General features: G+C 46.2%; 3 protein-coding genes across 4 annotated transcripts; 1 reads left to right on the top strand and 2 right to left on the bottom strand.

Annotated features, from left to right (window-relative positions):
* The first annotated feature begins 12,115 nt into the window (after window positions 1–12,115).
* Window positions 12,116–19,835, top strand: Prss27 (serine protease 27). 2 transcript variants are annotated; one of them, XM_041676560.1, is made up of 6 exons: window positions 12,116–12,170; window positions 16,095–16,121; window positions 16,735–16,897; window positions 18,136–18,407; window positions 18,819–18,988; window positions 19,499–19,835. In XM_041676560.1, the coding sequence occupies exons 1-6, from the start codon at window positions 12,116–12,118 to the stop codon at window positions 19,790–19,792; spliced, it is 981 nt and encodes a 326-aa protein (XP_041532494.1). In that variant the 3' UTR covers window positions 19,793–19,835. The 2 variants fall into 2 exon arrangements, with proteins under 2 accessions (XP_041532494.1, XP_041532496.1); XM_041676562.1 differs by lacking the exon at window positions 16,095–16,121 and having other exon boundaries at window positions 12,116–12,174; window positions 16,712–16,897.
* A 1,776-nt stretch (window positions 19,836–21,611) lies between these two features.
* On the bottom strand, window positions 21,612–47,802 carry Kctd5 (potassium channel tetramerization domain containing 5). The gene is made up of 6 exons (XM_041676555.1): window positions 47,483–47,802; window positions 33,930–34,038; window positions 32,138–32,229; window positions 30,417–30,512; window positions 28,468–28,593; window positions 21,612–23,339 (listed from the first exon to the last, which is right to left on the bottom strand). Exons 1-6 carry the CDS (start codon window positions 47,732–47,734, stop codon window positions 23,310–23,312), a joined length of 705 nt encoding a protein of 234 aa, XP_041532489.1. The 5' UTR covers window positions 47,735–47,802; the 3' UTR covers window positions 21,612–23,309.
* A 191-nt stretch (window positions 47,803–47,993) lies between these two features.
* Pdpk1 (3-phosphoinositide dependent protein kinase 1) lies at window positions 47,994–117,692 on the bottom strand. The gene is made up of 14 exons (XM_041675918.1): window positions 117,542–117,692; window positions 84,635–84,904; window positions 80,083–80,125; window positions 79,703–79,840; window positions 75,341–75,485; window positions 74,533–74,630; window positions 71,900–71,975; window positions 69,839–69,907; window positions 69,482–69,578; window positions 67,646–67,819; window positions 64,010–64,227; window positions 54,732–54,789; window positions 53,682–53,834; window positions 47,994–53,336 (listed from the first exon to the last, which is right to left on the bottom strand). The coding sequence occupies exons 1-14, from the start codon at window positions 117,563–117,565 to the stop codon at window positions 53,220–53,222; spliced, it is 1,680 nt and encodes a 559-aa protein (XP_041531852.1). The 5' UTR covers window positions 117,566–117,692; the 3' UTR covers window positions 47,994–53,219.
* Between the last annotated feature and the right edge of the window lie 1,359 nt (window positions 117,693–119,051).

Raw genomic sequence — 119,051 nt, 5'->3', positions numbered from 1 at the left:
TCCAGCTAACCCGAACCACGTATTTTTAATTCACAATATCTAATAAACCTAATAATCTTTAAGAAGCTCTCAAAATTTCCTCTGAAACTTCGCAAGCCAGGCCTCCATTATCTGCATTTCTCTTGATACTCCCATCTTCCAAAGCTCTCCCGGAGCAGTCCACGGAGCTCCAAGCAGCATGCAAGCAGAACAGGAACCTAGAGGCAGGACCTGATGGAGAGGCCAAGGAATGATGCTTCCTGGCTTGCCATACCCCTTGCTTGCTTAGCCTACTTTCTTATAGTACCCCAGGACCACCTGCCCAGGAATGGCATCACCCACAATGGGCTGGGCCCTCACACATCCCCCAGTAATTAAGAAAATGCACTCTCGGATCTGTAAGCAGGCAAATCTTACAGAGGGTTTTTGTTTGTTTGTTTGTTTGTTTTTTTGAAAAAAATAATTGAGTGTCCCTTTTCTTAGCATGACTCTAGCTAAGCAGTTCTCGACCTGGGTTTCAACCCACTTGAGGGTTCAAACAACCCTTTCACATGGGGTGCCTACGGTCATCCTACATATCAGATACTTACATTATGGATCAAAACAGCGGCAAAATTACAGTTATGGGGCTGGAGAGATGGTTCAGTGGTTAAGAGCAATGCCTGCTCTTTCAAAGGTCCTGAGTTCAATTCCCGGCAACCACATGGTGGCTCACAACCATCTGTAATGAGGTCTGATGCCCTCTTCTAGTCTTCAGACATACAGACAGAATATTGTATACATAATAAATAAATAAATATTACAGTTATGAAGTAGCAACAAAAACAGCTTTATGGTTGGGGGTCAGCACAACATGAGGAACTGTATTAAAAGATCACAGCGTTAGGAAGATTGAGAACCACTATTCTAGCTGTATCCAGTTGACAGAAAACTAACCAAGACAAAGGCTGAGAATCTAATCAACAGAGAGTGCCTTAGCAGAGAGGGGAGCACTGTGGCCAGATTTCAGAGCAGGGTACAAGATGCCTACTGCAAGGGGAGGGCTGTGGGGTAATGTGCTCCAGAGACCTAGGGAGGCTAGGAAGAGGCTGCAGAGACAGGGTGAGCCACAGCCCATAGCCCTGGGAGTGCCAACAGGAGAGGGTGATTGCTGTGTTTGATAAATGTATTAGTTAAAAAAAGAGGAGGCCATCAAAAATTAAAAATTGTTATTTAAAAAAAAAAGAGGAAGCCAAGGGGCTAGAGAGATGGCTTAAAGATTAAGAGCACTGGCTGCTCTTCCAGAGGTCCTGAGTTCAATTCCCAGCAACCACATGGTGACTCACAACAGTCTGTAATGAGATCTGGTGCCCTCTTCTGGCCTGCAGGCATACATGCAGGCAGAACACTATATACATACTAAATAAATCTCAGGGGGGTGGGGGTGGAAGAGGAGGCCAAGTCTAGGAATGTCTTCTCAGAATGCTTAGCTACCATGTTCAAGGCCCTGGGTCCCAGCCCCAATGCCACAGAAGACTAGGACTGATAGAGAGAAGAAACAGAAAGGGCTGGAGAGATGGCTCAGTGGTTAAGAGCATTGCCTGCTTTTCCAAAGGTCCTGAGTTCAATTCCCGGCAACCACATGGTGGCTTACAACCATCTGTAACAAGGTCTGCTGTCCTCTTCTGGTCTGCAAACACACACAGATTGAATATTGTATACATAATAAATAAGTATTTTTAAAAAAAAGAAACAGAAGGAGGAAATGGGGAAGGAGGAGGCTGCTAAGAAAGTGAAACCCTGGTTGGAAGCTCCCTAGGGAAGCTGAGGGAGGGGACATTGGAAAGGATGAGGCCAGGCAGGATCAGCTGTAGGTCTGGGTAGTGAAGAAGAGGGTGGGCTTGCACTCCGGGGGTTTGGAACCCAAACTCTGATTCTCCCGCCTTCCTTCTGTGTTCTGGCCAGGAAAGGAACCTTAGTCTCCAGTATGGCTTAGGAGTCTGACTCTGCATTGATAAACAGACAGACAAACTTTACCCAGGTGCGGTGGCACACGCCTATAATCCTAGTACTAGAGAGACTGGGGGCAGAAGGAGCCAGAGTTTGAAGCCAGGCTAGACTATAGAGAGAGACCCTGCCACGACAGAAAGACACCCTTCTCCAATTAAATATGATCAACGTAAGGCATCTCTGTGGGCATCTGTCTGTTGGGGTTTGGACAGGGAAGTGAGCTGGAATAGGAGATTCGTTCTGATGTGACTTTGTCGGGGGAGAGAGGGGAGATGGTAGCCAAGAAGACTGACAAGGAAACATTTAGCACGGTTCTGGTACAGAGGAGCTGGGACCACGTAGAACTCCATGTCTCCAGCTTTGACGTCATGGGTGACCTGAGGCAGAGCTGCTGACCCCCCACCCTGCAGGCTCCACCCTTGCTGGGCCTGGACTCTGAGCAGCTCTAGTGGAAGAGACCTGGTGAGGACTAGAATGAGACACATCTAACCAACAGTAAACTTTTTTTTTTTTTTTTTGGTTTTTCAAGACAGGGTTTCACTGTAGTTTTAGAACTAGCTCTTGTAGACCAGGCTGGCCTCGAACTCACAGAGATCCACCTGCCTCTGCCTCCCGAGTGCTGGGATTAAAGGTTTGTGCCAACATTTTTTTTTCTTTTTTTCTTTTTCTTTTTTGGTTTTTCAAGACAGGGTTTCTCTGTAGCTTTGGAGCCTGTCCTGGAACTCCCTTTGTAGACCAGGTTGGACTCGAACTCACAGAGATCCGCCTGCCTCTGTCTCCCGAGTGCTGGGATTAAAGGCGTGCGCCACCACCGCCCGGCTGTGCCAACATTTTTAAAGGGGCTGGGGAGATGACTCAGTTGCTAACATGCCTATTTTATAAACTTGATGTGAAGATGTGAATTCAAATCCATAGCACTTAGAGTCTCTCATGTATGAGAGAGACAGAAAGAGAAAGAAGAGAGAGGGGGCTGGAGAGATGGCTCAGAGGTTAAGAGCACTGATTGCTCTTCCTGAGGTCCTGAGTTCAATTCCTAGCAACCACATGGTGGCTCACAACCATCTGTAATGAGATCTAGTGCCCTTTTCTGGTATACATGCAGACAGAACACTGTATACATAATAAATAAAAATCTGAAAGAAAGAAAGAAAGAAAGAAAGAAAGAAAGAGAAGAGAAGGAGGCGGGATCAAAGAAGACATCCAGTATCAACTTCTGGCTTCAGAGCACACACACATGTGCATGCACACACACACATGCATGCACACACGATCACACACACAGACACATGTGCACACATATATACCTTCCCAGCAAGTACACACACATTCACATATTTTTTTTTAATAGAAGAAAGAATAGAGCTGGGCGGTGGTGGCAAACACCTTTAATCCCAGCACTCGGAGACAAAGACAGGCCGATCACTGAGTTTTGAGACCAACCTGGTCTACAGAGCGAGTTTGAGGACAGTCAGAATTACACAGAAAAATCCCTGTCTTGAAAAACAAACAAACAGAAAGGATGGAAGTGAAGAGAAGGAAAAAGATATTTATTCATCTGAGGCAAGCTACACCTCACAGAACTTAGAGCAGCTCTGGACCTCAGGCAGCCTTTGGTGCCCCTCCAGCTCTCTTCTGTCCTGCCTGGTTCCCACAGTCGTCCAGCCCCAAAGAAATCACACAGAGGTCTACATCAATTATAAACTGACTAATTATAAACTGGCCTAGTATCTCAGCCTTCTTATTAAGTGACAGGGTACAGACCATGGTCCCACAGCACTTCCCCCTTTTTTAAAAAGAGAACTCTGAATCGAATCTCCTTTGTTTAGCTTTTTATCCAGATCATTTTTCATAACATCTTGTAGCCAACATTCTAAACAAAGATAAATATCCATAATCCATTTTTTGGGAATGGGGTCATAGTTTTCCAGGATACTTCCTGCTGACTGGGGACACTGATAATCTTATAGGGACCTAAAGAAAATTTAGAATTATGATCAAGTCCTGACTGGAGTATCCTGTGAGTCTTGATCATCTCAGGCAGCAATCTTTGAGCTGTTCTGAATATAGAACTCAGACATATGGGCCATTCCTCCCATTGGAGATTTCTCAGGTGGTCTTCCTTGGTCAAGCCTGATTTTACTTAATGCAGAATGAGCCCACAGTCCCCCATTTCCTGTGGAAACAAAAGCAAAACCTCTTCTCCAAAGTAACATATCTTTTGACTTCAATTTTAAAGTCAAAGCATTTTATATATTTATATATATTGAATTAATCCAGCAGCATTTATAATCAAATGTCTTTTAGCAGCTTTTGCTCCTTCCTCAGTCATCAAACAGTTTAAAGATAACACAATAACATACAGTATCCAGATTCTCTGTGTATTTTTCATCTTTACGTGGCTTTATTTTAACCTCTACTTCTTTCATTTTTATTTTTAATTTTTGGCTTTTTGAGACAAGGTTTCTCCGTGTATCTTTGGCTGTCCTGGAACTCCCTATGTAGACCAGGCTGTCCTTGAACTCACAGAGATCTGTCTGCCTCCCAAGAGTTGGGATTAAAGATGTGTGCTACCGCCGGGCGGTGGTGGCGCATGCCTTTAATCCCAGCACTTGGGAGGCAGAGGCAGGCGGATCTTTGTGAGTTCGAGACCAGCCTGGTCTACAAGAGCTAGTTCCAGGACAGGCTCCAAAACCACAAAGAAACCCTGTCTCGAAAAACTAAAAAAAAAAAAAAAAAAAAAAAAAGATGTGTGCTACCACACCCAACTACTCTTCTTTCTTTCTTTCTTTCTTTCTTTCTTTCTTTCTTTCTTTCTTCGAGACAGAATTTCTCTGTAGCTTTAGAGGCTGTCCTAGAACTAGCTCTTATAGGCCAGACTGGCCTCAAACTCACAGAGATTCACCTACCTCTGCCTCCCAAGTGCTGGGATTACATGGCTTTCTTTTTTCTTTAAGGATTTTATCTTTTCTTTTTCTCCCAAGCCTACATACATTTTTAAAAACTCAGTAAAATGTTTAGAGGTTTTCTTCATCTTTGAATCTATCTTTACTGTATATCTCTCTTTTTCTGACCACATGAGTCTTTAATTTGCTAAGCGATATGGCTAAGATTAAAGCCATGGCTTTGATGGCTAGATCCAGTCCATTCCTTAGCTTTTTCTTCTGAGAGTCTAGCCTCATGGCAGAATTATTGGCTGGAGCCATGTTTATTGCCACAACTCTATGGAATTTCAAGGTTACTGCCGCCACCAAGAAGTATGAAGTCAGCTTTTAATCAACACCATTTAAGTGTCTCATGGCAGGACCTCTTTTTTTTTTTAATGATTTTATTTATTATGTATACAATATTATGTAGACAACAGTCTGCCTCCCTGTATGCCTGCAGGCCAGAAGAGGGCGCCAGATCTCATTACAGATGGTTTTGAACCATCATGTGGTTGCTGGGAATTGAACTCAGGACCTCTGGAAGAACAGTCAGTGCTCTTAACCGCTGAGCCATCTCTCCAGCCCATGGCAGGACCTCTTAAAAGAACTGCAAGGTTTTGTAGCTAAAGCTGATTTAGGAAGCCTCTCTTAAATGAGAGTGCTAGCAAGCAGAGCCCACCCAAGAAAGTGCTGATATCAAGAAGCCATGCTTAACTCTATTCTTTCCTATCTAGAATAACATCCCAAGCTCTCTCAAGCTTTTAAGTGAATTTGGTCAGCCCCATGTTGGGCACCATTTGTTGAGCGAGTTTTCTGTCCCACCTGGTCCTGCCTGGTTAGGCAACCATTCAGTCACAAAGAAATCACACAGAGGTCTACATTAATTATTAACTGATTGGCCTAGTATCTAAGGCTTCTTATTAACGCTTATAACTTATGTTAACCCATAAGTCTTGTCTGTGTTAGCCACATGGCTTGGTATCTTTTTCAGTGAGGCAGTCACATCTTGCTTGCTCTGTGTCTGGCTTCCTCTCTGTCTGGGTGATGACTGCAGACTGAAACTTCCCTCTTCCCAGAATTCTCACTGCCCTGCCTCTACTTCCTGCCTGGTCACCCTGCCTATACTTCCTGCCTGGATACTGGTCAATCAGTATTTACTTAAAATACAAGTAACAGGGTGCAGGCCATTGTCCCACAGCACCTCTAGGTGCTACTCTCACCTCTGGGACCCTTTACTGTCCCCAGTGGTTTGGATTCCTTGCCTTGCATCTCAGGTCTTCCTCAGCTGAAGCTTGCTGGGCTGGAACACAGCTTTTATAGTCTCCTCAGGCTAAAACGACAATGCAGAGGGCCAGTGCATGATGACACCAGCCTTGCAGGCCAGGAACATCAGCATCCCAGCTGTGACCATTGCCCTCCAGAGTCCAGGATTTACTACTCTGGAATTCCCCTTTGCCATCATGGTGGGAACCTTCTGCACCTCTGGTTAGGCTGTTTTCTATAGCCTTCCTCTTCTGCTTACTTGTTCCTTTTCGTTCCTTTGGTTGGAGACTGTCTTTCCTCAATAGTTCCAAGTTCAATGGCTTTCAAGAATAGCATGTAGGGGCTGGAGAGATAGCTCAGCGGTTAAGAGCATTGCCTGCTCTTCCAAAGGTCCTGAGTTCAATTCCCAGCAACCACATGGTGGCTCACAACCATCTGTAATGAGATTTGGTGCCCTCTTCTGGCCTGCAGGCATATATGTACACAGGATATTATATACATAATAAATAAATAAATAAATATTTTTAAAAAAAGAATAGCATGCAGAGGGTGGGGTAAAGGTGTGGGGAGCTTCATGCATGAAACAGTCTCATACGTGCCTGAGAGAGTGGTGTTGTTGCTTCTCATTTCCCAGCATCCTCCTCTCTGTTCCATTAAGAACTCCTGCCCCAACGGCCAATCAGGGATGCCTGCCTTGGACTTGTCCACACCAATAGGATGGAAGAGTGCTCCTCGAAGCTGGGATTCCCTGAGGAGAGTCCAGGCAGCAGCATATTCCCAACTGGGGGTGGGGCAATCATCTCAGAGTCCTGAGCTTGCAGGACTCCAGAAATAGGCAGTGACCCTGGAGGGAGGATAGGCAGTGTCACTGTGTCCCAGGATCCCCCACCATGACCACCCACCATATCCCCAAGTCTAGGCTGGATTCCTGTCACTTGCTCTGAAAGGGAGTTACATGACTTCAGAACTGCTAGGCAAGGCCAGACATTGTACAGCCTTTCTATTGGGGGTGCTTCTGCTACCACTGTTACGAAATCACATTTTCTTGGTCAGGTGTGGTGGTGCACGTCTGTAACCTTGGTACTCGAGAAGTTGAGGTGGGGGCTGCCATGAGTTTGAGGCCAGTCTGGGCTACATAATGAGTACCAAGTTGGGACTACATAGTAAGATATTGTCAGTTGTGTGGTGCGCACCTTTAAGCCCAGCACCCAGGAAGCTGAGACAGGCGGATCCCTGTGAGTTCTAGGCCGGCCTGGTTCTACAGAGAGAGTTCAAGGACAGCCAGGACTACACAGAGAAATCCTGTCTTGAAAAAGCAAAAAACATTTGTTTCAAAGTCAGAGAAAGAGAGGGAAAAAGAGGAAAAGGAAGAAATGGAAGTGGAAAATAGGTAAGAAAGAGAGAGTGGAGGAAGGAAGGAAGGAAGGAAGGAAGGAAGGAAGGAAGGAAGGGACAAAGAAAGGAAGGGATGAAGGAAGGAAGGAAGGAAGGAAGGAAGGGAGGAAGGAAGGGAGGGAGGAAGGAAGGAAGGAAGGGACGAAGGAAGAGAGGAAGAAAGGAAGGAAGGAAGGAAGGAAGGGACGAAGGAAGGTAGGAAGGAAGGAAGGAAGGGACGAAGGAAGGAAGGAAGGAAGGAAGGAAGGAAGGGACGAAGGAAGAAAGGGACGAAGGAAGGAAGGAAAGAAGGAAGGAAAGAAGGAAGGGGCTGGAGAAATGGCTCGGCACTTAAGAGTACTTGTTGCTCTTTCAAAGGACCCAAGTTTGGTTCCCAGCACCCACATCTGATGTAACTGCCTGTAACTCCAGTTCCAGGAAATCCAACTCCCTCTTTTAGCCTGAGCACTTGCCCACGTGTGACACACACACAGACACACATATAAAATAAAAATAAATCTAATCTTTTTATGGTTGTACTTTTTGTAATTCTGTTTTTCTTCCTTCCTTCCTTTTTCTTTTTTCTTTCTTTCCCTCCTTTTTGACTTTTTGTCGAAGGTAGGGTCTCTCTAGTCTTTCTATGTAGTCCTGGCTGTCCTGAAACTTGCTCTGTAGTCCAGGCCGGCCTCGAACTCACAGAGATCCACCTGCCTCTGCCCTGCAAATGCTGGGATTAAAGATGTGCTCTTCCACACCAAGTTTTGTTTTGTTTTGGAGATAGGGTTACAGGTACCCATGGCTGGCCTTCAGCTCCGTGCGTAAATTAGAGTTACCTTGAATGTCCAATCCTCCTGCTTCTATCTCCCAAGTGCTGGGATTCCAGGCTTGCACCATCACACCTGATCTACTCCAGGGCTTTAAGCATGCTCCTCAAAGACTCTACCAACCAGCCACGCTCCCAGTTGTTTGCTTCTCATTTCCCTTGTACCATGAGTATTTGTGTTTATTCACTCTTCATAGAAATGGCATTTTTATAAATCTGATTCAGAGAGTGTACTTATTTTTTAAGATTTATTTTGTGTATATAAGTGCTCTATCGACTTTATTCCAGAAGAGGACATCAGATCCCAGAGTAGATGGTTGTGAGCCGCCATGTGGTTGCTGGGAATTGAATTTAGGACCTCTGGAAGAGCAGCCAATGCTCTTAACTGCTGAGCCACCTCTCCAATACCCCAGAGGTTGTATTTAAAACAAAACAATTTTGTTTTGTTTTGTCTGAATCGGGGAAGGTCTCACTATGTAGCCCCCCAAAATCTTGGTTTTCTGATTCTTTTGCTTCAGCCTTCTGATTGCTAGAATTACAGGCAGGTTTAGTTTTGCAGATGTACTATCTTCTGTCAAAATATATTTTCATAGCCTGGGATACAGAGTGAGTTCCAGGCTAGTTTGGACACTATAACATAACCCTTTCTCAAGATAAACAGCAGTTCCCCAAGGCCGGGCCGTGCTCACCCTCTGACCCACTTCCCTGCAGCCTTGCCTAGTAGGCATCTTCCAGGCTTTGCTAGCCTGCAGGTGACAGTTGAGGTCCCTTTGCAACGGCTTTGATTTGCATTACCTTAATTACTAAGGCGAACATTTCCCAGCACCTGTGTTAGCCAAATTAGCTTCCGCCCCATCACCTTGTCTATGTCCTGTACCTTCTACCTTTCAGACTCAGTGGGCTTTGTTTTCTGACTCGTTTCTCCGAGCACTTTGAGTAACAATGGAGTCATTACCCATATTTCCTATGTGGGCGTTAGCTCTTTTCTTTTGGGATAGCTACCTTGACTTCTGACCTCAGAAGATGCCCTGGAGGACCAGTGAGCTGGCTCAGCAGGAAAGGGGGTTTTCTGCCAAGCCTGTGGCCCTAGTTCTGTCCCTGGAATCCATACGGTGGAAGGAGCGAGCTGATTGCTGCAAGTTGTCCTGTGGCTGCCTCCTCCCCCACCCCTAACACGTGAACACACATCCTTCCTTCTTTTTTTTTTTTTTTTTTTTGGTTTTTCAAGACAGGGTTTCTCTGTGGCTCCTGGAACTAGCTCTTGTAAACCAGGCTGGTCTCGAACTCACAGAGATCCGCCTGTCTCTGCCTCCCGAGTGCTGGGATTAAAGGCGTGCGCCACCACCGCCCGGCCATCCTTCCTTCTTGAACACACATTAAATTAATAAATGTAGGGGCTGGAGAGATGGCTCAGTGGTTAAGAGCATTGCCTGCTCTTCCAAAGGTTCTGAGTTCAATTCCCAGCAACCACATGGTGGCTCACAACCATCTGTAATGAGGTCTGGTGCCCTCTTCTGGCCTGCAGACATACATACAGATAGACTATTGTATACATAAAAAAAATAAATAAATGAATCATACCAGAAAACTGAATCAAGCCATAAAAAATTAATTAATTAATTAATTAATTAATGTAATGATTTTTAAAAAAAAAAGTCAAAATGCCCCCAAAAAGCTCTTAATATTAGGAGAGACTTGATTGGACTCCTTCACCTCCTCTGTATGGGGAAGTGTGTAGAAGACATTCTGCTTTTTGCTGTTGCCCATGGTCACCGGCTATGCACTCTTAGCCTCTGGTCCAGGACAGTCCAGCCCAAGGCTGCTCAGGTGTAGCCGGGTACTGGCTCACGCTCATTTCTGTTGTTGCTCTTTTCACTTCACGACAGAGTTGTGTGGAAGCAATTGCATTTAGAAGAGAGAAGAGGGAGAAGAGAAACTAGAAGCGCTCCAAGGGGAAGCCCTTAGCTTCAAAAGGTCAAAGACAGCCTCAGAAGTAGGGTGGATTGATTGCTGGCTGGTTGTCTGATGTGAGGCCATGCAGTCGCTGTGAAACAACACAACTTACGATTAGAACCTTTCCCTCAATTTAAGGGTCTTCCTGACATGTCCATGGTGCAGGGTGAGCCCTTTCTTCTCCTCTGCACCCCGTTCCTAAAACTCTTTGGCATCTGTGTGCCTCTCATCCAATCCTTTCAGGAGCAAACGCGGGAAAGAACAAACAAATCAATAGTGACACATGACTTTAATCCTAGCACTAGGGAGGCAGGAGCAGTGGAACTCCATGAGTTCTAGGCTAACCTGGTCTACCCAGTGAGTTCCAGCCTAGCCTGTCTCAAAAACAAAACAAATAAAAACAAACCAACAAGGAATGAATGAACGAACGAACAAACGGATTTATGAGTCCAGAGTCCTTTCTTCTCACAGCTTGCTTGGTCTTTTAGCATCAGAGGAGCCCCATGCCTGAGCACCCACCCGGGGACTGCGGGGACAAGGTTGTATAGGAGTAGTAGAGAAGGTGGCAGCCTCTGGGGAAGTCCTGCATGTGGATTCTGCCACCTCCAGGGAACAGGGGCCCTGGAAGAGCAGACACTTGTGGCTTAGGGACAGGCACAGCGGAAGGGACCGCGCAGGAGTGGCGACAGCCACCAGAGGGCAGCACTGCACAGCAAGCCCGGCAGACCGAGACCACAGCACTCTGTGACCCTGTGCTACCCTTTTGATCCTCGGACCGCCCCTGGCTCTCACCAAAGGGTGAATCGCTGCACACCCTCCTCACCAGCGGGGAAATTGAGGCGGGCCTCCTCCTCCCTCCCTCCCACCGCTGTCCTGCTCCGTTCTCTGGCCTGGAGGGATCTGCTGTGAGACGTCCAGAATCTAGTCCTGCACCCAGTCTGTGGTCTAGAGGGAGTGGCCTTCTGAACCTCGAGTCCAGCTAGGTCTGATGTCAGTCTCGTGCCCCAAATAACTTCCTCCCAGGGACACTTCCGCCACGGCAGCACGTCCCGGAGCCCGGCGGACGCACCCTGGGCAGGAACCGGACAGCCATCCTGCCAGTCACTATGCCGCCTTCCCAGAAGTGCTCTTGTCACGCCCTGAAGGTGCACCTCCAGACTTGGGGGATGGGGGGATCCTATGCCCTGAGCCAATCCGCAGATGGGTGTGCTGGTCCAGGAGCGTGGGTGGGGTGCGCAGGGGCTCAGTCGAGGTCCTCCTTTCTTAGTTGAACTAGCAACCTGACCTTGGTCCTTCAATGTCAATGTTTATTACCCAACAGTGTAAATCCCAACCACCTTATAAACCCCAACCACCTTAGGTCACTGATGTCAGATAAAAAGTAGGTGCTCAACAGATATCAAATGAATGAATAAATGAATGAATGGATGGATGAAATGGAAGGCCTCTGGATGGAGTAGACTTTGCCAGCTTAAGTGGGCCCTACGGTCATTTGAGGGGGCAGCTAATAGTGGGGCCTTTCGGTCAGCTCGTGTAGGAGAGGGATATCTTGCTACCAGAATCCTGAAGTGTCCAGAGTAAGGGGTCTGGCCCCTGGGGTTCAGGGCCGGGTCATGGAGTTGGTGTTCTGGGCACCTCCTTCCTCCTGGAGAGGCACTGGGCAGGCAGGGCTGACAGGTTGGGTTGCATAGCCGAGCTGACACTCATCTCCAGCATAAAACCTCACTTCATGGAGCCTGCACCTCCATAGCACTAGGGAGAGCTCCTGCCACCGCTGACCAGGGCTCTACCAACCACCGAGCCAGAGAACATGAGGCAGCCCCACATCCCTGCCCTGCTGCTGCTGCCACTGCTGCTGAGATCTGGTGAGTTGCATCCAAGGGCAGGCAGTCCCCTAGCCATAGCTCTGGAGGGCCCCTTTGTGCTGCTCTGAGCACCAACTGAGCACCCCCCCACCCCCCGACTCCTGGGCCTGCCTGAGTCTAAAAGAAACCTCCTCATCTCAGTGATGGGCTTCCCAGAGAATATACTCCGGTTCCAGATATTCCTGGGGGGACCTGGCTGGGGGCCTGTGGGAAGGCATGACGGAGCATGTGACCATGGCCCCTCAGGGCCTCTCAAGGACCTCTCAAGGCAGTGGTTTGGCTAGAGCCACACCCTCACCTTCCTGGGGCTCTTGGTGTGCCATGCTCTGATTTGGGGGCTCCCCTAGAGGCCTATCTTCCCGTTCTACAAAGGAAGAGACAAAGCCTCCATGCCTGTAGGACTTGAACCCAAGCCTGCGGGCTTTCACATCCCTGGCTTTATGTGAACTGGGGTTGCCACCTGAGCCAGGGAGCCTTCAGAGTCTGAGGCTCAGCAGAAAGCTGGGGACAAGGGCTGCAGGCTGCAGAGGGGCCCAGCCTATAGAGGCAAAAGCGGTGCCCTACCCATCCTGAGCAGGGGTCAGCAAGTTCTAGCCAGGTGCTCCGCCTGGCAGGTCCTTCCCTGTGGGCCGGGCTTCTCTCTACCAGGGAAACTCTCCCACATTCCTGGGCCAGATGGGCCACACCTCCCTGTCCTCAGTTCACCTCCCTGAGACAGACCAAGTCACCTCAAATCATGCTTCAGTCCAGGCTCAAGAGATAGGAGGACATTGGTGGGCTTCTCTGCAGTGATGCCCTCCCTCCCCAATGTCACCGAACGTTTCTGTCCATGGTCTCTAGCAGCAAGGACAATGGCACTGAAAGCCCACTTCCACTGGGTGTGACATGTTAGCAGCTCCCGTGGGTGGATCAATCGAGGTCATTGCTAAAGTAGAAACGGCAGTCTGCCTTTGGCTCACAAACAGCTGCAACCAAGGCTGGACCCCTGAGTGACTTGCTCACATCAGCCCAGGGTGACCAGCTCCCCAGTAGTCCTCTGACTGGTCCTGCCTAGTTTCTTAGACCTCAGTCACTCTGTATCAGCTTCAGGGACCTGGAGCCCAGGGGGGCATAGACTAACACCTTGGCTGAACCCCTACCACTGACAGGAGGGTTCTCTATCCCTGCACAGTTTCTGTGCTCGGGTCCCTAGAGGTAAGTTCTGCCTCCATAGAGCTCCAGGGTGATCAGATGCCCTGGTGAAGGGCAGAGAGCTCAGAGGGGCAGTGGGGGTTCCAAGACACACAATACAAGTGGGGGCAGCTTCCGTTGGAATCGACCCTTGAGTGGACCTCAGTCTGCACTAGGACTGTGGGGACGGGGAGCCTCAGCCTGCAAGGACTAAGCTGCGGCAGAGACAGGGCATTACAGGTCAGGAGACTGGCAGGAGAGAAAATGCACAGAAGGTTCTCGCAAGCTCCTTGCCGGACGAGATGGGAGAGTTTTGCAGTGCGTGTGTCCTTGAGGACAGAGGGCAGCGAGGCCAGGCAGCATTGCAAGCTGACTCTTCAGGCCTGGAGAGCAGGTCCAGCAAAGTTCTAACAAGTGTGTTTATGTGTGTGTGGGGGGGGGGTGTCTCTGGTCACATTTGCGTTTTATTTTTTATTTATTTTGGTTTTTTAAGACAAGGTTTCTCTGTGTAGAACTCTCTATAGACCAGGCTGGTTTCAAACTCACAGAGATCTGCCTGCCACTGCCTCTTAAGTGCTGGGATTAAAGGCATGCGCCACCACCGCCTGACTTTATTATTTTATTTGTATGTATTGCTTTGTCTCTCTGTCTTTTTCCTTTCTGTCTCTCTGTCTGGCTCTCCGTCTGTCTCTCTCTCTCTCTCTCTCTCTCTCTCTCTCTCTCTGTGTGTGTGTGTGTGTGTGTGTGTGTTAAGTGTAGGCAGTTATCTTTGGAGACCAGAAGGGGTTGTTGGATACCCTGGGTATTGGGAACTGAACTGGAATCCTCTATAAAAGCAGCAAATGTTCTTATCCAATGAGACGTCCCCCCAGTCTCCAGCCTTTTGTTTATTTATTTAATATAGTTTTTATTTTACTTGTATGAATGTTTTATTTGCATGTATGCATGTGCACGTAATGCCAAGGCAGGCCAGAAAAGTTGAATTCACTGGAACTGGAATTCCAGGCTGGGAACTGAACCAGGTCCTCTGCAGGAACACCAAGTGCTCCCAGCCGCTGAGCCATTTTATTTGAGACAACACAGAGAGCCTCAACTGACCAGGTCGTCATTGTACAGCTCAGTCTGGCCTTAGACTCCATGCAATCCTCCTGCCTCAGCCTCTTGTGTGGGACATGCCGGGAAAACAGCTATGAGCCACTACACCTTATGCATTTGCACCCTGTGAAAACAGCTTGCAGGTCAGAAGTCCTGAGCACAGTCTGTTTCCTGTGAGCATCGCAGGTGCCCCTGTGAGAAGAACCTGGTCCTGTCCTGAGCAGTAACTACCTCCCATCCCCCTATGTCCTGGTTACATTTCTGGCACTGTGATAAAATATTAAGACAAAAAGTAGCTCAGGGGAGACGGGGCTTATTTTAGCTCACTACTGCAGGTGACAATCCATCATTTCAGGGCAATGGGAACTTGAAATGGCTGATCAAATCCAGAGCCAAGAGTAGGAGGAATAGATGGATGCATACTCCTTGTATGTAGCTTAGTTTCTTCACTCTTAATCAGTTTAGGACTAACCTACCCCCGTGCCTAGGGAATGGTGCCGCCCACCGTGGGCTGGGGCTTCACACATCAATTAATTAAGACAATTCCCCACAATGTATCCACATGCCAGCCTAAGTAGATTATTGAGACTGTTTCCAGGTGATTCCAGCTTATATCACGCTAACCACACACACAGCCAACAGACAGCTGCACCCTTCCCCATTGTCAAGGCCACACTCTGGATTTTGTCCCCAGTAGCACTGAGAATTGCACAACTGGGAGCTACCCAAGGAAAAGTCCTGTGACATCCTTAAGGGCTCTGGGCACCGCTGGCCATGTGTAGCTCAGCCTGGTCACTTGCTGTCCCTGCGACATTTAGCATCCTGAAGTGGGGTTCCTTTTCATCCTTTCCTCTGGGCTCAGTTGTTGGGGCTTAGAAAAAAATGTGGCCATCAAGGTGGAGACCCCACCCAGTTCTGACAGACCTGCCCACAGGAGCAGCAACCAGGAGAGTAAGCTAAAAGTCGGGTTGCCTGGGCTTGAACCCGACTCTGAAATGGAGCCAATGGGGATTGGGTGAAAAGCTGAGCAGTACGTAGGTGTGGGTGCTGGAGCCCTCAGACCTGCCCTATCCTCCCTGTTTGTCCTCTCACTTTGATGGTGGTACAGTAGAGGGTCATGGTTAGCAAGAGGGCTCAGTCCTCGGGAATATAGAGTATTGGGAGGTTGCCCCCTGATCTTTGCCAGGCCAGCTCCACCCCCTTGAGAGCAGAGAATGGCCATGAGTGTCTGGACTTCAGTTGGACTTGGGGAGAAGTTGAAGGAGACCTGCTCATTCTGAAAGACTACAAGGAGGGCCCTGATGTATCCATGTGTGGACGCGGCCTCCAGGGTTTCCTGCCATCCGGAGCTGAGGCACTAGTGGGTGAAGAGGGGGAGGGAGACCCCACGGCTCTAGAATTTGAGGTCCATGCACTGTTCCCATTCCATACTGCAAGGCAAGAACAGGGGTGCGGGGTGGAGGAAGGGATCCCTGTGTGGACCAGGAGAGTGGAGGCCTGGACCAAGCAGGGAAGTCAACCCATTCGGCCATAGTGCTAGCTTTCCTGGTTGTCCTCCCTGTCCTCAGAGGCCAGGGACTCTCTGATAAGGCAGAAGCAGGGAAGAACAGACCTTGGCTTGACAAAGTTGCCTGATGACCCCCTTTTCCCCACTTCCAGGGACTGAAGGGATCAGAGCTCTGAGAGGTAAGAGGGGTCAACTGAGATGGAGGAGGGGCTGGACACAGAAGGAGAGGAGAGGAGGGGAGGGCGAGAGGGCAGGAGAGAAGGAGGGAGAGAGGGAGGAAGGAGGAAGAGGGAGGGAGGGAGGGCAGAAAAGCCAGACGAAAGTGGCTGAGCAGAACTCCAAAAGGCAGTGGAAGAAGAAATCTCCCATAAGATCAACAAAACAAGACATGGTGGAAATACCAGGATGGTGACACTTTATCTGCTGTACCATGACTGTACCTCTGTCCCATCAGCCTGTAGAAGACGTGATATGTGACCATCCTTCAGGGACCCATGCGTCCAGCTCTGGGATGGGAATTTTCCATGTCATTTCAACCTTTCTGACCCCAAGTTGGGTCTTGTCACCTCGCCATAAGTGAGAAGACCAAGGTCCATGGGAAGGCAGAACCAGAAAAGATCAGGCTAAATCAAAAGCCAGCTGTACTGGGGCCTCTTATCTGCTAATGTTCTGAGTGGCTCAGGGGCCAGAAAGGCCTGGACACTGACAAAGTGAGAGCTGGCATGTGGGTTGGGGATGGAGTTGAAGCCATGGCAGGCCCTTCCCTCAGAGAGCGCTTCCCTGTTCCCCCAGCCTGCGGGCACCCAAGGATGTTCAACCGGATGGTTGGTGGGGAGGACGCCTTAGAAGGCGAGTGGCCCTGGCAGGTCAGCATCCAGCGCAATGGGACCCACTTCTGTGGGGGCAGTCTCATTGCACCAACGTGGGTCCTCACCGCTGCACACTGCTTCTCCAAGTAAGTGACCCCGGCCCTTTCGGCCTCTCACCTATGGCAGGGACAAGACAAGCTGCACATAACTGTTCAGTGCCACAGACAGTGCTGGCATCAGCCTCCCACCCCCATCCCCCACCCCAGCCTTGTTCAATAACATCCAGGCTTCCAAAATTTTCCTTCAGGGACCGGCAGAGAAACCCAGTGGTTACGAGCATTGACTACCCTTGTGGAGGAGCAAGGTTCAACTCCTCACACCCACATGGTGGCTCACAACTGTCTACACTTCAGGTTCCAGGAGAGCCAATATCCTCTTCTGGCTTCAGCAGGCTCCAGGCATGCACATGGTGCATTGACACACATGCAGGCAAAACATCCATACACATAATATTAAACATTTTTCCTTAGGCCCAGCTCTAGGTCTTGAAGCTGCAACCACTGCCGCAGCCCCTGCTCGACCAGCTGCTCTGCCAGTGCCACCTGGGGTCCTGTCCCTACAAATGCAACAGGCACACCCGACACACCACACACCTCCCTAGTCCCATGTTCCCCGACCTCAAATCCAGAACTCTCTCTGGACCTTGGGTATCAGCTAAGCCCAGGATTTGGAAGAGACTGTCCCTCTTCCTCACCCTAAGCTCACCTAAGAGGACTCCCAGCTCGAACATCCGTGTGAAACAGCCCTAGAATCTCAGGCTCCCCAAATCTCAGGACCTCCTTCTTCATACATCTGCAATCCCCCTTTCCTTTATTACTGTGTGCTGGGGGCGCTTGCGTCATGATGGGCACGAGGACGTCAGACTTTCAGACTTCCCCTTTCACTACAGGTTTTGCTGATAGAACTCAGCCTTTTAGGCTTGTGTAGAAAGCACTGTCACCTGCCGAGCGAGCCTGCCTGCTCTGCGATTATTTAAAAAATCCCATGCTTCTCTTAGAAACTCAGGCTCCGAGGTGGCCGAGCTGGGGATCCAGAGGCAGGGCTCCAAAGGGATGTGTGTACTAGAACAGGCTTTTCAGGTAGTCTGTGCTCCCATCTTATGAATGAGGAAACTGAGGACAGAAAACTTGTTAGGTCACTTAGCCAAGGTCACCCGGTAGCCAGGGAGAGCTGGGAATTAAAGGTGGGTGATCGTCAGTTTCTACAGTCTTTAACATGGAGATGACATGTTGGGAATGCAGAGAGGTGTCAGATACTGCAGCAGACCAGAAAAACCTGCCCCTGTAGGGAGGAGGGTACTCACCAAGTCTGCTCTTTCCATCAGCACTTCAGACATATCCATATACCAAGTCCTGCTGGGGGCTCTGCAGCTGCAGCAGCCAGGACCACATGCCCTGTACGTCCGTGTGAAGCGGGTGGAAAGCAACCCCCAATACCAAGGCATGGCCTCCAGTGCCGACGTGGCTCTGGTGGAGCTGCAGGTGCCTGTGACTTTCACCAATTACATCCTTCCTGTGTGTCTGCCGGACCCCTCCATCGTCTTTGAGCCGGGCATGAAGTGCTGGGTCACTGGCTGGGGCAGCCCCAGTGAACAAGGTGAGGGGACCGAGGCCGGGGAGGAAAGGGGATGTAGCTGAAGAAAGGTCAGGACAGCTGGGCAGTTGTGACACATAATCCCAGCACTCGGGAGGCAGAGGCAGGAGGATCTCTGTGAGTTTGAGGTCAGTCTGGTCTACAAAGTGAGTTCCAGGACAGCCTTCCTGTTGATGCTGGTGTACATGGTCTCTGCTCACATGGTAGGGCGAGGCTAAATGGAGCAGGTGCTGCAGGACGAGCGGCTGTGCACGTGGGAGAGGGAAGGGGAGACAAGCAAGGCTGGTGCTGACGAGGGAAGAAACGGTCCATGAAGTTCTGAGGAGACCCAGGGAGGGATAGAGCCAGCTGTGGTTCCTGAGAGCCCAGAACCTCAGGACTGTCCCCGAGCTGCAGGCTTCCTTTCCTTCCCAGACCGACTGCCCAACCCACGGATCCTGCAGAAACTTGCTGTGCCCATTATTGACACGCCCAGGTGCAACCTGCTGTACAGCAGAGATGCGGAGTCTGACTTCCAGCTCAAAACCATCAAGGATGACATGCTGTGCGCAGGCTTTGCAGAGGGCAAGAAGGACGCCTGTAAGGTAGGGTGGGAGGGCAAGCCACTGGAACAGGGGCGCTCAACCATCCGACCACTTTAATACGGTTCCTCATGTCGTGGTGACCCCACCACAAATTCTCCATTGCTCCTTCATAGCTGTAATTATTACAATGAATAGTAGTGTAAATATCTGAAGTGCAGATGGTCTTAGGCGACCCCTGTGTAAGGGTTGTTCGACCCCCAAAGGGGTCGCCACCCCACAGGCTGAGAACCACTGCAGCAGAGGGAGCTAAGCCCAGGCAAAGGGTAGACTGTGGTTCCAGCAGCTGAAACGAGCGAGTCTTGGATCTGAAATGGGGCCCCAAAAGCTACGTTTTTAGTATATGCCACACTGGGTGTACGCCACGACAGGCAAGTTGGGGCATTACAGCAAGGGGAGGGTTTGCTGAAGAGAGGACCGACAGGAAGTCCTAGAAGGGGTTCTGTGATGAGCACATGAAGGCACCTTCGTGAGGCCAAGGTGGGTTCTGATTGGCCCTCTGCTTCCCCACAGGGTGACTCTGGAGGCCCCTTGGTGTGCTTTGTGGACCAGTCATGGGTGCAGGCTGGGGTGATCAGCTGGGGAGAAGGCTGTGCCCGCCGGAACCGCCCAGGTGTCTACATCCGTGTCACTTCCCATCACAAATGGATCCACCAAATCATTCCAGACCTGAAGTTTCAGGGCAGGGCCAGCAGTCAGCAGCAGCGAAGAGACCCTCGAGGTTGGCAGCACTTGGGGAACTCTGCCCCCTGCCTGGCTGCCCACGCAGTCATGCTGACCCTGGTGGTTATGCTCAGCATCCTCTGAGCTTGCCCAGGATGGCAGGTGGTGCCCTCCCCACTGGACATTTGTAAATACCCCCCCCCATCTAATATGTTAGCTACTTTTATTTATGCTCACTTCCAGAAAAAAAAGTGTCACGGCCCATCCAGGAATCCCTGCATGGCACTAGGGGCCGACAAGCTCTGATCTGGGAAGATTTAGAGGAGACCCCGGCAAGCACACCCAGGCTACAACGTTCCTGACCCAGTGTCCCTGTTTCCATCCCATGACTGTTCACCACCTTGAATAGCAATGGTTTTCCCGTTCCTCCACCGTGGACAGTTGACAGACACTGGTGGGAAGCAGGTCACAAGATGCCAAGCGCTTCAGTAGGAACCATGCGGATGATGGAGGGACACAATGGGGGCACAGCCTCCTTCCCCAATCCCACTTCACTATTACCATCACACAAATCTAAGGGCCACCTAGGACCTGTGCATTCTTGTAACACTCAAGAACAACCTTTACTTCATGTTCTTCCTTAATCTCTGAGAATCCTCTTCTACTGGTCCATCCACGTGCTCACACGGGCAAGCACGTCTCAGGTGGAGCAGGCACTGTTATGGACTGGATGGGTAACCCTCAGGTGTGACAATGTGTACCTTTTGTCCCAACACTGGGGAGGCAGAGGCATGGGGAGTTCTATGAACTTGAAGCCAGCCAAGGCTACATTGTGAGATCCTGTCTCAGAGAAGAAAATAAAACACGGAATGGATCACTTAGCACTTGCTATATACCAAACAAACACGAGGAATCTCCTAGGGCTCCACTCCCCACTGGCCACTGGCTCTGAGGATGGGCTGTTTGCTGAGTTCCTTCTCTAGACCATGTTGAATGTCTGGTCTAAGAATGGCTGGTTACTCTCCTACTCTAGAGAGGAAAGCTAGAGTCCAGACAAGGGTGCAGGGCAGACTGTGGGGATGCTGAGGACACCCCAAGAGCAAGCTCTGGGCCATCATGGTTGGGAAGTGCTGGCCTGAGTCTCACAGGCATGGAGACTAACCCCAGCATGACTGCGATCTACCTTGGGAGGCAGGGGTCTGCCCAAAGGTGCTGGGTGACTGCGATCTACCTTGGGAGGCAGGGGTCTGCCCGAAGGTGCTGGATGACTCTGATCTACCTTGGGAGGCAGGGGTCTGCCCAAAGGTGCTGGGTGACTCTGTCCTGCCCATGCATTCAGACAGCTGCCACCTGGGCCCGTGGGCACCAGCCAACCAGCACTTTGGCACAAGCCCAGGCATGGGCTCTGGAGAGTCCAGTAGCTGTGGATCCACTTCACGATGTCTCATAGTCTGCCTCTCCTGTCCCAACTGCTGTTTTCCCGCAATAAAAACTGCCCAAGCCATGCTCCAGGCCCCTCCAGGCCCCTTGTGACACCCTCACAGCTGGCAGGCTGTCTGAGGCTGAGACCAGATGCCCTGCCTTTCTAGTCTTCTGCTCAGACGTGCCTTGTTCGAGGCTGTGAGGCAGGTCAGCATCAAGAGACCTCTCAGAGCACCGGTGTAAACACCCAGGCTACCTGAGCAATGTACCATATCTCAACTAGGGCAACAGGACAGTCCCTGTCTGAACCCTTGGGTCAGTGGGCCACCAACCTGGCTGTGTTGCTTGAATGATTAGGACACAGGATACGCAAGGGTGTGGCCATCAGAGACATCCCTGTTGACCGTGGGAAGCAAGCCCTCAGAGAACCGGAAAGAGGCTGCTTTCTAGGAAGAAGAGCGCGGCTTTCTGGTCCCCAGGACACGCTGCTGGAGGGAAAGCACTTCTGCACACTTTAACACATTAACAGTTGCTGAACGCATTCATAAATACACAATTTTATTTACTATTTTCAGGGGAAACTTAGGCATTAAACGGTAAGCTGATAAAATACGGATACCTAAAAAAGTATAAAAGTATAAATATCCCCTTAGAATTTTAGTGAATTAAGTTTTAATATCATTAAATTAAAAAACAAAAACCCCCACAAGCCTATCTATTGTCAAGGTCATAAATCAAACAATGCTAAGTGTCCAGCGCTCCCCAGAGTAGTCCCCATGGCCAACAGCAGAACCACTGCCCCCAGGGCTGCTGAGCCCAATCAACCCAACAGAAAGGTTTTTATGAATCATTTAAGCCAAACATTTAACAACATACAACAGACCTTAGGAAAGGACGAGGTCAGTCCTAGATGCTGGAGAACTCGATTAATCAGTTACTGGCAGAGGAGAAGGAAGAGGGCCTAGGCAAGAAGTTTCCGGAAGCATCTGAAACAGTGTTAGAGGCTCTGACCAGCACACGGGCAGCCATGGTGGTCAGTTTGCACAGCTCCCTTGGGAAGCCAGGGGTCAAGAAGCACAGAGCTTGCTTGCTTGGGCCAAGTTTATGGCCTGCTACATCTCCTAACCAGCTAAGAAAGGTCTGTCTCAAAGCCAGCAGGCGCAGCCTCTGCAGGAACCTTGGCAGCTCCAATGTCATGTCAGGTGGACAGAGCCCATGCAGGTTGTGCAGTCTCAAACACTCCAGAAATACAAGAGAAGAACTGCATAGTTATACGAGGAAATGAGAGCCAGTGAGAAGGAGACATGTTTGCGCTGTAAACATCCTGAATGTTCAACATGACCTGGAGTGTCAGCTCCAGAAGCCAGGTGGACAGGCCTCCCGCCCCAGCCTCCATCCCAGGCACGGCAAAGGCACTGGTAGGCGCCAGCTCCCCATGAGCCCACAGGTGGGGTACATGAGGCAAAACATCTACCTCCCTTAAATGATTTAACAGATCAATCCGAAATGTAGCAACACTTTTAGGCATTTCTAAAGAGTATAAACACCGGGTGGTCTATCCACACTTTAAAAAAGGGATACAAAGTCCTCTTGCCTGGAAAATACAAATTGAGAAGCCTTGATGATCCTGGGCCAAGCTGACGGCCACTACAAGAGCCTGGCTCTGAAAGGGTGTAGTCCAGGGGAGGTGTCCAGAAGTAGTGATGATGAGGAGGCTGCCTTTGTCAGGAGCCTCCGAGGTCAAGAGAAATCAACCAATCATGCCCGGAGGCACAGCCGCCTCCCTGACGCAAGGAAGAGGGCCTGGTGCTCAAGCAGCGCCCACGCCCTAAGCCACAGTGCACTGGACAAGGGTTGTGGCGGCTGCTCCTCCCTCCTGGCAAGGCCCAGGCTGCCTGTTGCAGACTGTGTGTAGCACCAAGGACCTTGTCCTTCAAATCATCTTCAGGAATGCGTGGGCTGGTCAGTAGCGTCCTGCCTCAGTCCCACGGAACACTCGGAAAGAACAGAGTGAGGCCACGGAGACTGCCAACCCAGCCCTAGCTGCCTCCCTGTGGGGACGACTGGCTTGACAGCTGGGCTGTCTCTCGCCACCCACATCTGAGGCAAAAAAGGATCCACACCCAGATCTCTAGAGAAATGATCAAAAGCAGGTTTCTTCTCACAGCCATGCTTTCTGCACATGGCGGTTCACTTTGTCTTGGGGAAAGAAAATCATTTCTTCAGCTGTCAGTACTGCTCACATCCTTGAGCCCCGTTCTTGCAAAATCTGAAAGATATGAAAGGCAGAGTGAGGGTGACCAAGTGCCCTGGTCAGAGAGCAGAGCTCAAAGGAGCCCTCAGCTCAGGCCAGAACCTCAGCTAAATAACAAGGAGACTGCAATAGCGGGTGGATGACATACTCCAGAGTCCCTTGTGCCCAGTAGGTCAGCCCCCACCCCATCCATCAGTGAGGACTGCACCCCTCCCCCTTCACTGGTCCCATTCCTCTGCCTGACCTCAGGAAACCTTCCAGGCCAGGTCACGCTGTGGTGCCCTCCATACTGGGGCTGCATCCCTGTAGCACCTGCTGCCCCTCACCCTTGGCTCCCACCCCCAGGCTCCTTAGCTAGTACACTGCGGTCAGCTGCATTTCCGGGTGGGATGGAAGTCCCTGGAGTCCTTGAAAACTTGCTGGGGCTCGGTACATGAGCCTCTAGTAGCCTCTAGGGCTGGGATAGGACATGACTCCAGGCAGAAAGCTACAGAGCTGAGGAAACCTCACAGTAGCCATTTGGCATCTGCTACTGTGAGCAACCCCATTGGTCTGGTGCAGCAGGATGAGCAGGCTCTGGGAGGCTATGAGGAAGGGCTCAAGAGAAGACCGCATTCTCAGGTTGCTCCTGCATATCTCCAGCACCAAAGACACCATGCCTGCCCCTAGGCCAGCCTCACTAACAGCTGTGGGAAGCCAAAATGGCCACCCTGGCACTTCATCGGGAGCTTCACAGGTCTATGAGATAGTGCTATTCCCTAGTCTGACAATGGCAAACTCCACACAGTGGGCAATTTCTGAATTCTCCGGGATATCTGGAGGTGACTCTTGGCACCACCCTCTTACTGGGGAGCCAACGTCTCAGCACCACCAGCTCTGAGCCAAGCAGAGCCAGCGTAGGTAAGGGTGTAGTTGGCAGAAGTGGTTGTGGGACTGTCTGCCCAGAACAGTGTGAATCCTGAAGGGGCTGAGCTCCATCAGGACCTAGAACAGCAAGACCATCATCCTATAGCCGAGGCTAGGCAGCCCTGTCCGTCTTGGAGAGTGAGACTACCTTATGCATGCTCCTGCCTTTCACAGGGAGGTCAGGGCATGTGGCTTCATCTGGGATCTCTGGGAGCTGGTGCCTGCTCCAGGTTTGCCTTGTGGGTGCCACTGTTTTGTTCCCACAAACCCAGGCTCCCTGAGCTAGAGCCATCAAAGCATGTTCCCTCAAGACTCTCAAGAAGTCTGAGACCACAGAAGTCACCTCCCCTCCCTCCAGGGGAATTTCAAAGCCTCTGAAGCCTGAGCACCTCCCTGTGACTTCTCCAAGAACCCAAAGGCAGGGATGGCTCCCTTGAGCTTCTGTCAGTCCCGCCTGTCACAGCTCACACCGGAGGCAGGGCACAACTAAGTCTCCTACCCTGGTGGCTGTGAACTCCTCCAGAGGGCTATCACAAATGAAGTGCTGAAACAGACCATATACCCATTTCCAGCACTGGGAAGTGAATAGGGGAACAGAAATTTATCTGGGCAGCAGAGACACACCCTATCTGTTAAATTTCATGTTTCCTTTCACCTTTTAAATGTGTTTATTTATAGACAGGATCTCACTGTGCAGCCCTGGATGGCCTGAAACTCACATAGATCTACTTGCCTCTGCCTCCAAGTGCTAGGATTAAAAGTGTGTGTCACCGCACCCGGCCCTTCTGCCTTTCAAAAAGGAAGTTTAAGCACTTTGTTGTTGCTATTGGTGTATATGTATGCACACGCATGTGGCGGTCAGGCAACTTCCAGGAATTAGTTCCATCCTTGCACGGGTCTGGGGAGTCACAGTTGGGTCACCAGGCTTGCAAGGCAGTGATTTTACCCACTGAGCCATTCCACTGGCCCTTGTTTTGTTCTGAGGAAGGGGTCCTTGTGCAGCTTAGGCTGCTCTGGTACTCGGAACCCTCCTGTCCCAGGCTCCAACCTTAGGGTAAAGCGCGACCTTGAGGACCTGAGATGGGAACAAACCCCATGGCTTTCATATTTGTTAAATATGAAATAAACCCCATTTATTTCATATTTCACTCACTGCTCAGCCCCAGGTGACATGAAGGCCACCCTAGGCTGTAGGTGGGACTGAGTGGGCACTCACTGCTCAACCCCAGAAACACTCTTGTGGCCATACCCACAGTCTCACATGACACAAAGCCTCAATTCTGTACACGGCATCCATGGAGGGACACTATAACAGAGCAGCACCCAGCATTCAAGCAACAGTCTCCTGTCCCTCCTACAGGGAGCTCTACTGCAGACACACAGGCTCAACTATCCAAGTTTCTGTCCACTACAGAACATACAGAAGCACAAAGGAGGGGAAGGCAAAAGTCACTAGGGTCATGGGGCAAGGAAACTATGGTGTTGGGTCTACCTAAAGGGCTTCAGAGCTCACCGTGACATTTACACTTAATCTGAGTCACTCACTGCCTTGGTGCCCCGTCTCTTCTTCATCGCTCTGGTGTGAACAGCAGGAAGTAAGGAAGACAGCTGTCAGCCCAGCTTGAGCAATGCAGGCCTGCAGGAGGGCTAACCAGTACCACCCAGGAGGAAAAGCTAGGCATCCTTAGGTCTGGCTGAACTGTGCAGTCCCTCACCTGCAGCGGACACCCCCCCCCCCCACAGCCCCTGGGGAGGCCACGGACCTAGCCCTGACTCCTGAGAAGTGACTTATGGGGACCACGGGCCTGGCCCCATCAACAGCCCACTGCCTGACAGAGGCGGGGCTGAGGCTGACTGGCCAGTGGACAGAGGTTTACCAGCCTGTCAATAACTCATGTCTGTAGGAGGGCATTGTAAGAGTCACACCAGACCCACAGATCCGATGGCTTCCCTCACAGGTGACAGATGCTCTGTCACCCAGTTACAGAAGGCTCTCTTGCTCTTGGCCCCAGAACTCTCCTCTGGTATACTTCTTATGCGCCCAACCACTCCGACTGCATTCTGAGCCAGGGCTAGATCGCAGATCAGAGGGCTAGGAAGGCTTTGCACTTGTGGCTGGCACTAGAAGCGAGGCGATCACCCAGGGCTTGCACGCTCACTCACAGCTCAGCTCCTCATGCAGACTACAGTCTCATGACCCTAAGAGCCTTTACTCCGACCATTCCCACGTGAAACAGGAAGACTGTGGCAGTACCGGGCGGTCACCAGATGCTCAGGGGACACTGTGGACCCACTACTCTCAGAAGGGTGGCCCAGTGTATAGCTGTTCTCTAGCTCTGGCTCCCAGAGGTCTCCATAGTTTTGGGGACCATGGTACCTCCTGCTGCTATGTGCATTCAGAAACTGCACTGGCTGCTTTACTTCAGAGCAAGGTGGTTTTTGGTTTTGTTTATTTTTACAGACAGGGTTTCTCTGTGTAGCTCTGGCTATTCTGGAATTCTCTCTATAGATCAGGCTGGTCTCAAACTCAGAACTCTGCCTCTGCCTCCCAAGTGCTGGGATTAAAGGTGTGCACCACCACCACCCAGCCTAGAGCCAGGTTTTTTTTTTGTTGTTGTTGTTGTTTTCGAGACAGGGTTTCTCTGTAGCTTTGAAGCCTGTCCTTGAACTAGCTCTGTAGACCAGGCTGGTCTCAAACTCACAGAGATCCGCTGCCTCTGCCTCCTGAGTGCTGGGATTAAAGGAGTGCGCCACCATCGCCCGGTGAGCCAGGTATTTTTTAAGAAAGAAATAGGGACATATTTTCAATAGCAAAGGGACTTGGGCCTATGCCTAAAGCCTCCTCACAATACAGAGTAAGTCCTTTTGGCAGCTGAAAAGCCATAGAGGAAGATGAGCTCTACTGGAGAAAGAACTCTGGTGAGCTTCATTATAAAAACCAGAAGTTTAGCAGGAGTGGGGGTGGGGATTAGGGATCTAAAAATAACTGAAAGAGTCCTGTCATTGCTCAAAGACAGAAAAGTCCTTCTGCAATTGGGTTAGAGGTGCTTAAAGTAGGGGACGCCAGTTAGATCTAAGACCCAAGGAGAAGTTTGCCCCAGGTCAAGTGTTGGGACTCTGGCTTCCTTCAGCCTCCTGCGGAGCCTGAGTCTTGCACAACTCAAGGCATCGTGTGCTTGGGGCAGCAATGGCAGAGGGTCTGCCCCCGCCTCACCTCTCTTGATCACACAGAGGCTAAGGACAGGAACCAGGAGGTTCTGAAGGTGTAATATATCCGCCCATGGCAAAGACACTGTCACATCACGATGTGGGGCAATGTGGGAACACTGCTGAGAGACAGCTAGCTAGGCTTCCTGGATAGCCTCTGAGGAACTCCACCCATCGGTTCTTAAGTCCTCACCCTAAAGACCAGGAAAAGCTAAATGGGAAGCTCCAGGGAGGCAGAAGCCACCTAGGGGCCACTGACTAAGGGTCAGGTTGCCATCAAGTCCCTAGCTAAAGCCCACCATGTTTGGCTTCTTCTCACCCAAACTCATAAGCACCACCCACCCATCCACTCCCCCAAACCCCCTATCCCCAGCTAAACATTCCCCTGGGCCTTACCACGGTCATATGGTCTAAGCAAGGCTCTGGCTCCTCCTGAGCTGGCAGCAAGGCTCGCAAGCTACCACAAAATAGCTCCAGGGCCCAGGAATCATCCAGCCCAGGCCAACATTGTACACTGCAGGGACACGAGCATCTGTGTGCCTGAGTCCCAGCCTTAAGGCATTCAGAGGAAAGGTCGCCAAAGTCAGGCACTTGAGCGCAATCTCAAAGTAAACGAGGCAGGCTGCACTCTCACCTTGGCTAATCCTGCTTTCCACGAGAGACAGAAGAACCCAGTGCCCCGTGGGCTAGGACTGAAAGACACACTAAGCCAAGTGTGTGCAGCTGAGGCAGCCGAGGGGCTAGAAACCTGAGCTCAGGGGAGCTGCCCTCTACCTGTGTCCCAAGACGTCCCCTGAGTCAACAGCCACAGGCCTGAGGCCCAGAGACTTCTAGGAACAACCCTGTCTGGGGGCTGTGAACACGTGTGCTGTAAGGGCCTCTGTTCCGACACGAGGCTGCTTCGTGTGAAGATCTCTAGCCCAAGAAACCCAACAACTAAGAGTCTAGAGAAAACAGCAACAATCATGAGGGAAAAGAAGAAAAAGCCAGCCGCAGGCTGCCGGGGCAGGAGCGTCCTGCTGGCACTCACCTTGGCTTTCTCGCTCGGCTCACTGGTTGTGCCATACGGGGTGTTGTGCAGCTCCTTGGAGACCACACAGAGGAACTCGGCCTGGTCTTCATTTCCATAGTTGTAGGAGGAGCCAATGCTGACCAGCTGAAAGGAGACACAGCCTGTGATAGTGCGCAGTGGCCCAGGTGTACCTACCCCCAGGAGGAAGGCCAGGGCACAAACTGGAAGCTCAGGGGCAGGAGAGCTAGCCTTGGCCAGGTTTTTCCATACAACTATCAGGAAACAAACTCCCAGTGCACTGCAGGAACCTACACCTGCACCCCCACGTAATTGCACAACATGCTGGAACACGCTCTCTGCAGACTCTGAACCCTAGGGGATGATGACTGCGCACCCTGCAGAGGGAGGAGGGTAGTGGTACAAAGGTTAAGGCGAGTGAGTGAGAGCAGGACCAGAGTTCACGTACAAGTACCATTGAGGACCTACTGCTGGCAGCCAGAAACCCTCCTGGGGTAAGTAAGGCCTAACAGACTAACTCCAGTGCCCACCCAGGGCAGAGAACCCCAGGGCTGGACTAGGGAGTTCAGGGAAGCCCAACAGAGGCCAAGAGCACTAAAAGCCCGGAGCGCTGAGAGCCTAGCTTGACTGACAGGCAGAGAAGGTGATGTCTTGTACTTCTGCAGACCCTTGCCTGATCTAACGTGCCTCATAGGCCACTTGGGCCAAGACCACGCTTATCACTACAGCCATGAGTCTGAGACAAAGCTGAACACAGACATTAAGCACGTTTGTTCTTTTTTTTAAGATTATACAGTATCCTGCCTGTGCTTATGCCTGCAGGCCAGAAGAGGGCACCAGATCTTATTACAGATGGTTGTGAGCCAACAAGTGGTACCTGGGAATTGAACTCAGGACCTTTGGAAGAGAGTCAGTGCTGTTAACCTCTGAGCCATCTCTCCAGCCCCATACTTCTATTCTTTTAAACACAAAAATAACTCAAGGGAAACTACTGTAGCCACAGTGAGGATGTCAATGGCACACAGTGAGTAGGCAGTAGGGGCTCAACGGTCCCTAGCCGCCGGGGTCCCTGCCCATGTGTCTACACATCAGAAACGAGGTCAGGAGAGAAATCGGCTACATGGGAAAGCTACTACTCCCCTCAGCAACGGGGGACAGACCTCACCAGGTAGGACCCACGGCAGAGGTGCTGGCCTGAATCAGGTAGTTGTAGGGAGGTCCCACTGAGGGAGCACAAACGCATGTCTCCCTGAGACTCTCTCCTCACAAGGTAATCGCCACCTCAGAGGGACTGGGCCTCACCCTGATTCTCTGAAGGCTTGCCAATCTAGTACTAGTCCTGCCTCGGGGAGGCAGAGTGCACCTTACTAGCTCTCTGTGTTTTACCAGAGAGAACCTGATAGCACAGAGGTCAGGACGGAGGGAAGAGGGGTGCCTGTGCTACAGGGCAGCTGAGGACAAAGTCTTCAAGTTCTGGGAGAAGAGCCTCCTCCAGCCAGAAGTCACAAGAGAAGAGAGAAAAAGGTGCTTGGTTCCAAATGAGGCGACCCAGTTCACAGATCCAGAAATGGTGACAGCCACTTTCCATGTACAGTCTTTCTTGGGTCACATGCCAGGGATACGAGGGGCAGGCTCTGCCATGGTGACATCTGTTCCTGCCCAACCCTCTGATGTGATTCTAAACAGGGGCTGGGCACAACGTACACACACATGCAGCCTGTAAGACCCGCCAGACCCCTAGGAAGGCAGACACCAGCCAGTCCCTGATGTTTGTGTGTGGGCAGGGAGCACTCGGGAGTTGAGCTCCACACTGAGGAAGTGCTGGACATGGCACAGACCAGCCTTGAGGGAAGAGCTGGTGTTAGAAAAGCACGCACAGAGTCTGGGAGGATGAAGGTTAGGGAATGGTCCCTGTGATCTGAGGATTTCCATGGGTTCCTATTCATCACCTGCTCAAACTTCCAGCCGTCTGACATGGTTGATACCATCTGTGTGAGCTCCTCCTCCTGGCACTGCAGCACACGGTACACATGCTTTACTGGCATCTACAAAGACAAATGCCCAGAGGTCAGGCCCCACCATGCATCCCAGCAACCCTAACCCCGTACTGCCACAGGTCTGTCAGTCAGTATCCAAGGCAACCTTGAACATGTCCACACATGTACATCAACATCAGCAGCTGCTGCCAAGGCTTTCCCACACCCCTTCAAAATATTCCCGAGATCTCAGAGCACCCATGGCTAGATACGAACATACAGAAAACCGTTTTTCTCTTTGTTTTTTGAGTCAGGGTTTCTCTGTGTAACTCTGGCTGTCCTCGAACTCACTCTGTAAACCAGGCTTGCCTTGAACTCAGAGATCTACCTGCCTCTGCTTCCCAAGAGTTGAGATTAAAGGTGTGTGCACCACCACATTTGGCGAGAAAACCTTTACAATCTATAGAATCTTTTGCTTAACCTTTCCTGCCCAACAGAGACTCCCTGGGAAGTTCCAGGTAGATTTTGTTCTTGGGCGTGGGATGGGGAACAACCAAGAGACAAACCTGCCCCCACCCAGAGTCCCCGATATGCACAGGACATAAGGGTTCCAAGTTGCTGTTGCTCGGGCTGTGTTCCATGCTAGTGGTGCATGGGTGACAGCCACACACTGGCTATCACACCCAGCGGCCATGGCCGCAGCCACACACTGGCTATCACACCCAGCGGCAATGGTCGCTCTGCTTCTGTGCGGTGAGGCCCTGCCAGGAGCATCTCATCTGCCTCTACAATGTAGACAGACACTGAAGTAGCACTGATCGGTCATGTGGTCTTGAATGGGACTGGGATAAGAAGAGGCAAACTGGGGGGGGATGGGGACCTCTAGGACCTTTCTAATGCCATGATGAGAAGCCCCTCCTCAGATCCCTCCCTGCCACTGTGTTGGCCCAGTGAAGGGCAGAAGGCTTGGCCAGGCCTTTGTTTCACTCCCAGCCATCAGTGAGCCAGAGTGCCACCGAGTAAAGGTGTGCCGTAGGAAAGCACCCAGGGGCAGCATCTCAGGAAGGCTGATCACAGGGGTGAGGCAGTGAGAGGATGCTAAGTAGACCAAGTCAGGTGACGCCAGCACTCACTTCATGAGCTGGATGAGGGCATAACCACTCTCAAGCGCAGACCTAGCTTGTTGATAAGAGCAATACTGTCACCCACTGAGGCCTTCCTCACACAGCACCCACAACACACACACTGGACGGGCAGCTGAGGGCCCAGGGAGCCCAACTCCTCCCCGTGACTGCACAAACTTAGTATCTGTGCCACTACCTCCCAGCTCATCAACGTTCTCTTCTCTCATGCTGGCCACAAGCCTTGTACTCGCAGACCATGTGGTGATAGTCGGTCATCAGAGGGCGTCTGCCCTCCAGCATCCCACTGCCCCACAGGGCCCCTGGGGTCTCCTCCATGCACTCACTGCACAGTCCACATAGCCGCCTGTCTCCATGGCTGTAGTGGGTGCCCTGGCAAGGGACCAAGCAAAGGCGTGTGGACCCTTCGTGGCAGATGAGAAAGAAGAGAGCAAGGTCTGGGGCACAGGATGAGGAGAGGACAGTAATGGTCCAAGGCCACACACAGGGAAGCCAAACCTGCTCGCACCACTCAGGCCTGGAAGTTGTGGGCGGACCAGCACCCCGTCTCACCTGTGATGTTTTGCTGTCTCGTTCTCTGATTTTGTCCTTTACAAGTTTTATTAGTGAGGTGATATTGTAAAACTCTGCTTCCTCCAACACGCCTGAAATAGAGGTAAATAACCGTGATTTTTCTACTAGATCAGAGCGAAGCAAATAAGGATCTCATCCCAGCACTCATCCCATCCCTGGCCTGAAGTCCATGCGGCCAGCTTGTCACAGCATCCCACAGTCCTCCTTAGTGCTCGGCGCTTGGCAGAGGCAGGGGACCGAACATGAAGTCAGGTCACTAGACAGACTCGTGGCACTGCCACCACAGATGATGCGTAGAGGTGACATCTGCTCTTAGCCCACAGACACCGGGAAATAACTGGCATTTTTCTCTGCAGCCGGGAGGCTGCCTGGCTGTGCTGATTTCTCCTGAAGATGACCGAACGGCATGGAAGCCACAGACTCCTGCAAGTGTCCCAGTCACATCGACCACATCTTCCCCTGCTCAAACCAGGACTGGAACTGGCTGAGTCACCCCTGCTCCAAGGCGTCCCCACAGCCTGCTATCCAATGTCCCACACTCAGGACTCAAACTTCCAGAAACTTAAAACTAGAATGCAAGAGCCCTGCTTCCGGTTCCCTTCCGTTCCCTTCCGGTTCCCTTCCCTTCCCTCCCCCTCCCCTCCTCCCCCCTCCCCTCCCCTTTTCCTTTCCCTTTCCTTTCCTTTCCTTTCCTTTCCTTTCTTGGGGGTGGGGGGGTGGGGGGGAGTTCCAAGAAAGGGTTTCTTTGTGTAGCTTTGGAACCTGTCCTGGAACTCGGACCAGGCTGGCCTTGAACTCAGAGATCTACGCGCCTCTGCCTGGGATTAAAGGTGTGCGCCACCACCGCCCAATGTCCTCCCTCTCATTTCTTTAGCTTTCCCATTCCTAAAGGGAAGTCAAAGATAGACCAGGACAGTTCAGGATAACACATGGTACGGCAACACGGCAACAGGGGAGATCTGGGCAGGACAGAGCGCAGGGAATGAGGTAAGAAAGGCTGCGGGCAACAAGCATGGCTCTAACTCCAGAGCAGAACTAGATCTCCATGTAACCATCCACATGGTAGCACAGTAACCAGGGACTTAAAGAGACCCCAAAGAAAGAAGATACATAATAGGAGTGTCCAAAAGAACCCCACAATCCAACCTAGATCGGTGATGTGAGGGCAGCAGCTCTCAACCTACGGTGGCGACTGCAGATCAGACATTTACATTACGATTCACAACAGCAGAAAATCACAGTTATTAAATAACAGTAAAAACAATTCTATGGTTGGGAGTCACCATAACATGAGCAACTGTATTAAAGGGCCGCAGCTTTATGAAGGTTGAGAATGACTGGTCTAGGGCCTTCTTAAAATAGCCCTACCTCTTCTGAGGCAAGACAAGATAGCCTGGTGCTATGTATCCTGTACTCTGAGACCAGGCAAGATAAAGAATGGTGGCCAGGGAGGTGACTACGCAAATGTCCAGGATCCTGGAGTTGATCTGGAACACCTCATTTCCCAGAACTTGTCAGAGAATTCATGAGACACAGGCTCACACTGCAGAAAGCACAGCAGATGTGAGACCTGGGAAGAGCCACCCGCACTGTGTCACCAAGACACCTCAAACAGTCTGCAACATGGCCTTTGGCCACTTGGTGCACACCTCAGGTCCTTCAGCCATGCAGTCCCTCAGGCCCAAGGCACCTGTAACTTCAAGGAACCAACCAGCACTTCTACCAGGTCCCAGTGCACAGTTCTTGTGTCTGCTGAAAACAGACGCCTTACCTTCCTCTGCAAGGTCTTTGTTAATAACCAGCTTTCCGTGTCTCAAGTAGTTCAGCACAGGTCCGAAGTAGGTGGGATCTCTGTCAATTAAATAGGCACCCGTTTCATCCTACAAAGAACACAATGCTGTTAGTTCTTGTGTAGAAACCGGCGGTTCTGCTGTCAGATTAAGGGCAGACCATATTCAACAACACTGCCAGTGTAGGCCCCACAACGCTCACGCACCTGTCTCAGAAAACTTCAGAGCAGTCTCTGGTTCAGTCTGCTCCCATCTGACCTAAAACAGGTCCCAGCTGTCATCAAAACCACCGTTCTGTGTCTACTGATCTGAGCCAACTAGGTATTGCTCTGGCTCCAAAAGACTGAGAAAATAGTTAAGAAGGTGTGATACCCACAAGTCAACCCCCACTCCCCTCACAGGACAGGTCAGCTGGGTAGGCCAGGATGGCTTTTGACCCTGCTATGTAACCTAGGCTGGCCTCGAGTCCATAATTCTCCTACCTCAGTCTCCCGAGTACTAATAAATGTGCACCACACCTTGCTCCATGGCTCAGCTTCTAAGACCCTGGAGACTCAGGCCTTGGCAGCCCGTTCTCCTTGTTCGGGGCATCCTGGAGCAGAAAGCTAAGACCCAGGAGTCAAGCAGCAGTACACAGGAGAAAACACCCTCCACAGCCGCGCCCTGAAGCCTCCTGTCAGGAGCCTCTTACAGCAACAAGGGAAACCTGGGTCAGTGGTAATGTTGTAGTGACCACACAGGGTACCCTCATTTCCTTCTAAACCACAGCCCTTGGGCTTTTCCGGAGACTACGATCACTAAGGGAACCCTTCCTCTGTGGTCAGCGGTTTGTGGAATCTGACCCATCTGAAGGACAACCTGTACACCTGCCTGCTGACTGACAGGGCAGCAGCTCTAGTCCTGCCATCCTCACATGCTCACCACAGCTATCTCTGAGGAGGACATCCTCCTCCAGGATGGGTCACACTCAGCTCCACATGATATCCCATGCCATGCAGGCCTGCTGGACACCATGTCCCGTATGAGAGCCACAGGTCTGGCTGGGGTCAGCAGAGGTGTAGCGACACACACAGGTTACAAGGACGTGCCCCCACCCAGGGTGTGGGTCAGTGAGTTTGTCACACCCTACTCCAGACCTGCCACAGATTGACTGCGTATAATTTGGGGGCTGCCCAGTCTGACAGGGATGCAGACCTTCTGGTGTGGACCACACAAGCTGGTGAAGGGTGAGCCTTCCTCCACTGCTGCAGCCTGACACCTGCTTCTGCAGCTACTTAGGGACAGCAGCCCGAGAGCTCCGCCGAGGAGAGGCCACCACCCACCTTTCCATTCATCAAGGCCATGCCAAGCACGAGGGAAAGAAACTGGCTCCGTAACACAACACTATGAGGCTCCTGAAAGCGCAGACCACTGAAGCAGGCTGCCCTTGCCACCCAGTGACAGCAGCTGGCCAGGCGAGGCCTATGTCATGGGGCCTAGGACAGTGCTGGGTTCCCTGACCCCCATGGGTGTATCTATCTGCCCACGAGTAGCAGAGCTCACAGAGACCTCACAAAGCAATGAGCCTTCAGAGGCTATCTTCACAGATGCCCATTTCTGTATTTGGGGGAAAAAATCTGGTGGTTTCAAGGGTTCTTCCCAACATCCATAGGCACTGGATGTCAAAAACTTGCTTTTCTGAGATCAAATGGGGACACCTGAGCAGTAGTTGCATCATGGCACCAAGGTCTGGGAGGCAGGAATGTGGAAGCCAGGGGCTCACCCTAAGCGCGTTTCCCTTCCCGGGGCCCCTATTCTATCCAACGCGAATGGCTAACTCCCTAGCCCTCCTGACTTCATCCAAGGACAACATATCAGTCAAACTGCCCCATGGCTCTCCGCTCTGTCACCTGGGGTCCTGCCTTCCAACCTCAGTCTTTTGGACCCCAGTCAGCCAAGCAAAGACGAGAAATCACAGAGAACAGTGACAATTAGCCCCACATTACAGGGAGCCACAAGCAGGTCTCCCCTCTGCTCGTGTGGAGGTGCCCCTGGATGGTGACAACATTTCCACACTCAGGAATATTCATGGCTCAATGCACCTTGACAGACCACTGGCAGACCAAGAAAAAAAGGTCAGGGGCGGATGGGCTCACCCCTATCCAGGATACTCTTGGGGGCCTCTCTCTGTCACGATGGCCATGGCTCGAGAGCCCAGTCTGCCCTGGCAACAAGAAGCCTAAAGTCCTCCATCCAGAGTACTTAGGGGTTAGGGAGTAAAGACAGAAAGGAAGAAAAGGAGAAGTGGGAGGAAGCTGTTTATTGAGTGCCCTCTTTCAGAAGCCTCCAGGAGACTTCCAGAATGACAAGCAGCACAAGACTACACGAAAGTAACGTAGGCCTCCCAAGTCCTGAACCATGAGGGCACAAGCCACTGTGGCAGATCAGAGGCGCTATTAACATTCCATGAGCTGGAATCGGCACCTGGCCTGAAAACCATGAAGGGTGCTAAGCCTCTGCCCAGCCGGACTCACTTGCAGAGCCTGGCCAGCCCACATGCTGGGTGTGGCTGATCCTCACTGAGCATGCCCTGCCGGAGGCAGCTTTCCAGCAACTGCTCTGAAAGACCTCCCCTCTAGAACTACACTCTAGGCCAAAGCCCTTCTGGCATGGAAAAGAACACACCTGGCCAGGCAAGAGTGGTGCATGCCTTTAATCCCAAGCACTTGGGAGGCAGAGGCAGGTAGATCTCTGTGAGTTTGAGGTCAGTGAGCTCTACAAAGTAAGTCTAGAAAGCAAGTTCCAGGACAGCCAGGACTGTTACACAGAGAAACCCTGTCTTGAAAAAAAGAATACCTGGGGGCTGGAGAGATGGCTCAGAGGTTAAGAGCATTGCCTGCTCTTCCAAAGGTCCTGAGTTCAATTCCCAGCAACCACATGGTGGCTCACAACCATCTGTGATGAGGTCTGGTGCCCTCTTCTGGCCTTCACGCATACACACAGACAGAATATTGTATACATAATAAATCAATAAATATTTAAAAAAAAAATAAAAAAAAAAAGAATACCTGAACAGTGGCCCCTTCCAGGCAAATGATGAGTCAGATTGACAACACCTCCTCAGAGTAGTTTAAGTGAGATCCTGGCCACAATGTGAATGACTAACGAAGGGGTATACTCTGCCTAGTGTCTCCCCATCTTAGAGCTGAGGGCTCACCACCACAAACTAAAGACTTAGCTACAAGCTCCAGACACGGCAACATGGAAACAGCAGCCCAAGGAACCTTTCAAGATTTTGTTTTGAGACAGGGCTTCTCTGTTATAGCCCTGGCTATCCTAGAACTTGTTCTGGAGACCAGGCTGGCCTCAAACTTGGAGATCCGCCTGCCCGTGCCTCCTGAGTGCCTGGGTTAAACGTGTGCAACCAGCGCCGGGCCCAAGGAACCTTCTTACAGCTTCAGGCTCTTCTAGGCAGTTGTCTGTGCATGGAACCCAATGTCCTGTTTTCCTAAAACCCAGTCACAAAGGAAGGGCAAGATATGTACTTTGTCAGGAACCTTCCTCTGCATCCAGTAAAGAAGCACATTAGATGTGGAGACTTCCAGAAAAACAAGACCAAAGTAGTTCAAATATTTTGCTGAGCCAGGCTGGAGGGCAAGATGAGTAACAGAACCTGAACACATATGTAGCCTTATGTGAACATACATAGCCTTATGTGTGAAGGCCCTGGCCAGCATCAGGACCCCTGGCCACCCAGGGAAGGTAGCCTGTACTGAGTACGGCAGGGCAGAACACCTTGGAAATGAAAACAGGGAGCTATCAAGGAAAAGCAATGGCACAGGCCTGAAAGCAAAGCTACAGGACCAGGCAGGGAGTGACCCTTACTGGGCTATGTCCAGAGGGGTTTATTTCAGTGTACAGTTCCACATCACAGTCCATCACTGAAGGATGTCAGAGAAGAAACCCAGTCTGGACAGGACCCGAGGCAGGAGCTGATACAGAAGCTATGGAGGAGTGCTGCTTTCTGGCTTGTTCTCCATGGCTTTTCACCTTCTTCTTGTAGCACCCTGGACCACACAGTGAGCTGGGCTCTCCCACATCATTCATTGATTAAGAAAACGAACCACAGGCTGGCCCACAGGCCAATCTGACGGGGTGAACTTCTCAATTGTTCCCTCTTCCCAAATGATTCTAGACTATGGCAAGCTGATATAATTAATCAACACAATTGACCAGTTATCAATCTGACAGAAAAACATAGTTAAATCATAAACTTTCCTTACTTGATGTCAGTAATATCAATATCACAATATAAAACATATCCCAAACTTTGAAAGCCCCAATCTTTAAAAATCGAAACTTTAAAAGTCCAGTCTCCGGACTGGGAGAGATGGTTTGGCGGTAAAAGCACTGGCTGCTCTTCCAGAGGTCCTGAGTTCAATTCCCAGCAACCACATGGTGGCTCACAACTATCTGTAATGAGATTTGGTGTCCTCTTCTGGCCTGCAGGCATGCATGTGGACAGAACACTATAAATAATAAATAAATAAATCTTAAAAAAAAAAAAAAAGTCTAGTCTCCAGCACTCAGGAGGCAGAGGAAGAAAGATCTCTTGTGAGTTCGAGGCCAGCCTGGTCTACAAAGCAAAGTTCCAGGACAGCCAGGGCTGTTACACAGAGAAATCTTGTCTCAGGGAAGGAAAAAAAAAAGTCCAGTCTCTTTAAAATATTCATAATCTCTCTAAAACTCCAGAGTCTAGGCTCACGCTTAGACACTCCCAGGAATCAAGGGGAAGTAGAGGATCACTTCCCAGAAGCATCGTCTCAGCTATCTGGCAAGCTGCTTCTGCTGGCTACTTCCTTAAAGCAGGTCAGCTGCCTGAGCAGATATGGAGGCCAGAGTAAGGAGAAAGGGGGAGTGGATATGAGCACCACTCACACCAAATCCTCCAGCAGCTGTCTGTGTGAGATCTCAACTCCACCATAAGGGCCCAGGCCAAGCCTAGTATCCCATAGTTCCTCCATGACACGGTAACGCTGCGGAGGGTTCGCAGTGGACATTCCAGGCTGTACGCGTGTTTGTAGGAGTGTGATGGACGGCTGACAAGAATGAGCCTCCAGCACTGCATGTCCCAGTGCTGGCAATGAAGCTCAGGGCCTCCATTCTAACACAGAAATAGAGAAACCCAGCAAACACAAAACCAAACACAAGCCAGGTGTGGTGGCGCACGCCTTTAATCCCAGCACTCAGGAGGCAGAGGCATGCGGATCCCTGTTAGTCTGAGGCCAGCCTGGTCTACATACCCAGGGCTGTTACACAGAGAAGCTCAAGCTCTGGCTTTGAAAACAAAACAAACAATCCAAATGCAAGCCTCAGTTCACTCGTAAAATCAGTTGAGTTTTTATTTATTAATTTTTGAGACAATATCTTTTTATTATAAAAGTTTAGCTGGCCTTTAATTCACTGAGATCCACCTGTCTCTGCCTCCTGAGTGCTGGGATTAAAAGCATGCACATCCATATCAGTCCCCAAGAGGACTATTAAGATGTTGACTACAGCAAGTGGGGCCAAATGAAGCTGGGCCTACAGTGTCACCTATGCCAAGAGCATTTGAAATGTGGAAGGTAGGCTCTCCTGAATCCAGCATTCAGAGAGCAGCTGGGGAGCTGTCACAACACGGCATTGGGGTCTTTGTTGTCTCTTCTTCTCTTTAGTCCCACCAGGATTTAGGGGAAAGCCTCTGCTGTGTTGGTATGGTGGGTAGGTTTTGTTTTTCCATAAAAGCACCAGAATTACGACTGCTCTCTTGACAATCATTTGTCTCGCCAAACCCTTCCTTCCCCACTTCTCGGGGAATCTGTGTCTGACCTACTTGCACCAGCACTGACTGGAACTATGTACATTTCTCTCCAAAGGCATAAAAAAGGGATCACTGGACTTAGCTCTGAACGTTACATGAAAGCCAACTTCCCCCAGGCAAACACACCAGCAGTCCACATATGCGAGACAGGTTGCTAATGCCCAAGTTGGCACTGAGTGGGCATAATGTGGAGGCTGAGCCCCAAGCCTACAGCAGAAGGAACCCTGAGTCAGGCCTCTGAGGTGGGTGCCCTGGCCTTGCCAAGGGAGCTGCCCATGGACATCTTTCCCAGGAGCAAATGGGCAAAGGCCAGGCCAGGCCCAAGTCAAATATGCTCCCGGGAGGCCTAACTCCACAAATCTATTTTCAAAGGAGTGGAAAACCACCTCCAGAAACAAACTTGTCTCAAGCAACTGTCTCTGGTGGGGAAAGACCTAGTAAGAGGCAGGCTATTAGTCATCCAATCGTAACACAGTCCCATGCTGTGGCTGTCCTCTAGGGCATGACCCTAACACAGCCTCATGATTCTGAAAATAGCATGCAGACAATTGTCAAAATCACTACGCCTCAGGCAAGACCCTAAGCTGAAGATGCAGCTGCAGAGTGTCACTCTCAAGGTTCAGACGTACCTGCACCTATCCCCGTGGAAGGGAAAAGGCACCGCCAGGAAGAGGATTAGAATTCAGAACAGAGTGTTATGCACTGAATCTGGAAGCCTATTCCACCAACTAAAAGACAAATGCACTGAATTTTGTGCGCGCCAACACACACACAATCAACCTAATTACAAATGCTTAGATTTTACTCTGAAATTCCCCATTTCGGGTGACACATCCACACACAAACCTTTATTTCTACTTTCTTGCTTTGCTTTACAAATATTTGTCACATCTTTGATCCAGAAGAGATCTTAGATATTCACCAACTGCAGTGAGGATACCAGTGACCAGAGACCCAGGAGGCTTGTAAGAGACTCACAGATTTGTAGAGTGAGGCCAGACTTGAGACTCCTGCTTCCCAGGCCTGTTACTGTACGCCAGCCCCTCCCCGCACACCCAACCCTTCCCCATCAGTACATCGGAGTTTAGGAGAGGAGAACACTCATTTCATTTTTCTTGGGGCACCCATGCTGCCAGGAGTTCACCCGGCCACTAAAACACAGGGAAACACAGAAGCCAGACCCCTAGGTGAGACTGCAGGGTGAGGGTCTTCTAGGGCTCTCCATCACTGCGACACTTGTGTGGCCTTGACCATACCCCGGGAGAGCTGAGTCATGACTTGAGGAAAGTAGCCCTGCCATAGACATTCATGACTTCCGCCCCTATCTGGAAACTACTAAAACTGAGGACACCAGCAAAGCTTGCGAGATGTGAGATTTGTGAACTGGACCCCAAGACTGAGGCTCCGGAGTCTTCTCGTGGAGTTAGCATGCTTGGAATTCATCCAGGGCAGGTTCCTTGAGCTGTGGTTACTGTGGGGTCCTACTGATTTAGAAGACAGGAGCTTTTCTAGGGAGAAGACACTTCCCACCACCTGGTACGAACATCTGCATTACCACAGCAGGGGTCATCCATCCCCAGGTTTTCTCAGATGGTTTCCCCGCTCGGTACACTGGAGACAGAAGAGCCCCACACAACCTCCAGTACACACTGCCTCCTTCCAGACAGCGAGAGTGTATTTAACAGTCTACTGCCATCATCAGCTAGACAGGAGAAAGGAGAGACAGGAGATATAAGCACTGAGAAGGATCCGGACCAGGTGGGCCTAAAGGGAAGTCTTTCCTGGCTCCACAGACTTCAAGCCCACACACTAGCATCTCCATTCTGGCTAATATGTTGGTAGTCCAGGGCATTGTGGCCAGGACAGCCCAACCAGGAGTTCACACCTCAACAGTAAATTCCCTCAGCAATCTCCAAAGCTACTAAAATGCCATCTGTTTCAAGGTGGCCTCTACTCTCCTCACATGTGGCCAGAAGGCAAACAGCATAAAAACCCTTCTTTACTGTCTTGCTAGGCTCAAAGAGCAGACCCTCAGCTTTTCCTCTTCTCTCCCCTCATTAAAGATTATCCAGCCCCCAGTGGCACTTACTGTCCCTCATCTGCTTGGAAAAAAAATCACCTTAGCCCACAGTCAGTGAGGAGCTGGCCACCCAGGCCTGATCTGCAGAAACTAAAACAAAAAGTGTAGAGCCCAAGTGCCAACGAGGCAAGAACCCATCAGAACAAGGGCAGTGAGGCCGCTGGGGGCACATCCTACCCTAAGATGTTTGTGGTTACCTCAAAGTCAGCTCCATAGGTACTGGGTGCTGTCCCAAAGCTCCATAGTTGTCTCTCCTAAGCTTGGATTCATCAAGCATCTTACAAGAAAATGCAGAGCCTTACCAGGCAGCCCACTCCTTCCCACAGCTGCCCCTAAGCAAGACCTAATGAGAGTCAGCTTGCACCTGAACGGGGTCAGCCTGCTGGCATTCAGCCTTACAGACCCTCCCATTGGCTAGTAGCCCCAGAGCATGCAGAGGGACGGCTGTGAACCTGCACTGATGCCTGAGGAGCAGCAGACAGCTGCTACCCCTAAGCCTCTGCTCCTGGGAACAGAAGGCACACACTCTGAGAAGGCTGGATGGTAAGTACTGCGGCCTTATTCTCTTCTCCTCAACTTTCGGAACCAAAGCACCCAATACCCCACCCACAGCGGAATAAATAAACTCTACGCTCTAGGAACATGTGATGTGGGAGAGATGGTGGGTGGCACTGTCATCTGGAGAAGGACAGAAACAATGGCTTTGCACCTGCCAGCCAACCCCCCACCCCATGCCTCAGAGGATTCCCAAAGACAAGCTCTCTTCAGAAAGATCCAACTCCTCATGCAATGACAAGCTCACTTGACCTGCTCAGGACCAAGGGGCTTCTGAATGAGGCACACTGACAGAGGAGACCAGACATAGTGAGAACAAGCATCCACTGTAAAGGGGGCAAAAGCCAAGACCAAGATGCATCAGGGCCAAGAATGCACTGAGCCACATCTGTAAAGCACTGTAGGAGTAAAGCACACCCATGCCTCTCATGCCCACTCGCAGCCTGAGACCAATGCAACTCCGCCCAGCACACAGGATGCTCGTGGCCAGTTTCTCTGAGTTAGTTACACAGAACAACATCTGCCATTTATACCCTAAGTAATCCCCACTTCCCTTGCCAAGCAACTAATTCAAAGATGCTTGCATCCCATCCCTTGGCTATCTCTCTAACCCTAAAATTCACTAGCACCAACTGCACCCAAAGCGGATACAGAGAACTGTATAGAGGCTTGGTTGTAGCAAACATTATTTCCAAAGACCCATGTGGTGTAACTATATCTCCAACCTCAAAGCTGGGACAGTGGCCCTATTCCAAGGGCAGAAGTTCATGTGCCTAGCAGTTTTCCTTAGATCCAGCTCAGTCAGAGAGAGAACACTCTAGTTCAGGATAGCTTCCGACCACACAGTATGTGCCGTTTCCCTTTTCCTCCTGAAGCATGGTCACACTAAGTCAGAGGCCAGATGAGCGACACACAACTGTTTCGGCATGCTATGGGATGCTGAAACATAATCAAAATGGGTCAAATATCAAGCCTTTGCAAAGCACTTTCCATGGGAAGCTTAGAAGTCTCACACCCGCCCCGCCCCCAAAGACAACACTGGAGAGAAAATGACACACAATGGCAGATGCTCAAATGCACAACACAGCCATAGTCCCGCAGGAGGATGTCCCAAGAGGAAGTGAGAATTCACTCAGGCTGTCTAGAGAAAGAACTTCCATGGCATGGCAGCAGTGGGCTCAGAGTTGGTCCATGAAATAAGAGGTCAAAGGTCTAGGATACATGGCATGGTGGGTAGTTAAGTCCCACCCTGGGCTTTGAGACATGGGGAACAGGTATAGCCTAGAAGACCGGCTGTGAGGTTGACAGTCAAGCAAGCCTTGAGTGTTTGCATTCTCTACTATCCCTAGCAGTCTGTCCGTCAACAACTTTGGAAAGTGTCTTCTAGAAACTTACTTCCCTGTAGTAACTCACAGCCCTGGTACCCCAGACAACAGTCTGTCTTTGGTGTTCTCCCTGTGAAACCCAGAAGGTTCCTAAAAGGTTTCTTGGGAACATCTTCCCTTAAATTTCCTAACTCAAGTTCCATCTGGGCATCACATTCTTCAAAGTTAAGCACTCAATAAACACCAGTCAAAGCCGGGCAGTGGTGGCGCACACCTTTAATCCCAGCACTCAGGAGGCAGAGGCAGGCGGATCTCTGTGAGTTTGAGGTCAGCCTGAGCTACAGGAGCTAGTTCCAGGGCAGACTTCAAAACTACAGAGAAACCCTGTTTCGAAAAAACAAAAACAACCCCCCCCAAAAAAACCCCACCAGTCAAATAAACACCAGAAAGGGAACCTTCCACCAGGTCCCTGTTAAAGTTCAACTCTAGAAGTATCTGCCAGGTATTCTTTCCTTGATCTTAACTATGAGGTCAGAGCTTGAAATCTTTCCACGTGAATCAACATCCTGTTTATCTTCCATCATGTAATTAATGGCCTCCATCTGTTAACACCCCTTCTTTTTAACCTCCTCCTTAGGATTTAATTAAGGTGGAATCTCTTGGGAGACTCTTTCGTCAGAACCTGGTAGAGGGGGTAGAGAGAACACAGAACACTTAATAGGTTTTCTTATTTGAATACTCTAATAACATACATGACTAATGTGAATTAAAATTACTCTTTCTAGAAACTTATGACTAAAACACTATCAACCATGGTACCAAGTTTGCATCTGCTCTCTTTTTCTGGAGATAGAGTCCTTGTAGCCTAGGCTAGCCTCAACCCATTATGTAGCTCCCAATTCTTCTGCTTCGCCCCACAATGCTGGAATTACGGCGGTTTTCTGTCATGCCTGAGTACTGTTATACTACTTCTATGTTCTAAATTGTGCTTTTAAACTTTAGAAATCGGATGTAATTTAAGACAAATAAAGCTTAGATTCATTTCACATTAAGTGTGTGAGTGTTTGCATGTGCATATACTACATGTATGCCTGGTACCCAGGAGTTAAACGAGGGGGTCAGACTCCCTAGAACTGGAGTTAGAGATGGCTGTGAGCCACATGAGGGGTTCTGGGAACTCAATCTGGATTCTCTATAAGAGCAATGAGTGTTCTTAACCACTGGGCCAACTCTCTAGCTCTAAAATAATAAATTAAAAAAAATCAACTAAAACATATTCTGATAATCTCCCATTGCAGTAAAGAAAATACAAACACACATACACACATCCATTTATTTATTTATTATTTATTCATTCATTCATTCATTCATTCATTCGTTCATTCATTCATGTGTGTATGTGTGTGGGCACACAAGTACCATAATGGTGTATTTATTTAGAAGTCAGAATAGAACTTTAAAAAAAATTAATGATTTGCTTTTATGTGCATTGGTGCTTTGCTTGCATATATATCTGTTGGGTGTGTCAGATCTCTTAAAACTGGAGTTACAGACGGTTGTGAGTTGCCATGTGGGTGCTGGGAATTAAACCCAGGTCCTCTGAAAGATCAGCCAAAGCTTTTCTAATCACTGAACCATCTTTCCAGCCTTCTTTTTTTTTTTTTTTCCTTTTGGTTAACTTGAGACAGTGTCTCTCTGTATAGCCCTGGCTGTCCTAGAACATACTCTGTAGATTAGACTGGACTCAAACAGAGAGCCTCTGCTTCTCCAGTTCTGGGATGAAAGGTGTGCACCACCACTGCCCAGTTCAAAGTACAACTTTCAAGAGTCAGTTTACTTTCCACCACGTGGATACCAGAGACTCAACTCAAATTGTCGGGCTTGGCAGCATGTGCCGTGTCACCGGCCCAATAAAAAGTAGTTTATAAAGTAATCTTAGGAATCAGTAAAATGAAGACATCTATTTGACTTAACGCTAAAATGAAACAGCTCTAAAGCCATTGTTCCAGTGCTGAAATTAGGCAGACACTAAAAACCAATGGATAGGCTGATTTAAAATCGGATTTAATAGACAAGGCAGGAACACTTGAGTACTAAAGACAAAAATGGTTATAAACACTCACTGTTTGGAAAATAATAAAACATACACTCTCACTATAAAAAGAAAACCCAGTTAACAAAAGCCTCTTTCTATCCTCGAGACTGGTGATTTTCTGGAAGGTCAGTTCTCTAGAAGTAAAAAGATTTTTTTTTTAAATATTTATTTATTATGTACACAATATTCTGTCTGTGTGTATGTCTGCAGGCCAGAAGAGGGCACCAGATCTCATTATAGATGGTTGTGAGCCACCATGTGGTTGCCGGGAATTGAACTCAGGACCTTTGGAAGAGCAGGCAATGCTCCTAACCACTGAGCCATCTCTCCAGCCCAAGTAAAAAGATTTGATTACCTCAGAAATGGGGACAGCTGGGAGAAGGCTTGTGAGGGACTAACACTCTATTATCTCAAACCCTAATTTCTTGGTTATTCTGAAGCGACTCAATTCTTAGACCACACTGAGATGTTCTGTAAGGCCTCTTGAAGAGAAATGGACTCCTAACCTTTCTGGAAAAGCCTCCTGAGCAGCAGCTTCTGGGCTAGTAAGGCACAAAGTTAGGTGCCATCATGTAGACTCAACCAGAAAACTCACAAAGTTAGTATAAGGCTCATAAACTGCCTATGGGGAAAACGGAGAAAACTATTTTTTTTTCTAAGTTTCAATACTGCAGAGTTCTGAGGTATCAGTTATGAACTATTCCACACAACTCTTGTAATCGAAATACTTTCCATTACCACAGGTATAACAGTATTAGTATTCAGCCGGGCAGTGGTGGCGCACGCCTTTAATCCCAGCACTTGGGAGGCAGAGGCAGGCGGATCTCTGTGAGTTCGAAACCAGCCTGGTCTACAAGAGCTCGTTCCAGGACAGGCTCCAAAACCACAGAGAAACCCTGTCTCGAAAAACCAAAAAACAAACAAAAAAACAGTATTAGTATTTAATTAAACATAAGATAAACTACAAACTAACCTGGAAAATTCCTGCCCTATTGCAAAGAAAGGCAGTGGAGAAACCAAATTTGGAAAGCAGATCGAAAAGGATTCTATATCTTGTCTCTCTTAGTCAATCCTAAGATTTTTCTACATCTGGCCCCAAACATGATACACATAATTCATATATTGGAAGTAAAATGACACTTTGGACCATTTTTACTCAGGCGGTACCTTGTAAGAGCTTCAGAGCCCCTTCATATTATGGATGAGAAGGAAAGGATGGAGCACAAACTCTGCAAGTCACTGGGAAAAAGGCAGCCACTGTGTCAGCTCCCATGGCCTACGTTAATTTAAACGTCTGGAATGTGAAAAGACCAGATGAATGCAAAGGGTTCTCAGGTTCCAAAGCCAGCAAATAGCTGGGGCGGTGGTGTTCACACACCCTGGGCAAAAGAATCTAGGGAGAAGAAACTAGAGCCACCGTAAAGCCGGTCCTTCTAGACCGAAGAGCATGAAAGACGAGGCGAGGGAGAGAAGCACTGTTAATCTGAGGGCTCAGGCAGATGGGCACGAGAGTGCCATCCTCTCCGGCCCAGGACGCTGGGCTCAGAGTGCCCGCTCCTCTGAGTGCCCTCAGTGTGGAGGTGTGTGCCGCGGAAGGCGACGAGGGCGGCCTGCCCCCCGCTGACCCACGAGGCCCTCACCTTGTCAGAGTCTAGGTCGGGGTCCGCCTGGCACAAGCGGTACAGGAAAGACTTCGGGTCTCGGCACAGCGTCTGCCGGGTGGTGAGGAAGTAGGTGCCGCCGACATTGAGCCGGACCCACTTGGATACGCCACTGGGGCGGTGTGCCAGGGCACCGAGCCCAGCGCTGCAGCGGCGGCACAGGCCACCCCCCAGCCCCGCCCCGAGGCCGCTCGGAGCCGGTGGCAGCAGCTCGCAGTGATTCTCCGCCATGATCCCAACAAGCCCCGCCACAGTGCCCCTTCTCCGGAAACGTTCTTTAATACAGTCCTCCGAGTCGTCCCGCCCATAGGTCCACCCCAGTAAAGTGCCCGCCCAGGCATGATGTGCAAGACGGAAGTTCCGGCTCGAAAAGCAGGCCGGCGACAACCACTTCCGGTCAGACGAGCCTTGAGTTTTCTAAGGGACCCTGGGGTTCGGCACTGGCTCCGCCCCAACGCCAGCCAAAAGAGGAACCAGGACGTCGAACATATACACTCTACATGCTTTTATTACAAGACTACCGAGCATACGAGGGAAATCCATCATCCGGTAATTACATCTAAAGCACAGATATTTGAAAAAAAAAAGAAAAAATTGTTTCATTAAATTATATGATTAAACCATGACCAAATAGAAAATTTATATAATAAAGCCAGGAAAAAGTTGTAAAATATAGTTTACAATAATTATTCACATTCAAGGCTGTACATCAATACATACAACAACGTGGCCCCAAACATGAATTCAATCCAAATAATTCATATATTAGAATTTAAATAACAGACTGAACTAGAGGCCGACAATAGCCAGCAAATAACCTTATATAAGAATAAAAATACAAAAGTGTATATCCTAGTATCATTGCATTATCTGTTTTCATAAGTATTTTTAATTTTTGCTTTGCCTGTACATCACAGTTACAGCTACAGACCAGGTAGAGAATATTACACATGTTCTGACTGCCACCAACCTGAACGACAGCAGTAGACTATTGATTCATCCTACTGTATGTGGCTATGAAACAGCCGCAGCAGCTCTAAATACTGTAACAGTTTAATTTGCCAATGTCCAATCAAACAATGGTCATAATGGAGGCTTTTACCTGCACAATGACTCACTTGTAGTCACTAACCCAGATGATTAAACTAGGCTGGACGACATGAGGGGGAAATTTGCCTTTTGTAAGACCTTCTGTACAGTTTGAATTCTTCATTCAGATACAGGGAATTTCCAGGTATTCACATTGGTTAATTCATTTGCTTACCACTGCATAGGTGCTTTGACAGAAACAGCTTCCTTCCTAGGCCATTTTTCCACAACCATTCTGACTTAAAACCCTTAAGTGTTAGGCCAGATGCCAGTTATCATCAGAGGCTCTGAGAGTGGTCTCAGTCCCATCTAATATGCCAGGGCCCTTGTCATACATTGTACCTAAGAGGTGCTACCCCTACTGGAGTCAGTTTATGTTGGGTTTTGCAATGAAAAAAAAATGGAAAAGGTGTACTGCAACATCTCTAGGAACATGGTATCTTCACCATACTCATGAGTTGCTACAGTCTCCCAAGTCTCAGCTATAAGCACCCTGAGTCTATGGAGCAGTAGGGAGAAGTCTTGAGGCATGAGAAAGCGGGGAGCTGATTTTCACACATCTCGAGCCCTACACTCTGGTAGAATCAGGTAACACTGAGTATGGTGCCCAGTAAATCTTTACTTCATGTTTCCAAGTAGAGGCCCCACAAAACAGATACAACCCAATTTGGGTGTGTGGGCTTTATTCAAAGACCATAATTACCTGCAGCAAACAGGAAGGTTTACATAAGCATCAGCTGGAATACCCATCCTCTGCAATGAGAAGGTCTGGCCACTGCACTCTCCCGAACTGCTAATCTGGGGGGGTTGGGGGTGGAGCAAGGACACTCACAACTGTACGTTTATAAAACCCAATCATCTACATGGTTTTTTTTCAATTAGAGCTTTGCTACTCTGCTTTGCTACTGATCCCAAGATGGCCAAATGCACTCTCTGGGTCTATAAACGTAATTACGAATTACCCATTAAAAATGTGGCAAGGTCAGTTCAACACTTTATCTCTGCTGACTGTGCAGAAGCAGATTCAGTACCATTGTGGACACAAAGTACAGGATTCTGAAAACATCACCAAGCTCTTGGAAGTCATAGCAGCAATGATGGAAGAAGTAACATGCATGACCAGATTCTTGCAATGAAAATGAAGAAACTGGGCTTTTGGAAAAATTTGACACAAATGGATCTGCACTAATGACATTTTAGATTAAAAAAAAAAGCAGTCATAGTCAAACTTTCTTGGGAATACACAGTTTAGCAGGAACTGATGTGATCAAAATCTGTAGGACATGAGGAAGGAGGGTTTATTACTGGAACTCAGAGCATCTAAACAGACCAAAGAGGAGGAACAGCTATGAAATGAACAAATTCTTTGACCCAAAAATACCACTTGCAGAGAAAAAAATCAGAGTAAAAATCAAAGACGTAAGTATATTCACCAGAGCATTATTTAAATAGCAAAAACAAACAAACAAACAAACAAATAACAAAAAACCCAAAAGGATCTGAATGTTTTACAACAGGGAGACAGTTGGATAACTTATAAACCAACCATTTGAGTCCACAATTATTAAAAACATGCTTTTGAAGAACTGCTCGTGGTATAGAGAAATGCTTAAGGGAAAAAATGTCAAGAGAAAAGGCTGGATGCAAAATGATGTGTCGTATGTTCCCAGTTTGGTTTAAAAAGCAAACAAGGGCTAAGGGTGTAGCTCAGTGGTAGAGGACTTGCTTAGCACTTCTGAGGGCCCTGATTCCATTCCCAGCACTGGGACAACAATGACAACAACAAAAAGTTGGGGAGGGAAAAGCAGGATCTACATCAAAATGCTCACAGTGGTCTCTGAATAATGGGCCTTTCTTTTTTTTCCTTAACTTTCAGAAAACATTACTTTTAAGAAAGCACACAATCACCTACAGCCCCGTTGCTGGCACTAGGAGTCTGTGCCACACTTGGCTATCTGCAAAGTTACTTCAAGCTTGGATCACAACACTAGGGTTTTTAGCCCAAAGAGTGCTGCAGCAGGTGCAGTTTCTACCAGCCTAACACAAGTCATCTTTCTCAAAGTGGTTTTTTACTGCATCTACTAGGTTAGAGTTTAGCTACATGGATATGTCCACCACCCAGCCAGAGCACAGAAAAACAGGTAGAAATAACCTATTCAAGCTCAACTTCATTTGTGACACCAAGAAAAGGCATGGCTAGTGGGTAGTGAGGTACAGTCCACTGTGAGAAGCCAGAGGACAGTCTTCAACTTTCTATTCATTCTTACCATTCACATGACTTCTGGAGCTCCTAATGAGACATTTCTTTTTCTCCTTAGATAGATTCCCCCATTTGCTTTTATACACACACACACATGCACACACACACAGACAAAATTGTACAAACTGATACCCACATCCTGTCCTACAGTGTAAGGCACCTGCACACTGGGTGACGGCTCTAAGGATGACTGGAAAAAACCGAAAGTGATATAAGCCAGGGTAAGAAAGAATGTACATGGTTCTTAAAGGGGAAAAAAAATATCAAGGAAAAGGGGGCAGTAAGGATATAAAGGTGACCTGGGAAGAGCTCAGCTATTGTAGCATAGGGCAGTCATCATGGCCACCCACTACCAGTTCAGCTAAACCCTAATTTTAGAGGTTAGGATGGCACTTGGTAAAGCCCAGGAGGTAGCGTTGCTCTCCAGGGGAGAAAGCAACAGAGGACTCTCCCATAAGCCAGCCAGGTGTTCTAACTTAAGCCATGCCTCAGCCCCAAATGGTCCCCTGTAGTTAAGTGTCCTCAGAGATGCCTCTCCCTGTATCTACATGCATGTGACAACCAGGAAGCCACTCTTATACGTGCAAACACAGGGCACAGGATACTGAGGGCTAAATAGCCACAAGGCATGAGCAAGAACAGGACTCTAAGGAGGAGACAGCCAAGTTTAGCTAACATGGTTCTTCAAAAACCAGGAAAAAAAGTGTCTACTTCCACTCACAGGCTGATAGCGTGCTAAGCTATCTGTTCCCTGGGTCCAAGGGGCAGGTGTGGTCCTGACACCTGCTCCTTGGTCACCTAAAGCTCTTATCATACAATATAGCAAAGTCTGCTCCCATCCAGCACCCCTGCCAAGGCATGATGGTGAGCTTTTCATCTACACTCCACCCAGTTTGAAAGGACCACTCTTATTGTTAAACAGAATTTTTCCCCCCTCAGTTTGGGTAACCTGGCCCACAGGTGGTCACTGTGGACAGGGGTAATTGCTGTGTGGGCATTTTTGGAGTGCCTTTGTGAAAGTCTATATAAATGGCAAAATTGTTGCTGCCTTCACAACATGGGAGTCAGAGGTGTTCCTGTGAGCAATCTATGAAGGCAGGTGCCTACTTTTCCCCACTAGATACCAAGGGTCACCCATTAGGGATATCCTAGTCAGAGAGAGGTACAGCCAAGTCGCTCAGAAGCACTCTGCAAGTGTACTGAAATAGTCCAGGCCATCTGTATCACAAAACAAAACACTGTCAACTCAGCATCAGGGTATGCCAGCACAGGCAAGCTCAGGCTTGGGTGGGCTGTCCCTGTGAGCTAGACAGTGGTAACATTCTTTCCAGGCAAGGTCCATGCTTTATGTTACCAAGTGACCAAGCAACATGAAAAGGCTTTCAGATTTTCAACAGAGATATAAAACTGAGCTAGCTGAGAGACCGGGCAGGAGATTGGCACACAACCTGGGATTTTCTCAGTCCCTGTCTAACAGAGCATGTGGCCTACACATGAAAACGTATGCAGAAACTCCCAGGAAGGCCTGAACACCACTCCTCCACATGGGAGCTCGAGTCTTGTCCAGGTCAGGGCAGGATTCTGTACCTGATAGTGATCTAGTTGGTGTTATCTAGGTGCTGGTATGACAGCACCCCTGCTGGACACGTGCTTGGTGCCTCATTCCCTGGATGAACTGCTAGGAAGTGGAATGCTAGAGCAGAGCCCAATGAGAGCAGACTGTAACCACAGCAGCCTGCACACTTCTCACCATCAGCCTGCCTACGGTAGGGCAGGAACCACAGAAATTCTGTCATCAGAAACATACCTGACCACATCTCTAGGGCCATATAAGGGACTCAAGGAAGGAGGTACACACACAAGCTAAGAGCCCTGTACCCACAGTGAGCTGGTGATCAACCCAGCAGAGTAGAGAGGCTCTCTGATGAAGGAGAGCCAGATACACCCGGTCCCTCAGTTACAGCAGGAGCTGTGTTTATCAGGTGGGGAAGGGTAGAAGCAGGCATGCAGTTCCTGTGGATGCTAGGAGGGGGCTGGGGATGCCAAATCTGGTCACTGGTCTGGGCAGAAGCTGAGCTACCGTGCAAGGAGCTGGGTCTCCATGGCCACAGCAGCACATGGAAGCCACCACATAGCACAGAGAGCAAGCAAAGCGACCCTGAATTCCTGTTTGTTGGTTATTTGTTTTGTTCTTTGTGTGGCTGGGTTCTTTTTTTCTTTTCTTTTAAATAAAAAAGCTGCAAGGTTTCCACCATCCATGTTCTCCTTGAGATGGCTGGCAGGTGGTCTGGAAGCGTCCTGGGTGGCGGCCGAGCCGCGCTGGGGCAGGTGTCCTGGCAGCGATAGGCAGCCCGGCCGCAGGCCGCGTCACTGCACAGCGGCATCTGGATGGCTCTGGTACCGCTGCCTCCAAACCTCCTGGATCTTTCTGCACCACTTGTGAGCATTCCCGCTTGGATCCATCAGGTAATACGTCCTGTTAGGCTGCAAAGACAGAGCATCTGATGTCCTCCAGGGAGTCCTGTCCCCACCCAGCCTATCTTGCTGTCAATGCTGTCAGCACCGTTTGAAAGCCTGTGGGTACAGTGGGCTTCTTCTTTCTACAAGTACAGAAACTAAGTACATGGGTGGGTGACCTACCGAAAGCAAAAATCAAAACAGAGTATCTCCTAACCCATTTCAGGCCTAAGTTGTTCATACAGGTCTCTGAGACACAGGAAGCTGACATGACCCTAGATACTTCCTTGGCCAAAGCAAGGGACACTTCCAACCGAGATGCAGAAGCCTGTGGTGACACTACAATCAGAGGCCTTATAGGGAGAAACTCACCGTGTGGACAAAAAAAGTTTTAAAATTCTTGGCCTCTGGTCGGAGTTCTTGTGACCATGGAATTTCACCTTTCAAGACTTTGTTGACAGGATCAACATAATATAAATGTGGCCCTTCTGTGAGTAATAACTGCCGTCGTCTTGCAAATAAACCCTGGTACAAATAAATAAACAAAATGATCAAGGCACAGATGAGACTAACTTATAAGTAGTGCAGGGCATAGTGACTGCCAGCTGTCCATTCACCTAAGACACTTCCTCCTCAACCTAAGCCCAGCATCTTACATCAAGAAAAGACAAAAGTGTGGGTCTCTGCTGTTTATCTCACAATATGCCCATCGATGGATAGCTCGTAGTCTCCCCTGATCCTTCAGCTTCTCTCAGGCACAGAGTCCGCCCTTGGCAGGCCAGGCCTCAGTTCACTTTGATGGAGATTCTCACTTCCAGAGTATACACAGTCAAGAAGGATGTTAGGAAGTCCTTGTTAGCAGAGTCTGATATATTCTGCACTATCTGTTGTCCATAAAATGTAATAAACAAGGCAGTGGTGGCCTATACCTTTAATTCCAGGACTCAGGAGACAGAGGCAGGCAGATCTCTGTGAGTTCGAGGTCAGTCTGGTCTACAAAACCAGCTTCAAAACAGCCACGGTAACATAGTGAGACCCTGTGTCTCAAAAACGAATAAACAAATAAGCTTAATAAACAACAACTCCTGTATTTTCAAATCTTCTAATGAAAGACTACTTGCTGGGTTCTCAGAAATGATACATCCTCCTCAATGTGACAGAAACCTTAGCGTAGTGAGATGAGCATTGTGCGACCATGAGAAATCATACCCTGTGACTAGAGTGTAATGCTGGTTTTCCAAATGCCCACACTGCTTCCCTGAGAGCCTGAGTGTTCCCAGTTATAAAATCTAGAGATGATCTCTAAAGATCAGGCCAAAATGCCATATCCAACGAACCATGGCAGGACCCCAGGATGAAGAACTGATCTGATCTGAAGCAATAGGAAGTCACAGGATGAAGAACATCAGGGACTTGACTCACCTTTCGCTTATCCACCGGGCCCATTTTTAATATTAGATTATTTTCTACAAACTGGTGCCTAAAAAAGAAAGAAATAAGAATGAGACAGCAGTTCTCCAAACACTGCCCTTCGGATAAACTCCACAGGGCCTCTATAGACTTTTTATCAGTCAAGTTTGCCCCCCGACTCTACCACAGTTGCAGCCTCTTTTCAGGAGATACTCCAGATGTGTGATGCAATGTTTGCAGATTTTATCTGTACATATGGTCCAGAGTTTACATTGCTAGAGTCATCTGCACAGTAGAGGAAGGCTGGGAGAGAACGCCACAGAAACATCATCCTAATCACCACCCTCATTTTAAAATGCTGCAGTGGGGCTGGGTGTGGTGTGCACAACTTTAATCCTAGCACTTGGGAGACAAAGGCAGGCAGATCTCACAGAGGTTTGGATGCCACTGCAAATCAATATTAGAATCTATAAATTACTTCCCAAATCAGGACACCTACCAGTGCCTAGAGTCCAGAGTTCTAGAGAAGCACAAATCCTTAAAAAATAGCTTCAGAATTTCTTTTCTGAGGTGAGGTGTATTGCCTAGTGGTATAGGGGGTATTTAACATGCACCAGGTGCCAAGGTTTTCAATTCCCAAGATGGTGATGGGGTGGGGTTTTTTTCCCAATATTTTTACCATATTAAAAAAAAACATTTATTCAAATATGCCAAGAATTTGGTCTGACCAGGGGCCTCAAACCAGACCCGTGACTCTTTGCAACAAACACTTGCAAATAGAGATATATGGACCAAGGAATATACGGCATGACTTGCTGGGTCGCTGTATGATTCATGGGGTCACAGTGCAGCTTCCCTGTTGAGACTTTTAATTTCTTCCCCTTCCTTTTTAAAAAATTTTTTTAAAAAATCTTCTCTTTAATCCCAGCACTCGGGAGGCAGAGGTAGGCGGATCTCTGTGAGTTCGAGACCAGCCTGGTCTACAGAGCTAGTTCCAGGACAGGCTCCAAAGCCACAGAGAAACCCTGTCTCGAAAAACCAAAAAAAAAAAAAAAAAAAAAAAAAATCTTCTCATTTATTTTCTTCATTTTTTTTTCTCATATTCTGGGGGAGGGGGTGCAGGGTGGAAGGCAGATGTTAAGGGACAGGGATTGAATAGGATCGAGACACATGATGTGAAAAACAAATAGAATAAATAAAGTTTATTAATTAAAAAAAATGGTCTGAGGTTCTGCAAGTAAAAGCACCTGATAACTAAGTTCAATCCCTGGGAAGCACATGGTAGAAGGAAAAAGCTAACTCCCTTAAGCTATCCTATGACTATTACACGTGTACTACAGCATTAACATTTGGAAGAAAAGTAATTCTTCCAAGTTCCTCTGACATCCATGTGTACAAACAATAAATAGATAATGCTAAAATTTTTTCAAAGATTTATTATTTATACAGTGTTCTGCCTGCATGCCAGAAGGGGGCGCCAGATATCATTACAGATGGTTGTGAGCCACCACATGGGTGCTGGGAATTGAACTCAGGACCTCTGGAAGAACAGCCAGTGTTCTTAACCTCTGAGCCCCTAAACAATTTTCTTAAAGAGTTTAGCTTGACTTACTACATGAGCAGCATGTGTACTTCTGTCTCCTCAGAGTCAAAGATGGTTTAACATCTAATATTACTTTATTGGGGTTAAAGCTACCTTTAAAATACCTCTCATGGTCCCCCCACCTTTTTTTTGTGACACTATGACAGAACCCATTGCTTTATGTAGCCAGGCAAGCACTCTTCCCACCTGAGCTATAGTTCAGCCCTATGCCCTGTCTGATGCCACTTCTACTATAAATACAAAACAAAAAACTCACTTTCTATCTGAAAATTGTCTAAGTCAAGCACGTAGATACTCTGAAACCTCCCTGAGGAGCCAGAGCACTTCGAGGCCTCACTACCTGACTCATACAAAACCAACCAGACTACCCTTCCAAGGTATGCTATACAACCAAAATCTTGGTCTCAAGTCACACACAATATAGTACTGTGTAGACTTTGAGAAGAACTAAGATTCTAAAAAGGACAGAGCAGTGATCCACAAGAAAAAGTGGGGGTGGGGGGGAACAGTCTCCAAGAGGTTTTACTAACCAAACACCCAACTCGAAACACAGGGGGAGAGGGCTGATTCTGAAAGGAACATTAGCAGAAGGTATGAAGCACTAAGATGTGCAGGTAACACTGCAGGGCCTGCCAGAATGGTCACCTAACAAGCAGGCTCTGCAATATTTTAACATAAGCAAAGACTTACAAAATAGGAAAGACCTACTAATTAAATTACTGGAGGAAAAGCAAGCAACACAGAAAGCAAACATGATCCTATAGACAAGCATCAGCCTGCCCCTTGTTCACTCTGCACAGAGAATGTACTCACACCCCAACATCCTATAAGTCTTTGTGTGTGTGTGTGTGTGTGTGTGTGTGTGTAAGAGGCCAAGGAAGCTCCATTAGTAACAGCAATAGCACAATCCACTACTTAATCAGCCACTTGCAACAGGTTAGTTACTGCTTATTTATCAGTCTGCGTTCTTTTCTTTCTTTTTTTAATTTTATTTATTTATTTATCTATCTATTTATTTATTTATTTTTGATTTTTCGAGACAGGGTTTCTCGGTAGCTTTGAAGCCTGTCCTGGAACTAGCTCTTGTAGACCAGGCTGGCCTTGAACTCACAGGGATCCACCTGCCTCTGCCTCCTGAGTGCTGGGATTAAAGGTGTGTACCTCCACTGCCCGGCCCAACCTGCTTTCTTTCTCTTTCTTTTTTTCTTCCTTCCTTCTTTCTGGTGGTAGTAGAGGTAGAACCTAAGGCAAACATTCTATCAATGAACCATGTTCCCAGCTCTGTTTATCTACTTTGGAAAGATTACTTCAAAGACTCATTTGGACTTTATAAAAAAAATTATAGGCCAGGGTGGTAGGGGCACAAGCCTTTAAATCCCAGAACTCAGAAGGCAGAGGCAGGCAGATCTCTGTGAGTTTGAGGCCAGCCTGGTCAAAAAAGCAAGTTCCAAGATAGCCATGACTGTTAAACAGGGAAACCCTGTGTGTGGTGGTGGTGGTGGTGGTGGATTATGTGCCTGATGTTTTGTCTGCCTGTAAGTCTGTGCCTGCGGAGGCCAGAAGGAGATCTATAGGAACTGGAGTGGCAGATAATTGTGAGCTGTCATTTGGGTGCTGGGAATCAAACCCTGGTCCTCTTAATGGCTGAGCCATCTCTTTAGCCCTATTGACTCTTTACTGCACTGTCAATCCCCACTCCTGGAGAAGCTCCAGGCACACCTTAAGCACCTTTCTCCCTGAAGATTCATAGCTAAAACTACACCTGAAATAGAGCCATAGAACTACCCAGTTCGTGGTTTCCCATTCACACATAGCAATGTGGCTCTCCCAAAATAGGCAAATTCTGTCATTGGTGTCAAAGAGATGAAGACACAGAGGCTGAGGGGTTTGTTTCACCCATGGTCAAATGATAGCAATGCAAAACTCCAAAGCCTGGTTCTCTCCTCTGCTATCTGTACAGACCCCAAGACTATCTCCAGGACCTGAGCCTAAGGCCCCAAAATAGCTTCACTGTTTGTTGGAGAGCACAGTACAGCCGTAGAACTGAGAGTAGCCCCTGACACCTGAGATGTCTCCACAGAGCTGGTTGTACTTAGGTAAGTATACCTGTGGTGCTGGATAGCCGGCACTAATCTATTTCAAATGTCAGCAATCTAGCCTTCAGGCCTCATTTTACCTTATTTTACTTTTTATTAGACTTGTTTGTTTTATGTGTGTGTGTATGTGCATGACCTGTGTACTTGGTGCCAATGATGGCCAGAAAAGACATGGAACCTCCTGGAATTAGTTATGTATGGTTGTGAACCACCACTTGTTGGAAACTGAATCTGTGTACTCTGCAAGAGCAGCCAGTGCTCTTAGCCACTGAGCCATCTCTCCAGCCCAGATCACATCAACTTTACACTCCACTCTAAACATTCAAGGAAGCCCCATTAGCATTACTCTCTCTCGACTATAGCCTCAATCCACAGTCCAGAAAATTTCAACACCTGCTTTCAAGTACTTATCCATCTGCTCTACTTTGCCTGGAACTTTCATAGAGCTGGCTGGCCTCTGCCTTCTATGTGCAGGGATTACAGACATGTATCACCATTTCCAGCTTCAAATACTTAATTAAAAGTAATAAACCTGGGAGCTGGAGAGAGGGCTTAGCAGTTAAAGAGCACTGACAGCTCTTCCAGCATTCCTGAATTCAGTTCCCGGCAACCACACAGTGGCTCACAGGCATCTATAATGGTATCTGATGCCTTCTTCTGGCATCTGTGCAGATAGAGAAACATATACATAAAATAAATAGATCTTTAAAATTTTTACTTTAAAAATAAATAAATAAACCTGAACCAGCCAGATGACTAGGTTATTAAAAGCTACCTCTAAACATGACTTCCACACATGCTTTGTGGCACTGTACATGTACACACATACATAAAAATTATTTATTAGCATCTATTAGCATACACACATGCATGTACACACATATACTCACATGTGTGTCTACAAATGATCTACTTTATACTGAGTAGTATCCCAAGTGCCTCCTCCACCTTTTTTAAACTGACATAATGTTGAAGCAATTGACTTAGGCATCTGCAATGTATGATCAGTCTTGTTTCCTGATGGTGGGAGGCACCTGCTTAATGTTCTTAAAAGGCCTGTGCCAGCTAGTGCTTCACTTGTGATCTTCCCAGCTCTTAGACCTTCCACCCCAACATCCTTCCTTCCAGTGATTCTCAGAACTGTTCTCTTCACTGTGAGATGCCTCCTTTGCATATCATAGGGAACAAACTCTCTACAGTGACTCTCTGCTGGATGGGGTAGGTTAATTCTAGTTCAGTGCACTGCCAGCCTAGTTCTATAGTGTTCCTCTGCTATCCATAATCTCCTTATGGTGTTCCTCTGCTATGCTATAACCTCCTTACCAATTTATTCCTCTATGATGGTGAACAGTATGAGCCAGAAAGAATGACACAGATCTGCAGTTCCTGCAACCATGCCTTCTTCAAAAAACTCAAATCTTCTGTGTGTACACACATATGTATATACACTAGGTGTCTCCCTCAACTATCTCCAGTTTTTAGTTTATGTGTATGAGTTCTTCATCAGTGGTAGTTAGAATGAAAATGGCCCAATAGGCTCATATTTGAATAATTAGTCACCAAGGAGTGAAACTGTCTGAAAGGACTAATAGGTGTGGCCTTGTTGAAGGAAGTATGTCACTAAAGGTGGGCTTTGAGGTTTCAAAAGCCTGTAACTGACCCAGTCTGTCTGTCTCTGCCTGCAGATCAGGATGTAAAGTTCCCAGCTAGTCCCACAAACCTTCATGCAGCCAAGCTTCCTCCCCACCATGATGATAATGAATTAAGCCCCTATTAAATGCTTTCTCTTATAAAACTAAGATTCCACCTTATTTTTTCTTTTTTAGATTTATTTTAGTATATGAGCCTGCATGTATATATGTGCAGTACATGCATGCCTGGTGCCTGCAAAGGTAAGAGAAAGAGTACTGGATCTCCTGGAACTGAAGTTATGGATGGTTGTGAGACACCATACGGGTGTTAGGAATTGAGCCTGAGTTCTCTACAATAGCAACAAGTGTTCTTAACCACTGAGCCATTTCTCGAGGCCCTTTCCAACAAACCTAGGATTCACCAACTTGGCTAGTTTGGCTGGCTAGCAAGCTGTTGATCAGAGATCACACTATTTCTTCCTCTCCAGCACTGGGAATGCAGATGTGCATTTCCATATCTAATCCTTTATGAGGTTGCTGGGGATTGAACCCAAGTCCTCAAGCTTGCACAACAAGGATTTTACCGACTCAGCCATCTCCACAGACCCTTACACCTTTTTAGACTTAAATGGTGCTGCCGTGGCTAAGAAAAAAAAATATTTTAAGTCAATGATCCATGTTCACATTTGAATTATAAATGTTCATTTACTTTATAAAAGTATTAATATCAAAAGTAGCTATTTTAGATAAAATTTACAGAACTTTACAGTATTTTTAATATTTTTTAATACTATCACAAAACAGGCCAACAAAATTTACTTGTATTTCTATCTATATAGGCAAATGGTCAGGATTTGAAAGTAATGACTTACTAGATAATTAAAATTATAAAGTAATTATAGCATGTATAACTGAAGATAGCTCATTAAGAATATAGTAGAAATAAAATACATTAATTTCAAATTTTTAAGTCATAATCCTACTACAGAAAATATCATATACATACATTCTATATACTGTCAAGATAATGTCCACCCTCCAGTATGTGGTCACTGAAAAACTCCACTGCATACTAGCAGCAAATAACAGTAAGAAGAGATAAATATTATCTTAGTATTAACATATTAGTTTTGTCATAAAAAAGACAGTAAATCCATGAAGCTCTCTGCAGAGGCATCATTTTCCACATGATGTAGAATTCCCTTCTGTATGTTATGATATGAATATGTTTTATTACCATTGGTTAATAAAGAAGCTGTTTCAGCCAATGGTTTAGCAGAGTAAAGTCAGGTGGGAAATCTGAACAGAGACATAGAGAGAGAATAGGCAGAGTCAAGGAGACACCATGTAGCTGCTCAGGAAGTAAGAGGTAACAAACCATGAGCCTCATAGTAGAATACAGAATAATAGAAATGGGCTAATATGTGAGAGTTAGCTAGAAATACACTCAAGACATCAGCCAAACAGTGTTCTAATTAATATAGTTTCTGTGTGAAAATTCAGGTCTGGGTGGCTAGGAAACGAATGAGCAGTCTCTGCTTATACACATAGAGCTGCAATCTTTTTTGTTTGTTTGTTTTGATTTTGGTTTTCTAGACAGGCTCTTTGAAGCCTTGAAGGTCCTGAACTAATTGTAGACCAGGCTGGCCTCAAACTCAAGATTTCTCCTGTCTCTGCCTCCTGAGTGCTGGGATTAAAGGGGTTCCCCACTATGGCCTGGCTCTAGACCTGAAATCTTAAGGAAAGGATAGAGAATCCCAAACCCAAAAGAAGTGGGCAAGTAATCTTCCTGTTCTGACGAGCACTCACAGCCCCAGGCAGAGAAGAACCCTGAAGAGATGAAACACACACCCCTGAAGACAGAGCTTCTGACTAGGCTCTTAGAGGAAGGGCTCCTGCATGGAACTCTAGAAAGCAGGACAACTGAGGATTCAGCATACACACAAAGCTCCTGCTGGGAACTGTAGCTAGAACTGCTCAAATTGTTTTTATCAAAAATCTTCCTTACATGAAAGAATTGGAAAAAAAATTTACCAGCCACACTTCACATAGGGAATTAGTATTTAGAACATATAAAGAAATATAAACACTTAAAAAAACTCAAACTGCCAATCAATAAATAGTTAAGAAACTAAACAGAGAGTTCTCAAAAGAAGAACCACAAATGGTTAACACATTTTAAAGTGTTCAATAGCCTTAGCCACTAGGGAAATGGAAATTAAAACTATTTCATCCCAGTCCAAACAGCCACCAACAAGAAAACAAGCCTGGTATGGCAGCACGTGACTTTAATCCCAGCACAAGGAGGCAGAGGCAGGAGGATCTCTGTGAGTTCAAGGCCAACCTGGTCTACAGAGAGAGTTCCAGGGCAGCCAGAGCTTCAGAGAAAAACCCTGTCTCGAAATAAAAAAAAACAAAAAAAAGGGGGGGGGGAGAAAAAGAATGCACGTGATGTGAAAGTGGAAAGGAGACTACTAGGGGTAGGAGGTGTGCAGGGGCACAAACCTGGGGTGGCAAGGGAATGGGAGAAAGAATCAGCAAAAACCAAGTACATATGGAAATACCATGATGAAGCCATGTTAATTAAAAAATAAACAAATAAGGAGCTGGAGAGATGGCTCAGCTTTTAAGAGCATATACAGCTCTTCCAAACGACCTGAGATTAGTTCCCAGCACCCACATTAAGTGGCTCACAGCTACCAATCATTCAGCTCTAGGGGACCCAACACCCCTGGCTTCCCCAGGTACCTGCACTCATGTGCACAGACCCACACATATACATAATTAAAAATAATAAAAAGAGAAATAAAAATAAAAACAAAAATTCTTTTCCATCCCTGATAGTAATACTACCTTAGGGAGCAGGGAGTTAAAGGACAAATTTAAACTCCCAGAATTGTAGATTATTTCTAGGAGCAGTATCTATATTTAATTTTTCTAGAGAAAATAAGTTTTGATGGCAAGACAGTTTAGTCTTAGCCATCTGCATGTCACTGGAAAAACTACTAAGGGTTCTTCTCCCTCTTCATAAAGTTGAGTCTTGTGCATTCTCATTCTCCTTCGTGCCTTAACAAACCCTCAATTTTCCTCCTCCCATTGCACTCAAATAGACCCCTAAGTGTAATGGGAGTAGACATGCTCAAAATATATTAGATCCATGTATAAAATTGTCAAAGAATACATTTTTAAAGTAAAAGCATAAAAATACTATAAGAAAATAAAGGTAGTCAGGGATATGGCACACATCTTTAATCCTAGCACTTGGGAGGCAGAGGCAAATATATCTGTATTGTATCTGTATCAGTTTGAGGCCACTGTAGTCTATATTGCTAGTTCCAGTCTATATTGCTAGGTAAGACTTTGTCTCAAAAAGAACAACAACAAAGAGGGTGCAGATGGCAGGTAAAAATACTGAAGCCCTTTCAGGAGACTTGGAAGGAAAACAAGATTAAAACAGGAACAGGTTAGATGGACATCGTAAAAATTTTCAACTATGGGCTGGAGAGGTGGCTCAGAGGTTAAGAGAACTGACTGCTCTTCCAGAGGTCATGAGTTCAATTCCCAGCAACCACATGGTGGCTCACAGCCATCTGTAATGAGATCTGGTGCCCTCTTCTGGCCAGCAAGAATACAGACAGACAGAACACTGTATATATAATAAATAAATCTTTAAAAAATAAATAAATAAATAAATAAATTTTTTTCGTGTATCCACCAACAGACTGAGAGGTAAGCTGAAGAAAATGTTGGCAGAGAATGGCTTTCATATATAGTCTTAAAATCAACTCTTAAAAATGCAAAAACATAAGAACACAACGTAATTCAAGTCCTAGCTCTAGGGTCTCCTAATAACCTCAGGGAGCATGTTACTCTGAAGAGCAGTGCAGAGGTGAGGCAGGACAAACAACCTGCCCATGTCTGATTACTTTTAGGTGGGGTGCTGATGCCTATAGTTCTTACCAAGGGTTTCCACCGGCTTGCTTTTCCAATAACAACCTTTTTTCATCTTCTGAAAACTGTAAGTCTAGTTCAAAAGAGTTAGTGTCCAAATCATGGATGTACTGCTCTATGTTGCTGCCCGACCTCTGGGGCAGGCTGGTATCCACCGCAGATAGGGAGTGGGAAGAGGAGGAGGATGACACCTGCATGCAGCCAAACTGACTCAGGAGATTGTCATACTGCAAGAAAAACAGGAAGGAGAGATGTACCTTAATTTGTCTGTAAGGTCAAAGACTCCCTCCCACATTGCCTGGCCCCCACAGCGGCTCACAACCTGGTAAGCTTACACACACTTCAAAGGTGTATATAGACAGATTCTCCAATAGCCATTTGGCCACTGAACCAAGGCAAGGCTGGACCTTCTTGCTACAGGTTCCTCTTCTGATAGAAACAGGGGTCAGAGAAGGGCTACACTGCATCCTTCATCTCCAGGGAGAAGGAACCTGGAACCCTTACCCAGCACAGTACCCCAAGGAAGGAACCCCTACAGCAGCTACCTTCTGGCATGGAACTCTGTGCTTGAGCACACTTCTCTTTTAGTCCTGGGATCTTAGTTAGGTTTCAGAGTCACTGCATAGTCTCATTTAGCATTTGTTTTTTTTTTTTAAATATTCTTTAATCTTAGCAATGGTTCTAGAAAAATACAAGCCAGTGTTGACACAGAAAGCAGAACTATTTACAACATGCCACATGGGCAGTTCATATTCTAGCACACTTCCAGGCAATGACAGGGCCAAAGATCTTTCAGCATAGGTAAAGGTAGGTATGGTCACCTTGGGCAGCCAGCACAGGCTTCTCACTCCTGAGTCCTGCCTTCTATACCCTGAGTCTCCAGAAAGAGTCCTAGCTACTACTCTACAGAGGTCAGCCCCTCCCCGCTGCAGATTCTGTAAGTCCTATGTCCACCTTGCTGTTGCCCAGTGGCACTCTGCAGAATTTATGCTTCCACAGACTCAAGCAGTCACAGCTCCAGATTCACACCCTAGAGTACTGTCTCTACTTCATTCCTAGAGGTTTCCCAGTGAGAGAAATGATGTACCTGCATCAGTTTACAGAAGCTACTACTATACTTCCACTGGGAGGAGGGGTGTCCCCACAAAAACTTTTAAAGCAATTAAAGTGACTCCAATTTCTGACATAAAAACTGAAGCTCAGAATAACATTCCTCTGGCCAACACTGACTTTAAAAGCTTCTCCACATCACTGAGCTGCTCCAGTCATGAAAAAGGAATACCTACAGAACAGACTTCCTCTGTCCCAGCATTCCCCAGGCCCAGTCTGTCTAAAGGTGAACTTTGACACAGACTGTTCTATGCCTAGATGCTTATGAAGCCCTTAAAACACTGGAAGAGCTAAGCAGCCACCCAACCAAACCAAGTTGCTGCCACTGAGAGAGCCAGATCATACAGGTAGAAGTCAAAGCTTTCAAAAAAAAAAAAAAAAAAAGCCCCGTCGGGGCTAGAGAGATGGCTCAGAGGTTAAGAGCATTGCCTGCTCTTCCAAAGTTCAATTCCCAGCAACCACATGGTGGCTCACAACCATCTGTAATGGGGGCTGGTGCCCTCTTCTGGCCTGCAGGCGTACACACAGAAAGAATATTGTACACATAATAAATAAATAAATATTAAAAAAAAAAACAGCACTTGGGAGGCAGAGGCAGGTAGATCTCTATGAGTCCCAGGCTAGCCTGTTCTACAGAGCTAGTTCCAGGACAGGCTCCAAAGCTACAGAGAAACCCTGTCTTGAAAAAACCAAAAAAAAAAAAACCCTGTCTTCAACAATGCAGCTAGGGGTATATGCATGTAGAAATACACATGAAAAAATGATCCTGACTGCTAAGATTGAAGATAATGGAGCCTATACAGCTCTTTCGTAGATCAGCTGCCTTTGGCAGTGACGGTAAGGGACCAGAGTATATAGGCTGAAGGACTACCTGCCAGTCCTAGTTAACTTCTACAGGATTAACAGTTTTAGTAAAGAGGACCCCAAGGTTTCCATCAGCACTCTCTAATATGACCCAAAAGGACACCACTCATGAGCATTTAGGAAGCAAGTAGGGCAGGGGGAGGAGCTCCTGGCTCAGGGCCTGAGTATGCTGCAGCAGGCAATGCAGAAACTGGCCAATCAGCAGAGACGCACTTGAGTTCCACTCCCTACAAGTCTGGACACAAAGAACATTTTAGGAGAAAATGGAGATATGCCAAACAGCAAGTAAAAGACAGAGAATTCCTTGATCTATAAGAGGCAAAAAAACCCAGCAATGGTTTTAGTTTAGCTTTAGAAGACCCTCTTTGTTTGATTTTTTTGTTTGTATGTTTGTTTTGTTTTGAGACAGCGCCTAACTTTGTAGCCAGACTGACCATGACCTTTCATTCTTGGCATTTATTATTTTATGTATACAGGACTCGTGTGTGTGTGTGTGTGTGTGTGTGTGTGTGTGCGCGCGCGCGCACATGTGTGTACCTAGTGCTCCCAGAGGCCAGAAAAGGTGTCGGATTGCCTGGGACTAGAATTACAGACAGTTGTGAGCCAATATGTGGGTACTGAGAATCGAACTCACAACCTACACAAGGACAAAAAGTTCTCTTAAGCATTGAGCCATCTCTCCAGCCCCAACTTTCAATCTTCTTGTCTCAGCCTTCTCAATGCTGAGAACACCCAGCCCTTAACCCCCACAAGCCTGGCTGCTTTGGAAGGCCTTTAGGGAAATGTCAGAATTGCTCAGTCAATTGAATAGAACTCCATGAATGACAACTGGTTAGATAAAATAAGTTAAGAAAACAGAAATCAAATGAGAAAAATTGACTGAATCAATGATTGTTTAAAAAAATTTAAATATGGAGGTCACAATGGGAGCAGAGTCTGGGTAAGACTGTAATTGTGGAGGCAAACTATAGTTTCTTATTTCTGTCTCTTTTGCTGGTGTTTCTAATTTTTTTGTGTAGAAAGTTTTTAAAAATTGTGTCTGTAGTCAATTATTTGGAGGCAAGCTGCTTTGAAGCCAGTAACAGCATAAACCCAAGGAGGTGGTACCCCTGAAACAGAGCAGGTACCTATTGCTGAGCATCAGGCTACTGGGACTGGAGTCTATCCACCCACACCACATCCCTGGAAATTCAAATCAGTAGCATTCTGGGTTCTCTTGAAAAAAATAAGAAGTAGTCCAGAACATTAATATATATATATATATATATATATATATATATATATATATATATATATATATATATATCAAAAAGGATCTGAGCCAAAAGTTGTCTATGATGAGCTTCCAGGAAACCCAGTGTCAGGAGGTGAGAGATTAGGGCAAGGCACTGGTCTCTCATCCACAAGTCCAAACCACATCCTGCCTCCTCCCATCCCCATCCCCAAATAGGTAAAAGTTCACCAGCTGAGGAAATAAGAACAAGAATCAGCGCACACAAGGTGTGTTGGTCTTTTACTCATCAGAGCAAAGCATTCCACCACCACCAGGCCACAGTATTCACTCACACATCTTAACCAGAGTCACACAAATTGCGGTCCCAAGGAATCATATCCACACAACATGGCAAGCAGAATTCTCTTTGCCTATACTCCCCATGGGTGCCAGCTTACGTTGCCATAGCAGTCTTCATCATCTTCTGACATGGCTGGCAAGTAAGCTGTAAGTTTTGGAGGTGTCTGCTGGTGCAGATTCTCCCATGTGATGGACTCAAAGAATGGATGAGCTTTGAGAGGCTCGTACCCTTCCATCTCTTCACAGCCTAAACGCTTTGTGGCATCTAAAACCTTAAATGATAACCAAAACATGTCACTGTCAGGTTTGAAGTGTAATTATTTGTTTATTTATTTTGTGCAAGTGTTTTCAGGTTCTGAGACCTTCTGGAAAGAGTAGGGACACTGCAGTCCATACCCAGGCCTGCCCATGCCATTGTGGAAAAAGCCAAGATTGACCAGGACGTTTACCTCAACCCAAGGCTCTGCCCTTTTCTTCCCACAGGTAAAATAAGTCTCAACCTCAAAATAGAGGGCGACAGCAAGTATGTTTTTAAAGCCTGCAGCTAAAAATGTTATAAGATGATGTGAGCGCTAGTAAGCTGACCACACACTGGGGCAGGCTCTACTCCTAAGACTAGTTGGGTAGCACAAACTGGATTTGAAGAAGAAATTCCAAAGCTGGGAAGGTATGGGAGGGTGATAATCGAAGGAACTGGGGAGTGTATATGTTGAAAACACAATGTCTGAAATTCTCAAAGGATAAAAATATTGTTTAAAAAGAGAGACAGACTTGAAAGGCAGCAGCAGGCAGATCTCTGTGAGTTCAAGACCAGCCTCATCTACAGAGTGAGTTCCAGGACTGGCTCCATAGCTACTGAGAAACCCTGTCTCGAAAAACAAGAGAGAGAGAGAGAGAGAGAGAGAGAGAGAGAGAGAGAGAGAGAGAAAGAAATGCTCACTATTGAAAACAAAAATGCTGTCAGGTGGGTATGGTAGTCCACACCTTTAATCTCAGCACTTGAGAGGCAGAGACAGGCAGATCTCTGTGAGTTAAGGTCAGCCTGGTCTACAAAGCAAGTATGGAGTGGGTGGGGTCTTTCAAAAAATAAAAAAAAGAACAAAAACAAAAAATGCTAACTAAAAAAAGCGAGGCATGGTAGTGTATAACTATAATCCTGGCACTCAGACTAACCAAGAAGGCTATCAAGCATTTTAAGACAACTTGGGCTACACAGAAATACTCTGCCTCAGAGATAAATAAATGTATTCTAATACAAAGAAAAAAATTAACTGAGTGTCTCTAAGAACAAAGAATGAACAATCCAGCTCTCACTGGGTGGAACATCATATCTCTCAAAGGCACGGTCACTCCTATGCCTGCAAGGTTAACTCAAGCCCACTCCCTACCGAGGGCAATGAAGGAAAAGCACCCAGAAGGATGGCTGGGAAGAGGCAACCTGGGGCCTACCCTGATTCCCAAAGAATTAGGAAGGAAGGAGGTCAGGATGAAAAGCGCCAGGGCAGAGATCCTGTTTCTAAACATAAAACGGCACTTCTTTCTTGGGTAAACCTGTTTCTCTCTGTCTTGTTACCCAGGTTGATCTTTAAAGCCTTCATGTAGCTTACACTCTAAAGTTAACATGGGCAGATGTCAATGAAGCAGGATTAACAGCCATCCGCCACTGGGATAATCCCAGTCACTCAGTGACAATCACTTAAAATGTGATGTTAATGAACACATGCAAAACAATATAGTAACTTCCTCTCTTATTAAAGTCAAGAATTAGGTACTGGGAAAGTGAAAAGAGATAATAATGAGATGAAATAAAAATATTTAACTATCTATAGCACTGTCTACCTTAAGCACATTTTCCAAAAGGATACCCATGAGTATCACAAAAGTTAGGAGGTAGCAATGATGATTCCTCACCACAGAAGATTCAAAATACTTACCAAGAGTTTTTCCACAAGATCTCTTGCCTTAGGAAAGAATTTCTCTGGGAAATCATATTCCAGCTTAATAATCTTCTGAAATATAAGATACTCATTTCTGTGAATTAAAAAAAAAATGTTGCTGTTTGAGCAAGAGTCAAATCTCTAGTACTAGGTGTACTTTTACAGAACAACCCAACATCACCCTCACCTCCCAGGACAGCTCTTACTAAAACCCCCAAGCACCACATATTTGTAAGTCATGGTGGAAGTTTGTCCCCACTGGGTACAACCTTCGTCCAGATCTCCCAGTAGTTGTTGGCAGTGGGGTATGCTGTGATAGGCTTAGAAGTCTGAGATGTACAGAATCCCTCTTACCCGGCTCTGAACGGTGGAAGTCCTGCCACAAGCTGATAGATTATACATCCAAGAGCCCAAAGGTCTGAACTTTAAGGTAGGGAAAATACAAGAAAAAATGGCATTGGTGTAATTTAAATGACAAATAAGGCTCGTTTTACTGTCTCTGTCTATACCACCCTACCTTCAGCTTCCAATGTACTTCTATCCCTTAAGACCAGGAATGTAGGAAGTTTGAATTTGCTTTTCTGGGCATCTTCTATGGTATTATTCTTGGCAGGAACAATTACCAAATGGTTCAGCTCCCCTGAAGATAACTATTACAAGTTAAAAACTTCTACACATGTCCTTGTCTCACTCTAACACCTAGCTTACTATTTTCTATACCTGGTTTTCTTTAGTGCTTTCTCTAGGTAAAATAGGGGGAGAGGAAAAAAAAAAAAAACAAATAGCAAAGTAGCTACAAAGAAGCAGAAGAAGGGCCAGGGTAAGACCAATCCACCTGGGCCTCTCAGGTCTCCTCTAGAATGTGGTAACTAAAGCAGTAGGGCTTGGGTAGTTTCTCCTCTGTGAACTATCTTAGCATTCTGTCATTTGCATTTGGCTCTGGAAGCAGCATATCAAGGCTTTCTAAAGTCTCAGATGAGGCAAGTCTTGAAACCCTGAAGCAGGAACTCCAGAGTTCCAGCTCTGTCTGTTTTATCAGAGTGATGAGAGGGTAAACCTGAGGTCAAGGGCCTATACCATCCCCAGGGTATATATAGGCAAATCAGCACCACCCATAGAACATGACAGTTCAATAAAGTAAGAAAAGCCTTCTTCTTCAGCAACAATATATACTGAGAAACTGGAAAATAGCACCCATCACTTAGCACTGCTGACATTGGCCAGATCATCTTCACATTAAAGTATGCTAAATGATATCCCTGGCCTTCATCCATTATAAGCCAACACACCCTACCCCAAGCTGCGACAGTTAAAAAGTTAAGGGCTGGAGGGACAGCTCAGTGGTTAAGAGTACTTGCTACTCTTGCAGAATACCCAGGTTCAGTTCTCAGTACCTGCAATGGCAGCTCACAATTATAATTTCAGTCTTCTCTGGTCTTTTGCAAGCACTGAATACATATATGATAAACATACATACATAGAGGCAAATATTAATACACACTAAAAAAAAAACAACAACAAAGAGGGGCTGGAGAGATGGCTTGGTGGTTAAGAGCACTGCCTGCCCTTCTGAAGGTCCTGAGTTCAGTTCCCAGCAACCACATGTTGGCTCACAACCAGCTGTAATGAGATCTGGTGCCTTCTTCTGGCCTGCAGGCATACATGCAGACAGAATACCAAGAATACTGTCTACATAAATAATAAATAGATTAAAAAAAAAAAAAGGATCTGACCCAGTACAACGTCTGGCCCAAGTTAAGAACTCAAATTCTGATGCAACTGTTTGTCCCTTTGGGCACACCTCTCACACCTCTAGATTTTCCAAAGCTGTCAGTGCTACCTAACCAGATTCACACATTCATTTACACAGGTGACCCCTTGCAACCTGTTAGAGTAGAATGCCTATGTTCAGAACTCACAAAAGGCCAGGCAGCTGGGGCTAAACCAGATACAAAGCAGTTTACCAAAATCAACAACCAGCAAGGAATCATCAATTATAAAAACAGAATGCATACATAGCAAATGGCAAATACATGTTTTAAAAAAGCAAAAGACTAACTTCTTTGTCACTCTATAGCCCTAGCTGGTCTGGGAACTTGTTATATAGACTAAGATGGCTTTGAACTCAGAGATCTACCTGCCTCTGACCCTGAGCATTAGGATTAAAGGCATGCACCACCATTGCCCAACCATTTTTGTTTGCTTTGAGACAAGGTTTCACCATATATCGCTGACTAATCATGATTCTCCTAATTCATCCTTTGGGATTATAAGGGATGTATCACAGTACCAGGCTCATACTTAGCTATTTAAGACCTACTAAAGTCTCTCTTTCACATAGTAATTCCTCATGACTAAACCTAGTAGATATCACAGAGAAAAGGGAAGGGCTAAGTTATATTGAAAACAAGTTACCTCTTACACGCCGACTTCTCTGTGAGCAGCTCTGGAGAAACATACTGTGCTGTTCCTACAAATGAGTTGGCCCTGGCTAAGTATGGGAGGAAAAAAAGAAAAGGTCATACTTGAAAATACAATCCTTGGCCCCCAACCACACTGGCTCTCCTGTGTATTCTTCAGAGTGTCAATATCTAACTATAACAGATGGGAGGTGGCTGTCAGCTCAGCTGGTCACCTGGACTAGACTGAGCAACCAAAGGACCTTACTAAGGATACCCGCTATATTCTATCCACCTGACACCTCCTACTAACAACCAGCTGTAGGAGGTACTCATCACATTCATCCATCATCTTGCCACTAGAGCAAAGCAATGTAAGGATAGAGGTCCTGTCTGTAGTACTCACTGTTGGGCCTGTGGCATCTAGATACCCACTGAACACACGACGGGCACAAATAAACAGCTGCAGATCAGAGACCATCCTCTTTTTCGTCACCAGTAGCTTGGGCATTCAAGATAACTAGAGCAAAAAGACTGTCTACACTCCACTGCTTATAGTCCTAGTCCATGAGACACTCATCTGCAAGCCACAGAGTAGACACCAGATGCTTTGAAGCCACATTAGCATCCACATCCATTCACTTCAGGCTCCTGAGGAACATAAGAACTCAGCTTCCATGTGGCAGATACAGCAGGACTACATTTTTATACTTTTTTGTTTTGTTTTTTGTTTGTTTGTTTGTTTTTCAAGACAGGGTTTCTCTGTAGCTTTGGTGCCTGTCCTGGAACTAGCTCTTGTAGACCAGGCTGGCCTCGAACTCAGAGATCCGCCTGTCTTTGCCCCCCAAGTGCTGGTCCAGGGGGACAGAGACATGGATAGGCACGCCATGCAGACTGAGGTTGGATATTTAGTGGGTTATGGAATGGAAGGGGGAGAAGGAGAAGAGCAGAGAGAGAGACAGAGAGCGAGAGAGAAAGAAGGGGGGAAGGGGAAAAGTGAGGAGAAGCAGAAGCTGCCTCTTCAAGAGGGAGATGGAAAAGGAAGAGACTCAGGCTGCAAGCAAGAAGATCAGCCTGCCTCAGCAGGGGGGGAGTGGGCGGGGCTTGGCTCTTAAAGGGACAGAACAAACCATTACAGTGGCTATCTGGTGTAACTTTAAAATGGACAATGTTCAAGGCTATAATATAAGGTTATACCAAGTCTATAAAATCAGCATTGTTGGACAGAAGGATAACTACTACTGACTTGGAATGAGTCAGTCAGGTATCAGGTTTAGCAATGACAGAAGGGGCAACAAGGGCACAATACTACACCACCTAAGGAAGCCTCTTTCCTCAAAGGCAAGGCTTGCTATCCCCAGAAAGTAGTACAGGTATGTCACCAGTACAGAAGGACTGTACAGAGGCAAAGAACATATAAAGTCTGACAATGAACACGTGTGGGAACAGCACACAGAAGGAAATGCAAGGTTCCAGCTGGCCATCTCCTACAGCACCATGTGAACAAAACTTGTTTCATTGCCTAGACTCTATTTCAGTCCCAGCTGTAATCCTCCCTGGTTCCCATGTATTGGTTTGCTGTTTGTAGAAACGGGCCATAAGCCTACTACACTGTGCTCTTGCATGGTCTTTTCCAAAAGGTAGCCATAGCTATAAAACTACACACTGCAAAGTGCCTATCAGACTCTTCCTTCCACTAAAACAACTGTGCTCCAAGCCTGTGGCCAACCATATCCCACAGTGCCTTCCTTAATGGTCTGTCTCTCACTGAGATCCCAAGCATAGGCAAAAAGGTCACACAGCTCAAAAAGAATCACATGCATCTCAAAAACAAGGACCCTTTGGAAGGTCATTATTAACCTACCAGGCAGCTTTCCTTCCCCCAGACAGCATCATTGTCCTCACAGAACAAATGACGGATGTGCTATTTCCCGAGTGCACATCACCTCACACATGTTCCTCCTCTTCCCATTGCCCCATCTTGTCTTCTGAACATGTTCTGCCTTGGTTAGATGATATCACCACATCTCACTTTGGATTTCTGGGTTATTGTCTCAATTCAATAGTGTGGCAGAGTCCTTAGGAGTCTAATTGTTATTTTTTATATCTCTAGAGTGGGCAATTTCTATCCAATGAGGATGTTAGTGGCAGAAGCCATCCCACTTTTCTGGCCCAAATGGAGTCTCAGCAGCTCCCACCCCGACCCTCAACAGTAAAGGTGTCACAGTATGATCCAAGGCTATGTGCTAACACTGAACAGAACTTGAAATAAATAGGCAAAATTAACCCTTGCTCATATAATTTTCCTAGAATCTTCCTGAGGATGCATGGGCCGTCATAGGCAGCTATATACATCAGATGGGAAGACTGAAGGATGGGTGAGAGGAAGACAATGGAGTTCAAGGATGTGCTCTCAAAATATCACCTGTAGTACATATAGCTGCCACCAACTCTACCCTTAGTTCACAAGTGACTTGACATATGTTCTACGGAGCAAGAACTAGCCGAGCTATCTTTGGTCCTTATCTACTACTAGATTTCACACACTATGAAGAGTCAAAAGGAATCATACAGTGTAACATGTTGCTCAAAGTTGCTCTCGGCATCAAGCCTAAAACAAGGCTCTACTGAAAAATCAAGCAAACATACCTTGTTTGCTCTCTGGGGATAACACTTTTGCTGTTCCAAAATCTGTGATCTGGATGTGCATGTCTTCATTTAACAAAATGTTTTCTGGTTTAAGGTCTCTGTAAAAGTAGAATTTTACCTTTAAGATGAAATGTTTAAAATAGCAGCATTATCAATACACTGTACATTTTGATGGAAACACAATAAAGGGATGACTCTTTTCCTTTACAGACTAAAAACCAAGAATATAATCCCAAAGTTCATATCAAACAAGAATCAACAGCATAGAATATAGGCATTCCCAAATCATTTTATAACTGTATTACTTTTATCTTCAAGCAGGTGAGTTGTTACAAACATCTTAACACCTCCGCTTCCACGGCCACCCTCTCTGCTTCATCTGCCATTTTTAGTAACATTTTATTTAACTTTTATTTTAGTTCATAAATCACAGTTCTAATTTGCCTTTATCAAAATGAAGAAATGAAAAATGTGACCAGAATTAAATAGATACAAAAGCTATACATCTGACAAAATAAAAAGCGCCAGATAACTGATCTGGCAGTGTCACAGGAAGACACCTCACCCAAGTTGAAATGATGACTTAGACATGAGACTTCGAACTGCAGATTCCTTTCATTTCCAGCCTGTTTTCAGCTTTCTCAAGTGAGCCATCACCTGGAAATACCTACATCATAACTTTTATAAAGCCAGCCAACGCTGACCCCAGAGAGCTGGTGTGGGTTATCTGTGCGCCTCAGAGTCACTGTCCCTTATCACTCATTACAGGGACTATACTGTACACACCATCTGGAGCAGTGTCCATTACCTGTGAATGATGCCCTTTCCATGCAAGTACTCTAAAGCAGACACAATCTCAGCCGTGTAAAAGCGGGTACAGGTTTCATCAAATGAACCGATTTTGCGGATGTATTTAAGTAATTCTCCATTTTTGGCATAACTTAGGCCAAAATCTGAACATTGGCAGTTAAGGAAGAATGGAAAAATATGTTGTTGTTGTTGTTTTCTAAAAATTAACCTTAAAAACCCCATAAGAACTTTCTTTTCATCAAGTGCAAATTGAAGGTACCTATGCTCCAAGACCAGCTGTCAGCACAGATTTCTAAGAGGACAATGACAGTCCCTGAAAAAACATGGACAACACCTCTCAGTCCAGGTGCCCTTCTAGACACATGGTCCTCAAAGGCCTCTGTGGCCCAGGAAAGGAAGCCTCTAGACGGCTGCTGGACCAACTGACCATGGCCAAAGCATTAACAACTTGTGGACAGCTTTAAAGTGCAGGAGAACACAGTTCCGAAAACAGCATCCTAACAGAACCGAGTGGCTACACCACGGCTCTTGCCTGACCTTGCTGCTTCCACTGGCTATGCTAACAATCCTGTGCATAAAAGTGACATGCTTTATATCAATTTTAATTTTCCGATTCATTTGATCTATTTGAGAAATACCTGCTGGAGAGATGAGAAATAGTCAGCCTCTCCTTCCCACACACCTCCCGCCCCCATGTTCTACTTATGATTTTTCTTCAAAGGGGACAGAACGCTGACAAGAAACAGTTCCAAATGACTGTTTTCCTCCAAAGCACCAAACATTTGTGCTTCTTACTGGAAATCTCCAGATACCACACCTCCCTGGCAGCCTGGGACACAAGGGCCCAAATGCTGACTAAACTAAGCAGCAGTCTGAATCCAAGTTTGGAGTTCATAAAAGAAGCCAAGGTGAACTTCTTTCTCCGTTCTGGCTTTTGTCTGTCAAGGCATTCCTGTCAACCACCAAGGAGGGAGCCTGAGGCTCTGGAGAAGAAAACAAACCAAGAAGAGTCAGGACTACAACCAAAGCTGGTAGAGATGCTCCCAGCCAGGCCCATCTCTGACTACCTATGCTTTGTGTCAAATTGGCATAAAACTAGCTAAAACATGGCATCAATCTCCTTTTTGAGGGAGTAGATAGGATGCAGCTGGGCAGGTCTCTGTCAGAGTCATCTGGAAAGAAATTTTCAATTAAAAAACTGCCTTCCTAAGATTTGCCGGTAGGTAAGACTGCAGTACATTTTCTTAACTAGTGACTGGTGTGGATAGGCCTAGCCCACTGTGGGTGGTACCATTCCTGGGAAGGTAATCCTGAGTTGTACAATAAAGCAGACTGAAAAAGTCATGGGAGCAAGCTAGTAAGCAGCACTCCTCTGTGGCCTCTGCAACAGCTCCTGTCTTGAGATCCCTGCCCTAATTTACTGCTCTGACATCCCTTAGTGATAGACGATGATGTGGAACTCTAAGCTGAAATAAACCCTTTTCTTCCCAAATGAAGCACGATTAATAAAAGCTCAGAGAGGGAGAAATTGGGCTTCAACCTTAAGACCCAAAAAGCAAAACAGCCAGCCACTGGCTCTTACCTCAACCTCAAGTGATCCTGCCTCCAAGAATCTCAGAATGAGACTGTACTTGAGAGTTGTCTCCTCCTGTTCTATAATCCTCTCTATTTTGAGATTAAAGGTGTGCACCACTACCGCCTGGTTTCTATGGCAGTTAGTGTGGCTGCTGGGATTAAAGGTGTGTGTCATTGCTACCTGGCCAATGTGGCTTTTACTTTTCTGATCTTCAGGCAAGTTTTATTTATTAAAATACAGGGAAATGCCACTACCACTACTTCCCAAGTTGTTTGTTTTATCACATCAGTAGATAAAACCCTAAAACATGCCATGGAGCCACCAATTCTAGCCTGACATAAGCTGGCAGAAGGGCCTCGCCAGTTAGGAGCCCAGGTATAAGTCCACAGCCATATGGTAAGGGAACAGGAAGTAACTTCTCTTTCTGGCTTCATGGTTTTACTCTTTAGCTGATCCTGGTTCCTGTGAGAGGGACACCTATAGGTCTTTGCTCAGGAGGGAAGCAGATGCAAGTTGTCTTAAACATAACAGGTGCCTGGGATTATTTCTCAGGCTGCTGGTTCTCTGCAATCACACCCTTCCCCATTCCAGGATGTTCTTTTAGACTTCAACAATTTAGTGGGCATCCTCCACCCCCTTGGCCATAGTCAGTGCTCCAGGGCAGCAAAAACTGTCACAGACTGGGTGAGCCCCTGGGAGGGCAGGTACAACCAAATGCCTAATCAGGAAGCTCAATAGCCCAATGTATGCAATTTGCAGAGGAGGAACCTGGCCGAGAGATTAAGCAACTGACTCAAGTTCACAAAGCAAATAATGGACAGGACTAGAACCCAGTCTTGTGGTCCTGACTCCATGCTGCAAATGAGACACAATGAAGACAAGCAGGCAGCCTGGTCTGGTGGAAGTTTAACGATGATGGGGGTAGAAAGAACTATGTCTAAGAACTCTTTGGTCTTCATCTGTGTGTGAAGAGGAAGGTTCCCCCACTGGCTCTGATCAAGCCAGGACTACACCAAGATACGGAAACCTTACTCTTGACCAAGCCTCTGGACTCACTTTCCCAGGCTGCTATAGTAAAATCTAATGAAGAACCCTGAGTAGTTCCTGAGTGATCTGTCTGTTTCCAATCTATAGCAGAAGTGTCCCCAAGTTCTGCTTCATCTCACTTGTCCTGAAAGGGTGTGGGTTCATCCTGAGTCTCTCGAGGGTAACGAAAAGTGAATAGACAAGGACTAGTTTCTCTCCTTCACTTGAAATTATGACTAAATGAAGGACAGTGTCATATCTGGGCATTTCTTCATGCAAAAAGTTTCATTTTTCTTTCTCAATACAATGTATAGTGAGGATTACCAATAAGGGAGAAGCCACTGGATCTCATTCTCATGGGAGGTAGGTCATTACGACCTTCTAGGTCTTAGACCAAGAACAGTATGTGCCATTAGACAAAGACCTAGAGTTCTTTCCACCTGGACTGATGGCCAGTATCATTTAGAAATCACCAAGACCAAGCAAGGACATTCTGGTCTGGCTTCTAAGCTCTGATCCTACCACTGTAACCCTGACAGATGAAGTCAAGCATGGGTCAGTCTATCTTGGCTATCCAGTGTCTCCTCAAGGGTGCATGTGGCTAGTGCTTGGTCTCCAGGTGGTAGGACTGTGAGGTGGAGAATCTTTAAGAAGCAGGGTTTACAGCATATCTTTGGGGCACTGGGCTCCTGAAACTCACTGGTAATTGGAAATTCTCCAAAAAAGAAGCAAGTCCAATCACACCTACTTACTCTGCCTCCTGGCTTGAGATGTGATCCCGCTTCACACAATGGCCACCACCCACTCTATTCTTACTACAAAGCTAACCGTGTACAATGCAGAGAAATCTTGTCTCAAAATAAATAAATAGATATATAAATAAAATTTTTAAAAAAATGAGCACGTAAATAAAAAGTAGGAAGAAGAAGAGGAGGAGGGGCTGGAAAGATGGCTCAGTGGTTAAGAGCATTGCTTGCTCTTCCAGAGGTCCTGAGTTCAATTCCCAGCAACCACATGGTGGCTCACAACCATCTGAAATGAGATCTGATGCCCTCTTCTGGCCTGCAGGCAAACACACAGACAGAACATTGTATACATAATAAATAAATAAATAAATTTAAAAAGAAATGAAGAAGAGGAATGTGGACAAACAATGCTGAACATACACGCAAGGAGAACTGCTGGAGAGGCAGTTCAAACAGCCCTAGGAATGGGAGGGGCTGAGCAAGCTCAGGAGACAGAGCTACACAGCACTCACTCTGAGTTCTTGAATTTCTCTCTCTCTTTTTTTTTTTTCAAAGGCCCAGTCAAGTTGTCCCTCTGACCAAGCTCAAAATGGAAGAGGGTATGGAGAAGTTGGTGCCAACTCTAGAAGCCTGAGAAGACCCAAAATTATTTTTCCTCTCAGGCCCTCACTTTTCAAAAGCAGGAGTCAATAATACCGAACAGACACTCCAGAACACTGGCTGAAGGGATGAGGGGACATTTCTGCATCAATGTTCAGCAACTATGGCTAAAACAGCAACCCATTAGGTACAATATTTATCAATAAACACCAACACTGTGGGAAGGTTTCCCGTTCAGAGATGGCACACTAGTAAGAGCCTCAGCCGTGTGCTGGTACAATCTGTTGTCTCCAAGGATATTAGTCTCCACAGGGATCCATGCTGTGCCCTTTCCTTTCAAGGAACAAACAACATAGTCACTAATCTAAAACACAAGGTGGTTTTCAGACATCACTGACCGTGCAAAGGATACACAACTTTTCGTCGTCCTGAAATGTAAAGTAAAGTTTCACAAAGAATGGGTGATCCAGGCGTGACATCACATCTCTCTCTCTAGTTACGTATGGGACTTTGTTCTCTTTTATAATATGACGTTTCTCCAGAATTTTAACTTAAGAAAGAAGTAAGTTTACTAACATTAGAAAATGTGAAAAATAGTAAATTTATAAAGGTAACTGACATAAACTGTAGTTTTCCCAAAACCACTCACTCAAGCTTTCATGGTCTAGAAGACTAACCTTCGTCATAGGACTGAAATCAGCACAGGCCCTACCACTACCCAGGCTGCCATATGTACAAAAGTCGCACTGCCCCTGAATCCCAGACACACAGCTCACTGGAGTTAGTACTTACTAGCATATTCTCTGGAAGTGGCCAGTTCTCGGGCCAGAACAACCTGGTTTGGGGGGGAAAACACAGTGTAATAATGAATGAGTCAGGTAAGCCAATGTCACCCTACACAGGCTGTCTAGTCCATACATACAACTTGAGGTTACTTTGGATCCTGCACTAACAAACACATCAGAAAGCCACTGTCTGTGTTAATATTCTAAAAGAAAATAGTAACATGACAGCAAACATTAAGTGGCAAACAGTAATTGTGCCATCATTTTGAAATGTTCATAATCAGCCGGGCGATGGTGGCGCACGCCTTTGATCCCAGCACTCGGGAGGCAGAGGCAGGCGGATCTCTGTGAGTTCGAGACCAGCCTGGTCTACAGAGCTAGTTCCAGGACAGGCTCCAAAGCCACAGTGAAACCCTGTCTCGAAAAACAAAAAACAAAAACAAAAAAAATGAAATGTTCATAATCAGTTAGCTGCCAGAAGTTCTCATGATATAGTCAAAGTATAAATTTAAGAACCAACAGTGCACACCTATAATCTTAACACTCAGTCAGAAGCCAGAGGTAGGAGGATTCCGAGCTCCAGGCCACCCTGTTACACAGTAAGACCCTGTTTCAACACCCCCTTCACAAACAAAAAGAATTTTATTGATTGACAAGTCCAAATACCACAAGTGGGCACTGAAAATTTCTTTAGAAAAATAACTTCAGGGCTGGAGAGATGGCTCAGAGGTTAAGAGCACTGACTGCTCTTCTGGAGGTCCTGAGTTCAATTCCCAGCAACCACATGGTGGCTCACAACCATCTGTAATGAGATCTGGTGCCCTCTTCTGGCCTGCAGGCATGGAGGCTGAACACTGTGTACATAATAAATAAATCTTTAAAAAAAGAAAAAGAAAAATAACTTCAAGAATATGTCTTGCCAGGTGGTGGTGGCGGCACACACCTTTAATCCCAGTACTTGTAAGGCAAATCTCTGTGAGTCCAAGGCCAGTCTGGTCTAAAAAGTAAGCTCCAGGACACCCAGGGATGTTACAGAAAACTTGACTTGAAAAACAAAAAAGCAAAAAATAAAAAAATAAAACCAAACAAACAAAATATCTTTTCATCTTGGCAGTGGTGGCACATGACTTTAATCCCAGCAGATTAGTTTTAGGCCAGCATGGCCTACAGAGCGAGTTCCAGGATAGCCAGGGTTACACAGAGAAACCCTATCTTAAAAAAACAAAACAAGGGGCTGGAAAGGTGGCTCAGAGGTTAAGAGCACTGACTGCTCTTCCAGAGGTCCTGAGTTCAATTCCCAGCAACCACAATTCACAGCCATCTATGATGAGATCTGGTGCCCTCTTCTGGCATGTAAACATACATGGAAGGAATGTTGTGTGTGTGTGTGTGTGTGTGTGTATGTATATATATATATATATCTTTAAAAAAAAAAAACAATTCCAGGACAGCCAGAGCTGTTACACAAAGAAACCCTGTCTTGAGGAAAACAAACAAACAAACAAAAGACAGGCAGACAGAGTTAGAGAGAATATGACTTTCCAATATAGGTCCTGGTAAAAAGCTGCCTTTGACTTAGGCTTCTCCAAATAATTGCTGTCATATATTTCATTTAATAGCATGAACATAGCTATGGTTCTACTGTGTACCAAGAACTAAAATAGCACAGAACAAACCCTCTTTACAGAATGCTTTCCAAACAGAGCACACCTCTGCCTGTCAGACTCTGCTTCAGGGACAGAAGACCACCAAACTCTGGGCACACCCGAAGCACCAAACCAAAAGGAGCTGAAAGGCCCAAGTTTTAGCCAGAGCCTGCGGAGGGGCAGCTTTGCCAAAGATGTTTTTGCCCCAACATGGCTGATAAACGCAAATTGTTGTGGTTATTAGACACCTGCAATGACAGACCAAGAATCAAAGAGCAAATGAAACATGCCTCAAGAAATCACTGAGTCTGGTGGAAAATAACCATAGCAAAGGGTCACCTGTGACAGAACTCTGTAGACACAGTCCCGAAACAGTACTGTGGGATGCCCACAGCCATCAGGAACAAGGCAGGATTCAAAGTATTTAAGTAGAAAGATCTCAAAGAACTTTCTGAAAAAATATGCTGTATATACATGACTCACAGCCACTAGGGTCGGGGAGCAGGCTGGAGTAGTGTATTCCCCCTTAGGAATGGAGAATATATATATTCACATTCCTTCATGAACATGCATGATTAACTTCCTATGTATGAAAAGGAAAGGAGGAGTTGTTAGAAAGTACTTTGGTTTACTGGAATCCACTCTCAGGAGGGGATTATTTGTTTGTTTTGAGGGGACAGGGTTCATTATGTAGCCTCGGCTAGCCTGGAGTTCACTATGTAGTCCAGATTGGCCTTGTCCTCCTAGAGATTCACCTGTTTTATCCTGCTGAGTGCTGTGATTAAAGGCATGTGCCATCATGCCCAGTTTGTGAGCTGGTTTCTAAACTTAGCATTTCATAAGCAGGTTTCCCGCAAAACAGAGAGAGTCTTCTAAAGAACTGCAAGGGACATGTTGCTCCCTGTCACCAGGAGTGATGTCATTACTATCTTGGATGTGATAGTGTACTTTGGAGCAGGTCTGCTCTCTAGCACCAGCTTGAAGCTCTGCCAAGTGAATATCCTGCTCAATCTGGCTAACCGTATGCCCTTTATTCCTCCCCTGGAAATCTAATTTAAGTGCTCGCTATTTCAGGAATAGAGAGATGAATCAGTGTAACACCTCATTCGAGATCCAGAACTATAGATTTCAAGAGCCAGGAAGGAGCCTCCTGCTGGCAGTGCTTTCCCAGGTACCTCATGGCATAAGTTCAAAATGGCACTGAATAAGAAGGATGACTGTGCCACCCAGGAAGGATGGTGCGAAAAAAAAATATAAAGGAGTAAATTGAAAAAAAGAAGAACTTCACTAGAATATCATCTGTAGCTGAGTGCAACACCCAGGGATCTCAAAGCAGTTTCCTCTTCCTGTAAGGCATGGTGCGTTCCAAAGGCACAGAGAACAATCTTCATGATTGAAGGCTTTTTTCATAAGGCCACAATCCTATAAACAAACTTACCACCAGAGCTGTTACTTACAGTGAAAGTAAATTTCAGTTCATTTAAAATGAGATGAGTATAAATAAGCTATATTTTATATTCTTTGTATTTTAGAATCTTTCACAGATATATATAAAGCTAAGAAAAAAATTCAGCTAGTCTTGGCGACACTCATCTTTAATGTGTGCATTCAGGAGGTAGAGGAGGCAAATCTCTGTAAGTTCAAGGCCAGCTTGAGCTACACATGAAGTTCTGGGCTAGTTAGGGCAAGAAAGTGAGACTCTGTCTCCAAAAAATAAATAAAGAGAAGAAGAGGAAACAAATTGCACAGATTCTTCACAAGGTCAGGTATAAGACAACTGGTTGTTTAGGAACTTTCTAAAAGTTAGTCCCTCTGGAACTACCCTGGAGTGCCTATTTCAGACTGGAAATGGAACACAGAAATCTATTTCATTGGCAGTTGTTTGGAATTGAGAGTGACCCCTTGGCCACTCTGCAGAAATACCCACTTGGCCTGGAGTTAGAAAAAAAAATCTGGGGCTGGAGAGATGGCTCAGTGGTTAAGAGCATTGCGTGCTCTTCCAAAGGACCAGCGTTCGATTCCCAGCAACCACATGGTGGCTCACAACCATCTGTAATAAGGTCTGGTGTCCTCTTCTGGCCTACAGACATATATGCAAACAGAATAATGTGTCCATAATAAATAAATAAAAAGTAAAAAAAGAAAAGAAATCTGTAGGCTAACTCTCCAGCAAATACTTAGTGTCATAGTTTAGGTTCTAAAGCAAACAAAAACAAACAAACAAAAAAAACCCAGACATAGAAAAGGTCACTGAATGTTACCAAAAGTCTCCAAAAAGATACTAAATTTCAACCTAAGAAACTAAAGGCTTCCTAAGGCCCCTCCAGTAAGACCTGAAGACACAGAACATACTACATTAACTGTAGTTTTAAAGTAACATGAATCAACAGCTGCTTTTGTTTGTTTGTTTGTTTGTTTTTTGGTTTTTTTGAGACAGGGTTTCTCTGTGGTTTTGAAGCCTGTCCTGGAACTAGCTCTTGTAGACCAGGCTGGTCTCGAACTCACAGTGCTGGGATTAAAGGCGTGCGCCACCACCGCCCGGCTGCTTTTGTTTGTTTTTGAGTCAGGCATTCATTCAATATATTACCAAGAGGCCTTGAAATGTCCAGGTTTAAACTCCTTTGCCTCAGTCTCCTGAGTATATGGAGTAAAGATATGGACCAAAACAGAAAAAAAAGGAGGAAGGGAGGGAGGGAGGGAACCAGTTTAAGCAAGCTTTCTTCAGGTAGTCCACTCAGGGAGTCCACTCCCTCCAAGACTCTAGTGACATTCACAGAATGCAACCCACAAGGGCATGAAACCATCTCCTGGGGATCTCCATGCCTGCTCAGGTGCCTGCTCAGGGGTTCTCAGCACTCAGTCTCAGGATAATCCTCCACTCAATAAGCAGCAGCAGCAGAGGCACATACTCACTGTCGAAAAAGAGCCCTCGCCAAGGATTTTCCCAAACTTGAAGTCTTCAGGCCGCTTCTTGCGAGGCTGTGGTGGCAGCTGGGCAGGGTGCTGCTGCAAGGGGTTGGTATTTGGTCGGGCTTCGGCTGTGGTGCCATCCATGGTGGGTCCCTGCCTGGTAACACCACTAGGCATGCCAGGGGCCGAACTGGATTCAGTCTGGGACCTCACCATTGATGGGGATGGGCAGGAACATAGCACCACACTGGACTGAATAGGAACAGCATCATACTGCAAACACAGAGGAAAGAGGTGAGAGTCAAGGGGCACTCTTGTTCTAAGTAGATAAGTCCAAACACAAGCACTTTATTATGATACTGCTGAAGGCTGGGCAGCACATCTGTCTGACTCTGGGTATCCACTGCAGCCACTTTCCCTCCTTCTCCCTTGCTCACATCCTCTGGAATAATAGTGTGCATCTGCAATTCTGGAGTATGTTCACTTTATACAGAGACACCCAATGCTGGCAAGATTCATGATAAAGCAAGAATACTCATGATTATGGCTAGTGTTACTGTTAAAGAACTCCTGGAAAGCCTGGCAACTGTTAATAAAATGATGATAGAACAATTGTCAATGAGACAGAAAGATGAGAGAAAGCACAGTTAAAAACTGAAGCATAAGCAAGGTGTGGTGGTGCAAACCTGTAATCCTAGCATGCAGAAAAATCATGGCTTCTGGGACAGCCTGGGTTACATTCCAAGATTCTGCACCCAAAAAAAGAGGTGGGGTAGGGGTGGGAAATAGGTACACTGAGAAAGAAATTAAGTACTCGGGGCTAAACTTGCAGTAAAAATTGCAAAAACTTTACCTACATCCATAAACACATTCTCTTCAGCTCTGTCCTTAGTATATCCTCATAGTTGTGACTATCCTGACTATAACAGATTGGGAAGATATAGCTCAGTCAGTAAACTACTTGATTTGAAAGCATGGGACCTAAATTCAATCTGCAGAATTAAAACAAACAAGCAAATGTGAACTGGAGATATAGCTCAGTAGTAGGCAAGTGCCTAGCATGCATAATAACTAGTACCTCCATGCCCTCTGCCCCAAATCAATAAAAACAACAACAACAAAGCCAAACCTGGTAGTCCACCTTTAACCTCAGTGCTGGGAAAGCGGGAAAGCAATTGCTAGTGTGTTGTCTAGCCAGCTTAATTGTCAAGTCCCAGACCAGTAAGACACTGTTATTTAAAAAATATAAATAAAAATTAAAAAATAAAAGCTAAAAGAAAAGGATGGAGCCAGGCAATGGTGGTTCATGCTTTTAATCCCAGCACTCCAGAGACAGAGGGAGGCAGATCTCTGAGTTTAAGGCCAGCCTGGTCCACAGAGTAAGTTCCACAACAGCTAAGGCTACACAGAGAGACCCTGTCTTGAAAAACAAAACAAAGAAGAGGAGGAGGAGGAGTAGATTGCATACTGTTCAAGTATGTGCACACACTCCACCTAACCATCATAAAATGAATTTAGCATACCCAAGTTACTTAGGCACTGGTCCTTAACAGTCCTCACTCAAGAACTCTAGGAAACTTATATAACCCAGTGCTTACCTAGCATGTGTGAGGCCCTAGGTTCAATTCCCAGCACTACATAAAAGAAAATTTAAAAGTGCAATTCGATGGAGTCAGGTTCTGAAACCACCTGCCTGTTCTGTAAGATAGCAGCACATGGGGGGTTGACCAAACATGCTCCATTCAAAACTGAAAGCTGTCTGATCAGATAAAATAAGATGAACCTCAGAAAAGGTCATGAGTTCACAATAATACAAACATAGTTTCTTTCTTTTTTTCCATTTTATTTTTTAAAGTCTAACAATATAACTCTATGGGCTAAGTAGACTGAATGGTTGTTAATTTATGTAAACAAGGCAGTATGTCAGTGTATGAGTTAATTAGGACAGACAAGGTTGACTACTTTCTAGATAAACAAGGAAGGAAAAGGGAAATACGGAACCATAAAGAAGCCAATGCTCTCTGGGCAGTAGTAGTGCACACCTTAATCCCAGCACTCTAGAGGCAAAGGCAGGAGGATCTCTGTGAGTTCAGGGCCAGCCTGGTCTACAGAGCGAGTTCCAGGACAGGCTCCAAAGCTACAGAGAAACCCTGTTTCGAGAAAGGAAAAAAAAGTTATCTTCTGGAAACACAGCAGCCAAGAGCGAGCAAAGCTCAGCTACCAAGAAGAGCTAAAGGAGATGCTCATCTTGAGATTGTAAAATGCCTAACAAATCTAGAAAGAACATCTTGTGACCCAAACATGATGAATACCAAGGTGGAGAAAAGAACAGCAGATGGTAACACGGAAGGGTGTCTTGGCTACTCCCACAGTGTAGTGTGTGAGCCTGGGCTCCTAAGAGCACCCTCCTCAGAAGGCCAAAGCAGCAGAAGCACACTCCCAAAGGTTCTAGCTAAGCAACCACCATTAGTAACCTTGTACCTGCTCTATGGCAGGAGGAAACGACTTTTTCTTTCAGGTGAACCCATCATCGTGCCAGGTAAAGTATAAGATCATGTATTAAAAATATGGAGGTGCGGGGGCTGGAGAGATGGCTCAGTGGTTAAGAGCATTGCCTGCTCTTCCAAAGGTCCTGAGTTCAATTCCCAGCAACCACGTGGTGGCTCACAACCATCTGTAATAAGGTCTGGCGCCCTCTTCTGGCCTTCGGCATACACACAAATAGGCTATTGTATAAATAATAAATAAATATTTAAAAAAAATATGGAGGTGCTAACCAAACACATTACCAATGAAATCTGACTACCTGACTGCAATAAGGGTCTAAGAATCTCAGCAGGTAATTAAGATTTCACTTTTCTGTGTTTGGAGCAGTGTTCAAAGTTTCAATGAAATTGTCTGCAAATGTAGAGTTTAAAAACTTGAATAAAAAGGAATACAACGCCGGGCGGTGGTGGCGCACGCCTTTAATCCCAGCACTGGGGAGGCAGAGGCAGGTGGATCTCTGTGAGTTCGAGGCCAGCCTGGTCTACAAGAGCTAGTTCCAGGACAGGAGCCAAAGCTACAGAGAAACCCTGTCTTGGAAAAAAAAAAAAAAAAAAAAGGAATACAACAATACTAGCCAAGTATTTCCCATACACAAAACCCCTTAGACAAGGGATGTCTTTAGCTTAGTGAGTAAAAGCTAGTACTGTTCAAGCCTGATGACCCGAGTTGAGATTCTGGGAACCCAGGTAAAAGCTAGATGCACACCATTGTGTCTATGATGCATCTGTAATCTCAGCATTTCTATGGCGAGATGGGAGGCAGACAGGAGAATTCTCCAGAAGCCCTTGGACCTGCTAGCCTGGAGTATGCAGCACAGTAGCAAACAATGAAACTGCCTCAAACAAGGTGAAAAATGGATACTAGAGGTTGTCCTTTAACCACCTTATGCACACCATGGATGGCACAAACACACCCTCACACATGAACACTTATATACATACATTACATATGCACACAAAAAATAAAAATAAATTTTAAAAAATCATGAATATAATTACTATTTCCAACTTAGAACTTCAACCTAAGAAAATGAAGTAACATTATTTTAAGAGCAGATTCATAAAATATAGTGGCCAGGTGTATGACTCTTTGGTAACACACTTGCCTAGAATGCATAAGGCCAAACACGACTAGGAAAAAAATTTTAATCTACTATAGCTTTGGATATTTCAGCAAAAGCTGAGACCTGCTGAAAAGTTCAAGACAAAGATGATAGGTAAACCAAGGTATGCACACTTAGTGGAACACTATGTAGCCCTTAAACATAGATATAAAAGGTATAAAAATATGGTTATACAACTGGAGGAGCTGGTTACGGTTATATAAGAACCATTTGTACCCTTCTAGAATTTTTTTTGGGGGGGGAGTAGTTTCAAGACAGGGTTTCTCTGTGTAACAAGTACTGTCTTTACTAGAACTCAGTTTGTAGACCAGAATAGTCTCAAACTCAGAGATCTGCCTGCCTCTGCCTCCCGAGAGTTGGGATTAAAGGCGTGTACCATCACTGCCTGGCCCCTTCTGGAATTCTTAGAAAACAAATATTAAATAACTTATAATTAAATGAAATAAAGGCTAGAAGAGTAACTCAATAGTAGAATGCTTGTCTAGCATGTGGATCCCCAACACTGTTTCATGTGTTTGTGTGTGTGTGGTGAAATATATGTATAAGAGAAGGCAGAACTGGTTGAATAAAAATAGAAGACTCTATAGAAGAGAATAATGAGGGTGATAAAACAGGGCGCTGGCCGGGCGGTGGTGGCGCACGCCTTTAATCCCAGCACTCGGGAGGCAGAGGCAGGTGGATCTCTGTGAGTTCGAGGCCAGCCTGGTCTACAAGAGCTAGTTCCAGGACAGGAACCAAAAGCTACGGAGAAACCCTGTCTCGAAAAATAAAAAAAAATAATAAATAAATAAATAAATAAATAAATAAAAGAAGCTAGACTTTGCAAGATAAGGTGATATACACTTTTAATCCCAGTTCCCAGGAAGCAGAAATAGGCAGATTTCTGTGATCAGCCTGGTCTATACATAGCAAATCAAGCCCAGCAAAGGCTACAGAGTAAAATTCTATCTCAAAAAGTCAGTGTGCAAGCCAAGCATGGTGGTGCACACCTTTAGTTCCAGTACTTGGGAGGCAGAGTCAGGCAGATCTGAGTTTAAGGCTAGTCCAGTCTACAGAGCAAGTCCCAGAATAGCCAGGGCTACACTGAGAAAAGCCCTATCTCAAAAAGTCAAAAAGAAGGGGGGTGGCAGTGTACTAGGGAAGGAAAATCTCAGACATAAACTTAAACTTTTGGTGTTGTTTTTGAGATGGGATTTCATGTGGTCTAAGACGGCCTTGATCTCCTGATAACACTGCCTTCTGAGTTACTGAGATTATAGCTGTGAATCACCACACAGGGCAAGACACAATTTTCTTTCTTTTGAGAGAAAGGTCTGTGTAGCCCTGGCTGGCCTGGAATTCTCTATATAGACCAAGCTGGTTTCATACTCAGAAAGCTCTACCCACCTCTGCTTCCCAAGTGCTGGGATTAAAGATGTGTGCCATCACACCTGACCAAGATATAAATTCTTAAATAGACTGTGACAAGCTGACTCAGAACCTGGAAGACCTAACTGTGCACCAACACACTTGACCCAGATAACCCAGGAAAGGAGCCAATGAAGCTTCTTGGGACCAAATACATGCTAGTCATGCACTCTACCACTGAGTTACTATCCAGCCCATATGGAAGCCCAAATAGGAGCAAGCCAACATTGTTCCTTCCTAGTAGTCAGGACCCAAGTCCCACAAGGTTCTGAGTGACACGCAAGAACGAGGAATTCCAAAGAGCCTGCCACAATGGCTTCACAGACAGTACCACAGGTTTTAGGCATTCTCCTGAGCCTGACAGTCCCCATCAAACTGGTTATTTTGAGACAGATGAGCTTGATATCAAACACCTTTTGAGGGACACAAACAAATGCTTATACTGCCCTCAGAAACATTTACTAAGAAAAGCTATCTTTGGCTTGTGCTTCCTGGCTGCTAATTTTACAGTTTTGGCCCTTGGAGAGCTAGCCCACTGGGAGCATGGCTTTTAGACATGTATCTAGAACCTTTTCTTTACGATCTGAGTGGTTTCCATGGTTACAATAAAAGTCTCCAGAACATAAGTTCAGAGAAGAGCATTGGTGTCCCAACATAAGTCTGTACCTGAACTCAGTTCTATTGACCCCTTGTCCAAGCACTTACCTACAACAATGTGGACAATGGGCTCTTGGTCCCTATGGCAGCTGCAGACCAGAGTGGGGGTCACAAGAAACCACAGGGTTCACTTAACCAAACCTAACATACTCCAGTAGACTCCAAAACACCAGGCAGAATAGATTCAGAAAAAGGCAGAGCATCGCTGGGCACAAATCCTGCCAACTTCCTTTGTAAAACTCATCCAACAGCAAGACAGCAAGCACCAGAGAAAACACCCAGATCACCTAAAGCAAGAATGAGAGGTTAGGAGATGCACGAGAATTGAGATCTGAAGGACAGACAGTGTTGTTGTTATTACTGGTAGTGTTTTGGGGAGGGGGTGTCAAGAGTGAAACTCAGAGTGAGAAAGCCATTTCAGAGCAGCCGTTTTTCACTGCAGAATACAGCATCTGATGTATTCTTGATATGGACCAATACAAAAGACATCAAGTCTTACCCCAAAAACAGCTGGTCAGCTCAGATGTGCCACCAAAGCTACATTCACAAGAAGAGTGCACAAGTCTAGTCTACAAGCAATTGGCTGGCCAGACACAAACACAACCTTGAGGCTGCCTCTCACAGGGCCCATTATAACAGCTATCAGTTGCAGGACCACATCTAAAACTCAGTCTTCAAGAAACTCAGTCCTTTAAGAAGGACACAGATGCTACTAGTACAAATAAAACCTGAGAAACACTGGCAAATATTCTCTCTCAGAGGCTCTCAAGTAGGGCAATACCTGTCAAGTACTAGAAACATTTGGAGTTCTCACACATGGAAGAAGTGTTACTGGCACCCAGGGGAGTGACCCCATCAAACATCCTAGAATGAAGATGATAACCCTACAAAGAAAGACCAGGTCCAAAGTCAACAATCCACTCTGATCTGAGAATTAAGAATCCACTCTGATCTGAGTTAAGAATCCACTCTGATCTGAGGCAATGATACCCAGGTTTCAGTGGTTTGTGGCTCCTCTGGAACTGGGCAGTATGTAGCCACCTCTCAGAGCAGACCCAGAGGCAGAGGAAAAGAATGAGTACACTAATTCAGGATGAGGTGGTACTACTACTTCCTTAGCAATAGAGAGTGAAATACTTGGCAAAGATGCCACAAGCCCAATACTGCCAAACAGCTGCCCATTATCTCATTTTCAGCTGTGACTCTCCAGCAGTGAATACAGCAAGACACCCACCCAGGCTTGTGCCTGAGGAAGTGCCAGCTTCTCTTGGACTCCTGGCACAGATTTCGGCTGTAACTCTATTCAATAATGCTGTTTCCAAGTGCCAGTCATCTTCTGTAATACTACTCTGATTTAAAATTCTATTACTAGTAGAGTGAACTGTTAGGATAAAACTGAGAAGAAACCCCTAAGAACTTGTATTTAGTTGCTATGAAAAGCACAGTTTCTCTATGGTACAGCAAGCCACTCCAGAATACAGACGAGACCAGTCAAACCTTAACAGAAGTCTGGTTGAGCACAGTTAATGTTCATATATTTCCCAGAGCCCATGAGAGAGAGAGAGAGAGAGAGAAAGAGAGAGAGAGAGACTTCTTCAACCTAAGTCTTTCCTAGCTGTGAACATATGGCATTTAATGCTGGTACTTTCCTTTAAGATGCCTAACAGTATCACTCATGTCTAAACTAAAGATGCCATTGAAAAGTTCTAAGAGGGGCTGCAGATATGGCTCAGCAGTTAAGAGTACTGGGTGCTCTTCCAGGACCTTGGTTCAATTTATAACATCCACATGATAGCTTACAACGGTCTACAACTTCAGTTCCAGGGGATCTTCTGGCCTTCACTGGCACTAGGCACACATGTGATACACAGACATATGCAGGAAAAACACCCATATACATAAAATAGCAAATTTTAATTTAATTTAAAAGTTATTTTTATGTGTATGGGCATTTTGCCTGCATGAATGCCTGTGTACCACATGCATGCAGAGCCTTTGGAGGTCAGAAGAGGGGTCAAATCCTCTGGAACTGGAGTCACAAACTGTTGTGAGCAGTTATGTCGGTGCTGGGAACCAACCAGAGTCCTCTGGAAGAGCAACCAGTGAGCCTCTTAAACTACTGAGCCATCATATCTCCAGGCCCTAATTGTTTTTTTAAGTTTAAAGCTACTTGGAAGATAGAGGCAGGCAGATCTCTGTGTGAGTTCAAGGTCAGCCTGGTCTACATAGTAATTTCTAAGTCTGGCAGAAATACACAGTAAAACCATGTCTCAAAAAAAAAAAAAGACAGAAAATGCTCAAAGTAAAACTAAGTTTTTCTTTGAAGGTACATTTAGAACTAATGCAAACTAGATGTCTCTGCTGATGCCTCTCTGAAGCCATCAGCATGCCCCATGGCAGGTACAAAATACTCTGGAGCCTGAACTAAGTCAACCTGGCTTCAGGTTTTTTGTTTTGTCTTTTGAATTTTTTTTTTTAGACAGGGTTTCTCTGTGTAATAGTCCTGGCTGTCCTGGATCCCACTTTGTAGACCAGGCTGGCCACCAACTCACAGAGCTCCTGCCTCTGCCTCCAAGGAATGCGGCACCATCACCCAGCTCTTGCTTCAGTTTTACAGGCATCAAGTAGGAGGCTCAGGCAAAGTCAGAGGCAGGGTACATATTAATGAGTTGCAGAATACAATGGGGTGGACCTCAAAGAACAGAAGAATGGCACTCTATGTGTAGAAGCACACCTGGAACTGCACCTTTAGCACACACCACCATCTACTTTCAACCTAAGAGCCCCAGGATTATGCTGCCCTCGCTCCTAGGAGCTTCTCTCAGCAGGCTGCACTGTTTGCACAGCTCACAGCCTATCACCAACTTCACAGTCCCAGAAAACTTAAGAGCCAAGACCTTTAGAATACCCTGCTGCAAACAGCACAGGACAAGAAAGGACTTCTCAGGCTGGAGAGATGGCTCAGAGATTAAGAGCATTGCCTGCTCTTCCAAAGGTCCTGAGTTCAATTCCCGGCAACCACATGGTAGCTCACAACCATCTGGAATGAGGTCTGGTGCCCTCTTCTGGCCTACAGACATACACACAGACAGAATATTGTATACATAATAAATAAATAAATATTTTTTTTTTAAAAAAAGAAAGGACTTCTCCAAGGATGCCACATTCCTCCAGGCTCTTCTATGACTTCACAAGCACATATTCATTCTTCTTCTTCATTAGTTTCTCTAAGAACTTCAAGCTAATTGCATTATTCATCCTTTAACTCAACAAACACAGCTGCTGTGCTAGCAAGGCTCTGGGGCCATGCTAGCAGACATGTCTCCTTGTTCTAGAACCATCCAGTTACAGTAGTGTGGTAACTACATAAAATGTATGTAGGAGAGTGCAGGAGGAGCCAGGGTAGACCTGGCTACAATGTGACTAAACCACGTTTGGGCAAGTGTTTGGACAGAGTAAAAGAAGGGACCAGAGAGGGTGAAGCAATTTAGACTGCAATGGTCTGGTTCAAAATGTGACATGTAGAGAGCCACCATGGAGATGCCAGGTCAGACATGATGAATCTTTCCCGGTAAGCCAGAACCTCATGGTGATATACAGATTAATAGAGATGGGTGAAATCAAGACGTGAGAGTTAGCCAATAAGAGGCTAGAGCTAATGGCCAAGCAGTAATTTAAATACAGTTTCTGTGTGGTTATTTCAGGTGTGAGGAAGCTAGCCGGGCGGGACAGAACCAAAGGGCCTGCTCCCTACCAACAGTTTGTCGCTCCAACGTGGTAAACTGACTTCATGTAAAACCTGAAAGGGCTTTAAAAAGAATTCTAGACACAAATATAGAGTTTAACACAGCTTTTTGCTGTTTGCTGGTGGGGTACCGCAGGGAAATTTTCCTGACTCAGCAGCCGCAGCAGGAAAAAAGCTGTGCGGTTTTAAAACGCGGCTTCCTGGGCTGTGCTGCCAATGTGAACTCCGGGTATAAAGCATTTCAATGACATTTGTGGGCCCTGGTTGTTTCTGTGCCCACTCAGGTTGGGAGGAAACTGGCTAAGACAATGCCTGTGGCTTGGTGCTCCCTGCCTGGGCAGGCAGCAAGATCAAGTCTACAAGGCTTGGGCAGGCAGAAGAGCATGGTGGATTCCCGCCGCCATACAGAGAGATGTTTCCAGGCTGCACAGTGCTCTGCATGGCAGATTTGGCTATAACTCAGATAAAAAGGGTTTATGTGCTGCATGCTCATACTCAGAGTTAAAGTGCTGAGTGCGGCTCCTACCTGGCGGCCGCAGAGCTAGCAGAAATGGTACGTCTACCATTTTGAAATTGGAGAGAGGTGGAGCCAACATCCAGAGCAGCTGCAACCAAGCCGCTTACCATTTTAAAAGCTCTTCTGGACAATAAAGAATTACAGATTCACAACAGGACAGATTCAGACATAAGCGACCTCTAAATAGGTCACAATGTTGTATAAATGTACGTAGGCTTGGGAAGAGAAAATATAGAATATACAGAGTCATAAAATAAAGTTAATACTTTAAAAGGGGTAACGTCTTTAAAGAGACAGAGTACAAATAATCATAGATTAAAGGAAATAAAAAATAAGCCACGTAAAATGGAAAATTCACAGAGAGTCTGGATTCTGTATATTATTGTGTTTTCTTCGAATTTTTTGACTGTGAAGAAGCTAAGTACAGAGAGACGTTTCATTGTGTGGGCTGCTAAGCTAAACCAGCATGTATATTATAAAGGTATTATGACTTCAGAATTTGGGTCTAAGGATATGATGCTTTGGAAAAGAGGATCTTCTTTTGTTTTCACAGAGGATGAGACCCTGTGGATTCCTTCTAGACCAATATGATAGACCATGCCCTCCTGAAAGGTTGCCATAAACACCCTCCAAAAATTAATTCGCTCAACTGCTGACTGAGATGAACCTAGCACACAGGATATATCATGAAAGACCTGATTAACAGCGCCCCCATACAGTACGAAGCAGTTTGAAGAGAAAAAACTGTGTTGATATTCCCAAATATTGTTTATAACTGTTCTTTTACATTTAAAGGGGGATATGAGCCGGGCGGTGGTGGCGCACGCCTTTAATCCCAGCACTCGGGAGGCAGAGGCAGGAGGATCTCTGTGAGTTCGAGACCAGCCTGGTCTACAGAGCTAGTTCCAGGACAGGCTCCAAAGCCACAGAGAAACCCTGTCTCGAAAAACCAAAAAAAATAAAAAAAAAATAAAGGGGGATATGATATAGATATGAATAATTTGCATTAGTATAAATCTTGATTTATTGATACAAGTTTAAGGTCAATTTTGTTATATGTATATGTACTTCTGATCTTGATTAAGGTATTGTGATTGTGTAGCTCATGCAAAAATGTAAGTATAATTAAGAAATATAGGTTAGTGGATAATCATCTATAATAGTCAAGTTTGTAGTCATGTTAATTAGATTTTCTAGAGGTGCATAGATATATTTCAGATAGGCATTCTTCATATCTTTCAAAGACTATAGAAAATGGCATTTAAAATGTTTTAATAACTTAGGGCTTTTCATGACAATGAGATATGTCTGCTCCTGGCAGCACCAAGCTACTTCCTGAGGAAGATAGGCACCAAAGAGGCTCCTTATGGAGTTAGTTAGGCATTGGGGCAAGAAACTGCTCTCGCTTGGACTGATGCATAAACTGGACATGAAGAACCCGCAGAGAGATGACTGCTGACCTTGCCTAAAGGTAAGATGATCCTTCAGGGTTCCTGATTCATAAGAGTCTGCAAGACATTCTGCAGGATACAGAAGAAAGTGACTGAACTGTCTTTCCTGCTTCATGGAAAAGTCTGCTGGATATTATGGACCTATAGGCCGAAGATGGATGTCCCAACGGTACAGAAGAACTTTGGTGACTGTACAGGCAGTGAAATGTCTCTGTCTAAGCACCTGGTATCTGTTCTGCGGTGCCTTCAGCACTTTGATAGAACAGCAGCAACAACAACAACAAGGCCCCCAAGAAGCTACACAGGACAGTACTTTCTGGATGGGGATAGCATACTTTCATACAGTCAAAAAGCTCTTACTAGGGGATGGAGAGATGGTTCAACAGTTAAAAGGTCAGAGAACCTAGGATTTGATTAATTACTATCTGCAACACCAGTTCTGGACATGCATGTGGTGAACATACATACATTCAGGAAAATTCATACACATAATATATATGCAGCAGCAGCTCTTACAAGGAATGGTGACATCTGATCAAACACTCGAAGAATGCAAAGGCTCAAAAGATGTCTAAAATACCTGCCAGTGTAAAAGTCTTGGAGGCAGCTCTCAACTCAGCAGTCTAGGTACGGCCACTAGATAGGCAGTCCAGAAAGAGCTGTTGAGGTATCAAATAGGGACCTCAATACCCTAGAATCCTTTTTGGAGTAACTTTAGGCAACCTCTAGAATACTAAAGAGACAAGCATAAGACATACCACCACCCATAAGAATCCAAATGCCTTCTAATACCAGCCTAACTACTGGTCATGTATCGCTGGGCTCTTGACACTAACCACCAGAAGGGCTACTCATATGAGCATGGGAACATCATTTCCTGGCAACCTAATGCTTACGTGGAATTCTGTAATGTCTTCCTGACTTGGCTATAGTACACTAGCCAAACTCCTCTCAGGGACTCTCCCCAGCTGGATGATGCTTATAAGGTCAATATGGTAGTGCCTCCCTAGGCACTACCTAGTTCTAAATTGCAACCATCAATATGGTTTAATGACTGATTTTACTTGTGTAGTAAAAGGCAACGATAGTTGCAATCATACCTTTTAAAACATCAACTGTGAGCCGGGCAGTGGTGGCGCATGCCTTTAATCTCAGCACTCAGGAGGCAGAGGCAGGCGGATCTCTGTGAGTTCGAGACCAGCCTGGTCTACAAGAGCTAGTTCCAGGACAGGCTCCAAAACCACAGAGAAACCCTGTCTCAAAAAACAAAACAAAACAAAAAAATAATAAAACATCAACTGTGAAATGAAATGCCTGAGAAGACAAAAGCCCTCAAGTGTAAAGTCTACATGTTTATAATACTACACCTGTTATTAGAAAGAACAAATCTTGTGGGGATTAAGCTACTCTGCAAGATACACACTGCCCAGAGGGTCACATGCCAAGGAGGGCTCTACTGTCTCTTCTAACCTGTGGCCTTGAAGGGGCCCCACAGCCAAAGAACCCAGCTGATTCGGGCCTGGGGGTGAGTCATCCCTTTGAGGCACAGCACCATCACTTTGCCACCCACATGGTAACCCAAAATTCTGATAAGCAAATATTTTTGGTTACTCAACAGATTCTAAAATTTAAATTTCTGGAGAAATTTAAAGCAACAACAGCCAGTCTAAGCCAGGTGGTGGCTTAATCCCAGCACTCAGGAGACAGAGGCAGGCGGATCTCTGTGAGTTTGAGGACAACCTGGTCTACAGAGCTAGTTCCACTACAGGTTCCAAAGCTACAGAGAAACCCTGCCTCAGGGGGAAAAAAAGAAAAGAAAAAAAAAGCCAGTCTACTTACCATCCCTCTTCTCTCTGAAGTCAGAGCACCTCATTCACTTGTGGCGCACACTTATGACCCCAGCACTTAACAGGACCACCAGGAGTTTGAGGAAGTCAGACCGGGCAAAACTGCAGCTCAAAGACAAGCAGCAGCAACAACAAAAAAAGCCTCTAACTAATCTCACCATTCAGGAAGCAGAAGATGAACCAGGGTCAGTTGGGTCTATAAACACAATTCCAGGCCAGTCAAGGCTATACGTCAAGATCTCATCAAAAACCAACAAAACAAACAAAAATACCTCTCCTTCAAGGCCAGCTGCTCTTCCAAAAGACACCAGTTTGATTCCCAGCATCCACACTGTGGCTTACAATGATCTGTAACCCCATTTCTAGGGGATCCAAGACATGCACATGGGCACATATGCGTGCAGGCGAAACATTTATACACATAAAAATAAATCTAAAAGTTTTTTTAAAAAAAAAAAACTCTACTGGAGCTGGAGAGATGGCTCAGCGGTTAAGAGCATTGCCTGCTCTTCCAAAGGTTCTGAGTTCAAATTCCCAGCAACCACATGGTAGCTCACAACCATCTGGAATGAGGTCTGGTGCCCTCTTCTGGCCTGCAGACATACACACAGACAGAATATTGTATACATAATAAATAAATAAATAAATATTAAAAAAAACTCTACTTGTCCTAATAACACCTTGTTATTTCAAGAACCACATCCTCTCCCCCAGTCACAAACTGACCACTTGCCTTTCCTACATACACATCTATTCCTAAATCCTAATCACTCTCATTTGTGATTAAGACTGAAAACTTCAGCCAGGCAGTGGTATCGCATGTTTTTCATCCCAGCACTCAAAAGGCAAAGGAAGATGGAGCTCTGTGAGTTCGAGGCTAGCCTGGTCTACAGAGTGGGTTCTAGGACAGGATCTAAAAAGCTACACAAAGAAACCCTGTCTCGGAAAACTAAAGGCTGAAAGCTTCAACCAGGCATAGTGGCGCACATCTTTAGTCCCAGCACTTGGGAGGCAGAAGCAGACGTATTTCTGAGTTCTAGGCTAGCATGGTCTACAGAGTGAGTTCCAGGATAGCCAGGGCTACACAAAGGAACCCTGCATGACCCCCCCCCCCGCCTGCTTTAGCCTCTACCTCCGGAATACTGCAATTAAAGGCATGTGGCACCATTGCCTGGCTCTGGCTTCACTTTTACAGGAATGAAGTGGGAGGCTCAGGCAAGTCAGAGGCAGGGTACATATTAATGAGATGCAGAATACAATGGAATACAATGGGGTGGCCCTCAAAAAAACAGGGGGCTGCACTCTGTGTAGAAGCATACCATGGAACAACAGCACCTTCACTCAAGTCCCACATCAGACATCTTGAGTCTCCCAAAGCTAGACAATAGCTTCACTGAGGAGACTAATAAACAGGTACATAGAGACTTATTTATACTAAATGTGGAGCCATACATTTTTTTAAAGAAGGCACAGTCCCTAATTACCTGGTAGCAACTTGCAATGGGGCTAAGGATAAAGTAGAAAGATGATACAACTGGCTTAGCTTACAAGGGAAGCCACAGCTTGTGGTGGGGCAGCCTGGTCTACACATGGATGAAGGCCTGCTAAACAGTGATGTTCCTGTCCAAGATGGTTCTCAGGTATTTAAAAAAAAGAAAATCAGGTCCACCATGATATCCCATGCCTTTAATTCCAGCAGTCAGGAAACAGAGGCAGGTAGATCTCTGAGTTTAAGACCAGTCTGGTCTAAATTGAGAGTTCCAGTCAAGCCAAGGGTTACATCATGAGGCCCTTTCTCAAAAGTAGGAGGGAGGGTACATGAATTATACACCACTCTAAGGAAAATTTTAAAGAACTACATGTGCAACTTTTAGGGGAAAGTAAGACAAAACATCTGGTATACAATAGGAATCCATCAATGAGTTAACAGTGATGACTTCTGAGGGAAGGACAGACTGTTAACTCTTAACCCTGACTGCTGCAAAGACAAAGAGTGTTCTGGACTAAAGGAGCAGGAGCAACAACCTGGACAAGCGCTGGAAATGAAAAAATGTGGGTAGGAGTTCTTGGTGGGGGACAGGTACGAGTTTCTGAAGAACCAATGAGACTATATGAGGTCTTTAAAGCCTTTTGAACTTCCATGTTCATTCATTAGCTTTTTTTTTTTTAAATGAGTGATTAAATACTAAGGGATTTTGCTAAAGAACAGATAAATGAACTAGTACCTTCAGAATGCAGATTTGTATGCAGGACAAGAAGATATCAGTAACTACAAGAGCTGTGTTAGAAATAGCATGATATGGGGGCTGAAGAGATGGCTCAGAGGTTAAGAGCATTGCTTGCTCTTCCAAAAGTCCTGAGTTCAATTCCCAGCAACCACATGGTGGCTCACAACCATCTGTAATGGGGTCTGGTGCCCTCTTCTGGCCTGCAGGTATACACAAAGACAGAATATGGTATACAGAATAAATTTTAAAAAAAAAGAAATAGCATGATACTTTGGGACTAGAGAGATTGCTCAGAAGTTAAGAGCACTGGCTGCTCTTCCAGAGGTCCTGAGTTCAATTCCCAGCAACCAATGGTGGTTCACAGCCATCTATAATGGGATCTGAGGCCCTCTTCTGGCATGCACAGATAGAGTGCCATATACATTAGGTAAATAAATTTAGAAATAGCATGATACTTAAAAATAATTCAACCTATGGGATAATTTCATTTCGAGGCCTGGAGAGAGCGATCAGTGACTAAGAGCACTTGCTCTTGCTGAGAGCCCACATTCAGTTCCCAGCAAGGGCATGGTGGCTCATAAACTGCAACATCAGTTCCAAGGAATCCAAAGCCGCCTTCTGGCCTCTGCACACATATGGTACATATACACACATGTAGGCAAACAGTCAGATACATAAAATAAACTTTTATAAAAATTCCATTTTACTGCCAAAAACTTTTTAATAAAATTTAGAATAAATATCTATTAAAAGCTTTACTAAGTATAATCTACTCTTAGCCAGCAAACAATAGGTTCTTGCTTTTGCTTTGCTAAAATTAATTTACAATATTAAAGTTGACAACTATGAATAATTGTGTTTCTAATCTGAAATCCTATTATACACCACTTAACCATGAATCTTTCTTTGGGAATTAAATTCATTCAACAAATGTTTTTCCCCACAATCTAGTCTGAGAATTAAAATGATGTTTCAGAGCCTGCAGGCACAGAGTACTTCCCTTCCAGACTAGAGTTCTGAGCCTGGCGCCTGTAATCAGCTTCCAGCTTCAGTACTAGTTCCTTATAAGAACCTTGGTCTCCAGGACTCCAAGTCAAATGCTGAGATGAACTCTTGAATATTGTTATACAGCAAAAACCTTCCTCCAGGGCTACATGGCAGGGGACGCAGTGAAAGGAAGGAAGAAGAGAACACATACACATACTCCCAAGTGTGGGCATTCCTCTAGAGTTCCTGCCTTATCAAACCACTCCCTTCCATGGCAGCCTGTGATCTGACAAGCTAAGGTCTCTGCTCCTCCTGCAGTGTCATTGTTGCTGTTATATTGCTTATGTTCACTCACACTAACTCACTGTCTTCCCCTCCCACTATCCTTCAACTCTATGCTGGCAAGGCATAAGATCCCTTGGAAACACAACAGGGGACTAACAGGAAGTTCCAGAGTCCTGAAGACACTGTTTACCCAGTATTTTCCATGTACAACCATAGTAATATGACTATTACAGTTGAGAGACCCTAATGGAAAATGCTGGGCTCATGGGTCAAACTTTTTTTTAAAACTATTCTCTGCTTGAAAGGAGAATAACAAAACCAGTCCCTAGGACACTACTTACCACATGAGTAACAGTAATTGGGCAGAAATCCCCTCCAGCAGGTTCAAGAGCTCAGTTTATCCCTAACCATCTTTCCGCTGGGCTCCTTAGCTACACATGCTTAATAAAGAATTTCTTACTGAAATCAATAATGACCAAGTAAAACACAGAGACTCTGTACCACACTATTCATAACTAACTCCAGAGGAGAATTTCAAAACATCCTCAACATATACAGCAAGATCTGTATATCTTTCTGTGTGTCTTTCTGTACAAGCATAACATTCACACATCTACCAATCTAGAATTGTCACCAGAAATAGGAAGAAAAGGGAAAGCACTCAGCCAAACTGGGATTCCACATTCTTGCAGCTAATTCTTGAAAACCTAACCACAGGTTTCAACAGGCCCGAAGTCCTTTGGTCCTCCACATATGAGCCACTGTTGTAGAGGCCCTAATTATCAACATCCAAAAACAATGTCACCCTTTCCTCAAAGTACCTCCCCATTATATGCAGTGCTGTTCTATCTTCTTATCTATTCTACCTTTGTGCTTGTTGTGTGTACATGTGAGTACATGTGGGAATGCATGGAAGCCAGAGGCTGTCACTGTTGTGTGTACATGTGAGTGCATGTGGGAATGCATGGAGGCCAGAGGCTGTCACTGTTGTGTGTACATGTGAGTGCAAGTGGGAGTGCATGGAAGCCAGAAGCTGTCATTAGGTGTCTTCCTTAATCACTTCAACAGCATTTTTTGAGACAATCTCTCACTAAACCTGGAGCTCACCATCAGGTTACTGGCTGACCAATGAGCTATGGGGATTGGCCTGTCTCCGCCTTCCCAGCACTGGGGTCACAGATGCTTGCCTGACTTTTACATGGATGCTAGGAATTACAGCTCAAGTCCTCATGCTTGAGTGGCAGGTATTTTCCTGAATGAGATCCTAACCCCTAATTTCTACCTTCCTACCATCTATTGATGCTATGTGGAGAAAAGACTGTATAGATCAGTGGTTCTCAACCTGTGGATCATGACCCCTTGGAGATTTGAATGACCCTTATATGGGGGGTTGTGTGTCAAATATTTACATTTCAATTCTTAACAGTAGCAAAATTACAGTTATGAAGTAGCAATGAAATAATTTTATGGTTTTATGGTCACCACAACATGAGGAACTGTATTAAAGGGTTGCAGCATTAGGAAGGTTGAGAACCACTGCTGCAGACTGAAGCAAACAAAGTTCTGCCTTTTCTGACATGCCTATCTCCAAGTTCTGTACCTGAAGAAATTCCACACTTGGTTCAATCTTAAAAAAAAAAAAAAAAAAAAAAAACAGAAAGGTGGACATAGTAGCATGTGCCTATAATCCCAGCTACTGAAAGGCTGAGTGAAGAAAACTGAGTTGAAGGGGAGGGGGAGGGGGAGGGGAGGGAAGGGAAGGTGGAGGGGAGGGAAGGAAGAAGAGAAAGAGGAGGAGGAGAAGTCTCAAGCTAGTGAGATACGTCAGCAGGTAAATGAACTTTGACCTTTCCTTTCAACTGAGTTCAATTTCAGGATATATTTGGTAGAAGGAAAGAAATGACTCAGAGAAGTTGTCCTCTGACCTCTACATATGTACTGTGGCAAACACATGCTCACAACCACATAAAGTAAACAAATAAATAAATGTAACTTAAATTTAATTTTTTGTTTTGTGTTTCTGAAACAGTCTTTCTTCATAGCCCTGGTGTCCTGGAACTTACTCTGTAGACCAGGCTGGCCTTGAACACCTGCCTCTGCCTCCCAAGTGCTGGTATTAAAGGTATACGCCACCATGCCTGCTTTAAATTTTTTTTTAGAGAAGTCAGTCCTATCACCGAGCTCACACTCACTGCACTATTGGGATGTCTCTGTTCCTACACAGTGTCCTAGAAGCACCTAAGCCTGCAAATAGTGACTGTCTGGAGAGTCTGCACTCCAGGCCAGCTCCAACCTTCACCAGTCAGGAACTCTTCAAATCTCCAGTGTCTTCATCTAGAAGGACATGACTAGATAAGCAGAATAAAAATATCTATAATAAATAACACACACTGTAAGCATCATTGATCACAGGCTTCATTTTAATAAAGTACAATGAACTTCATCTAACATCATCAGTCATGTGGACATCATGAATCCCAAAAGGATGCAGAAGGCATCTCAGTTCCATAGGGTTCCTTATAATCATCAAATAAGGGGCTGGAAAGATGGCTCAGCGTTGCTCTGTTCTTCTAGAGGTCCCAAGTTCAATTTCAAACAACCACATGGTGGTTTATGACCATTTATAGTGGACCTGATGCCCTCTTCTGGTGTGCAGGCATACATATAGACAAAATACTCATATATAAACAAACAAAAAAAAGCCATGCATTTAATCACAGCACTCAGGAGGCAGAGGCAGGCAATCTCTTTGAGTTGAAGGTCAGCCTGGAATACAGAGTGAGTTCTGGACAGCCAAAGCTACACAAAGAAATCCTGTCTTGAAAAACCAAAAAGAAAAAAAAGAAAGAAAGAAAACCAGACAAATCCAGATTATGGGATATAAGATACCTGACCAGTATTCTCCCCAAAAGGAATAAAAAATCATAAAAAAAAAAAAAGGAAAATCACAGGGTCTCTTTTTTTGAGAGAGGGTCTCTCTGTAGCCCTCGCTGTCCTAAAACTCACTATGTAAAGACCAGGTTGCCCTGAACCTACAGAGATCTGTGTGCCTCTGCCTCCCTGCTAGGATTAAGGACATGCATCTTGATTCCCATTCCTACTTATTTTTAATTTCTATTTATGTGGTGTGTGCGTGTGTGCAGCAGGGGGGACATGCCACAAAACACATGTGGAAACCACAGGACAATTTTGTGACGTCTGCTCTCTCCTTCAACCTTTGCATACAAAAAAAATGTAATTTAGAATTAAAATAACATTGGCTTTGTGTAGAAACTATCTTAATAACTTGAAAACACTTTGGGTCAATATTCAATAACTAATTTGAATATATGACTACTAAAAGAATATACTTGAAAAAGAAAAAAGGTATAGTACGAATTTTTCTTTTTGTAATGTCTCTCAATGCAGCCCAGGCAGGCTTGCCTCCAACTCACACTCCTACTACCTCCAGAGAACTGGAATTAAAGGCATGAACCACTATACCAGGCTTAGTATTATTTTTTTCATTTTTTTTCTTAGGAAATTTTATTTCAAAAAAATTTGGCTTGAATATATATCTGTGCTGAGAACTGGACCCAGGTCCTCTGGAAAAGCACCCAGTGCTCTTAGCTGTTCCCAGCCCCAGTATTTTTTTGGGGGGGAATTGTCTTTACAGACAGGGTTTCTCTCTGTAGCCCTGGCTGTCCTGGAACTCACTCTGTAGACCACGTTGGCCTCAACCTCAGAGATCCATCTGCCTCTGCCTCCAGAGTGTTGGGATTAAAGGTGTGCGCCACCACCATCTGGCAATGACCAACTTCTTTAGCTTACATTGTCGAATGATCTGAGTCTGCAAATAAACCCAGTCTCCACGCAAATAAGCTAATCAACAAGCAAGGTTTGCCTGACCTTCCCAACCTGCATACAACAGTTCTTGCAACTAAAAACTTTCTCCACTCTTGGCCATGTCCCTCCCCAGGCAAACCAAACTGCCCTCCCCTTTCTTCTTTGGGATGTCCCTCTCCACCTACTGCGTCCACCTTGGGGACTTTCCAACAGACCCTCTAGAGCTGCTCCAAGAAGGTTGAACCTTTCTGCCAGAACACCATTCTTGCCAGTCATAAACCACCTAAATACCAGACTGTTGACCTTTTCCTTCAGGCCATGGGACAGTCAGTGGTTAGTCAGTCTCACAAGAAACAAACACCAAGGAAGCCATCTCCTAAACAGAAATGTTTCTCACCCAAGAGTTTTTTCAGGCAAAGAGCACGAAGTCCATCTAGTTCATGACCACTTCTTAAAGTATCCACCAGACACCCCCCGCTTGCCCTTCTGATCCAAACATAGTGCTCAGTGCCAACAGCATCTGTACAGGATAGGCTAAACCTTAAAACAAAACAGCACCACTTAGGCCATGAGGGAAGCAGGCTGGCTTTCTTTCTTTCTGAACTAAGAATAAAAAGAATCCATAAATAAATTCTATATTTAGATACACAGTTTTAAAAAACTGTGTATCTGATAATAATCAGCTATGTACATATAATTCATAGAAGGCTATAATTTGGACCAATGAAAAAAAACATGAAAGAAAAACGTCAAACTGTAGGAAGAAAAAAATGAGTTGATAATAGAAAAAACATTCAATAAATGCTGTGGATTTCTGTGATGGTGCACAGAGTAAGCAACACATTTTCTTTATCTGGGTCCATAATAAGCCACAGTACACTTGGAGGAGATGTAGGGTGGCTAAGTGCCCACATTCAATGGGAAGTTAGAAAACAGCAGTAAGGTCAGGAATGAGCAGCTACCATGCTTCTAAGATTCCAACTTCCCTATAATCTGGCTGCTGTGGCTATGTAGAGCAAACCTTCCTAAGGAAGGGCTAAACAAAGCCAGGGCTCAGACAATTCTCCCAAGGTGGTTCTGCTCCCATCAGTATCTTAAGTAAAGGTCCATGTGATGGTACTGCACAACAGCCAATATTAACATGCTAGCTCTGACATCTGCATAGCCTGCCTAGGATAATGAGGCTCTCAGCATTCACTCATTGCACATCATGCATGGGCACATCGCAGAAAACCCTGAACTAAAGTGGGCTGTTCTGTAGCTTAAGTGCTAGGACACAATCACCACACCACTCTACACCAAGACCACCAACAGCACAAATATCCTGGGAATGTAGCTGCGGTTCTGTAGCAGCTACTGACTGTCCCTACCCACAGAACTCACCCTGGAAATCAGAGTCAAGACAAGCCCAGGGAAAATACCTTCGGGACTCTGCCCCAAAGTAGGAGAGTCCAGAGCAAGCCCTATACTATACTATTAAGGAAGGTAGGTAGCTTTAGGGGACACAGGGTAAACCAATCCTAAGGATCTAAAAGAAAACAGCCTTTCTACAGAAGTAGGGAGCTTGGACTGGCATCTCTGAGGCTCTTCTACAGAAACTGAGGGAGCACTTGTGTGAGGACAGTGATCCAACCACACCTCACCAACTAAGACTGCAGCTTCAGCTCATGACACTGGTGCTCAGTGGTAAATTCAGCTAATCTTGATTTTTAGCTAACATTTGATGGTCAGAACTTCCTAGAACTTTAGTGTAAAAAGTAAACAAAAGTTTAGAAATTCCACTTTTCAAGGATCAGGTAATTTCTGAAGGATGGGGGGAAAAACAAAAAACAAAAACAACCAAGATGATAGAGAGATACTAAAATGACCATGTCATCTGGTGGTTCAGAATTTAGTTCTAGATCTAGTTCTTCATGGTGTGGCCATAAAGGATCAGGACACTCTTATTTTGAGGAAGGGAACTACAAAGACTGATATGGACATGACCCAGCATGAGAGCCATATGAGGGCACTGATGTTCTTCTAAGCAGAAGATACTTCCCTCTCAGTTCCAGAGCTGGGCTGTCAAGCACTGTCCACCAAGGGCATGCACCTTAATATCACTACAGCCAAAGCTCTGCTCAGATGCAGCTGACTGACCCAGTGCAAACCTTCCATAATCAAGGAGCCAAAAACCCAAACCCTCTGTGATGTTACTTTTAAATTTCAATACAACCAAATGTTCCATCAGTTATGCAAATACCTAGTCTCTCTCTTCTCAAAGGTGAAACTTGAAAACAGAGTAAAAATACCATTTTTCTTCATTTATGGTCTTCAGTAATGTCCTAACCAGTTTGGGGAGACAGCTAAGTAAATAAAGCACTAGTCAAGCAGAGTTTGTATCCCCAGCACCCACATAAAAAGCTGAGCAGAGGGGGCTGGAGAGATGGCTCAGTGGTTAGAAGCATTGCCTGCTCTTCCAAAGGTCCTGAGTTCAATTCCCGGGGCAACCACATGGTGGTTCACAACCATCTGGAATGAGGTCTGGTGCCCTCTTCTGGCCTGCGGACATACGTACAGACAGAATATTGTATACATAATAAATAAATATTTAGAAAAAAAAAGCTGAGCAGATGTGGTAGAAAACATGAAAGAAATCCCAGCACTCAGAAGGCAGAGACAAGGGATCTCCAGCACAAGCTGCCTATCTAACCCAGCTGGAATTGGCAAGTTCAGCAAGAGACACTGTCTGAACAATGACTGAGAAGACACCCATTAACTCTGAACCTCCTACACATGTACATGTACTCATACACACACACGCAAACACACACTTTATGCACAATTACACATACAAAAGACATACAAAAATTTAAATGTCCTAAACCTATAAAGAACCTATATTCCAATACTACTTTGAAGTTGACTTTTGCTTTGTTGTTGCTGCTGTTATTGTCTGGCAATCCTAAAAGGCAAAGTAGTTCTCTTGCATCAGCCTCCTGAATGCTGGAATTAGAGTTATATACCACAATATCGACAGTTTTGTGCTGAAATTAAGTTATTTATGATTAGCAAACGTTTTCAGAGTATAAAAATATCAAACGAGGGCTGGAGAGATGGCTCAGTGGTTAAGAGCATTGCCTGCTCTTCCAAAGCTCCTGAGTTCAATTCCCAGCAACCACATGGTGGCTCACAACCATCTGTAATGAGGTCTGGCGCCTTCTTCTGGCCTCCAGGCATACAAGCAGACAGAATACTGTATACATAATAAATAAAAAATATTTAAAAAAAATATATCAAACGAGGCTGGAGATACAATTCAACGGATAAGAGCACTGACTGATCTTCCAGAGGACTCAGGATCAATTCTCTGCACTGACATGGCAGCTTACAACTGTATGTAACTCCAGTTCCTGGGGATCCGACACCCTCATATAGACATACATGTAGGCAAAATATGAATGCAAATGAAATAAAAATAAATATTAAAAAAATCAAACCAGACAGGTGTGGTGGCTCACGCCTTTAATCCCAGCACTTGGGAGGTGGATCTCTGATTCTGAGGTCACTCTGGTCTACAGAGAAGAGTTTCAGGACAGTTAGTGCTACAGAGAAACCTCGTCTCAAAAACAACAAACAAAAATAACAAATTGAAACCCCATTCACTAGAGGTATGGGGTACATTGGGGCAGGGCACATTTCAGAGTGGAGAAAGCTGATAAGGGCTGACTCTTAGCCAGGTGATCATGGTCAACATTTACAGTGATACATCACTTTGACAGCAGGCACCGTAGATGAAAATGATACTTCTCCCAGGTATTCTCCCCAAGATCTGTAACCCTAGTCTAAGCATAAGGTCACATATACCAACAGTGGGATCCAACAGTACCTGATCATTGTTCTTCAAAACTAAGGTCAATAGGATATGGTGGTGGCGCGTGCACACAGGTGACAAGAGGCAAGCAGATTTGTGTAAGTTCAAGGCCAGCCTGGTCTATACAGTGAGTTCCAGGAGATTCAGAACTACATAGAGAGACCGGCTCAATAAATAAATAAATAAAATAAAAACACCACTAAGGTCCTCAAAAACAATGACATATGAGAAACTGACACAGTTACAGCCAAAGAGCCAGCCTATGGAGGCATAAGATAAAGTATAATATGTGCAAGTTAGACTCTGAGAAAACAAAAAGGATATTAAGTAAAATTTAGGGGATTCCTTCATACTTGGGAGGCTGAGACAGGCAGATGGCAAATTGTAGACCAGTTTGGGCCACATAGCAAGACCATGCTTAAAATAAATGAATAAATGAGTGTGAGTGAATGAATAACAGTGAGGGGAAGTGTTGAGCAATTTGTCTCAGCTGTAAAATACTGAGTTCAGATCGACAAAACCCACATACAATGTGAGTGACACCATATCAGCCAGTCTTGCTGAACTGGTGAGCTCCACGTTCAGTGAAAACACCCTGTCTGAAAATAAGGTAGAGAGCTAGGAGATAGCTTGGTGGGTAAGGTGCTGTTATGAGAGGAGAGGACCTGAGTTAGATCTCTGGTAACCAAGTAAAATGCCAGGCACGGTAGTGCATTCCTATAATTTCAGCACTGGCCAGTCACTCTAGCCAAAACAATAAAGCTACCAAACCTCCCATCCCACAGTTAGGAAGGCACATATACACATACAAATGTAAACATACACACACACACACACACATTCAAAAAAGAAGGAGAATGTAGAGCAGGGAAGAGAGAGAAAGAAAATGGAGGGGGGGGGAGAGAGAGAGAAGGACTAGGAAGATGAATAAATCAGTAAAGTGCTTGTCATGCAAAGGATGTGAGTTCAATTCCCAGAATCCACATAAAAAACTGGGTGTGGTGGTGAGTCCCTATTATCTCAACACTGAGGAAGTTCAGACGCGTGGATTCCAGGGGCTTGCTGCCAGTCAGTCTAGTTGGTAACTCCAGGTGAAAGACTTTGTGTCAAAATGCAAGGGTGGGTGTCTCTAGAGAAATAATACCAGGAGTTGAATTCTAGAGCGCGCGCGCGCACACACACACACACACACACACACACAGAAGAGAGAAGAAAAAAGAAAGAAAAAACAAGGTGTAGTACATACCAGAATCCCAGCACTGGGAAAGTTAAGGCAAGAGGATCTAGAGTTCCAGGTTATCCTAAAATACATAGCAAGATTCTGCCTTAAGAAAGGCTGGGCAGGGGGCTGGAGAGATGGTTCAGAGGTTAAGAGCATTGCCTGCTCTTCCAAAGGTCCTGAGTTCAATTCCCAGTAACCACATGGTGGCTCACAACCATCTGTAATTGGGTCTAGTGCCCTCTCTGGCCTGCAGACATACACATAGACAGAATATTGTATATGTAATAAATAAGTAAATAAATAAATATTGGGGACTGGAGAGATGGCTCAGTGGTTAAGAGCATTGCCTGCTCTTCCAAAGGTCCTGAGTTCAATTCCCAGCAACCACATGGTGGTTCACAACCATCTGAAATGAGATCTGGTGCCCTCTTCTGGCCTGCGGGCATATATGTGTATACATAATAAATTAATTAATAAAAAAAAAAAAGAAAGGCTGGGCAGTGATGGCACACACCTTTACACCCAGCACTTAGGAGACAGAGGCAGGTGGGTCTCCGTGAGTTTGAGGCCAGCCTGGTCTACAAGAGCTAGTTCCAGAACAGCCAGGGTTGTGACAGAGAAACCTGTCTCAAAAACCCAGAAAAACATAAAAGAGAGAGAGAGAGAAAGAAAGGGATTGGAGAAGCAAGACTGTCCAGTGTTATCACAGGACACCTACCCAGGTATCAGAACCAAGAGGATTGAGTAAGAAAAGAGCAACCTAGAGGCTGTAGGCTTAGAAAGCCAAGGGTACAACAAAGTTTACCTTAGAGAACCAGGCACGGAACATGGAATACTAACCAAGGCTTGGGGAAAGGGCAGCCACCTTGAAGCAGACTGGTCAAACAAAATTGTACAGCCACGGGAAATGTATATGAGGGGTCTTCCACTGAGGGGAATTTCTTCAGGCAAAGAAGAAGAACATGAAAAAGACAAGAGGCCACTGAAAACCTGGCAGCCACAAACATCCTGGACATTTGCCTGAGCATGGGCATGTATGTGTGTGTGCGCACGTGTATACACACACACACACACATACACGCACGCACACACGCACGCAAGTGTCTGAGGCATAGACCTTGGGAGAAACAAAATGACAGGAGAGAAGAGGAGGGGGCACAAGCACTGGCACCCGGAGACCCAACCAGCAAGTCACTGGAGTGTTCCTTAACCAGGAAAAGAAGAAGCCAGAAGAAAAGGGCAATAGGAACACAAAGATGGCAGTGGGCAGCCACATGGATGATAACATGCAAGAGATCGCAACCCTGAACTACAGCCTCCCTCCAATCCACAGGTGCCGCACCTAAGACTAAGGTTCCACAGCAAGGTCCAGAAGATAAAACCACCTTTGCAGGCCCTGTCCCCTACACCCAGTTTAGGTCTCCCATAAACACTAAGAAAAAAAACTAAAAATTAGCTCAAGCGCCTTCTCACATTTTTTTTAAATTTTCAAGACAATGTTTCTTTGTGTAGTCCTGGCTGTCGTGGAACTCTGTAGACCAAGCTGGTCTTGAACTCACAGAGCTCTGTCTGCCTCTGACTCCCAAGCGCTGGGAATTAAAGCCTGCGCCACCACTGCCTGGCTCCTTCTCACATTTCTATTGCAGATCAAAGAACGCACTTGGCGAGACTTTTCAGAGAAGATTTGCTTTGATAATCTTACTGACAGTATCCAATATACAGATGCCACTCAGACCTACAATTCCTTCGTGCAGCAACAAACTCAAGCTTCGAAAGAGAAAATCTGTTGAAGAATTGGGGCTTTAACAACAATCTCACTGTAGAAGCTATGTCTCTGGTGGAGTGCATTTTGACCAAAATCTGCTGAGACCTGGGGCTCCTGCAATGAGAAGACAGTTTTAGTTTCTCTAAGCACACACAAGACACACACCTCTAAAAGGAACATCCTTGGCATCTAGACAGCCCTTCAAACAAGGTCTGTACTATGACTCCCTTCAGAAAGAAAATGACTTGAAACAAACTGGCACAGAGGGTTATGATCTCTCTGTGCAGTGAGGGAAACCACCAGGCCCACAAAAACCATTTGCCCACCTTCAACTGGCCTCTTGACAAAACTGCAGAAAGAAACCATATATTCATGTTCAGTAGTGAGCAGAACCTTTAGCACTGGCTATTAACTTAAAACACAACCTTGAATCAGGCACCTTGATAAGGAATCAATCCTTCCCAGTGTGGTCTGCACAAATCCCAGCACTTGGAAAGTGGAGACAGGAGGACCAGAAGTTCAAGGTCATCTTTAGCTATATACTGTGTTGACTCCAGCCCATTATATGAGATTCTATCTTTAAAAACAAAAAGGGAGGGGGTCAGGTGTGGTACTGCATACCTTTAGATCTCAGTATCCAAAGTGGATCTCTGTAAGTTCTAGGTCAGCCTGACTACACAGTGAGTTCCAAGGCCAGTCAGGGCTGCACAGTGAGACCCTTTCTCAACAGATAGTAAATATTTTAAAAGTTAATCATTCATAACAAATTATCTGTTTTTATTTGGTTGGTTTGGTTTTTCGAGACAGGGTTTTTCTCTCTGTAGCTTTGGAGCCTGTCCTAGATCTCGCTCTGTAACCAGGCTGGCCTTGAACTCACAGAGATCCGCCTGCCTCTATTTCCCCAGTGCTGTGATTAAAGGCGCCACCACCATCAACTGGCCTTGTTTTTTTTTTCAATTAAAAAACATTTTTATGCGTATGGGTGTTTTGTCTACATGTAAGTCTGTGCGCCACTTGTGTACCTGCTACCCAAGAAAGTCGGACAGGACTTTACACTCCCTGGAACTGAGATTCCAGATGGTTGTGAGCTGCCATGTGGGTGCTGGGAATTGAACCTAGGTCCTCTGAAGAGCAGCCAGTGTTTTTAATTGCAGAGCCATCTCTTCAGCTCTTTAAGTATCATTCTTAGCACATTAAAACAATTTGCAATGTCTCAGAGTAAAAAAAAAATAATCAACTTTAACATCAAGAAAACTTTCTGGATTAACAATAAAAACAGACTTTCTATGAGTATATAAATGCAAACAAAGGTCGGGGACCAAAGCTGCACCCAACAGCTATCCCAATTCCAAACAGCCCTTTCTCACCACAGAGAGAACACATCTCTATAACTCTAAGAAAGTGCTCACTACCTCTGATCTAACAGCTGGAGACTGTGAACATACAACCTGTTCACAACATTCAAGTAACTTTAAAAAGGTCTGGCATCACACCAAACAAGTGAGCAACGTGATCCAGTCACAGAAGAATGCATGACCGAGAAGATCTGACTGATACATGTCCCAAACTTACAGTTTCCACACAACACTTCCTCCCCCATTGACTTGCCCTTTGAACCTGTCTTCAAAACAACTGCACTGCATACCCCACTGCCACCTGTCACCCTACAGACAGGCCTGGGCACACTTGCACCTGCTGAGGGAGTCATTTCTGTACCAGTGTTCCTCTGCAATGACTTACTCTCCTCATAGAACTGAAAACCACACGGGATTCCCGGTCCACTCCAAAGAAGACACATTCTGAGGACCACTCTCGGAACACATCACCTCAGTCTCATCCTACAGCACTCCCAGCTCGTCACCTTCACATGCCCATCGCTGACTCCTACCAGGGTCAATCAGCTGCCTAGGAGTACCTCAACTCCAGCTCAAGTAGAGATGAGGACACAGGCTGAAAAAGGAGACACATGTCCCCAGGAGTCATCTGTTCCTCTCCCCCAAAACTGTTCTGAAAGCAGCCTAGTGTCAAGAGCTCCCTTTAGCCCTGTATCTCTGCAGACAGCTGCTAACTAAGATAATATCCTCCTCATATAATCCATGTCAGAAACATTTTTTAAAAAGTGCTCAAAGGTTAAAAGTACTCCTTGCTTTTCCTTGGGACCCTAATTTGGTTCCTGGCACCTATATCAGGGGCTCATAACCACCTGTAACTCAAGCTCCAGGGGATCTGAGACCCTCTCCTGGCCTTTGAGAGCACCCACGATCACATGGGATTTACTCACACACACATAAATATATATATATATGTATATATATATAAATGTATAAACATATAAACAAATAAATATAAAGAAAAAAGAAAACATAAAACAGGTCCTTGATTCCATCTCTTATGGGGACCTTGCCTTGCCTGCAGGGTCTTCACTGGAGATGAAAATGCATTCTGTTCCATGACAAGCACGCACCTCACAGCCTGGATGTGGCACAGCCTGAAGAGATGACTCTGCAGTTAAGAGCACTTTTTGCTCTTCCAGAGAACAGGGGTCAGGTTCCCAGCATTTATGGTGGCTAACAACCATCTATAACTACAGTTCCAGAGGAACTGACGCCCTCTTTTGGCCTTCAAGGGCACTACACAACATGATGTACAGACAGGCATGCACTCATACATATAAAATAAAAACCATTTTGTTTTTTGAGGCAGGGTTTCTCTGTGTAGCCCTGGCATGTGTCACCACAGCCCAGCTAAAAATAAATCTCAAAAAAAAAAAAGCCAAGAGGTGGTGGTGCACATCTTTAATCCCATACTTGGGAGGCAGAAGGCAGAGGCTGGCGGATCTCTGAGTTCCAAGTTGGCCAAAGAATACAGAGAAACCCTGTGGGTATGGGGGTAAGAAATGTGTTAAGGCCTAGTTGTGGCACACCTTTAATCCCAGCACAAGGGAAACAAGTAGGTAGATCTCTGTGAATTCAAGGTCTACATAGCAAGTTCCAGGCCAACTTTAGAAAAAAAAATTTTTTTTTGGATAATTTGAAAATCTGAAGCCACTTTTTTGCATGCTTTCTAAATTTCCCTGACAGATGCAGCACCCCTTGGAAAACCTAAAGCACCTTAAATTCTCCTCAATCCCCATGTCTCCTCTGACCAAACCATATCTCCTTTTTCCAAAAGGGAGGTCTCCAAGCCTCACCCCAGCAGAGCACCAGCCCTCCATAAGGGCAAACCACACAGAGCTTCTTCTAAGTAGGTGTTTTCTGACAGGACACAACATTTCAAAGAATGTGGTCATCTGCCCAAAGAAATATAATGTCCCTCTTCTTCCGATATGGCATAGTTATACTTAGGAGGCTCAAGATCCAGGAAGACACCCTGGCCAGTGGCACTGAGGACTTCCTCACTCCCTAAACTGCCCACAGAGCCTCCCCTGGGAGATCCTTACATGACAGACAGGGAGACACAAGATTCTCTGCCCAAAACCAATCTGTTACTTATGAGTCATGTACTTGACCTCTCTTACCTTAGTTTTCTCACCTGTAAAATGGGAATATTATCTACCTCACAACACAATATGAATGAAGTATATGTCTAAACATCTGCCTTGAAGAGCTCAATAAATGGTACTTAAAAAGTCTGGCCCACCGTAAGGGCAGACTGAGCTAGGCCTATTTCCACAGCCTCAAGCCATATTGTTGGCTTTACAAGTGTAAAGGGGAAAGGCTTTGAGGAAGGTTAATTGAGATAGTGTCAGCATGCCAGGTTAAAGTTCAAATGCAAATACACTTTAACCATGCAAGTCTTCCAATCCTCAAGGAAAAGCCATCAAGGGAGCCATCTCTGGGAAACAAGGCATAGTCTCATATGTGGGGGGACTCTAGATGACGAGGATGCAAGGCCTAGTTCTCACTTTCTTACGGAGAAGCCTATCACTTACTCTGTAACTCTCTTCTGCTCACTAGATTATACAGTGCTTTCAACACTGAAAAAGCTGCCTGATGAGGAAACCGCAGGTATCAAATGCCCATCATGGAAGTACCAAGACCACGGGAGAAAATACACTTTTCCTCTGCACAGACGCCATCAAATACACCTTATACACTGCAACAGCATCATGGCGTAAAAGTTCACTTCATAAGCATCCACGACACTGTCACTCCGACTTCCACGACTCATGTTTTTGCCTGCTAGCCCAAGCGCCCCAGGGTAAAAACACAAGTGTTGCAACACCCTTTTGCCTTTCACCATTTTTCCCAACAGGATAGGTTCTCCTCCTTTTAGAACTTGGATTAATTATCACCCATCTCTACAAGGGGAGGCTATAACTTGGAAGCCCACAGATGAACTGCAGAAGGCTCAAGAGCCTCCAGTAGCCACAAAATTCAGAGCAGCTGTACACGCTTCTCAAACGGGGCCCATACTTTCAGATTCTCAAAGGGACTCCTGACCCTCCAGAACCATTTAAAAGCCACTACCACAGCCGCAGCCGAGACCATACTGGAGCAAGTGAGTTTCTTGGGTCCGCCTGAGTAAAGAGATCTACAACTCCCTTCCCGCCCCACCCCACCCACAAGGAAGGTAGGGGGAAGGATCGAGCCCAAGAGCTCTGAACTTACAGGGCAAGCAGGTGGCCGCTAACGACAGCCCTAGCCCAACGGGGGGAGGGGGGGTCTGCCTTTGAACCAAAGTTTGCTAGGTGTCTGACATTCCATCAGCCACCTCATATCGCACACAAGGTGGACGAGCTGATGCACCTTGAGCTTCAGAACTCTAAAACAGAAACTACAACTACGGATACTTTTAATAACACAGAGAAAACAGAAACATTTCACCCAACAAGTGGTTAGTTTTGTTTTTTTTTTTCCCCCTCTAAAACCCCTCCTCCTTGTCAAACTCAGGCTGCCCTCACTGGGGCCTCTAGGCCCGGCCTCCCAGGGCTTCCCACCTCACTGAGCGCAGAACCACTGGCAAGGGGAGCCCGGAGATGCCCCGCTGACCAGAGTCTGGAGAGGAGCCGCCAGCATCAGGTGTTACAAGCAGAAACTCCCATCGCCTGCTTCCCAAGACCCTCCTTCAGATAAAGGCCAGAGGCTTCTCCTCCTCAGGCCAGACCTCAAGGTAAGCCCAGAGGCTCGGCTCCAGGCTGCGCACAGCCGAAAACAAACTTTCCAGGCACTTCCACCCCGCCCGGCCGGGTGACACCTCCCGGCCTCCCCCGCCCTCCGCGCCCTGTCAGCGCCCCCGGCTGCCGCCGCCAGCCCGAGCCGGGGCCCGCGCTCCCCGCCGCGGCCGAGAGGCACCCTCGGACGGCGCCAGCAGTCCTGCCCGCCACCCAGCCGCAGGTGAGGCGCCGCCCGGCCCGCGGCACCGGGCCGCCCCGCCTCGCCTAGCAGAATCCGGGCGACCGCCACGCTCCGGGTAACGGACCGGCGCGCCCTGCAGCCGCCGCGCGCTCACCAGCTGGCTGGTGGTCCTGGCCATGAGCCCCGCTTCGGCGCGGGCGCCTCCCCCGCAGCGTTGCGCTGCTCGGCGCCTCCTCAGCGTCCTCCTCCCCGCGGCGGAGCCCCAGCAATGGCCGCCCTCATCCTGCGCCCGCCCCGCTGCCTGCCGCCCCCAGCGCCACCCCGCCCCCGCGCGACGCTGGGTGGGACTTCCGCCACGCAAACGCCGCTGCCCACGTCCATTGGTCAGTATACCTATCACTCGCCTCGGGCCGGGAGTGCCCCGCCCCCGCCCAGGAGCTGCATTTCCGGGTTGGGTCCCGGCGCGCCTGTAGAGGGGGACCGAGCGAGCCAATCCGTGGAGGCGGGGAGGGGCCGGGTCTGGAGCGCCGAGCTGTCATCCGCGTTCCAGGTCAGGTAAATTGAGGCTGGCCGGCCAGCTGGCCAAGGCTTGCCTGGGGCAGCAGCAAGGCTGGGCTTGAACCCGCTGCCTGGACTCCTTGAGTTTCTTTGAGTCCCAGCTCACGAATGATCCGTGAGAGCGGTTGGGCTATACTATTACTGGAAGCAGAAAATAAGCCGCCGTCACTGACATCCTCGGAAACTGTTTGTGCCTATATTTTGGTGGGTGTCTTTTTTCTTTTTGGATGTCTTTGTGACCTTGCTTTTCTTCTTATTTCCTTTTCTCTCAACAGGATCGCACTGTGTAGCCAGACTGGCCTCATATTTGAAGCAATCCTCCTGTCTCAGCCTCCCAACTGCTGAAATTATAGGTGTGAGCCGCCACACCCTGCCTTAGTTATTATTAATGACAATGCTGTTGTTTTATAATTGTGATGAAAATACAAATTTTACAATCTTTACTTTAAAAAAAAAACTTTGTTGCCGAACGGAGGTGGCACACGCCTTTAATCCCAGCAATCGGGTGGCGGAGGCGCTGGGGCTGGAGACTCTCTGGGAGTTCAAGGCCAGCGTGGTCTACAGCGCGAGTTCGAGGACAGCCAGGGCTACAGAGAGAAACCCTGTCAGGAAAAAGAAGGAAAAAAAAGTGTTTTGTGCTTTGTGTATAGTGTATGTGCGTGCGCGCTTGTGTGTGGACGCCAGGTGTCTTCTATACCATTCTCCCCCCCCCCCCCCCCCCCGAGCTTGCTAATTCTGCTAGGCTAACTGGCCAGTGACACACTTTAATTCCAGCACTTGTGGGGTAGAGGATCTCTGAGTTCGAGGCCAGCCTGGTCTACAAAGTGAATTACAGGACAGCCAGGACTACACAGAGAAGCCCTGTCTCAAAAAAACAAACAAAAATAAATGGGGCATCTATATCATTCCCCTTCCAAATAAGGCTTCGAGAACGTTGAGAGAGAGGGAAAAGAAGGAATGTAGGAGTTGTCAAACGGCGAAGAACGCTGAGAAACGCCGTCTCCTGAGTGCGTGGCCGAGAGGCTCAGGCGCTCCCGGCAGCTGCGGCCACCTGACAAGATCAAGCAGTCACAGGAAGGAGAGGGCCCCACACCTGTCTGAGGGAT

Source organism: Microtus oregoni, unplaced genomic scaffold, assembly GCF_018167655.1.
Source record: "Microtus oregoni isolate MIOR12 unplaced genomic scaffold, Mior012 000027F_ref0000203, whole genome shotgun sequence".
Taxonomy (NCBI): Eukaryota; Metazoa; Chordata; class Mammalia; order Rodentia; family Cricetidae; genus Microtus; species Microtus oregoni.
This window is presented reverse-complemented; position numbering and strand designations above follow the sequence as displayed.

Excerpts from the sequence above, each read along its gene's own strand:
- Prss27 (XM_041676560.1), top strand. The coding sequence starts at position 12,116 with ATGAGGCAGCCCCACATCCCTGCCCTGCTGCTGCTGCCACTGCTGCTG. Across the intron at positions 16,898-18,135 it reads GCTGCACACTGCTTCTCCAA|CACTTCAGACATATCCATAT; the intron begins GTAAGTGACCCC and ends TCTTTCCATCAG. Across the intron at positions 18,408-18,818 it reads GGGCAGCCCCAGTGAACAAG|ACCGACTGCCCAACCCACGG; the intron begins GTGAGGGGACCG and ends TTTCCTTCCCAG.
- Kctd5 (XM_041676555.1), bottom strand. The coding sequence starts at position 47,734 with ATGGCGGAGAATCACTGCGAGCTGCTGCCACCGGCTCCGAGCGGCCTC. Across the intron at positions 34,039-47,482 it reads CCGACCTAGACTCTGACAAG|GATGAAACGGGTGCCTATTT; the intron begins GTGAGGGCCTCG and ends TGTTCTTTGTAG. Across the intron at positions 28,594-30,416 it reads ACGGCTGGAAGTTTGAGCAG|CTGGTCAGCATTGGCTCCTC; the intron begins GTGATGAATAGG and ends GTCTCCTTTCAG.
- Pdpk1 (XM_041675918.1), bottom strand. The coding sequence starts at position 117,565 with ATGGCCAGGACCACCAGCCAGCTG. Across the intron at positions 80,126-84,634 it reads GCGAGGGCTCTTTTTCGACA|GTTGTTCTGGCCCGAGAACT; the intron begins GTGAGTATGTGC and ends CCCCCAAACCAG. Across the intron at positions 53,337-53,681 it reads AAACTTTTTTTGTCCACACG|CCTAACAGGACGTATTACCT; the intron begins GTGAGTTTCTCC and ends CTGTCTTTGCAG.